The 144,179-nt window shown below is 42.7% G+C and overlaps 3 protein-coding genes and 1 long non-coding RNA gene across 11 annotated transcripts; 2 read left to right on the top strand and 2 right to left on the bottom strand.

The window, feature by feature from the left end:
* Window positions 1-28,363: 28,363 nt before the first annotated feature.
* LOC132592156 (uncharacterized) lies at window positions 28,364-30,233 on the bottom strand. Its single transcript, XR_015950011.1, has 2 exons — window positions 30,095-30,233; window positions 28,364-28,704 (listed from the first exon to the last, which is right to left on the bottom strand). It is a non-coding gene; the product is annotated as an uncharacterized LOC132592156 (long non-coding RNA).
* On the top strand, window positions 30,134-107,995 carry FBXW4 (F-box and WD repeat domain containing 4). Its single transcript, XM_035134119.3, has 9 exons — window positions 30,134-30,444; window positions 44,248-44,343; window positions 44,915-45,100; window positions 46,277-46,409; window positions 49,832-49,926; window positions 84,222-84,287; window positions 104,806-104,946; window positions 105,109-105,250; window positions 106,391-107,995. The coding sequence occupies exons 1-9, from the start codon at window positions 30,221-30,223 to the stop codon at window positions 106,505-106,507; spliced, it is 1,200 nt and encodes a 399-aa protein (XP_034990010.1). The 5' UTR covers window positions 30,134-30,220; the 3' UTR covers window positions 106,508-107,995.
* A 188-nt stretch (window positions 107,996-108,183) lies between these two features.
* On the bottom strand, window positions 108,184-119,591 carry DPCD (deleted in primary ciliary dyskinesia homolog (mouse)). Of its 5 annotated transcripts, none has more exons than XM_088669662.1 (6): window positions 119,317-119,591; window positions 117,550-117,630; window positions 115,308-115,432; window positions 114,139-114,272; window positions 109,660-109,762; window positions 108,184-109,064 (listed from the first exon to the last, which is right to left on the bottom strand). In XM_088669662.1, exons 1-6 carry the CDS (start codon window positions 119,447-119,449, stop codon window positions 108,960-108,962), a joined length of 681 nt encoding a protein of 226 aa, XP_088525788.1. In that variant the 5' UTR covers window positions 119,450-119,591; the 3' UTR covers window positions 108,184-108,959. The 5 variants fall into 5 exon arrangements, with proteins under 5 accessions (XP_088525788.1, XP_034990012.1, XP_034990013.1 ...); XM_035134121.3 differs by lacking the exon at window positions 119,317-119,591 and adding an exon at window positions 118,965-119,063; XM_035134122.3 differs by lacking the exon at window positions 119,317-119,591 and adding an exon at window positions 118,585-119,054.
* On the top strand, window positions 119,069-130,861 carry POLL (DNA polymerase lambda). Of its 4 annotated transcripts, none has more exons than XM_088669661.1 (10): window positions 119,070-119,177; window positions 121,182-121,336; window positions 121,644-121,938; window positions 122,133-122,304; window positions 123,638-123,946; window positions 124,557-124,730; window positions 124,909-125,037; window positions 127,209-127,377; window positions 128,761-128,886; window positions 129,811-130,861. In XM_088669661.1, exons 2-10 carry the CDS (start codon window positions 121,225-121,227, stop codon window positions 129,828-129,830), a joined length of 1,506 nt encoding a protein of 501 aa, XP_088525787.1. In that variant the 5' UTR covers window positions 119,070-119,177; window positions 121,182-121,224; the 3' UTR covers window positions 129,831-130,861. The 4 variants fall into 4 exon arrangements, with proteins under 4 accessions (XP_034990005.3, XP_088525787.1, XP_088525786.1 ...); XM_088669660.1 differs by having other exon boundaries at window positions 121,641-121,938; XM_035134114.3 differs by having other exon boundaries at window positions 119,069-119,177; window positions 121,641-121,938; window positions 128,761-130,861.
* Window positions 130,862-144,179: the final 13,318 nt, after the last annotated feature.

The raw sequence follows: 144,179 nt of genomic DNA, 5'->3' as shown, positions 1-144,179 counted from the left end.
CACTACACAGTGATAGAATATGCCTAGCCTTGTGAAGTGTGTGTGTGTGTGTGTGTGTGTGTGTGTGTGTGAGAGAGAGAGAGAGAGAGAGAGAGAGAGAGAGAGAGAAGAGAGAGAGAGAGATGCCACCACGGAAAGGCTAAGAGAGAGAGAACACACACAGCCGAATCACCAGAAATCCAAAATCAAGCCTTAGTTTCGAGAAATAGTCTTCCCTGAGTAATGCCTTTGTAGAAACACTTTGTAGAAGCACTCCATGAAAATGCAAGAGAGGAAAAAACCCAAACTGCTATGAGATCAATGACTTCAGTTAGGGGCAGGAGATGTTACAGCTCTGTGAACTGTTTTACATACAACATAGCTTCAAACCCAGGTTTGTGACCCAATGCGCTCTCAACAGGAGCTCACAACCAATCCCAGTTCCCTGACATGTCCTCTGCACAATAAACCTGTTGCAATTCATGCTATTCACACCATCATGTTTTATTTTTAAGTATATACATAAATCCCCTGAGCTATACACCTACAAATGTAACACCTGAAGTGGCCCTGACTTTTTGTATTTCTAGTGCAATGGGGCCAGTATTCTGGATATTAAAGGAAGTTCAGTCCACAGTGTTGATTGCAGTTCTACACATTGGATCATATTGAACTCCACCTTTAGATTTCAGAACTCAAAAAGGTGTGTCTTCTTGACTGTAATATTATTTTGGGAATGTGATGCTGGTTGTGGTTTTTTTTTACTGCTATACCAATCCCTTCATGGATGGGCAGCTGGAGATTTATCATGGCATAGATTTCTTTATGCATTCTGCATGAGAAGTGTTGCAATACTTATTTCCAGCAGGGTACTCACTGTGTGTCCTGTGCCTCCAGCTGTGATACATGCTTAATTTGTTGTTGTTGCTCAATTAATAGATTACCGGTATTTAATACCCCACCCTTCAAACCAATGATTCCCAGTGTGGCACACTATGGTCCATAAAATATGCTTATCAATATAGAAAAATAATAAAACCAATTATCTCTCTCCTCTCTAATCTCAAGAAGAAATTAAAATGACCAAAAAAAAAAAAAAAACAGAGATCCAAAGATGGACCAGTGGACTTGGTATAAGGCAGTTTCCTAGGTTCCTGAGTCAGATATAGGAGGAACTTCCAAATGAAAGTAGTGGGAGCAAACCCCTTTTAAATGAATGGACTTACTTCCATTCGTTTATATTTGAAACCAGGATGGATGTTTTCCATAATGCCTTTAAAAAACAACCCACATGTAACATTTGTACAGGGGCACATTCCAAAAGCAAGTCCCCGTGTGAAAAAGAAAAAACCTTCCAGGAGTCCTTTTTATTATACATTTCTGATCATTTGTGCTCATGGTGATATTGGGGTGTTTATACAAAATCCTGCTTTCAATACTGTTTGTGCCAGCAAAAGTTTGGGGTGGGTGTACTGCTTTGTTTCAGGTCCTGGAATTTCCACTGAAATCCTGTAAAGTTTTTATGCCACAAAGGCTCTGGTTGATTATTATTTTTGGTCCCTCTTTTCTTGCACATTGCCGCAATTACTTGCGGCATTGCACATTACCCTCCAGAAGGCAATAATGTGGTAACATTTGGGAAGTGTTGCAGAACAACTAATAATGTTGGATTATGTGGACTACAATTCCAATCATCCCTGACCACTGGTCTTGTTAGCTAGGGATGGTGGGAATTGTAGTCCCAAACATCTGGAGGGCCGGAGTTTGCCTATGCCTGGTCTAGTCTAAACCCACCACTAATGCACTGTTATTGCATCAGTGGCATGCTGTGGAATATACCCTTAGCAAAAAACAACAACCCCAAGCCCATCCATCTGGAGAGTCCCGTAATACAGTCACACAACAGTATTGGCAGTTACAAAAGGGGATGGAAAAAATAACCAGAAAATAGCATGAGAGGTTCATAGAGAGCTGACCCTCAGATTAATTTACTACATTCTTTCTCCTTGTCATTGTTATCAAGGAACTGGCTTTCTAGACAATGGAAATGTACCAGAATGGGACCATTTTGATTTTTAGTAAAATATCTGGTAACACAACAAAAATCATTACCCGAGAGATTAAAATAAAAGAAGTTTTGCTAACAGGCCAAATTTCTAGCAGAAGAGAAACAATCAGTCAAGCCTCTAAGGGATAGGTCTTTGAGTCTGTTATAGTCAGTACAGTAATAATATTCTGGGGGAGGAAAGTGGGTTGATGTAATCTGCAGATAACTAGGAGTCATTGTAACTGCAGTGAAGGATCAGGAAATCATGGTGTATGAATCAGATGATCTCATGAAACAGAAGAACAAAAAAATGAATGAAATGCAGTAGCAAAAAGTGTAAGGTCATGCATAATTTGTCATGTGCTGGGTCGGGGGATGTAACAGAGGAAAAAGGTATTGGAGTACTGGTTGTTCATGAGATTAACCTGAGCTTTCAGGTTTGGCTGCAGAGAGGACAACATTGGATTCCTGATTTCAGCTTTTCTAAGTCAGGACAGAGAACCCTTTATGTGCAAGGTATTGGTGTGGCTGCATTATTGTATACAGTTTTGGCAATGCTGCAGTTACTACTAATATTAATAATGGGATGGATTCAAGCTACAAAAAGTGCACAGAAGGGAAACGAAAATTATAGTAAGCATACAGATTGCTGCTGCTCTCCTTTGTACCTTTTCCAGCTTGAAATTACCCTTTCTGATCAAAATGGGAGCAGGAATCCAGATGTGGCATCACCAGTGCCTTGTACATATTGGAATTTTTATCCTTATAAATTCTTTACCTAATACAATCTCCTAGTTATCTGCAGAATGAATATATAATTCTCTTCTATGCAGATTGCCTTTTCAAATAAGCTCAACAGGTTGAGTTCCTTTAACCCATGATATTAAAAGATTTTGACTTTACCCGTTTGGGGCATATGTTTAGCTGCCTCTGAATACATCATCACCAAACTCAGCATGAGGGATCCTGAGATGATTTTGGCATGACTTTGGCATGACCAATTTTTGGTGTGATGGGTCCACACACCAACTACACTATCCATTAAAAACATTTATTTAACAACATTTTTGGGTTTCTAAAAAATCCCAGGCAGTGCCAACTTGTAAAAATATATAACTTAGATCACAAAATAAGGTTGCTATTATTTATGCATTCATACTTAGTTAATAAATTCATATACTGCCTGTTAACAATGAAATTCTTCCCAAGGCAGCTTATGGACTATGGTCTGGTTCACATATCACCTTAAGCCATAGTTAAAAAATAAACTATGGTTTAAGGTGAATGAGCAATGTGTTGGTGTACTCTGTTTAAAAGTAGCTGCTGCACTCCTCTTCTGCATCTTCCTGTGACATGCCTCAAAGGAAACAAGCCAGAGGTTGACTTCATATCACATGCAAACTGGCGCTATCTATACCATGAGCAGAATAAAAAGTTGTTTACAAAGAATACTGATAGATTATTGTACTGTTCCATCAGCAGGGGTCTGCAGTTATTTGAGCTTGGTGGCCAACTTGGATTTTATCAGTTTATATGAGAGCAGAATCCTCACTGCAGTGAAACAACAGCTTGCAGAGATCCACTGTAGAGCAATGAGCAGTGAAATAAAGCAGGGGACGCAAGTGCTTTGAAGAAGAGGAAGCCTCAGTAGAAGCCTACGCTCACCTCTGAAGAACGGACATCAATCTTCAACCCGCCTTCATGATTAACGGAGCTAATAAGAGATCAGGGTGCCATAGCTTCGGGATGGGAAGGTGAGCGTGCTCAGGCAGCAGTTGTTAAATAAATACAATACCACTGACACAGATTCCAGAGAATGTAAGATGATACAAACTCTGCAGGTAAGACTTTGCAAGTGTCTTAGTTTCAAAGAGCTCTGTGAACCAGCAAAGAACGCAAACTCTCGCCACAGAAGTCAGTCCAATAAAAAGTATCACTTTCCATGCTCTGTATCTTTACAGTTCCACTGACCAAGTGGAAGCAAATTCATATGAAGGGGACACAGAACTAGCAAATCTTACTGCAGCAGGCTGGGTTGCCTTTGGACCAGAAGCTACAGCAGCATTCCTAAGCACACAGCTGGGAAACCTTTTGCCTTCTCTGGGCACCGTAGGCTACAAGTTCCATCGGCACCTGCCAGCATGTCCAATGGTAAGGGATGATGGGAGTTTTAGGCTAACAACACTGGAAGGCCACAAATCCCTCAGCTCTACCTTAGCAGCTGGTGCTTTGACTTTGCAGTACAATAACATACCTGTAAGGAGAGCCCTGCTGGTTCAGGGCAAAGGATCATCTAGTTCAGCATCCTGTTCTCCTAGAGTCATAGTTGCCAAGCAGATACCTGTGGCAAACCCACAGGACCTGAGCACAACAGTGCTCTCCTCACCTGTGACTTCTAGCAACTTGTATTCAGAAGCATCCTGCCTCTGACTATGGAGGTAGAAAGTATCCACAAATTTGTCTAATCGTCTTTTAAAGCTATCTATGTTGGTAGCCGTCACTGTCACTTGTAGGAGCAAATTCTGTAGCTAGCTATGTTCTTTGTGAAGAACTATTTCATTCTAGTGTTATGAGGGAGAAATGTTTTTACCTGTCCACTTTCTCTACACTGTGCACAATTTTATACACCTCTCTTACTTGTCTATTCTCTAACTAAAAAGTTCCAAATGCTGTAACCCAGGGGTTCCCAAACTAAGGCCCGGGGGCCGGATGCGGCCCAACTGCCTTCTAAAGCCGGCCTGCAGACGGTACGGGAATCAGCATGTTTTTACATGAGTAGAATGTGTCCTTTTATTTAAAATGCATCTCTGGGTTATTTGTGGGGCCTGCCTGGTGTTTTTACATGAGTAGAATGTGTCCTTTTATTTGAAATGCATCTCTGGGTTATTTGTGGGGCATAGGAATTCATTCATATATATTTTTTCAAAATACAGTCCGGCCCCCCACAAGGTCTGAGGGACAGTGAACTGGCCCCCTGAAGAAAAAGTTTGCTGACCCCTGTTGTAACCTTTTCTCAGAGGGGAGTAGCTCCATCCACCTTGATCACTTGGGATAACATTTTCCGAACCTTTTCCAACTCTGAAGTATTCTTTTTGAGGCGAGCCAACCAGAACCGTACACAGTATTCCAAATGTGGCAGTATAGACTTGTATGATGCCATTATGAAAGTGGCAGTTTTATTTTCAGTTCTTTTGCAAATGATGCCTAAATGTGCTTTTTTCCACAGCTTCTGCACACACTGGGCCAAGTGGGCCATCATCTTCACTGAGCTGTCCACAATGACCCCAAGGGCTGTCTGGCTCAGGCGAGCAGATACAGATAGGAGGTGAGGACTGGGCTCCTGTGCATAGCTAACTTACTTGTGCAGAAAAGGAATTTTGGCATGGCATGTTGGGGTGAACATCTGCTCAAAGCTGCAACTTTCCTCTTCTACAAAAGACCTGTTAAAGTTGCAAGAGCCTTGGAACAGGAGAGGATGGCAAGTGTGGTGGGAAGAGTCAACGACAATCAAAGAAACATGTCAGTGTTTCAGTATATATGTATCAGTAGTAATTTCAGTATATATGTATCAGTAGTAATCACACACACTATATACACACACACACACTATACACACACACACACACACACACACAACCAGAATCAGTATCCACATCTCTCTTCTACATTTCTCCGTGACATATTGTTGTGAACAGGGATTTTCAAGTCTGACAAATATGAAAGATCAGAAAGGAGAAAGGTTTATTTGTGTTGATAAGATGAGAGTTTGTCTCAAATTAGATTTATTACAAATGAGATTACCTGGCAAAAACAAGCTCAAACATACTTCAGGTACATATGTAGGAGGCTTGTTTATAATCATATTTTGGGAATTATTCATGTTTTTATGTAGCTGCATTGTTTTGTATTTTCTGGATGCCCCACAATCATATTATAAAATAGTTGTGTTCTATGTTATAAATCAAGCACTGCAAGGAGTTGTTTCTCCCCTCCCAATGCATTTCTTTTCATGAAAAAATTGTGTGGCACAAGCAAATTTAATTCTGAAAGTATAGCCCTGAGAAAAAAGTTTGCAAACCAATGGCCTGTCCTGATCCTGACAAAGCACCCACGCAATGCACAAGGCAGCTTAAGGCTAGCCACAGCACCAAGGAGAGCTCCTAGGGAGCAACTTGCTCCAGCAATGCCTAGAACCTGACTGAAACTTTTTATGCTTTGATGTCTACATCTGTCTTCTCATCTACATCTACATCTACTGTACATTGATGTCTACATCTGTCTACCCTTTCTTCTGAAAAGAAAAGCCTTAACATGACAAATCTTTACTCTGAAGCCTAGCACTCCTCCTCTTCTGCCTCCTCTCTGAGGATACCCTCCAGAATCATTGCTGGTGTAAATGGGAAGATGGTGAGTGAGGGCCCCTGATATTGAGGGTGTCAGAGAGGGGTGAGGTTTTGAGGACACAGAGTCAATAAGTCCTCCTCCAAGGATTCCTGGATCAAGCCCCCCCAATCTGATTTGGGGTCACAAGGCTGGGCTCCAGGCTGGCTTCCTAATACCTCTGTTTCTGATGCCACTGGTCCAGCATGTCTTTCAGCCCCCTCCTCATCTAAGTCAAAAACCAAGACCAGACTGCTGTAGGTGCTGCTCCAGGTTGGGATTTTGACATCCCATTCGGTCACCTGTGCAGCTGATATTGAAGATGCAGCTCAGCAACTGATTCATATTGAAAGCAATATGATGGCACTTGGTTGTGACCATTCTAAGCCTCATTGATTTCACTCAGCGCAAAAACAAAACTATACCGTGATAAATCCCCGAAACGAGATATTGATAAAGTGAATAATAATAATATGAATAAGTTTGATTTCACTGGCTGTTAGAGTCACGCTCACAAATTTCTGGCTAGTGCTCTTTTAGATCCTTGAAAGGACAAAAAGCTTGCTATCTCTTCCTGATACATTCTTTGCCCACCTCTTTTGTCCCACACAGGGCTCTGGTGCCTCTATAGAAATGTATTTAAATTCTCACAAATGTACAGAACAGTGGCTAATTCTTTTCTCTGTGAGTTGGGTTGCAGTGATGTGGGGTTACCTCCACCAGTTGAATTCTTCCTTATTGCACATCTGTGAAAGAAATAGGAGCCCTGCCCCAGGTGGTGGATTTCTCTCAAAGAAAAATATCAACTACTTGTAAGATCAATGTGTTAGTTTGTTTAAATATATGCAAATGTTAAAAATCCCCATTGGTTTTACACACACACACACACACACACACACAAATTTCTTCTGAATGCAGAATGCTTATATATAATGCACATGCACATATATTTAACCAGATAAGATTCCTTCCTTTTGGTTGATGCTAAGAGGCAATGCAAGGGGATCTGGTGAGTGGCAGGGATTTTTGCTAGAGGCCATTCAACATCTACAGAGAAGGGGAGGGGCCACGGAGAACAAACCCAGCATGAAAAATGCACCTCAAAGATCAGAAAAGTGTGCTAAAATCTCCTGGCACTTTGAGAGTTCCTGCAAGTGATAAACTTGGAAGCAGAGCTATTCAAAACCAGATGCCTCCAGCAGGGCTCTTAAGGAGCAGACTGAGGATGGGAATAAACACCCTTGAAGCTCAAAGTCTTTGGGAGTTTATTTGCCACCTGGAGAAAGGAAGGGGCCGTGGAGTGGATGTGGACTCAACCAGTAACACTAAAGAATTAGAGCTAAATCAGGCCTGTCCGTTTCACTTGAACTTTGGCACCCAGGGGGCCTTTGTCCTCAGCTTTGTCAATCTGTAGAAATATGCATGATTATTTATTACATTTATATCCCAACTTTTATCCAAGGAGCTCAAGGGAGGGTGCATGGTCCTCTCTCAGTCTATCGTCACAATAGTCCTGCGAAGGTAGGTTAGGTTGAGTGTTAGTGACTGGTCAAAGGTCGTCCATAGCGCTTTATGGTTATGTGTGCATTTAAGCCCAGATCTCCCTAGTCTAATTACTGTACTACACCCCCCTGGTTATGTTTATACTTATTTTCCAGAAGCTAACACTGCTCCTTGCTTGCCCATCAGAAGTCGTTTTGCTGTTTGCTTGGAAGATACAAGCATCATAATATGAACTCTAACCCCTGTTCCCACCCTAGCCAGTACCGAGCTAGAATAACTTCCATAACATTGCTCCTTGCAGAGGTGAGACTTGTGCATTATGTACATTAAACAGCTTCACTTTCTGTCTTAGCGAGAAGAATGTTCCACCATCATAAATAATTCCTCCCTGGATGATGAGTTCTAGACTTGCCTTCTACACTAATATAATATAATATAATATAATATAATATAATATAATATAATATAAATGTTTGTGTGTGAATCTTTTTCTTCCTCCATTGGGAACATTCCATCAGATGCACTTCCCTCTCTTAGTCCGAAGTGGTACAGGTGAAACACCACCTTGGTGAGAACTAGGCACAAGCCCTTTAAGAATTATACTGTAACTACTTTCTTATTGTGTTATGCGACTGCAGAGATCCAGGGGTCTCCTTCACAAATGCCCCCCCCCCAAGTCTTAGGCATGCTATTTCAGTGCACTAGAGATCGACAAAGCACATGTTTCCTTGTGCCAAACCCATCCTGGGTTTTTCTGTTTGCTGCATGATAGATGTGGGGAATTGCTGGCCATGCCTGGGCTGCACAGTGTACATGGAAGAAGAGGGGATGCTGATTCAGAAAGTACCCATGCCATATTGCACCTCACTTCTGTGCACACATATCCACTGATACTGCTTTTTGTTCTTCTGCCTGTGTGTTAGAAGCAAGAATGGGAAAGCGTCTAATGGGGATTGTGAGAATCCCAGATGGCAAACAGTAGAGAGGTATCAGGTGGGTTTATCCTTACGAGTGATGGGGTTATAAACACAGCTGAGTGAGCAGTGGGAATGGAAGCCTAACCCAGTGGATAACCTGCGAGGAAAATGCAAGAAGACCAAGCACATATGTAGTTTGTGCTCCTTGCCAGCAGAGGGAGCACTGCATCATTGACAAACACTCATTACCAACACTGAAGCTGGTGACAAACTTGGGATGCAAAAGCTGACAATTCTAGAGATAGACCATCAGTAGAAGACACCTGTAAAACCCTTTAGTTCTGTGCTGGAGACTCTTCAGGTGGAGGCAGAAGGGGTGCAAGAGAGAAGAACCACGAAGAAGGAACACTGAGAGCATGGAACCACAATCAATAGGACAGAAAGCCAATCCATCAGCAGTTCACGCATATGTGGCTTAAAATAACCTAAAGTGCCCCAACTCTTCAGAGACCTCCAAGAAGCCATCAAGTTCAAAGATTAATGGGTCAAAAAGAAAGAAAAGAAAAAGGCACAAGCAAACATTGGGGGGATGGGAAAACATTACCTAAGTAATAATGGAACAAATTAATTATTGTTTTAGGATACTTTCTTCGAACAGTTTTTTTAAAAACAACAACAAAACAATATTATTTATTTGAGGCATTATATCTCACCTCTTAGCTAAAAAGGCTCTCAGAACTGCTTACAAAAGCCATTAAGTGCTACAAATGATTTGCAGTTCCCCCCATCCCATTTTTGAATCAGTTATAATAGTTTATTTCAGTGCCCAGAATGAGATAGAAGCCAGGGCTGTTAGAAACCAATCTTCCCTTCAACTCTGCCTCCCCCTCCTTTCCCAATATCTCCTCAATTTTACCTTTATCATATCCACCCCATAGTTCTGTAATCATTTTTTATTAGGGGTGGATGAAAAATTTTGGTTTTATAACAGGTCAATTCCTGGCCTATCTTGCTATGGGTTATTTCCAGACCAGGTGTGTGTGTGTGTGTGTGTGTGTGTGTGGAGGTGGTTTAATTTGCAAATGGGAGATATCACAACAGGTTGTTGGCAACATGTTTTTTTGTTTGCATGAGACACACGGACCTCATGATAAATACCCCAAGAGTGTTTCCTGACCTGATTATTGAGCATCCTGATTTGTCTGCCGGGAGTTTAGAAAACGTTGGCTATTTGCCAGTGATTGAATGGGCAATCATTCTGTTTTGTTTGTTTTTAATGATGTTGCATCCAAACAAGTTTCATCCCACTTCCAGTGCATTTCTCTGTCACTTTCCTTATTGCAAAAAGCATGATCTTTGGGGAAAATGGGTTTGTTGTGCAGGAGCTCACTTGCAAATGTGCAACCTGAATTTGCCAGGATGTGATTGAATCCCACTCAAAAATAGTTACAGCCTGGAAGCACTGAGTCAAACAAACTCAATTTTAAAATGATAAATGAAACAGACAGACAGACAGACAGACAGACAGACAGACAGACAGACAGACAAGTGCACATGTTGGCTGGCTGGATACTCAGGATTGCCTCCAGTGTCTTAAGCCAGGTGTTCACTTTGTCTCTTCAGCCACGGAGCTAGAAAATTTCTCTTCCCATTGCAAACTAATAGAGCACAGTTCTGGAGTGGCTTTATTTCAGGGATCATATTTCAATCTATTTTGCCTTTTCTCCCCCTCTCCCTCTCCATAAAACAAGCACAGGGGTTGATCAAATTTCAAATGAAGAATTTTTGTTGTAAAATGACACACCAAGTTTCGTTATGATATCCCAGTGCTTAAGGGAAATATTGCATTACTGTGTGTTTTACATATTTCCTGGCCTTCTTGAAAATGGACACAGAGCTTGCACTTGATCATGATATTAACATGCCCATCAAATTTCATTCCTGTGTCTCAATCTTTGAAGCAATATATTTTGCATTGCTCACTACACATTGATGTTTAAACTGGAAACATGTGTCTGAGTAACCAGATTATTGGGGATGTTATTGATGTGATATCTCCCCCACTCCATGTTGCTATTTTTGATATTTTACTTGGAAATTGTATGATGCGATATTTTGTTATGACTTGGCCTTCACTGACTTTAAAATTTAGGATAACAAGTTGTGCATACATGCATAGAGGGCAGTTCTGCCATTTGTCACACTGGTGGTATCTGTATGGGAACAAAGGAAGCTGTCTTATATTGCATCAGACCATTGGCCCACTAGCTCAGTCTCCAGTTACTGATGGTGACTATTCAGAGTTTCAGGCCAGAAATCTTTCCCAGCCCTACCTGGAGATGCTGGAGCTTGAACTTGGGACCTTTTGCAAGCAAAGTGGATGTTCTTCCCATGAGCTACAACTCTTCTTGTGTTCATTCACCCTCTGAATGAGTTTCAATGAAGAGATCCATTGTTTGGATGTTCATAATGTTTCTATTAATGTCTACCTGCCATGAGCAAGCTCTAGGCAGTAGTAGGCATGGATACAGAGGCAGTTTAAATGGAGAAGGACAGAGTTATTTCTACATCTCTTCGTCATCCTGACTATCTGATCCTGAAAGCTACAGCCAGATACCTTCTGCTTCTGAGAGGCTGCAGTGGAGGCTACATCAGCAGTGTTCCTGAGAAGAAGAGACATCTCCTTCTGACCAAGCTCAGCCTCTTTGAAATGGGCAGAGCATAGGATAGTCACTTACTGCTAGAGCAGGGCTTGGGAACTTGTGTGGTTGGCTACAACTCCCATCCCCCTTGATCACTGACTCTGCTGGCTAAGGCATCCAACATCTGGAGAATCACAGGTTCCCCATCCCTGTACTGGAGTCTAGGACCATGCAGGAATTTGGGGAGGACAAGACCAGTCTGTGTCTGAAACAAGCAAATGCTGACAGTCTTTGGGTAGCCTCAATATAAATGCTGGAAAAGTAGGGCTGTCACCCCATTTAGGTTTTCAAATTTTTATTTTTAAATCAAGTGCTTTCCTTTAATTAACAGTCAATTCAAGATCAGCACCCCCATGTCTAAATACAACTTACATTTTGGTAGTTTGTAGAGATAGCGTTTCCTTTTTGTATACATAGTACAAAGAAATCACTTGTTATCTGGAAGATAACTTAGCCAGTTTACTTTGATCCAGATATCTTTTGTGGGCCAAAATGTACAGAAGGAATTCATGTATTCACTAAGGGAAGCAAAGAATGCATGTAGGAAGCTGCACCTCCATAGAAGTGAATGGTGAAGCCTTTTGGGTGGAAAATATTGTGCCCACATCAAAGAGCTACGGTATTTGCAGTGGGCTGCTGGATCAAGATCACGACATTTTTATTTTTATTTAAAGCATAGTGTTTTCTACCAGACAATAATCACCAAACTTCCTTTACAGAATACAAACTTTAAAAAAAGTAGCCTGAAGTTAATGAATGAACAGAACCATTTGCTGATGAATTGTGTAATGCTTTCAGTCATTATTATGAGGGTGTGAAACTCAGCCAGGCAGTATGGAAAGCAGCAGACGGATGATTTCCCAACCTGACTTTTGAAAGGGAGGTTCAGTTTCTTCAAGATAAGATGAGCTGAAGTGAGCTGGGATGCCTTGCTAAACCCCTTGAGTCCATCACTGTGATAACAGCTGTTGTGCTGGAAATCCAATGCCAATGAAAGAGTTAAATGCTGGCCGATGGGCAATATCAGTGACATGCCTCTGAATTGAGCATGCTCCCGGAGTGAGACTGTGGACTGGTGTTCCTCAATGAATAGGGGCCACTCCAAGGGAGTTTTCTCTTGAATAGAATGGGGTCAGGGAGCCGCTTTGGGGAACAATGGTTACCACCGGCAAGCTGAATTTCTTACAATCACACACCATACCCCCTGATCAAATAGCTCCTTTGTCAGCCTGATATAAAAACATGTCATACAATGATGATCTGGAAGAATGACATGGGCTCGCCTTTCATGGAGATCAGAAGGGCTTGTTGTGCACAAAAGGGAGCCCCCGTCAGAGTCAAGAAAGGGGGAAAAGAAACGGAGAATAAAAGGGGAGCGAATGGAAACAAACAGTAACAGCAACTGCAACAACAACAGAAGAAGAAGAAGAAGAAGAAGAAGAAGAAGAAGAAGAAGAAGAAGAAGAAGAAGAAGAAGAAGAAGAAGAAGAGGGGAGTGAGCTGGGAAAGCCGGGCCTGGTTTTTGCTTGCAAGGTGCTCTGGAGGATTGGGGGGGGGCAGCAAAATCCCACCAAAACTGCTGTGATGTAAACAGGGGGTTCCAATTGCCCTGTCACTGGGATCCCATTGTCATTCTGCACTGGGACAGAAGGAATTGCTAGATGGGAAAAGGTCAGCAGCAGTCCCCCATCCAAAAAGCAACCCCACCCTGCTCACAACCTTATTTTTAAACTCTGGAAGTTTCCACCTCTAAGAACAATCAGCATTCAGAGAGCAATGATAAAGAAAATACAAGGAAGTGGAGATAGTCATATAAAGAAGACTGGGCGAAAATATTCCTATATTTCAAAGGCTGATATTCAATAGAAGTGGGAAAGGTTAAACATTAGGAAAAACTGCTGGATGGAAATGCTTAGATATATTTTGGGGATCTAGGGTACCTATTGTCAGGATGGGGTTTGGACTATATGAGCCTGCTGGCTGCAGGTATCCCTTTCTGCTCTCTCTACAGAATTGTGTGGAACTTTGTGTCTGTTTGTAACTCTGTTTGGTAGAGTCCCACTTCTTCCTGCACCCACACTTTTGTGCACACCATACACTGAAAGCAAATATCCTGCTCCCAAAGCTTCCTGGGAATTGTAGCATACCCCTCATAGAGATACAATCCCCAGCACCATCATCAAACTAGTTTCCAGGATTCTTTGGGGAGGCGTGCTGTGGATGTGCTTCAAATGGACGGCGCGTATGTTAGAGCGGGTTCATGTTTCCCCATAAGGCAGGTGGCTGCTCCTCTTTTGTGGAACAGCATCCCTGTTGATATAAGACAGCCACCCACTCTTTATAGTATAGATATCTTCACTAATCAGGTAAGACACAGACACACACAGACACACACACACACACACACACACACACACACACACACACGCCTTGAATGCTTATTTGTATTATTTAAAAATCTGCCTTTAGTTGTTTTCTGTATTAATACTTATTTTTAGTTGTTTTTATTGTAAATCCCATTGGAATTGCAATTCAATAACAATGGCAACAATAGTAATTCACATTTCTTACATGCTTTCCCTTCTCCATCCTAACTACAGAGACAACCTAATGTCTTCTGGCCCCTGAAAAAGATTACCCCAGTGGTTCCCTTCTGTTTCCCCATTCCACTCCAGCCTAGTGGTAAAATTTTTGATCATAAACCAATAATTGACCATTTGTTGCCTTTTAATAGTACAAAGAAGGATATTGGAAAATAGGATCTTGACAAGTTGGAACGTTTCCAAAGGAGGATGAACAAGATAATAAAAGGGTCTGGAAAACATCCTTATGAGAAACGGTTGAGTATGGGGTAGGTTTAACCTGGAAAAGAGGAGACCGAGAGCAGATATGTTAGCCACTTTCAAATATCTAAAGGGCTGTCACATGGAAGAAGGAGCAAGCTTGTTTTCTCCTGCTCTGGAGGTAGGACCTTAACGAATGGCTTCAAGTTACAAGAAAGAAGATTCTGAGTAAATATAAGGAACAATTTCCTGATAGTAAGAGCTGTTCAACGGTGGAATGGACTCCCTCAGGAGACAGTGGACACCCGGGAGCTGAGCTGGCAGTGGCAATGGCTGGATCTTTGCGTGCTCAGGGCTGTGGCAGCTGCGGAAGGAGAAGGCAGCAAAGTGCTGGCAGCTGGGATGGAGTCGGGACCAGTGGTTGGTGCTCCTGGCATGGAACTGAACTGGATTGATTTGTAAAACTGTTCTTCCTCAGGGGTTTTAAAGCGGAAGTTGGATTGCCACCTGTCATGGACGCTTTAGCTGAGATTCGTGCATTACAGGGGGTTGGACTAGATGACTCTCAGGGCACTTCCAACTTTACAGTTCTATGATTCAAAAATCTGCTGGCATAGATAATTTGTTTCACCCTGTGCAGTGGTAGTGGGGTCAGCCCTACTTAACCCCACCAATAAAAGGGCAGATCATTTGCATTTACTCAAAATCTTCTCTTTGCACAACATTGATTGTAGGTAATCATCTACAGTCTTAGCATGTGCAGTTGCCCTGAGGCTAGACTACTGGAATGTGCCGTTTGTGGGACTGCCCTTGATGGTTGTTCCGTAGTTAATGCAGCCATCTGTTATAAAATACGAGTACCTTGGAGCATCAACATCAAAAAAACATTTTAAAAACTCAACTTCAAAAAAACTCAACATCAAAAAAACTAAGATCATGGCCACTAGTCCCAATCACCTCCTGGCAAATAGAAGGGGAAGAAATGGAGGCAGTGAGAGATTTAACTTTCTTGGGTTCCATGATCACAGCAGATGGTGACAGCAGTCATGAAATTAAAAGACGCCTGCTTCTTGGGAGAAAAGCATCTTAAAAAGACAGCATCTTAAAAAGCAGAGACATCACCTTGCCGACAAAGGTTCGTATATGGTTTTCCCAGCAGTGATGTATGGAAGTGAGAGCTGGACCATAAAGAAGGCTGATTGCCGAAGAATTGATGCTTTTGAATTATGGTGTTGGAGGAGACTTTTGAGAGTCCCATGGACTGCAAGAAGATCAAACCTATCCATTCTGAAGAAAATCAGCCCTGAGTGCTCACTGGAAGGACAGATCCTGAAGCTGAGGCTCCAATACTTTGGCCACCTCATGAGAAGAGAAGACTCCCTGGAAAAGACCCTGATGTTGGGAAAGATGGGGAGCACGAGGAGAAGGGGACGGCAGAGGGCAAGATGGTTGGACAGTGTTCTCAAAGCTACGAACATGAGTCTGACCAAACTGCGGGAGGCAGTGGAAGACAGGAGTGCCTGGCGTGCTCTGGTACATGGGGTCATGAAGAGTCGGACACGACTAAACGACTAAACAACAACACCTTGGAACATATTAGGGGAGGGACTGTAGCTCAGTGACAGACCACATACTTTTCCTGCCAAAGGTCCCAGGTTCAATTCCCGGGATCTTCAGTTTAAGAGGATTATAGCAGATTATATGACATCTGCTTGAGAACTTGCAGAACTTGAGAAATGGGGCGAATAGTCTGCCGTAGCATAAGACAGGTTCCAATGTTGCTCCAGCATCAGGAGTGGTGTCCTATTGTCTTCAAAGCACAACTGAGTGCTTTTAAAAATCATCCCCAGCTTGGGCCCAACATAGCTATGGGTGCTGTTTCCTCCTTTACAAAATTTCTAATGTTGATCAAGGGAAGCAGAGACAACATGGCTTTTGCAAGGATAAGTCCTTTCCAGCTAGTCTTTTAGAATTCTTTGAGTGTCAAGCAGGCATATAGATAGGGGTGATACAGTCAACATTGTGTACATAGACTTTCAAAAAGCTTTCAATAAAGCTTCACCAAGACCCCTGAGTAAACCTAGCAGTCATGGGATAAGAGGATAGGTCCTCCTATGGATCAGTAATTGGTTAAAGAACAGGAAGCAGGGAACAGGAATAAATGGACAGTTCTCACAATGGAGGGATGTAAGAAGTGGAATTCCCTGAGGATTGGGACAGGGACCTGTACTTTTAATTTGTTCATAATGACTGGAGAGCTGGGGGGAGGGGTGAGCAGTGAGGTGGGCAAGTTTGCTGAGGACAGCCAATTGTCCAGCGTGGCAAAAACAAAAAGGGATTGTAAGGGCCTCAAAAAGGATTCATTTAGTTAAGAAAATTTATATACTGCTTGATTCCATTAAAACCTCTCCAATGGGCATTAAAATGGCAAATTGATTTAGTGCAAGCAAGTGTAGAGTGATGCACATTGTGGCAAAAGCCCCTAACATCACATATACATGAATAGAATAATAGAATTATAGAACAGCAGAGTTGGAAGGGACCGTGAGGGCCATCTAATGTAACCCCCTACAATGCAGGAATCTTTTTGCCCAGTGTGCCACGACTCTGAGATTAAGAGTCTCCTGCTCTACCAACTGAGCTGTAGGATCTAAACTGAAGGCAACTGACCATGAAAGAAATATTGGGGTCATTGTGGATGGCTTGATGATGATGTTGCCCCAGCAGTGAAAGAGTGAATTCCATCCCAGGGCTCATTTTGGGATGGTTTTTTTTTGGGGGGGGGGTCCTGCCAATATCATATTGCCACTACACAAATCTACACAAATCTATGGCATGACTGCATTTGGACTAGGTACAGTTCTGTTTTTTGTTCTACCAAAGGGATCTTGCAGAGCCGGAAAAGGTTTGAAAAAGGACAACCAAAATGATCGCAGAGATGGAGCAAAGGGCCCAGTGAGGAAAGCTTAATAGTGATTATTATAATTTCTGTAAAATTATACACCATGCAGAGAAATACTCATACTAACTCACTTTGGGTTGTCTTTGGCAAGACGAAGCAACTAACAAATTTAATAAATAAATAAATAAAATAATATTACAACCCCGGACCATTCAATAAAGCTGAATGTTGGGAGATTCAGGACAGACAGATGAAAGTCCTTCTCCACACAGCACTTAGTTAAACTACGGAATGTGTTACCGCAAGATAACACAACCCCCTTACTGCCTGATATGGGTGAGTTGAATTCCTCTGTGGTTATTAAACTTTTGGGAGGCTGGGGATATACCGCTTATTATATAACTGGATTGTAACTGGGTATATTATTTATTATAAGTAAAGCAACTGATAAATAATAAGTAGTAGTGTACTTTTAAAATTGCAGGCCTAAAACCTTTCTGACATACTAGAAATAGATAATAAGGCTGCACAAAAAATCAACAATATCTTTTTCCTGTGCCTGCACAAGTTATTTATCAGAAGGATAAAGTGATTCTGATGCACATTGTACCTGCCTAGTCTGACTTGTAACAACCCTTTTGCCTTGTATCCACCATGCTAAAGATAGAAGTCAGTATCACAGGTGTCAGGCTGCTAAGTTGTATGTGGCTGAAGGCACACATCAACATTTTCAGGTACTTCCACACTAGACATTAGTGATTGCTATGCTTTGTTCACTCAATTTTTCTGGGGAAATCTACACAACACTGTCATCATAGATTTTCCCTGTTGGTCTTCATCTTTTCTCAAACCACAGGAAGTCTGGCTTTTTTCAGCAGAGTCTAGGGCTTGCTGATCAGAAGGTCGGCGGTTCGTATCCCTGCAACGGGGTGAGCTCCCGTTGCTCGGTCCCAGCTCCTCCCAACCTAGCAGTTTGAAAGCACATCAAAGTGCAAGTAGATAAATAGGGACCGCTCCGGTGGGAAGGTAAACGGCGTTTCTGTGCACTGCTCTGGTTCGCCAGAAGCAGCTTTGTCATGCTGGCCACAAAACCCAGAAGCTGTCTGCACACAAACGCCAGCTCCCTCGACCTATAGAGCGAGATGAGTGCCGCAACCCCAGAGTCGGACATGACTGGACCTGATGGTCAGGGGCCCCTTTACCTTTACCATTTTAAAAAAATTGTATTCTAGTATTATAGCTCTATAATGTTGTTATTGTATAGCAATTATAGTGTTATAGCACTACACCTACAGTGTGTCTCAGTAAAATTTGAATTATAGCTACAAAGGCATTCTGGCACTAACCAAAAGACTGATAAAAATTAATGGGGTTATAAAAGGATACCTACTACAAGGGTTATAGTGAATGTATTCAAATATCCAAAGCACCCATTGCATATCCATTGGTTTGGACATTACAAAACAGGATGCACATAAAGAAAAAGCACAATATTCCTGATACGGTAGCATGGAAAGTAAATGGTAATTTTGCTTGTAGTTTGCAATTATTGGATAGCTCTACAAGTCAGTACCACCATTCTGGAAACAGATCATCTCCACAGGTGGGATGATAAGTTGAGAAGCACCTGCCCACCTCCTTTCCTCCTTTTTTTTCTTTTTTCTTTTTGGATTTGTGCAACTTCACCAAAAACATTTAGACAAAATGAGGTGCTGCACAACTGTGCAATTCTTGATGTAATTACTAAGTGCAAAATGTCTGTGCATGAAATTATAGCCAGGGATAGCTCTGTTGATCCAGTCATCCCAATGGTGTTTACATACAGGTGTTTACATACAAATTTGTTCCACTTTTGTTCTGACACCACACCAACAGGAGCAAGTTCACTTGCAATGCACAGCCTGCCATTTTCTTTCAAGGAACAGATTGCTCTGCAATGACCCAAATCTTCAAAATTTTCTGCCACATTCAAGATTCTGTACAACTCCTGACATAACAGCAAGAAACTTGTATCAGCATAAATAAAAGTGGTACAAAGCAGAAGCATTTTTTAAACATTAGCGCCTGGCACAAACTTATCCAGTTTATTTCAGATAATGGTGTTAACCATGGACGTAATATACGTGGGTTTAAATTTTTGCAGACTTAAGCTGCTAGTCAAATCCTAGTGTCATCCAATTCAACTGAGAATGTTTTATTGCCTCTAGTAAGGCCAAAATATTAGCTTGTACAATGGTATCCCCAGTGCTTTTTTCTCTTTAGGGGTATGAGAATCTTTGTACTTTTGTCCATTTACTGTATTTACTTTTCCCAATTTGAACTATAAAATGGTGATTTTCTTGAGTCAAAATGAGAGTTCCCCTAAACATTTTTTTTTTAGGAAAAAAGCACTGGGTATCCCAAACATCTTTACTCAGAAGTAAGTCTCATTGACTGCAGTGTTAGACATCAACTCTGATTAAAGATAAGTACATACATACATGTATACACACAAACACACACACACAGTTGCATGCTTATTTTTTAGTAACTCTGCATGTAATTTTCTAGTAACTCTGCTCTGTAGTTCTATACCACAATGGATGCCTGGTGTCATGTATTATATTGATACAAAAGCACTCAGATACCATGGTGATGAGTGTATTAGAAATCCTTAAAACAGATGCATTCTGATTCTGCAAGCTGCGCTCCCCCTTGCTCTCTGGGCATTTTGAACTGACGAGGCACTTGAGCCCCATGAAAAAGACCTGTGTTTTTACAAGAAACAGAAGCTGCTGGACACTTCATTGCTATGGGGATGTAACTAAACTGGGCTTGTTTAAGGCAGAGGGCACAAACTAAGAGGAACAAAAAAAAAAAGGAAAAAGAAAGGGGAAAAAGCACAAGGGAGGGGGGTAGATGGAGGGAGCTGCATTGATTTCAGTCTGTTCAGGTCTAGCTGGAAAACACAATGCAACGAAACGGTCCCTTGGTCGGCAAGTCTCTTTAGTGAGGTTTTTCCCAGGGTTTGAAGTGGAGTGGGGAGGGATGGTGCAAGGGAGTGGAGGCAGAGAGATGAGAGGCATACCTTGGAAGGGTGTAAAGCAGACTCTTTCTTCTGAAAGGGGAGGGCAAATGTTTATGTCAGTGCATCAAGCCTTAAAGGGGCAGCCTCAGGTTGTAAATCTGCAGAATCAGGTAGACCAAGGTTCAATCACCTAACAACAAATTTGTGTTGCACTATTAACAGTTGATTTGGAGCTCTTGTGCAACAAACCCATTCCCTCCCCCAAACCAGACATTTGGGTCACTTTCCAGATGGCCTACTTATTGAGCATTCATTCTGATTTTTCTTTGGAGATATTGAATGATGTTAGGTATTTACAGTATTTAACATTCACTCCGATTTGTTTGCAGGGAGGTTAGACACTGCATCAAGTAAATGTTACCCCACACATCCCAGTGCATTTCCCAGACACTTTCCTTATTGCAAACAATCTGAATTTGGAGAAAGCAAGTGATCTGGGAAAGAGATCCAAATCACCTCTAATTGCACAACCTGAATTTGCAGATATGCGAATGAATCTCACTCCAAAATAGCAACAATCTGAGAACACCTTTTGTGATTAGGAAAGTGCAGGAGAAATGCTTTGGAAAGTGCAGGATAGCATTTGTGGCCAGCATGACTAAACCACTTCTGGCACAACGGAACACCTTGATGGAAGCCAGAGCGCCCGGAAACGGAGGACTATAATAACTATGTTAGATTTGAATTTTGTAAAATGACTGTGGGCACAACACTGGATGGGGAAAAGAGACAGAGCATTTTGGGGGGTATTGTTTATTTGGGTTGCTGTATTTTGTTTGCATCTTTTTTTCCTTGAGGCTGTGCTTCTGCTTCCAGCAGGGAAACACACCTTTCCCTTGATTTTATTTATTTATTTTTATTTTTTACAACTGCCAACACTAGAGTTTTCGTCCCTGCAAGAATGTCACTTCACTTTCCTTCATATAGGATCTGGATACATGCTATTGGTGCTGGATTGGTGCTATCACAGAAAGTGCAGGGTTTCAGTCATCCAGAAAGGAGTCATGTTTAGCAAGGGTTTTAGAATAAGCAACTCAGCTTTTCGGGAGAAGCCAGTCTCAGTTTCAGGAAATTCTGCTCCATTCTGTACCTTTAGTGCTCCCCACTACCACAGATTCCTTTGGCAAGGTAGCCATTCTGTTTCCTCATTTTTCCTCTCCACTTGTCACTTTGATCCTATTCCTTCCTGGTTTCTGTTTCCTCTACCATTATCCCCATTTCTCATCCCATCAACATCACATCTTTCTCCTTTGACTCCTTCCTTAAAATACACATTGTCTCCCCCGTTCTCAAGAAAACATTATGTTGACCCACCTTCACCCTGTAACTACTGGACAATCTTGACTTCCGAATATCTAGAACATGTTGTTCACTTTTCTCTCTTCTAACTCTTGCCTCACCCCCTTGCCAGTGATCTGGCTTCCATCCCCTATATGCCACTGAAACTGTCATTGCTAAAATTTTAGATGACCTTGCTGTCAAATCCAAAGGTCTCTTCTCTGTCCTTGCCCTTCTTAACCACTTTGGTGGTGCTCCGATCAAGTTAACCATCTCATCTTTCTTTGTGTTCCTCCAAGCCTTAGGTTTTCACAACTGTCATTAATTGAGTCTCCTCCAGTCCATCAGAATGCTCATTCACTGTGTGCATTTCTGTTTCTTTAGGTTTTGTGTCTATCCCACATTGTTGTTGTTGTTGCTGCTCAAGGCCAGCCCAAAACATTTTGCTGCCTGAGGCAGAGAAGACCGTGTGCCCCAATTCCCTATACAAAAGCTGTTAAGACTGTAAGTTCAATCTTACCAAAAAACTGGCAATGTGAGTGCCCTCCACTGCACTTGAAGACAGCAGGCTAGCTTAGAGAGTGCAAGGTGGACTGGGTGACACACACAGTCCTGTCTTCCACTAGCTGGTAGCAGCTGGAGGTTCAGAAGGAACAGTAGAAGCCACACTACTTCCCTCTAGCATCTGCAGCTTGAGGCAGATGCCTCATTTTGTCTCATGGTCTAGAGGCAGCAGCTATTTGAAAAGGTAAGAATGTAACAGTGTTGTAGCTATTGTATTATATTTTTTTAATTTTGTCTCTTTTAGAAAGGCAGGTTAGAAATTTCAAATATAACTATATCTGTCTGTCTGTCCTGAATGGGAAGCTTTTTGGCAACATTGGCAAATGGAATTTACCGGTAATCAGATGCAACGAAGGCCACTGATTATTGACAGCACGCTCCACACACATTGGCGATAACTACCAAAGGCCACCTGATTGTGGAACAGGTGGTGCTCAGTTTCCATTCTGCCATAACCTTACTTAGATGGCGAACCATTCTCTGCCATCATGAACACCAGCAAGCATAGGCCTCAGGTCCAGCCAGTGGCAGATCTGGAATCTGACCCATGTTGGACTCAGTGTAAGAACTCAGCCATGTTGAAGAGTCTTAGGAAAGAGACAGGCTATGTTTCCTTGTGACATTAGAAAAAGAGAGCTGAATGGAGAAGTCAATGGAGAAGCCACCTTTTATGTTTCTCTTCCAGTACAGAGATTTAAGGTAGCCTGAGGCTGGGCAGGGCTCGGCAAGGGAGTTTAGTCAACCACTTCCAGAATTTATAATCTGACATGCTGCACACACGTGCGTGTTCAAAAATTGTGTGAACTGCCCACCCATACACTGGACAGCAGACGTTAAAGCCATCAGGAATGTTTACAGTACTCACAATGTTTACAGTACAGTTTTCCTTGGGAACATTCTTCATTTAGGGATGGGGGTTCTTTTCGGATCAAAACAAACAAACATAAAAAATAGAATCACCCATGGGAGATGTGGTGCATTATACAGCAAGGATGTACAAAAGCTGCATAAATTTATTGAGGATTGTAGCAATGTAGCATCAACTCTTTGTGCCTGCAAGCTGAAAAATCAGAGGCTGGCTTAAACAAATGTTAAAAATCAAGGCTACTTCAAAGTAGACTTCACAAGGGACCAAGAGGTATTCAGCAGCTCCTCAAGTAGAAATACTGACCCCACCCACTACCCAACAATATAATGTCCAGTAAGAGATTGTTTTTATTTTAATAAATGTTTTATGAAAGTACCCAGTATCATGGCTAAACCAGCCTCCCTTTATCACCACCTGGCATCCTTTCATAACTTGTTGAGATGTGTTGTTATGGCTTCAATAATGTATATCCCACTTTGTATTATCAAAAGTAGCCTCAAGTGTCTATGCTCAAGTATCATGCCACCCAACAAGTATAGATTTTTAAATTAAAAAATACTGTTTATGTGTATCCTAGTAGTATATTGCTTATAAAGCATAGATCCTATTTTTTCCAGATTTTCTTTCTTTATGATTTAAAGCACAAACGTATACATGTCTATCCAGAAGTTAAGTCTCACTGAGTTCAATGGAGCATACTCCCACCTTACTTCATACCCACCCTTTTACCATGAATGTGTATAGGATTGCAACCTTAGTTGTGCTGGTTCTAATGTTGTAAGCCACTCTTTAAAACTCAACTTTAAAAAGTAAATCTTTTGGAAAACATTATTCTTGGTGTGTGTGTGTGTGTGTGTGTGTGTAAAAGTTTACTCTTAAACTATTAAAGTAAAAAGGTACTATAAAAAGGATGTACATTCATATATATTTTAAAAGAACGAAACTACAATCCTATACACAGTGGTGTGTACTGGATTCCTTCTGAGATAACATGCAGAGAACTGCATTATTATAAACTCCTCTGACTCCCACCCTAACCTTCTAAATAAATTTAATGGAATGGAAAGGAAGAAGGCAGGCAGGTGACAAACACCTTGATCAGCAAAGGTGCTATCGGAGAATAGACAGTCACAGAGCCATTCTTTCCTGGGAAAGTACAGAAAATGCAAGCACTGAATCAATTCCTGTTTCTTAACATAGGCAGTTATAGATCAGTCCTGCAACGAACAAGACAGTTGCTTATAATTCTGTATCTGAAGGAGAAGCACCCAACAAAAGTAACCCACATGAGAAGCAGTGAAAGGGCTGTAGCTCTTGAAGGGGGGGGCACAGTCTATGGGCTGTTTCTTTGACTCTTGCCTTTGCAATAAATAAGAGGTAGGCTCAAGCACTCTTTCTGTGAAGCTCTAATTGTTCATGACAAAAGCTTTCAGCAACCCACTAAAAAAAACCAACCAACCCCCCCCCCCCCAAACCCTAAAGAATGTTTCACTGAAATGGGCCCCAATTCTGCTACCAAAGGAGAACATGGGAGTTTTGCTATTGATTTTTAAAAAAGCAAGGTCAGGCTTCAAGTGTGAAAGGGGGAAAAAACCCTCTCCTAAAATAAATATCTTTGTAAGAGCCCACTAAAAAGACCCAGGATTCAAACACATTCCTTCTGGAGATCAAGGATGTCCGGCCTTTGAAGCCTGAAGGGTTGGGGCGTTTCTCAATCTGTGTGGCAGTCACACTGTGGCATTAGAAATTGTGCATTTGGAATTGTAAAGCATTTTAAATGGAATCTTTCAGAATTCCACAGCTGGCTGGTGAGTGACAGCCTGATATAGCCTGGGGCAGGGAGAGAGAGATGACATCGTTTGTATTAAAGTTAAAATGATCTCTTTGTGAAGAGATACTTAAGAACATTTTAGTAAACAGAGGCAATAAAATAAAAATCGATTAAATGGGATGAATTAAGGTTTGTGTGGTAATTAAGAAACCTGATCTACAAACAGATTAAACTGGAGTACTTGAACTTAAACCAATTGAATAATGCCAGGCAGCTTAGATAACTTAAATTAGCCTGTTTAGTACTCTGCCTAAACTGATTTGTGGACGGACCCCAAAGTCACTCATGTGTTTTTGCTCATATGCTTATTTTGGGTGCTATTCAGAGTATATTGGGAGGCAAGACACATGAGGCCATTGTCCAATCAAGCCTACATCTTTAAGCATTATCATACACCTATTTCCCTGTCTTCTAAGAGGGGTGAACTGAATACCCCTTGCCCACTGCTACATGGACGTAGCTGAGGAAAGTATCTGAATAACTGGGAGATGTCAAATATCAGGATGAGTGGAGCGATATCATATTTTGGATGAACTGTTTGTGTAAGGGAAAGAGATAATGGCAGTATATTTTATTGTTCTAAATTCTGTTGTTAGAGAAATATTTTAGATTACAAATTTTGTTTTTCACTGAATGGTCACAGCTCTATAGTATTTCATTATTTCATTAATTACACACATCACAAGTTAGTAAGAGGCCTATTTCTGCTCTAATAAATAAATGGTTGGTGGACACCTCAGAGGAGAAGAACCAACAAACTTTTTTTAGTAGAAACAAATAATTCTTTCTAATAAATACATATATGCAGAAGACCTATTCGCTCTGATTTGTCATGGGCTACTTTTGTGAAGTAAAACCCATGAACCATGATTTGGAGAAGACTGCACCCCGAATTCAATGAAAACTTTTTTATCCCCCTTAATCCCTTGATAATTTTTTGTGCTTCTCTTGTAGAAAAGCAATTTTGCTAATCACCTTTGTGCCGATGCCTGCATTCCTGACAATAGCGTGAACAACTTCCATCAAAGTCTTTGATGTGGGAAAGAGAGAGACACACACACACATATAATCTGAAAACAATTCCATTCCTTGCCACTCAATGGAGAGCACTCTGCTTTAATAGAGAGCTGATTCTGTGGAAGTTTCTAATCCTTTCTGCCAAAGAAGAGAGAAAGAGACACAGCCAGGTAGCCCACCTTATTCAGGAGTTAAAATAACATGGTTTTGCTCTCAGAGAAAATCAAAACAACTCAAGATCAAAACCAGATTTCCCCAACCCTAACAGGACAGCCTCTCTACTCAGATAACTCTTGATCTAAGTGTGTAACAAGTAACTGGCTTTAATCCCTCAAAGTGATGGCGTTACAGATAAGTACCTTGCTAGTATCAGAGGTGTCTTGAATTTCAGAAATACACAAAAGTGTTGGCTAGAAAGAAAAACAAAACAGAAAAATCTCATCCGCATGACCTGTGTCTTTTGCTGAAAAGGTACAAAGCTCCAGTAGCATAAAGAGGAAGCCTTTGAAAAAAAGGAGTGCAAATAAAAACAGCAGTCAGGTAATGAACAGGTAGTTCTTACGCCTGTTGCCTTTTGGTTATGTTAGAAGCTTTGTGAACCACTTTGTGTACAGCACTACACACATGTACATTACATGTGATGCAAAACATAATAGAAAAATGCTGCTGTGTGAGCCTTTTTGCATACAGTGTGCTCATAAATGTGGAGAAACTTATTTATGGGAATCATAATCTACCGGTATGTATGCTCATATTAACACAGTACAGACATTATATTTTGCATGGGAGAGATGACAAAAATGAATTTCCCCCCACATCCAAGTATCAAAGGTTGAGGCTATCTACCTCACTGGAACACAAATGGAATCACACAAATGGAGACTTTGCTTCTTACCCTAATCTGAATTGAGAAAGACAACCCAGCTACACAATAAGAAAAAGTTGGTCTGCTGCAAATATTCTCACATTTGCTGTCAGTTTCCATGCTTTCCTTTAAGCATCAATCTTTGCAGTGTGAAATATATGAAAATGCATTACCCTTCCACAGTGGGGCTTGTTATAACCACAAATCTCTTTGCAATTTAATGAAAGCCATCAAACCAGGTAGATTATTATATTCAGAGAAGGACAGATGACTGTGGGTTGGTTTCAGGGGGAGGCAGTGAGAAGGGTTAGTGAGACAATGCATCAAGAGACACATTGCCACACCTCCAGAAACTCTCTTTAGGAAATGAGGAAGCAAAATTGCGGGGAAGAGGCAGAGAGACAGATTGCAAAAAGCATGTTTCCAGATTCCTTTGTTGTAGCTTGTGATATCAGCAACCATAATAGCGCATGGAAGGCAAGATATGTTAAAGCTTGAGTTACAATTTTGGCAGCGATTTTCCTTATGTTGATGAAACTGTTAAATCAATGTGTATGAACCAATTTGTTTCTGATAGGTATAGACTATCAAAATTAGTATGTTCAACAAATTATATAAAACAGCTTGACTATCTCCCTCCTCATGGCTACAAGATTTATATCAGCTGAACAGATTTACATTTCCTTGGACATGCCTAACATCCTTTCTGTAAAACTTTGTATTCCCCCCCGCCAACTGATGCACTATTATATGCTTAACTTTGTATACAAACCTTTCTCAGACAGGTGGCTGTTAATTTACTCCATGAGTATCATACAGATATTGTATTATTATTAATTTATATACTGCTTATATGCCAAATGGGTTTACTGTAGGTTGTGCAGGAGTTCACAAGAAGATAACAGCATTTCTCACCAACTGTCCTCTCAGTGATCTCAAGAAATTCTCTCTCACACTTTATGAATTTGTGGCTGCTACACAACAGGTTTGTTGATATTCTTACCTGTGAAGATCTTATAATAGCTGGAGTGGTAAATTACTTCTCATGCAAATGTATCTCCACCTGGTATTTGAATCTTTAATTACTCTGCTTCCATATACATATCCAAGTTAGCTGAGTGTTCATTAATGACCTAGGACCAAATTCAATGGATTCAAGTTACAAGAAAGGAGATTTTTTTTTAAAAAAAACCCAACAACCACCAGGAAGAACTTTTTGATAGTAAAAGCTCTTGGACAGTGGAACAGACTCCCATGAGTGGTGGAGGACTCTCCTTCCTTGGACGTTTTTAAGCAGAGGCTGGATGGCCATTTTTCATGTGTTGGAACTCCTGCATTGCAGGGGGCTGGACTACATGGCCCTTGGTATCCCTTCCAACTCTACAACTCTATGATTTTATGCTGATGGCATCCTCTAGTTTTCTTAGCTCAATTTGATGTAATCTTTAATAACTCTTATTCTTTCATATCACATATGAATATAATAAATATATAATAAACCAAACAATTTATTTCAAATTCAGAGGTGAAAGAAGAGGTTTAACTTGGTTCTTGGTCCTAGGATACTGTGCAACTATGGAAAGTGTTGAATCAACTGATATGTTACTTAACTAGTTGCTCTACTTGATGTGAAGACTGAAAACCACACTTGTCTGTCAAGTTTGTTTTCAACTCTGCTTTATTGAAAAAACATTGTCTGCAAGTTGTATTGCATTGAAGTCTACAATCATCATCAGATCCAAAAGGATATTTAATACAGACATTGCCATATACTACTGGAAACGTTGCAGCATGTGGTTTAGCATCAGCTATTTTATTCCATTCAAAAACTGTAACAAAGACTGTATCCCAACCTTTTCTTCTCACATTCCGAACATCTTGTGCATCTTTGATGATCATCTAACAGATGAAGAATGTTTTGCTTTTCAGCTAGAAATGGTGTAGCATGTAATAGATCCATTTCAAGGAAACAGTATGAAGAAAGTAGCTTTGCCACTGACTCTGAAATAAAAAGATGTCACTTGTATCAGGCATTTAGATTAATATTACAATACAGCAATAGAGCACTCCTGTGATCTTAATGCTTGTGGTTGCCAAGGACCAGAAAGAGACTTAACTTCCCTGACGGTAGTATTTTTGAATGTATCCTTTTTTCCCCTCCCACAAAAGGAAATGGTTGTACAGTACTTGGTAATAAGTTGCACAGAGAATAAAACTTGCCCTGAGAATGGCTTGGCCCATATTGACAGAGATAGTGCAGAGGGAACAATGTATGTTTATTCACAAGGAACTTTGCAACATGTCCAATTTGCTGGATATTAATTATTTGCATTAGTTATTCCCTGTATGTGAGTGCAATGGCCCAAGTGGAGTCTGCATGCTGGACAAGCAGGTGTCAATATATACATATTCTGAGATCTTACAGGAATGGCCAGAAAGGCTCTGAAGACACATTTTTATCAAAATCAATGTACATACTTTATTGTATCATTGCAGTACTGTAGTTAGCTTGTGTGTCTATATGCTATATTTCAACAGGAAGCCAGTTAACAAACTGTGTGTACAAATGACATCTTCAGTGAGTTGGAGTTTGGCTGGTAGAAGCTAAGCAGGTCATGGGCACTGGATGAAGATACAGTATTCCTGCCCTGCCCTTGGTCTGTACAGCAACATAAGAAGGCAACTTGAAACGCTGTGGGGGGATGGGGGAGACGACAACCTCCTGGCGTTTTAAGCAGTGAATGTGTACATAACAAGCACCTCCAACCATAAAATAGGTGTAAATTCTACCACAGGCTTTAATTTACTATGACACAAACCATGTCCTATTTCGGCATATACAGAATTTTCTTAATTCTGAAACAACAGCCCGGGCAATGCTCATCTTCTCTTTGGGGAACTGATCCTGTACGGAATTTATAAGACACAGGTTGCAGTCATGCTTCAACACTTACTTCAATGGGAAGTAAACAAGCACAGGATTGCACCACAGAGATAAGAAAAGCTATACAGTACAGTACTGTATAGAATTTCTGGCATGTTCAAAGCGCATACACCGCCTCAGTCTTAATCATTACAACCCTGTGAAATATGTCAGTATGTTATTATCCCCCTATTGCAAAACGTGTTTGTGTGTCTAAAAGAGACTTGCGTTACCCTAGCTCAGTCCTCTTTTATTGGCGTTTGGGCTGCAGACGTGGGTTGTTTTACCTGCAACTGTACTATTCCAGCACTGAGACGTTTGCTGATCGTAACATGACGATACGTTTCCTGAGAAGAGAAACGTGTCCCCGCCGTGCCAAAAAGGAGTCCCTTTGTTTCTTTTCCCCTTTCTCACCCTGAAACCAATGAACGCACTACCGAGGGCCGGTCTCCCGAGGGCGGGACGTACCCATGTGACTGACCGACCAGGCGGGGAGGAACCGCCGCCCCCGACTAGCGGCGGCCTACCCGGGCCCAGCGGCGGCGGCGGCGGCGGCTCTGTTTCCGAGTTGGTCGCTGCCGGGCCCGGGCCTCCATGGGGAGGCCGGGCAGCCCCCCGCAGGCGGAGAGCCGCTGCCCGCTGTGGGCGCTGCCGGAGGAGCTGCTGCTGCTCATCTGCTCGTACCTGGACGCGCGGGCCTTGGGCCGCCTGGGCCAGACCTGCCGCCGCCTTTGCCGCTTCACCTGCCGGGATGCGCTGTGGAGGCGACTCGCCCGTTCCTGTCTCAACGCAGGCTTCAGCGCGCACGGCGCCGACCTGTAAGCGCCTGGGCTGGGGAAAAGCCGGCTGGGAAAACACGGGGCTTCGCGGCCTAGCTGGTTGCTAAGGGGCGCCCTTGTAACCAAGGCCACGCCCTGTCAGGGGAGGTGGGGTGTTCCTGAAGCGCCATGGCCCGGCGAAGGAGGGAGGGAGGGAGATGACCCGCGCGGATTCCCGCAGAGGAGTCCGGATGGCCACGCGGAGGGGCGGAGATCTGGTTCGGGGCTCGTAATGGGCGCGAAGCGGCCTGGGATACACAGTCAGTTCAGGGGCCGAACTGTGCTTATCGTTTTGTTGTCCCGGGACGTACTGTCCTTAGGTACCTTATTAGACACGGTATGTTGTGTCCTGGATCCATTGATCTCTGCAATCCAATGTTAGATCCCACAATCTTGCAAGGGACCCAGGCTGTTAGGACATCTCTTACTGTGACAGTGGATGCCAAGTTTTGGATAGCAGACACGGCACCTGTTTTCACGACAATTTAACATTGGAGGCTTGCTTTAGCCCAGGCATCCTCAAACTGCGGCCCTCCAGATGTTTTGGCCTACAACTCCATGATCCCTAGCTAACAGGCCCAGTGGTCAGGGATGATGGGAATTGTAGTCCAAAACATCTGGAGGGCCGAAGTTTGGGGGTGCCTGACTTTAGGCAACACTCAAAAAGATGTAGATAGATGTGGGCTTGTCCCTTCCAACTCTACATTTGTATGGTTATATATGCTTCCAGAATAAGTTTTTTTTGGGGGGGGGCTTCCTTCTTGCAGCCCCAACCCTTACACACCTGATAGTAAGTCCCATTGGCTTCAGACTCTCTTTGAACTTGGTTGCATTGTCTGTTGGGTTGTACAGCCCTGGTTCTGAACAGAAGGCAACACTTTGAGACCCAGGAATGCCTAATAGCCCTTGGGTCTAGTTGCATTTCCATGTGACATGCCAAACTGCATTGAGTCTCAGATAGGGCATTTCTTAATTATTTATAATCTGATACAGAAAGAGGAAGAGAAGTGAGTTCATAGCATAGCTGCCAAGTTATCCCTTTTTTACAGGGATTTTCCCTTATGCTGAATAGGCTTCCTCGCGAGAAAAGGGAAAACTTGGCAGCTATGGTTTATAGTACTGTACTTCTTTATCAGCATGGACCTTTCAGTTTCAATATGCAGGAAATTGAAAGGTCGATTTTGGTGTTGTGTATTCCCGTTGCCATGGTAGTAGTTGTGGGCCTGCTGTGATTACTCGGGATACTCTGTACCCCTCAAGTGTAGCAAGGCTGGAATAACAGCTGAATTAGATTGGTTCTTTTCTGACCTATGCTTAATTACTGATTAGTATGATTAAGTTCTACTCAAACTCTACTTCAGGGATGGAGTTAATGCAAAATTACAATGTTAAAACTATCCAGTTAATGTACATCATCTTCCTTTACCCTGTTCTCCTGGTTTGCTTCTTAAGGACACAAACTGGGAAGTGTATATTGTTGCACTTTCATGCACATGGATCATTGCATTTGTAATTGTGTGGGAAACAAACTGTCAATATCATCAACATGTGGTGAGGAAAATTTCACTACTTCCCTGCCTCCTTTGTTTTCTGATGAAAAATGTGTGGCATAAATTGCCCCATGATGTAGCTGGATGCAACAGATGCAGTATAGCATCTAAATGGTTTACATTTCAGCTGGTAACTATCCAGCTGAAATGTTCATCATGTAGAAATTGTAGATGCTATGGTATATATTTAATAAAACCCAGTTTACTAGTAGTGACAATTGAATCAATGGTATTTTGTGAAGGAGTATGGGGAGGAGCTATAGCATCATAGATCTCTTATATGCAGACCCCAAGTTCAATCCCTGGCATCTCTAGGTACATCTGAAGTAGTAGGTTAGAGAGAGACTCCTTCCTGAGACATTGAAGAGCTGTTGACAGTCCATGTCGATCAGGCAACAAGTGGTCTATGTTCTGCTTTGAGGGTTGCATTCACCTTTGGCCAACTCTTTTGGGGGCTAATGCCAGTGGTGGATGTGACCTAAAGCGAGAGTGGTCATCACAGACTCTCACACATGCACACTCTCTCATGTGCGTGCACACACGGGACAAACACACAGCTTTGTATCCTGGTTAAAGGATTAGTGGTAACTAGTGAATGCTGGTGTTGTCATATCCCTTAATAGTAGTTAAGCGGAGAGAAAGTTGTCTTTCTTTGATTTCTTAACCATATTAAAACTAAGCTCTTTTGGTATTTAACAACTTATGTGGTATTTTATTTATTTATAATAAGTATTTCTGTACTGGCGTATCATAAAATATATCAAGGTGGTGTACACTATAAGACACAATTTAATATTCTCACTTAATAATAAAGATACAGATAATCATTCAGGTGGCTGAGTAAAAAAAAGAAATAAACAGCTGCAAGGCCTGTCAGTACTGTACAAGAGCCTTCAAGAGATGCCTGAAAGTGAGAATACCTGCCAAATCATTGCTGGAAGAATTTTCCACAGCACTGGACAGATGACACTACCGTGTTTCTCAAAAAATAAGACACCATCTTATATTTATTTTTCCTCAAAAAAAAAAAACACGGTGGGTTATTTTCAGGGGATGTCTTATTTTATTTTATTAAGTATGGTACAGTTTAACCTACAAGGTTAAACTGCCTATCACTATGGCTTATTTTCAGGGTATGGCTTATTTTCGGAGAAGCACAGTAAATGCCGAACTCTAGTTGAGACCAATTGGGCCTCAGCTAGGGGAATGAACACCATTCCTCCAGATGATCTCACTTTTTCACCAGATGAAGTCCTCTCTGGATGATTTTCATTAATTTGTTTTGGTGTTTTTCTTAAATAAATCTTGGATTTATTTTTAATAAATCCAATCTTTCATTTGAGCGTGTCTTATAAGATTCGCAAGGGGCAGAACCTGAAGTGTTTAAAAAAATCTGAAGCATTTGAATTAAAAACACCAAAATCTTCAGTTAATCATGAGCCAAGAGCCATGAAATAATTATTAAAGTTGAAACAGATTATACTGGGCCCGACTAACATTAGTTGGATGGCCCTAAACAGTTTAAAGATCATAGCTGCCAAGTTTTCGCTTTTCTCGCGAGGAAGCCTATTCAGCATAAGGGAAAATCCCTGTAAAATAGGGATAACTTGGCAGCTATGTTTAAAGATAGCTTTAGAACATAACGCTCTTTCCAAAAAAATCCCCTATTATGCCAATCTGTTTAAAAATGTTCCTGAATGGAAAACCAAGGAGACACATCAAGACCTGGGGTTGTGGGAGGTAGTAAAGGAAATTCCCTTTGCACTAGTGTCTTGGGCAATAGTTACATTGAAATCGGCAGGGGTGAGGGCTGTAGGATTGTTGTGTCTTTCAGCACCTGGGATCTGCTTGCTGTGCTATATTGTCCTTCCTTCTGAGGAAATGAATTTTTGTATTTTTTCATTAACTATAAGCTCTACATTGGATGCAGGAGGGGGTCAGGTATACAACGTAACAGGTGCAGTAGTTGGTAGGGCCTCTACTCTTGTTTCTAAAGTGAAAGGCTGAACAATAATCTAAAATTTCAGTCAACTGAGGAAAGTGTACAAATGAAAGCATATATAAACCTCTCGAGGTAACTTTAAATGTTCACTAGCTTTTCTTAAAAGCTTTTTTGATTGCATTTTCCTATTGTAGAGTTGACTCTTAAAATACCTCAATAGCATTATGAGTGTGACTGTGTGAAGAGTGGTGGGAAAATGTTTAGAATTGGCCTCTTCCTATATTTTGCTTCTTATCCCTGGCTTCCTAGATAAGGCTTCCTAGATTTGAGCACATTGTGTGATAGTAGTACTGGGTTTTGTTTTGTTTTTTGCCTGTGAACTGGTTATGTGCTTCTTAGCTTGCAGTAGAAGACATGTACAGTAATATACTGTATAGTATACGCTAGTCCTTGGACTTGGATTTGGTACTCCTGCCAGCGAACACCACCTATAACCACTTTCCTGCCACATACAGTAACAGATGCATATCATGGGACAGATGGAGCTATGGGTGGGATAAGGTGGGACCACAGTTACAGTGAAGCAGACAACAACTTTGAATTTCTCAGATCTTGTGTGCAGGTGCAAGATGGTGACTAGGGGTTGGCAGTTGTGTGTTGATTTTAGGTAAAATTATGAAGGTTTATATTTGTCTTGTTAAGGACAAGTTTTGAAAATAAGTTGTGGTAGTCAGAGTCACAGCTACAGGTTTCTATTGGCAAATTTCAGGGTTTGTTTGTTTGTGTTAATATTGCTTTCAACATTTTGGATGTCAAGTTTTGGACGTTTGAGCTAACACCTCCCCAAATCCAATCATGTGGGATTATTTCCAGCTAATCTCTAATATTCTATATTCTTGGATGAGGTTCTTGAGCAGGCATCCCCAAACTTCGGCCCTCCAGATGTTTTGGACTACAATTCCCATCATCCCTGACCACTGGTCCTGTTAGCTAGGGATCATGGGAGTTGTAGGCCAAAACATTGGGAGGGCCGCAGTTTGGGGATGCCTGTTCTTGAGTATGTGGTGGCACCTCAGCTCCAGGTGTTCTTGGATGAGGTGAATGATCTAGATCTGTTTCAAACCAGCTTTAGGCTATATTTGACAGGAAGCTGAGAGATGGCTGCTATTCTAGATGGCTGCTACTGGGCCAACTTATTTCCAGAAAAGATCCATGGTAACTGTGGTCCCACCTTATCCCATGAATTTCAGCTGGCATGTTCTGACATGTAGGCAATTACAGTGGTACCTTGGGTTAAGAACTTAATTCATTCCGGAGGTCCGTTCTTAACCTGAAACTGTTCTTAACCCGAAGCACCACTTTAGCTAATGGGGCCTCCTGCTGCTGCCACACCGACAGAGCATGATTTCTGTTCTCATCCTGAAGCAAAGTTCTTAACCTGAGGTACTATTTCTGGGTTAGCGGAGTCTGTAACCTGAAGTGTCTGTAAGCTGAGGTACCACTGTACATATTTATTCAGATATACCTTTGGCCTCTATTATTATTTACTGGATTTCTTACCTGTCCTTCACCATAAGGTCCCAGGGTGGGCAACAACAATATAAAAAGGCAATATTAAAATCAGTTGAAACAATTTTGATTCAGAAGCATAGGGTAGGTCCTAATATGTGTGTGTATATATATCATGTGTCAAAAGTAATGGTAAAGAGTTGTGTCTTCAGTTTATGGCAAAAACTATATAGTGAAGGTGTCAGGTGCACCTCTGTGCTTAGGAACTGCCACAGAGAATGCCTTCTCCCATTCTGTCCCCCCACCAATGTCTAAGTGTGGCAGAACTATGAAGAGGGTTCCTACACAACACCTGACGGAGTTCTGTAGGAAAGGAGATGGTCTTTTAGATGTTTGGGGCTCTAGTCATTTAGATCTTTAAAAGTAATGTAAGCACCTTCAATTGGGCCCAGAAATGAACTAGCATCTATAAGCTCACTAGTTTTGCCAGTGTAAATGTTGCAGTTTGCTCAACAGCCAGTTTTGTTTGTTGGTTTTACAGATGCTTTACCTATGTGTGCTTATGTTTTGTTATTTGATATTTTACTCGTATTTTACTGTTAGCTAGCCACCTTGAGCACCATTTGGTGGAATGACAGCATGCAAACAAACAAATAAGCAGTGTACTGGTCTTGGAGGTTATCGTCTCACTTAGCCAAGGGTTTGATGGTGTTCTGGTCAGGTTTCTCTACTTTGACATTTTTTTGGTCAGTTTTTTAAAATGGAAATTACAATTTGAGTATTACATTATAATTTTTATTTTGTTTCCAGAAGGCTAGGAGAGGGAGACATTGTCAGAGTATCCTTGCTCGCTATTCCTGCACAGGGATGAAAATAATCTCAGAACACTTTGGTACAGTCATCAAGAGTTGGATACCTCAGGTTTCCAGCCTTGTGCATGACTACTAATGCTTTCCTGTTGTACTGGAGGTGCCCCATCTAATAATTGTAGAATGCCATTTGCCCTTTATGTTAGCATACATTGTGGCTTCTGCTCTCTCTTTTTATCCTTTGAATTCCTAGGAGACCAGCATGGAATGAGCTTCTGTACTGTGCACAGCTGTGTATTGCAGGTGGGATAGATTGATTAAGGTATTAGTCTCTAACATGATCTATGGTGGATTGTGCAGTGTTCTAACAAACAGGGTAAAAAAAACATCTCTAAATGTTCGCATGAGTATTTGAACTTACTATTAAGTATGGAATTTTCAGTACTTGATTCAGAGCACATGGGAGCTAGGAAGCCAAGGTTCACAACTGTATTTATTGTCATCTTCAGAAGTTTGCAAAAGGTTTTGTTTAACGGTTTCTGTGTGATGATAAAAACTGAGTAACATTTCTTTAAAGGGGGTGGCAGGGAGAAAGAGATTGTGATCAATCACCTGAAGAAGCAGGAAAGGGCCATTTGATTTTAATATAGTTTGCCCAAATGTACATTGCAGCAGGAAGAGAGGTCTTGTATTACAGTATGTGCACGTGGTGACTGAGTGCATAATTTGAAAAAATTGTATGCTGCCCTTCAGTAACCAAATGTCTGTAAGAAAGTTCTCTTCAGATCTTGTAAAGCAACATCTCTAAAGTGTTTCCTGGTGTTGTCAGAAATGATGAGCCCCCTTCCCTGAACGCCAGAGCATTCTTTGCCGTGGCGGTTTTATGACCAGCAATGTGGTAGTTAACTTGGACTCTGTTTTATTCATCGTACACCTTCTTTTCATCTTACTCTTGGCCTTAGCTCTCCCTTTTAAACTTGCCTATTCAGAAATAAAAATATACCTGGGGTGAGCTGTAGCTGAGTGGTGGAACATAGTGTTTTGTTTTTTAAGCAAACATCCTGAACCTGAGCATCCTTGTTTGAAAATAAATTGTCTCATTTTGATAGGACTTGCTTCCAACTGAAAGAGCTATGACATATAGTTACCAAGCTACATATAGCTCAAATGCATTTTAGTGTCATTCATGGACGTTTACAAGAATTTTGATCATACCAAGGTTATATAACATTAATAAAATTAGATTTATTAAAGATTAAAGTAAATTAAAGATATGTTTCAAATGTGATGGTGTTATGAGACATTTGGCTTGGAAATAAGGAGATAAATAAAAATAATTTGACTCCCCACCATACTTTACAAACCTTTTTAGGCCTATGTCAGATTATCCAAGGGGCTAATAGATTATATACTATTGCATTATATCTATAACAGTGGAAAGCAAAATGCCAGTGGACAACAAAAGAGGTTTAAAGAAGCTCTCAAGGCAAATCTTTAAAAATGCAGTATAAACCCAGATAATTGGGAACACTGGCCTGCAAGCGCTCCAGTTGAAGAATAGCCTCTACGAAATACGTCATGGTCTTTGAAGAAGCATGAACTCAGGACGAAAATAAGAAACATGCTAAGAGGAAGGCACGTTTGGCCAATCCTCACCATGATCAACTCCCACCCGGAAAACTATGTCCCCACTTTTGAAGGACATGTGGATCCAGAATTGGCCTCTACAGTCGCTTATGGGTACACCGTTAAGACCATATTCATGGAAGACAATCTTACTTGGCTATGAGTGATCGCCAAAGAAAGGAGAAAGAAGATGTAGTTAAAATAGCATTTTGATGTGGTCTGTGTCTAAGGTGACTCTTGGTGCTGAATAAATTGACTATTGCTGTAAATGGGTGAATTAATTAAGAGATAAATATGTAGGGTCAATAAGGTGATAATATCTTCATTTCTTACACATTGCTTCAGATTCTAACACAAGAAATCTATAGCTTAAAAGGGGAACATTAACATTAAATCTCGTGTCTATGTACTATGTCCTTTGCATTGTTTTCCCCTCCTACATTTTTACCAGTTTAGGACATCTGATCTAGGCTGCTTAAACATGGATTCTAGGAAAAGAAAGGGAAAAAATTTCTGAGCTAGATTGATAGCTCTTCAGAGTGACAGAGTCGATAAATGGTAGATAAGAAAGCTCCTGTCTCTTCATAATGTGGACAGCCTGATGCCTGAGGGTATAGAGGTCCAGCACTCCTATTTGGTTCAAGTACAATCCTGTCTCTGTAAGCGTCCTAACATGGTGCTTTACTAGGTTTAGGCTTATTTGTTGTGTTAGCACCATAGGAGGAAGGAGGCAGGGTATGGTAATCACTTCCAAGTCAGCTTTTGCTGGTGGGAGTGTGCAGGCAATCCTTGAAATCTGAAAAGCTGGCGCATTCCCTAGTACTGTAGAAGTAGATCCAATAAAAGACTTGTAGAGCTGGCTTGGATGTCACAGTAAATCATGATTTGTCATGATAGGAACAAACTGCAGTGAGTTTAGAGCTCACACGCCATTCCCTTCTCTTATCCTTTGCAATGACTGTAAAAAAGAGGATTGGAAGCCTCAGTTTTTTTTCTAAACTGTGGTTGTTTCATCTGAAACCAAGAAACAGTAGTTAATCTAATTATGGCTTGTTTCAGCAAACTACACTTAAGATTACCCACAGTTTAGAGTTTGGATGTTACACTAAACTGTGGTTAATCAAAATAGAAGTGAAAGTTTCTTACCTCATTTTCGCAGCTGTGTTTGGGGAGGAACGTGAAAGGGTTTTCTGGCTGGTCTTAGCACGAGGTACTATGGTTTATTGCAGTGTCCACAAAATGGTCTCACACTGGTGCTTATACTGACTTTTGGCTCTGAAAAGAGCCAAAAATATTATTATTTGAAATAATCAAATCAGTGCAGTTAAAAAACTACAATAAAAGAGTTGAAGAAAATATGGCAGAGCAAAAATGTCTCAACTGCTTGTCTAAAGGACAGGAGAGAAGGAGCCTGTCTAATTTGCTTTGGGAGAGAATTCTACAATTGGGGAGCTGCCACTGTAAAGGTTCTAAGCACATTACACTAGTGCTTCACCAATTACAGTTGCTCCTGATCCATTTCCAGGCACAATTTGAAGGCTCAGGATCAGGCTACCTACAGGGTCACCTGTCTCCATATGTGCCTGCTTGGGACCTAAGATCTTCATTGGAGGCCCTCGATGAGCGTTGTTGCTGGGTAAGCTGTGGCAGGTTACAAGGGGAAAGGTCTTTTCTGTGTTGATACAGAATGCTTATGGGATGCTCTTCCCAGATGTTTACCTGGTGCCTACCACAGTCATTTTGGCACCAGCCAGGTAAAGACTTTTTTCATTTTCTCATGCCTTTTTATTTATTTTAACTTCAAATCTGATTTTTGTATTTATTTGTGGTTTTATGCTGTTTTTAAACCCCACACCCAGACTATTGCCCGATCTTCTGATTTTTCCTGACAATTTGCTGTGGGGTATATAAATATCCAAGCAAATAAATAAAACAATTAGAACTCAATCTGAATCCATGGGCATTTAGATTTCATACATGAACTGGAAGTTAATACCCAGTCCAAGACATTCTTGCAAAACATGAGCATTTAAAGTGGGAATTCTTCCTCATACTTTCAGTGGACATATTTTTTGCCATTTTGGACCAGAGTAGGAGGTAAAGCGCAGAGACTGCAAACTGACCCTCTAGTCTCTTTTCCTGATTGTAAAAAAAGAGATTCTTAGGTGATGGCAATCTCTGTGTGTTTTTGTTTAAAGTGGGTCACATGCCCAGGAATGCAGTCAAATTATAATGGTGACAAAGTGCCGGAAAAGGGAGGGAGATTGGGGAGGGGGGGAAAGAGAGAGCCCCAGGCGATGGAAAGAGAGCTGGGAATACTAGAGTCTGGCTAGGCCTCAGGGCCAGGTTAGAGATTCTCCCATGCATTAACAGCTATAAGAGATGTTTGTTTAAAGGGATATTTTTTTCTCCTTTGGGGTGCTTTGTCATTTTTTAAACAATACAGGTCATCAAGAATGGAGAGGGATGGTTAAGAAGAATAGTTGCACTCCTTGGTGCACTTGCTCTTGTTTCTTCTGCTATGTAACTTATCAAACTTCATGTTTAATAGTTTCAAACATTGCATTGATGGAGAAATTCTACATGTATTATTTTTTAAAGTAATTGTTAACTCACTTAACAAAGTATCAATAAGTATATAAATAAAGCCACAATCCTAAACATACATCCTTGGGAGCAGAAATGCCCAAACTGAATAAAATGTGTTATTTTTTTGGGGGGGGGGTAAACCCCACCCAACATAATCATATGACACAGCGCACGTGCGCGCGCGCGCACACACACACACACACACACCATTTGAATAGCAATGCCCATAAACTTTTTGGGAAGTTGCCCCCTTAAATATTTTACGGGGGGGGGGGGGCAAAGGAACCTCAACCCCTAGGAGTTGGCTCCTATGCTTGGGAGTAAACCCCATTGAACAAAGTGGGACTTACTACTTAGTAGACTTGTATAGGATTCCCCAGTGAAGCCTCTCTTTGTGATAAAAGAAATTCAAGTCAATGTGAAGGTGATAATTGCTTAAAATACATAGGAAAACGCGGCAGGTTTGAACTGATACAAGGTGATTTTCCCATGCTCCTAAAAATTGATGGAGAAACTTCATGCATAGCTGCCAAGTTATCCCTTTTTTACAGGGATTTTCCCTTATGCTGAATAGGCTTCCTCGCGAGAAAAGAGAAAACTTGGCAGCTATGACTTCATGGGCCAACAGGATCTAAACTTAATTGACTTTGTTAAAACAATATTGTTAAGTCAGTATTAAAAAGATTTTTTATTGCCGGGGCAACTATTCTGGTTTGAGTTGCAGGGAACTTCAAGTCCTTCAGTAGCCAGTGACTAATATCCCTCTAGTATCACTTGTTCTAGCACAGCTTATTAGGATAGGAAAAGAAACAGTTTAAAAGCAGCACCTTACTTTACCCATTGTTTTAAATCTCTTCTGTGCCTCATGTTTTTTTAGTTCTATCCACTGATGCATGAAAAGAGCTTTCTTCTTTGTTAGCCCCCACTGCTAATGGGGAACTAGACATCTTCTATTCAGTCTCATGTTTGATGGATGGAATTGCTAGCAAATCTCCAATTGCAGACTTCTTTTTTTGTTGTTTGGGGGCAGAACATGGTTCATGTTTCTACTGCTATCCTTAAGGGTTAGCTTACTGCTGTGATTTTCTTAGAGTTGCATTAGTCTTGCATTTCCAGTGTGAGAGGAAATGCCATGGGAAGGCAGTTGGTATCTATTTGTCCTTTTGGAGGTTACGTCCAGCACAGAGTTAGCTACAATTAGGTGTCACAGATTTGGTGGGACTTACAGTGCAATTATATGCATGTCTTCTCAGAAGGAAACCCCATTCAGTGGGTTTACTCTCAGGTAATTGAGCATAGGAATGCACCTTTATGTACCCAAAGCTGTGTGCTGGGTAGTGGTCCATGTAAGCAAGCAAGAGTGGTTTCCTGTTGAGAGCAGAAGAGTAGAGTGTTCTCAGCCATTGCTGTTTGCTACTGGGTCTGTCTATAAGTTAACCCACATCTATATCAGAATTGGCCTCAGTTAGTACCTAATTTTACTAGTCCAGAAGACCTAACTATGGAATTTAAGGTAACCTCTAGTATTGTGGTCTTTCTCCTTTAAACGTCAACTTCATGATGGTGAAACAGAAGGGGTTTGGCTGAGTTACATGGGATGGGGAAATTTACAGCAGTAATAAAGGGTGTTGTAATAAAGCCTTAAAGCTCCAGCTGCCTACATATGGACAGTGCTGCTGTAGGCAACAACGGAATTTTATACATATTTATACTGTACCTTCAAAATGTACATTAGTGCTTTTATGGTATAGCAGGAGCAGGGAAACCTCCAGTCCACAGGCCTTATTCAGCCTGCCAGTCCCTGGAGACTGACCCATCAGGACTTTTAGGGAAAATCATGCCCACCTTTCGTGCACCTGACATATGAAACTTAAAGCTGCAGCTAAAATGAAGAAAAACCAGAAGCCCGTTATAAACGTGCTCCTGATTCTTTCTTTGAATCAAAAGGAAGATTTAGTACTGGGTAAAGAGTAACATAAGGGAAGAAGAAGTATCTGCCACAGAGATCTTACAATACATATCTCAACACTGTGGTCGACAACGGAGGGAGGTAAGAAAGGGCAAGAAAAGGGTAATGGATGGAACGTGAACAAATGCCGTTACACCTGCTTAGGCTACCCCACTGAAGTGGTCACTAGCTAACTAGCCTGAACTCACCTTTCTAGTTCCATGAGAACAGAAATCCTTTCCAAGTTTGTGTTAATAATAAACAGCCACAATAACTCTTGTGCTGTTACCTGCCGTGCATTTGAACGGTTGGTGCCCATGAGCCTGGTGCTGGAATGCACAAAGCCAGGACAAAAGCATTCCTGCAGTTTTGTTCCTCCCACTGTCGCACATGCCTGCTTAAAGCAGCTTTCTTTCATGCAGAGCTCTTAGAGGATTCTCTTTATTTGCTTTATCAGTTCACCGGCTGCTAAATTTAGACTCTAGCTCTTGGTAGTGTTAAAATAAAACCTCCTTAGCCTCCCTGAGTGATCATGTTTGTGCCTAATTTCAGAGATGAAATGGGTTGGTAGTACTGTACTACCTTGCTGGCTTTGCACCTGGACTAGTTGGTAACTTCCACCTTGCACATTTCTTTGGGGCTCATGCCCTTGTGTGTAAAGATTCATTGCAAGTCACATACTTTGAAATGCAAAAAACAAAACAAAACACTATTTGCTATGGCTCCGGAATGTGGGCAGAAAAATTCTGGCTTGGTTTTCTTTTTGGAACGAGCTTTTCAAAATTTAGAAGCGTAGGGTATGTGCCAGCGCTGCAAGTGGAAGTGTAACTGAACTACTGGCACACTAAATATAGTGCTGTAATAAAGGATTTTTTTAAAGATGGGAATCAATATCTTATTTCAGCAGAGCGTTTGGTACATTACCTCATGTAAAATAATTAAAATGGAAAATACATTTTACATTGCAGTCCTGTGTAAGTTTCTGCCATAGCAAGTTCCATTTCATTAATGAAGTTTACTCTCAAGTAAAAGTGCATAGAGTTACAGCCTTAATTGCCAAAAGGAAGTTGACAATGACTTTATTTGAAAGGTACCATAAGTCTCTTGAGGAATTGGATATATGGATAATACCATTATATAGATTAGTAACTAGGTGGCACTGAACATGATTGTATATCAGTGATGTTCAGTGTTTCCTTTTGTTGTTCTGCTCTTGCTTAAGAGAGAAAATAAAGCTTTTGTCAACCTTCCTGAGTAGCATATCCTCTAAGCCTTCTCTGACAGAGCATAATTTTTTGGAAGGTTGATCCGGGTTCCTGTTTTGATTCATATGTCCATTTAGCAATTTTAGTAAAATTTTGTCCTTTAATTTCAAATTCGTAATTGTCTACATGAGGAAAGATGTATATTTTTTTCATTCCTGGATGTTTTTCTTTTGCTGGGACAATTATTATGCAGTTGTCTTCTTGAGATCTGTAGCAAAACTAGTCTGTGGCTGTATAGTTATGACTGGGATCTATCATGATCTGGTTTATAATTCCTAGCATACTCAAAATATAAACTAGCAGGTCATAATTTTAATGATTTAAGGAGGCACAAAAACATGATGGAAAAAAGAGTGTTGAGAACTGGAAATTGCGCAAGTTGATCTAGTTCTACTTCTGGTAGCTTTCAGCAATACTACAGTGGCATTGGTAGGCAAATATTATCTCCCTTCTTCCTTCAAGCACTGGGATAGTGATGGACTCATCTAGTTCCTTTCTGTTATGTCAGTAAGCTGATGGAGTCTTACCCAGCCCTGACTTTTCTCTAATTATTCTTCCTCTGCAGAGTGGCTGGTGTTCCAGTGAAGGAAAGGGTCAAGGTTTCTCAGAACTGGAGGCGTGGACGCTGCCGGAAAATCCCACTCCTCAGATGGAAGCGCAAGCAAGTGGTTCCTTCTCTTTCCTCCTGCCCCATGATTTTCAGCTAGAATCTTCTCTGTCTTTTGGAGTTCATCCCAACTTTAATATTAATGTTGTGAACCACCCTGTGATCTTTGGGCAAAGGGCGGTATAAAACACACACAAAAAAACAATATACTTCTTGTCCTGCTTTTAGGCAAAACCCCTTTCCAAATACAGTTAACAAATATAATCATAAAAAATAAAAGGTAAAACCAGAAATCACATAAAAGCAAACGCTTCACACCAGCAGTAAAATAGCACCATAAGTTTAAAATTGCAGCTTAAGATGGAAGGGTAGCACTTGGGGGGGGGTGCCACATTTTCTCCAGTATATTTTCTTATAGCTTTGCCAAACAGTAGCATAGATACCTCCCCACAGCAAGGCTATATATTCTATGGGCTTTGGTGGTTGGGTTAGAGTTAGTACAAATATAGCATGGGATTCTTTAAAAGCATTTGGAAAGGCCTGAAGTTCCATAATAATTAAGAGTTTAGGATGTTTGTCAACTGTCAGCATAGTTTCTAATATTTTAATATATTTCCCCCTCCAGTTTAATGCCCTGGATGCAGCTAGATGATGACTACCTCTACCTATCCCAGGCAGAAGACATTCAAGTTTATTGGCTCCATCCCAATGGTACCAGCTTGCAACACTGTTCCCAAGCAGTCTTCTCTGGCCACCAGGAGGACGTGTGCCGCTTTGTGCTTGCTAATGGCCATATTGTCAGTGGAGGAGGGTAAGCTCTTTGTTATAGGGAAATAAGGAAGAAGGTGATGGTAGTTGAGCGTCCAACATTGGTTTATAGGTGCACTTGAACAAGAGCTGGAAGAACTGACTTTCAGAGCTGCTGCATTGCGTGACTGACTTTTATTTAAAGGATCCCTGTTTGGGGATCCCTGGGCAAATCAGTCCCCATGGCCAGGGGGGTGTACATGCTGTGATTCTGCAGAAGTGTGAGGGCAACAAAATTCAGTTTCCTGAGAATTTAAGTTTTCTTTTATTTTACTTCTGGTCCTTACAACTGCAAGGATATGCTCAAAAACTGAAGATTGACTGAAACAGATTTCCAGTGGTTGCAGTTGGAGCTTTTGTGGCCTGCATAGCCTTGGCCATAAAAAAATGTGGAATAATTTATGCAAAATAAGAGATTATGCATTTTTGCTCAGTTTGCATAATTTATGCATGTGGCTAAATTCAGCTTCTCTTGGTACAGAGTATGAGTTGCTTGATCACAAATTGTATTTCTTTTTTAGTATGGCATATACAAACAGCCCTCCCCAGGCCTGTCCTATTGCAAGATTGTGACCAAGACTGTTAAACCATGTGTGTGCTTTGTTCATTTGCTGTGTGGGGATCATGGATTTGCCAAAAAAAACAACCCAACCCTTTTAGGACATGTGAGCAAGGCCTTTGTTGTCTGCGCAGCCTTCAGTAGCAAATTAAGTATAGAATGTATATGCTGTATTAATTAGATAAATACTTCCTGAATATCTCTGTATACTAGTTTTTTAAATAAATGAAAAGGGGCAACTTTGATGTTTGCATCAGTTTCTATCATTGTTGTAGTTAGGGGTTTTCAAGACTTATTGATCTCAGAGGTGAGATCTCTCCTGTCTGCATGTGCTGGGCTGAATGCATGTGTAGATAATGTGTTGTATTTAGGAAATGAAACTACTACTGTGCTGGTATATCTCCAGCATGAAGAGCACTTTTACATCATGCTCTCTCAAATCTGTCTTTTACATCTTCATTGGCAGGGATAATCTGAAGCGGAATTCATTAAATTGACCCTCAGTGAAGGAGAGTAGTTTTGGATATGAGAAGCTCTCATGCCATTTGCCAGAATTATCTGTGCCTTGTGGCATTTGTTCCAAGGCGATGCACCTTCTTCACTCTGGTTTTGTTTTTTCAGAGATGGCAATATTGTCCTTCATAAGCTGAATGGCTCCTTCAGCTTCAAGTTCTTGGGGCATGAACAGGAAGTGAACTGCGTGGATTGTCAAGGAGCTATCGTTGTGAGTGGTTCACGGGACAGAACAGCAAAGGTGAGCGCGTGTATGTCTTGCTTTATACTTATAGGAGTGTATGTATGAAAAGAAAATCGGAGATGGAATGGGGAAATACAGTTCTCATTCCTCTCTTTTGGATTAACAGTTAAACAAACTTTTCAGCTTCATTGCTGCCCATTTCCAGGATTTTCTTACATCTACTGTATACTAGTTTATCTCAAATGTTTCAGACATGTATCTCAGAGCCACCTGCCCAAAGTGGAGTAACTAACTACATTTCTCTTGTGACACAGACATTATATAGGCCTGCTGAGATTTATGACAGTCAAAAATCAGATTACAGAGTCCTGGTTCCATTGCCCTTTAAGGCTTCTGTCTATTAATTCTTTTGCTGAATAGAGTGGGGGTCAGGATCCCATGGAGGACAGACTATTTATACAGCCACTTCTTCCTTCCTTTATAAGATTCTAGGGCTGAAAGAGCATACATGCTTAGTTTAGAGCATGTGTTGGGAACCTGGGGCCCTCCAGATTATGAAAGACTACAATTCCATAGCTGCCAAGTTTTCCCTTTTCTCGCGAGGAAGCCTATTCAGCATAAGGGAAAATCCCTTAAAATAAGGGATAACTTGGCAGCTATGCAATTCCCATCATCCTTGAAGGTGGATTCCAACAACATTTAGAGGGTCATATGGTTTCTGGCCCTTGTTTTCACTGTTCTGAGTTGTATTTTTATTTTCCTAGACCTAGAGAGAAATGGGGAGATGCAAGGTTCTTTCTGTGTGTTTTAGCTAGAAAATTAATTGTGCTAACAGTGATGTGGAGCAACAGCTTATTTTTTCATGAGCTTTTATTTAGTGAGGTTTGGGATGGCAAGCTGTCAGAGAGAACACATGTAGAGGGATTTAGTGTTTTTCTTCCCCTGACATTACATTTACGATGGAAGAACATTCTTTGGGGTAGTGACCAGGATTAGTCCAGCTTCAGTGAACAGTCCTAGCTTTTCTGATTCTACGCTCCCTACTCTTAGTTTAAGATCTGGCTCTGGGCTATCTCTAGAGCTGCTTTCAATGAACAGAGCCTTTTGCATGCAACAATTCCCACCCAAACAGCCAGCAGACTGTGTCTTAACTGATAGTTTCCTTATGGGGCACTGACCAAATGGTTCTGGCACTGGCCAAATGGTTCTGACAATTTGGAGAGTCAGAAGAAATCCACCAGGAGGATAGGCTGAGCAGCAGCAGAAGAATGTGAAGTGTTTCAAAAGTGTCAACCAGTGGCAAAAATGCTCTATTTGCTGTTTACGTTGTTTGTATTATGACTCATTGTTTATTGCCAGCTGTTTGCTTCCTTGGAGGTTTTTAAGCAGAGGTTGAATGACCATCTGTGATAAATGCTTTAGTTGAGATTCCTGCATTGCAGGGGGTTGGATTAGATGACCCTTGGGATCCCTTCCAGCTCTACAGTTCTGTGATTCTATGAATCTATACTTCCTCTTTTTTTTTAAATTCATTTTTATTAAAATTTTCAAAATTTAAATACAGAAAAATACAAAAAAAGAAAAAATCACAACATCAAAAACGACACAGAAAGAAGAAAAGAAAAAACAAAAAAAGAAAGAAAAAACCACTAATCATATTTCAAATTTTCTATCTTATCTATAATGGACCTCCTCGAGGTCCCCCTCTATCGGTTCATTGTATATCAAACCTCACAGATTCTAATCCTATTTTCTTTCCCTGTATACATTTTTCAATTTCCTTTGTATTTTACTATTAAAGTCCGTTTATCACTCTAAATTTCCAAAGCAAAAATTTCTAAGTCATTAACCTGCAGCATCCATATTTGCTTAAATTACTCTTCAAATATCAATTTTACAATATTTTTCATAATAGATTCGAAATTTCTTCCACTCTTCCTCTTCCTTCCTCTTCCTATGAATCTATACTTCCTACCTATGAGAACAATAAAATGCTGGAACTTCTACAGCTGGTATCTTCAACCTTTTCAGACTCAGGACCTACTTTTAACCCAAACATGCATTTGGGAACAAATTTCTTAATATTTTACTACTGTATGTTCAACAGTGCTCCTTCTGTGGCCCATCAGGCTGAGATCTGAATGGAAAAGTTGCTCAGTTTCTGAATTTCAATCACAATGAATTAAACTATCCATTATGTGGGATTCTTTGATACCCTGCCACTGGAAACTTGGAAGGCATTTTGTGACCTTGAGGGCAAAATCCTCAAAGTCAAAGGGAATTCTGCTTTAATTGTGCTCATTGTCTTTTTTTAAAAAAAACCCAGAAATGGAATCTGGCTCACCTAACACTCTTCCAGCCTGATCCTTATGAGCAGGGAATTTGCTTTTATTTTTACCAAGTGACATTTTCCTTGTGTTGACTCCTAGCTAGAAGGGAATCCCTAGTAGGTCTCTAATGGGAACTGTAAGTGCATTGGGTGCTTTGGAGGGATAGTGAGTGTTGATTAGGGCTGAGCTTTGAGTAGCTGCTAATGCACATTCCTCATTGATAGGCACCAGATAGCATGCTCCCAGCAATATTTTTAACCTGTATGAGATAGGGGTGCATTAAAAGAGCTCAACTTTTCTGCTGCTTTTGCTGACACTAGGTGCCAAATTCCCCTCTGACACCGAATAGCCTTGCAATCCTGAGCATTATCAACAAACAAACAAATACAACACTCCCAGCTTTGAATTCCCTTAAGACATTGGGGGATTGTCGGAGAGGGAATCAGAAACCAAAATCTCAGGATCCAGAAAATGGGAGATGAATTTGTTGGCGGTAGAGGAAAGAAATGATGGTATTCAAAAGGATGTCAGGAACACAAGCTTTAGCTTTATTCATTATGTCAGTAACAGATTTCTGAAAGCTCATGAACAGGTCACTTTACCGTGGTTATAAACAACATGTATTGTGGGAGAACAAGTATTATCAAAGTGTGAATGTGCATTAAGGGATTGGAGCATGTTTTAACAATTAGTACAGAAGGGGGCACTGCACGGGAAATTAGACTGCCCCATTCTCCATGTGTTTCTATTGTTTTGCAACAAACTTGGAGAGAAGGCTTTAAGGATTTGCCCAGACAAGGAACCATAAGAATAAAGATGAGATAAAATCTAAATTTGTTCTGACATGCAGACCTTCAACATAATTTGAGCAGATGCATTTCAGATGATTGTTCTTTGCTTTTAGCACCGGAACTGGGACTGATTTGTACAGAAGCTGCTTCTAATCTCTTCTATCATTTCTTTCCTTAGAAAGCATGCAGTCAAAATATTGCGGGGGTAAAGAAGTTGATTTAAGTTTACTCTGCTAATTTCAAATTGTGCTCCCAAGATTTCTTTGGGAGAGATCGTTTCCAAACACAGCTGCTGTTAACACTTCTATCTTGCACTTTTTTGTTGTGTGGTGTTTATTTGTGCTTTCTCTCTCTCTAGGTTTGGTCCTTGTCACCAGGCAGAGCTGGGCAGTGTTTGCACACCATACAGACTGAAGACCGGGTCTGGTCCATTGCCATTAGTCCATTATCAAGGTAACAAGATATAAAAATTGCACATGAATGTATGCACACCTCATGTTAAATCTGGTTTTTCTTTAGGTGTATAGTTACCTATTATACCAAGTATTCAGGAGGTCTAGAACTCAGCATTTAAGTATCTTCAGTTCTGTGACTCAAAATCCTTTTTTGTGTAGAAACAGTAAATTAGGCAGAGAAGAATACTCTATATTTTTGTGGAATTCAGAGCATTTCCTTCTATTTCTCTTGCCCTTTGGGTTCTAGAAAAAAGAAGTTTGACTTGCAGAATACTCTGGTCTGTATGGGTGAAGTCAAGGGGTGCACTGACTTAGATATTGTACCAAATATCTTCTGCATAAGGATCTTTAGTTTTTCTCTTTTTTTCCTCTTCACCCAAAGCTTACGCTTGCACAATACCCTTCCTTGCAAGTGCCACTTTGGCAAGAGCAACATGCTATCCTATAAGTAAGCATAAAGTAAGCATAAAAAGTAAGTAAGTAAGTAAGCATAAAAAGTAAGTTGCACTCTTTTTGTGGGAGGGGATGAGGGTTAGCTTTTCGGCTGTTGGCTGATTTTTAATCTTTTCCTTGCCTTTCTGCATTATGCAGTGGGGATCTGTACACACTCAAAGCAACTTAATTGCAACTAATGGAATGTGATTGAGCATGGGAGTAGTTCTGTCACTCACGCTGTGTCACAAGCTGTATCCAATTGTTGCCACTTGTACAACCACATTCCATATTGCAATTACAATCTGCAAAGTACTGTACAGTATTGCTTTTTCTTAAGTACAAAATACAGTGTTTTGCTCAGAAGATTCAAGAGAGAGAAAGCTTAGAGTGGTTACAGGCTAGCTGTAGCAAATTGGTCATTATCTAGTAACATGGCCTTTGCCATGAAACATGCTACTGTATAGATATGATCATACTATCCTACCCCCCACCCCCTGTGTGATATGTTAATACATAGAATTGCTCATGGCGAATCACCAGTCCAAGGAACTGAAGAAACAGAAAACTGCAGCAAGTTCAAACAGTTCATTCTGCATACTAATCCCAAAACTAATTAATAGAAGATCCCTGTACAGTTGGAAGATAGGTGGGATTTACAATTAGCTACAACCAATCCACGGAAGGATTGGAATGAGAGAAATCTGCTCTTCCTTTAAGTGCAGCATACTCAAGTGCTGTTGGAAGATAGAGAACCATATTTTATATTGAGACTGTATTTATGGCACTTTACCTCAGAGTTCCTGAGAATAGTGCAAAAATAAGCAAATTTCATTTTGATACATTGTACATATGTATTTCCTATATGAAACTTATTCAGTGCTGGTCCCCTGGCAACGAAAAAAGCAAAAAGCAAAGCAGATTCTGTTGTGCATGCTCTATTGTCAAAGCCCATAGTTTGGTTCTATTTCAGACAGCCTCTTCTGTTGATGCTGCAAAATGAAAAAGGTACTGCGGAGTCCCTGAAGCTGCTCTGTACCACTGGGGCACCAGAGAACCACTCATTTTCTGTAGTAATGTTGATAAGAGTCATTAAAACACATGGGAGTATCTTCTGGCTACTGTTTTTGTCACAGCTGGGCATCTGTGAACAAAATCTGATGTGTTGGGGAAAGATACACAGAGGAAATTAAACTGTTCCGATGAGTTATTTTGTAATCATATTGCTACTCTGCTAATGTTAAGAACTGAATGTTGGCCATAAGTTACAATTGTATACAAAAGTCACAAAACTGAACTACACAAAGCTTGAGCAGTGCCTTGTATCTTGAAGATTTGGAAGCGCTTTGTACCCTGACTCAACTTTTATTTTGAGGTATTTAACCTCAAAAGCAGCTTGCAGCAAGGTAGTTATTCTTTGAGGAAGCTCGTTTTCTGTTCTGAATTACAATGAGCTTCAGATTGTTAAATTTTCTGTGGCAAACTTGTCTTACATTTGAAGCAGAGCCTAGTTTTTTCATAAGTTTTTGAAACCTTGCATTAGGCTGTTGAGAATCAAAGCATCCAATTATGCTAAGGTGAACATTGTCCTGTTGTGATGACTGGTTCTCCCTCTCTTGTATATATCATCGTCGCCAGCAGTATTCAGTTTCAGTTTATTACCTGCTTTCCATCAGCAGGTCCCAGGGTGGGTAAATATTTTTGTTTGTTAAAAAAATTCAATATTAAAAACAGTGAAATCAAATTACTGTACAGTCACAGGAATAGGATAGGTACTGAGAACTATGGATGAAGGGTGGCATAATAATAATAATAATAATAATAATAATAATAATAATAATATCATCATCATAATATCTGGTGTTAAAGGCTAGGGTAAAGAAAGGAATCCTTTATGGTGAAGGCCTTCTCCTGGGGCACCACCCCTCAAACCTCTGAGGGTGGTGGAATTACCAAGAGGGGCCCCTTTTGTTAACACCTGTGAGGGTTTGTGGGGAAAGAGGTGGTATTTAAGATATTTAGGGCTTTGAACACTAATGTGAGCACCTTGAATTAGGCCTCTTGTATGCATTCTAAGGGAACCTCAGATAGCAATCTGGCTGCTGCATTTTGAACCAGCTGAAGTTTCCAAGTCATCTTCAAAAGTAGCCCCACACAGAGCACATCACAATAATCCTATTTGGAAGTTACCAAGGCATGGAGTATCTTGACCTTGTTGTCTTTTACTGGTTCACATCAATTGCTTGAATTTAGTGTTCATTCTCTCAGTTCAGGAAGGCTGGAGCTGTTGCTTTACTGATGAAGCTGTTCAGATTAGAAGCTGGGTGCTCATCAGCCAGGCCCTGATTCAGGCAGGTTGTTGTTGTTGTTTAGTCGTTTAGTCGTGTCCGACTCTTCGTGACCCCATGGACCATAGCACGCCAGGCACTCCTGTCTTGCACTGCCTCCCGTAGTTTGGTCAAACTCATGTTCGTAGCTTCGAGAACACTGTCCAACCATCTTGTCCTCTGTCGTCCCCTTCTCCTAGTGCCCTCAATCTTTCCCAACATCAGGGTCTTTTCCAGGGAGTCTTCTCTTCTCATGAGGTGGCCAAAGTATTGGAGCCTCAGCTTCACGATCTGTCCTTCCAGGGAGCACTCAAGGCTGATTTCCTTAAGAATTGATAGGTTTGGCTATTCAGGCAGGTGCTTCCACCTTTTCTCTCTCTTCCTGAGTAACCTCACATGCAGCTATCTGGTACCGCTGGTGTGCTCCCAAATCTCTTGTGTTGCTCATCATCTCCTCTTCTCATGTGGCCCTGGGTGAAATGTGGGTGTTGCTTGACGGCTGGCTTGGAGCCAGATGTGTGGTGGCCTCCAGACTTGGAACAGGCATGTCTATATTCAACAGCTCTTCTGGATTACTGGGTTGCTGAGATCTGCTTAGGAGACACAGTCTCCCCCACCTCAATTTAATTTTCATTTTCATTTCACACTTTATTTTACACCATTTCAAATAAAGAAATACAAAATTTATAAACTCCCTTTCTCCTTTTCCACTACATATTCTAATTTCTCCCTCTATCTTATTTTCCTCGTCTTCATATCTCGATAATTTGTTTCACTGCTAAATTTATTCTGTTTCTGTTAACTTTTTAATATGTTTACAATATGTCTATAAATATGCCATACAACATTTCCAATCTTTCTCAAATAGTTTTTTTATTTTGATCTCTTATTCTGTTTGTCGGTCTTGCCATTTCTATATATTCTATTAACTTTGTCTGCCATTCTTCCTTCATTGATATTGTATCTTCCCTCCATCTCTGAGCATAAGAGGAGACTTCAGAGGGTCAAACCCTGGCAATTAGTGAGCACATGCTTGTCTTTTTAAGCACCAATCTGTTGAGTGGAGACCATTTGGAATGCCCTTTAAATTAGTGAACATAAGAACTATCATAGTGGTGCAGTGTTGCCAGCACAATCCAGTGGACATGTCTGTTGTTTTTTAAATGCATGTGCATCAGATAGACCAGCACCAAGAGCCTTCAGCCTGCCTGTTCAGAGCTCATCCCCTTAAGCTTTATGCAGTATGCACTGGATGTGCTCCTGTGACTGGGAGAGCCCTTGCAGAACACTGTTTTATCCTCCTAAGTGATGACCTGCAGGGCTGGCCTCTTGTCAGAACACTGACTTCTCTCCCTGGAGTGAACACACACTCTCTGTCACAATATTTACCTAGCTTCATTTCCCCCCCACTGAGTGATAAATGGAAGCTTGCAGAGTGGCTTCTCCATCAGCAATCAGGTTTGGATCACTCGGCTTGTTTTATGAGACTGCTGATCCCACTGCACCTCTCTTCCCTCCCCACCCCTCAAGTATTAGAACCGATTAGCCACGTCATTAATTCTTCAATTTGACGGCTGATATAGCAAGGCCTGAAACACGGGCTGACCCCATATAATAGAACCTCTGCTCCTTAACATATTAATGATGGGAGAAGTTAATTAAAATTCCACAGAGCGAAGGTGTCGGCTAACCTATAAACCTGTCGCTTCCAAGAAAATGTTGCCGCTATCCTAGAAGAAAGTGAGTTTGGGGGCAAGAGTGAGTACTCTTAGTGTAGTGTGAGAGTCCCCCGCAAGCTAAACTGAATGTTTCATCTCTTTGGGAAGAGCTAACCTTCGGGTGATTCAGTATCCTTGCCTGACTTTAGGATCCTTTTCTCCTTTGATCTACACACACACATATATTTAGGATGCTGAATCATTGCCTTTCTGATGGATCTGAACACTATTATTAATAATTGTTAGCAAAGAGAACATTTTTGCTTCTGTCCAAAATGCATTGTAGGTTTGATTCATTTGGATTTTATCTTACAATCAACAAAACTTATAGATCATATGATAATATTGAGATTCTATCTCTGCTCAGTTAGGATACTTAGTACTGATATGAATGCAGCCACTTCTGTATAGGGGTTGAAAGCAGAAACATATCCTTGGAGGTGCTTAGGGTCATCCTGGCTGCACTTGTCTCAGGGTTTCCTCCCCCACATTTGTGATGCAGATGACTAGGATACCACCATATGCTCAATATGTGTATGTCAAAGTTGAATGCACATTTGACTTTCCTCAAGTCCTGTGGACACACTTTCTTGTTTCCACCTGCTGCCTGCAGTCTGAACCAGTTGATGATAGGATGCATTCCTCAGTACTTTGAGCTAATCTGTTTGGTAGTTTTTCATTGCAACAGCGTTTGCTATATTCAATGAGTAGCATAGCTGCCAAGTTATCCCTTTTTTACAGGGATTTTCCCTTATGCTGAATAGGCTTCCTCGCGAGAAAAGCGAAAACTTGGCAGCTATGATGAGTAGTGCTGGATCTTCTCTTGTTATTCTAATCTCTTGTAGCACTATGATTCTAGGCTACTGCTAACTCTATAATGGAAATATGTTCATCTGCTTCCTCTGCTACTGCAGTGAGGAAACTGAAGTGATGTGTGTTATCTGAATGGAGGTTTAACTTGTCATTGGTGGTGGCAAATGCACTGTTAAGAGCCCTGCTAGATTTGCAAAGCTGTGGTTCAGTTTGCAGAACTGAGTGCTTCCCCAAATGGACCGTAATCTAAAGGTTACTATTAAGGTGGAACTGCAGGGCTGTTCCCTACAGATGATTGTTTAGCTATTCCCCCCTCCCCCTTAAATACAGCAGTAATTTTTCCAGCTAAACTTTATTCGTTTTTCCATGTGATGGGAGCAATATTGTTATATATTTCTGTTTTGATCCTGTTAACCTATTTGCTTAAAGCAACCGCTTTAGATTTGTTGAATGGTGGAATCTTGTAGAATATTAAAGATTGTGATAGTGATGCCACATTTTCTCATACCCTTCAGAAAATATACTCTTTCATCATAGCAAATGATGGTGCTCACAGGTTAGAGGGAAAATATTTGAATTGAATTTCTTCTCTGTGCTGAGCTTGTCAGAGCATTGTAACGAGGAGACAACTATTCTGAGAGACTTCATTCTATTAGGAAGTTGGCAGCTAATGTTAGGTTCTCCTTTAATGCAGTTCCATAGGTTTATGTGGTACAGCTGCTGCTGTGATTTTAATTTCCGATTTCCAGGTGCAGAGGGTTTTCCTGTGAGGCTAGGAGAGAAACCCAATTCTTCTACCATTTTGCACAGTGAAGGAGAAAATGCCCATGTTAGTTTCTCCTGTCACATTGATTACAGTTCAGGGGTCCCACATAAGACTGCAGGTTTCCATTTCCAGTCAGTGATCTTTCTCCTCCATTTTTCAAACTTCCAAGGGGAGGGATGGAGAAGGTAATTTTCCTGGGCCATGGCCACTGTTTACTTTTGCTTGGCTGTGCAGTGTGCCTTTGTTTTTGCACCTTTGATCAGTGTCCTGCCAGCAGATAATTTAGCAATTGCATCCCAGGGTGGAAGTGTGGAGTTAATGTTAAAATTAGTTTTTTTTTTAAACTTCACTGCCTGATGAAGCAGGGATAGCAAGAGGGGAGGCAACGGGGGCCATAAATTCTACTGGTGGTGTATCTGCTTCTTGCAAAAAAGAGAGGAAAAACCCCCTCAAAAACGTAACTCTCTGATGTCTCCACAGCACTTTCATTAACATTTAAATTAAGGGTTTGTTTTTCAGCAGCTAGGCCTTTCATGGCCTGACTCGTGCAAGGCTGCCTCACTAGTCAGCTACAATAGTAATCATTGCTTTATTTCCCCCCCATCTTTCTCTGGGGAGGGCAGCGACCTGCCAAATGTTCAAAGAGAATCCGCAACAGACCTGCACAGGTACCCAGGCAGCAGGATGCTAGCCTTTCTCCTTCAATTAGAGAGTTAGTTGTTGTCCATGTTTCTTGTCTTTTTTCCTCTTCTCTTCAAAGGCTTGTTTGGGGCCCATTTGGTATGTGATTGCCTCAGGTGTAACCAGCACTGGACACCCTTTAAACAAGAACTCATGGAGATGAAGGGTGTACCTGGAAAGTGGGAAAGAAGTTTTGAGTGTTCTTTCTCAGCACTGCTCGCAGCTTCCAAATATGTTAAAAGTGGTGTGGGTGAGCTCTTGAGAGGATACGTTTGTTGGGAGTGTATATCAGAGTGAGCTAAAGAAAACGGGGGCAGGAAATTGAGCTTTGATGTATATAAGTTGCACAGGCATTTTGGTGCTGCAATTTATTTCCAATACAGGACAGTAAATTAGGGCATGCTTAGCAAACTATGTGGAAAGTGTTTTAAAGGCTCAAGTATATACATCAGGATTGTTCTAGAAGGAAGCCCCCTTGCATGTTCCAGTAAATAGTGTCTGAAACATGCATTGCTAATCTCATATCATGTGTTGAATCATGTGTTGGCCTAGGGCAAATAACTATCTGGATTTTACACTTGTAGACTGAGAATTTATTCCTTATAGACTGACAGCCCAAAATATCTTACTACATTAGAGATATTACATAACTGTTTTTTCGTAAGGACTGATAACAGAGCACTCTTCTATCAAAATACCCTAATTTTATGTGTCCTTTGAGCCCCTAAGAACCACGTCATATTACGGTAGGAGCCACAACATGCCAGAAGATGATATTGGGGAGGCAGTTATTTATTTTGTTTGTTCTTCTGCTGCCTATTCAAGCAGAAATAATCTGGAAATATACAGGAAAGGGTGCATGCTAAACTTGAAGAGAACTGACATTAGTCAATGATATCAAGCACCTGCCATGCAGCCGTATTTCTCTTGGGCCTTTGTGGCCATGCAGTGCCAATTGCCTTCTAAAGTAGTGTCATTTAGTGAGCAGTGTCATTTGGCCAAACTGTTTTGGTAGCCCACATGTTGCATCAGTTCCATGAAACCTGATCAGAACTTCAGGCATTTACAGTAACAAGGAGGTGAAAGCTGCTAGCCAGTGTCTCTGCAGGTGCTAGCTGGATCGAGTTGCAGGGCTGCCATTAAAACTATCCTGTCTGGTGATTAATGTAGGACACAGGACATACACATTCTTATTCTGGCTCCGTGAAGACCTGTTCTGAAAGCTAAATTGGTCTCTGAATCTCAAGGTTTCCCTGCTCTTTTATATTGTCAACTGCTTGTCTGCCTTGAGTGAGTCTTGTTGAACAGCTTTATCTTCCGTGCCCTGTTGCAGTTGTATAATCTTTCTGTATCACCTTAAGCAATGGCAAACTGATGTTGGGCCGTGTAAACGGCTTGTTTATATGGCATGTATTTCATGTAGTAACTTAATCTTTGCTCTCCAGCTTTCAACAATTAGGAAGGAGCATGGTTACATAACACATTTTCATAAGCAAGAGCTGCTTGTGGGTATTGGGACAGAAAAACAGTTGTGTAGGTATTTGGAGACAAAGCTTTTAGATTGAGATTCTTTCTTTTAAGAGGCATGTAGGACCCGAGGTGTTGCTTTCTGAGATTGGGACCTGAGTGTCTTGTATGACCCTGGTGGTAAGGAAACATCTGGCTACTTTAAATGAATTCAGATCTCCAGGACCTGATGAGTTGCACCCAAGGATACTAAAGGATTTAATCTTAGAGCATATGTTTATCATTTTTGAGAATTCTTAGAGAACAGATGAGGTTCCTGCAGACTGGAGGTGGGCAAATGTTGTCCCCATCTTCAAAAAGGGAGAAAAAGAAGACCCAGGAAACTACAAGACAGTCTGCTTTGATGTTAATACCAGGCATCCAGATGAATCTCATTTCTTTTTTTGATAGAGTTACAAGCTTGGTGGATCAGGGGAATGCTGTGGACTTAGTGTATCTTGATTTCAGTAAGGCTTTTGACTAGTCCCTAAGATATTCTTGCAGATAAGCTGGTAAAATATGTGCTAGACCAGGTAACTGTTAGGTGGATTTGTAGCTGGTTGACTGACTGAACCCAAAGAGTGCTCACCCCATAATCCTGGGGAAAAAATGACAAGTAGGGTGCCACAGTTTTTTGTCCCGGGCCTGTTGCTGATTGACACCTTTATAAATGACTTGAAGGTTTTGGAGATTGGATGGCCATCTATCATGAATGCTTTAGTCGAGATTCCTGCATTGTAGAGGGTTGGAATAGATGACCCTCAGGGTCCCTTCTAACTGTAACAACCTATGATTCTATGATGTAAAGAAACACATTAGTCTCAATAACACAGATGAACTTGTACTTGAAGATAACAGAAATCTTTGGGCACCCTGCAAAGCACTGATGCCAATTTTGAGTTAGTAGGACCTTGAATCTGACTCAGTTTGGAGATTGTTAAACATTTTTTTCCTCCTGTCATAATTATAATCATGTATTTCACTATATGCTGTGTATATTAATGACTCACCTATAGTGTTGAGAGTACTTGATGACACATTCCTGGAAAATCTTCTTACTCGAACAGATCACCAGGACTGAGGATTGTTTCCTCTTCATGCTAAAGTGATTTATGCCTTGCTTGAAAGGGTAGATTGTCTGGTCCAAAAATATGTGAAGCAAATAGCATGTTCTTCATAGTTACTGTGGTGGTGATGTGCTGTATACTGTGAGGAGAGGCAAAGGGTAACTTTGGGAACTCTTTAGAAGTGTGGACCCCAAACTCTTGTTTGACTTACATATGTGCCCCTAGATCAGGCATAGGCAAACTCAGCCCTCCAGATGTTTTGAGACTACAATTCCCATCATCCCTGACCACTGGTCCTGTTAGCTAGGGATGATGGGAGTTGTAGTCCCAAAACATCTAGAGGGCTGAGTTTGCCTATGCCTGCCCTAGATGCTAGTTGGCTGTTGACCCGGGACTTCACTTGCTTCTGAACCAGTTTCTCAGATCTGAGGAAATACTCTCCCCCCCCACCTTAATTGAATGCTCTGTTCACTTGTTGCAACTAAGTGACTTCTGAGCAGGCCTAGCTTCAGCTTTTGGCACCCTTAGGCAGCTGCTGGGGTCCAGCATCCTGACAGAAGCCATTGGTGCCGATGCCTGGCTTGGGGCCCCCAGGCCAGGCAGCTGTCAACCACTATTTTGAATTCCCACAGTGTCCTGGAGCTCCCAAAACTGCAGTTTCCCAGGGTATTTAGAGAAATTTGGGGTGGTGACTTCCCAGCTGACTGCTGCTGCCACCAGGTAAACCTGCAGTCAGGTGTGACCCACCTACATAGGAAGGGGGCCACCAGGTGGCACCAGCTGGCCTTTCCCCTGGGAAAAACAATATCATGGTACAGTCTTTTCCCTCTGTATTTGTGGCATAGTTCCACCTTCCCCTGTGGCTTATAAAGGTCTAATGACTCTTTGATTAAATGTAGGTCAAAATTTTCTACATTGTGACCTTAATAAGTGGGGATGATTGGCAGACAGCCTTGACAGAAAGGGCGGCCAGTCCCTTTCATCTCCTCTAGTGTCGCTTGGAGACAATGGGCTCAGCATATTTTCCTTGTTGTTCCTCCTTTGAAAAGGGCCTGGTATCTCTACTAGGTACCTGTGTCATGGGGGTCTTGATTGGGGTCTCATAAAGGGTCTTGCCAGTGTGTCCAAAGGCCAAGAAGACAAAAGCGATCAGTGGGTGGGGGTCTCAGCTGACCGCCAAGAAGGGAGGGGAGGTTCTTGGAGGCAGTGAAGGGAGAAGCAGCCCCTGTTGGGAGCTCTTCTAGAGGGGAGGGGGAGAGGAGTGGCCCATTTTTGTCCCAAACTCATCAAGCACATCTGCAGAATTGTCCCAGCTGCTGCCTTCCAGTTTCAAAAGAAAATGATCGTTTGATAAACCGGCCTGATTTACCGCTTTCTCACAAGGGAGGGAGGCCCACCTTTGACCTCTATGATTTCACATCAGACCCGGCTTTTCTTTCCCCTTCCAGTTCTTGGAGAAACTTTGAAATGCATCCCTTGCTTTTTCTCTCTTTCTCTCCCTCTCCCCCTTTACTCTTCTCTGCCCTTCGCTTTGTTGGGGGGGGGCAGCGGCGGGAGGAGAACAGGCGTGCGGCTTTGGACTTTAGGAAAGTAATTAGTAAAATCTTCCTGCAGCACAATAAACCCTCAGCACCCATCCCGTATATTCCCACCATTTACATGCTTGTGGGCATCCGAGAGAACAGGTGGCATTCTTACTGCAGTGAATCTTGTGCCGGCACCCTCTGTGCCTCTGGGCCTGCTAACTATAGGAATGTGCATGAATATATTAAAATATTTTCACACAATGCATGTATTTTCCAGTGGGAAAAGACATCACTTAGATGAAAGGCAGTGGGCCCCACTGGAACGCTTGTTCCCATTCGGGTGCTTGTTCACATGGACTAGATAGAAAAGTGTGTTTGGGAGACAGGGGAATAGATTTCCTCTGGGAAGAGCAAAGCTTTGTGTTCCCTACCCATTCCTCATGTTTTTGGGGGAGTAGTAAATGGGATTTGAGCAACCGATCATTATTTTGACTAACTTCTTTTTTGAAGGGGCAGGCAGAAACAGCTGCAGTTCAAAATAGTCCTACAATTCGTGCTTTTTTGGGTACAACAGGCAAGTGCAGAGATAAATCAGGATATATTGGGGTTGAGCTCTTAATGCTTGTTTATACTCTTAGAGCAGCACATGTAATAGCAGAGGAAGTATTCTAAGAGCTTTCCAGTCTTTGTGTAACTGGTCACAGAGGAACTTGTGACTGTGCATGATATACAAGAAACATACAACTACATGCCCATTGCATGTAGTTGTATGTTTCTGGTATGTCGTGCAGTTACAAGTTCCATCATTTCAAATGTCCTGAAATCTTCTGCCAAGGATGCCCAATATAGTACCATGGTGGATTGTTTTAAATCAAGAAAAAGTGGGCAATATAAATAAAATTTATGGTTTTTTAATTTATATATTTCCTGAACATGCTCATCTACAATTAAGGCACATCTGTTTGCAACTAAGTAGAACTTCTAAGCTATGCAGAAGCGGAATCTAAAATCTATGCTCATCCACTGCAGAACTTGTATTTGCTTCAGAATGCAATTGTAAAAATAAGGATTCCCCCTTGAATCTCTCTGTGCACTTGTAAGGACACGAAACAAAATCATGTGTAATTGAAGACTTGTGCTGAGAACTTTCCAGAAGCAAGGGCTGAGTGTTGTTTGGAAGAACAGTATTCCCCATCACATAGAAACTAAATGTCTGTGCTGTTTGGTTCCCAACCTAAATTTTCATGATTTGCATAATAATAAATATATTATCTATTGTGATTTATTTATAGTGCTTGATCTCTGAAGTTACATTCCCTTCATGAGTTCCTTAAAACCTGTTTTTCTCTGTATCTCAATGGGTTAGCATTTACATGAATGATCCTTGGACTTATGAACCCCTATCTCCCCTTCTGAGGCAGCAGTGAGATCAGAAACATCTTCTTCTGTTTTTGAATTAACCATAGTTCCCCACGTTTAGACATAACAGGAATATGGGAACCTCATTCTGCATCAACTGCAGCTTTTGGACTGTCCTTGAGGGCTGCCCCACACAGACTGCATTGCAATAGTCTAAATGTGAGGTTATCAGAATGTAAACTGTTGTTAGACTATCCCAGTCCAGGAAAAGCTGTAGCTGGTCCAGCAGTTGGTGCAAAATTGTATTTGGCTCTCAACGTTATCATTTTACAGAGGAAATGCAGATGCCACACATCTTCGAACAATTCTAAAATCCTCTTGGAAGAGCACATGGTCTGGGAAAATATTTCTATCTGAATCCTTGGAGAGTTACTGTCGGTCAGTGTTGACACTGCTAAGCTAAATGAGCTAATGGTATAAGGCAGCTTCATATGTTCATAGAATCATAGAATTGTAGCGTTGGAAGGAACTTCAAGGGTCATCTAGTCCAACCCCCTGCAATGCAGGGATCTCAACTAAAGCATCCATGGCAGGTGGCCATCCAACTTCTCCTTTTAAACCTCCAAGCAAAGAGAGTCCACCACCTCTTGTCAGAATGTTTAGTTGGAATCTCCTCTCTTGCAACTTGAATCCATTGGTTTGGCTCCTAGCCTCCAAAGCAGGAGAAAACAACCTTACTGCATCCTTCCCATGACAATCCTTTAGATATTTGAAGATAGCTATCATATCTCATCTCAGTCTACTCTTTACCAGGCTAAACATGCCCAACTCCCTCAACCATTTCTCATAAGGCTTGGCTTCCAGACCCCTGATCATGTTGGTTGCTCTACTCAGCACACGTTCCAGCTTGTCAGTATTTTCTTAAACTGTGGTTCCCAGAACTGGACACAGTACTCCAGGTGTGATCTGACCAAGGCAGAATAGAGTGGGACTATTACTTCCCTTGATCAGGACACTATACTTCTGTTGATGCAGCCTAGAATAGCATTCACCTTTTTTTTGCTGTTGCATCACATGGTTGACTTATGTTAAGCTTGTGGTCTACGAAGACCCCTTTTCACATGTACTGCTGTCAAGCCAAGTGTCCCCCATCTTATATTTGTGCAGCCAGTTCTTCCTGCCTAAGTGCAGAACCTGACATTTGTCCCTAATTAAATTCATTTTGTTAGTTTGGGCCCAGTTCTCCAACCTGTTAAGGTCATCTGGAATCCTGATTCTATTTTTTGCGGCATTGGCTACCCCTCTCAGTTTTGTGTCATCTGCAAATTTGAAGAGCATCCCCTCAATACCTTCATCCAAGTTGTTTATAAAGATGTTGAACAGCAAAATCTGGAACAGAACCTCGTGACACCCGACTCGTCATTTCCCCTCAGGATGAGCACTCTGGGTTCGGTCAATCAGCTGGCTACAAATCCACTTAACAGTAACCTCATCCAGTCCTGTGTAAAGGAACCCCTTAGAGACTTTTGAAATGAGAAAATGTGACTTTTGCCTGAAAGTAAGCCCTATAAATATGGGGAAACATGCACTCTTTCACTAATAGGAATTGGTCCACTGAAAGGTGGTACCTTCTCTGCTTGATCTGTAGAGGGGTAATATCTTTACAAGGCCAACCAAAATGTCACAAAATAATGACAATTGTGAGCAAGCTTTCAAGTTCTCCAAAATACATTAGATATTATGCAATGGAGAGATGGGACAGAGAGAAAAAAATAGAAAACTGGCTTGGTGTTAAAGCCATAACTTCTGCATTTAGTCACAGGCTTAGAGTGTGAGAAGAAGCACCATATTTAATTTATTAAATACTGTATTTAATATATTAGACTCTCCTAGGTGCTCCACAGGTTTCAGATAATACTGAAACTTTCCCATTTCTAAATATCATAAATCTGCCTTGGATAATCCATGAGCTTCCAATATAGCAATGTTTATTTAGATAATAAAAATAAGGACTATTATTCAACAGATTACCCTGCCTCCTCTCTTCTCTGTCCCCTCCATCAGGCAGGAGAAAAATAGCTTTGGTTTTTGTTTAGGACAGAGGTTAGAAAGGTTGCAGGGGCCACGTAGCCCTCTCATAGGGGTGTCTTGTCAGGGCGCAGCATGAAGGGCACAAACAGATCATAACCTTTAAATGAAAATGCAATGGAGGGGAGAGATGAAAGCATTGAAACAAATTAGATACATCTATAGGGGGTGCTCAACTGGAGAAAATTAGCATTTCTTCCTAATTGGAGTGTAGGGCATTCCATTACAGGGATTCATTACCAGGGGGAGAGGGTGCTGGGCCTCTTCACAAAACGCCTTTAAACAGGAAAAGCCCTCTTCCTGGGATATATATTTACAAATATTTTTAAATGGGTAGAGAACTTGAAGAGGTAGTATTAGTCCTTCTGTGTTCATAGATGACAGGGCCTAGTGGTTTGAACCTTCTACAAGCATAGAATGAGGTTATTTGTGTATTTATTAATTTTACCGCCCCATCCTGTATGTGTGTGTTGGTGGTGGCGGCAGCAGCAGCAGCAGCAGTGGGGGGCATCCCACTAAAGACCATTTGTGTGATAGGTGATTAGAAAGTCAAAGGCATTTTAAACCTTTAGATTCAGGTTAGTTTTTTTCCTGTGCAGGTGCACTGTCTGATCAGGGAAATTCCTATGGGCTGTATGTGCTGGAAGCTAGACTGCATCAGCAATGCAAAAAGGGGAACATGAAAGCATCTAGCAAGTAAACATGCTGTCTTCTGTATCACATTAGTTTAACCAGAGTACTTGGTGCTGACTTAGTTGAGAGCTGGGGCAGCATAGTGGCTAAGTGCCTAAGTTCTAGACAGGAAGTCCTTGGTTCAAATCTTACCACAGTCATGAAGCTGCTAGGTAGCCTTAGCCAAGCCACGATTTTCACTGGTTGTATTGGGTTAATAATATTGCCCCACTATAGAGGACAGTTGTTTCAGCATAGCTGAAGGGATGCATGTGAAGTGCTCCAAATAATAATAATAATAATAATAATAATAATAATAATAAGAAGAAGAAGAAGAAGAAGAAGAAGAAGAAGAAGAAGAAGAAGAATACCCTATATAAATGTGCTGTCCATTTTTTTTTGGGGGGGGAGACAGCTTATGGATGGTGGGATTATAGTTCAATTCATAAAGTTCTTGTGCTGAAAAACCTTGGCAAAGACTAGAGAAATACAGCAAATTGAAAGAGCAGACCAGTGTTACAGAAAAGCTTTTAGATCATTGTAGGGTTCTTTCTAGTACAGGGTACACTTTGGATACAGGAAGCAGCTTCAAATGAGACATAGTGTTCATTGCCCTCTGTGCATTTTTAGGTGGTACCTTTACATTATTATTTTTTTAGGGATTGGGTCTTATGTAGAAATGCTGGTGGTTAGCTTGGTATTCATGCGAAATATGCTGTAGCTTTTTTTGGGGTGTGTGATTTGTAAACATTGCCCCCTTCCCCACCCCATAAGATGGCAGTTTCTGCATTTGTCTGATTTTCCACCTGTTGAGGGAAAGTTAAATGAGGACTGTTCCATGGTTGGTGGACACAGACCACTAATTGGAGGGAGAGAGCCCATTTCCTTTAAGGAGTGCCGGCTGCGCAGAGGTGACGGATAGGCTGGAGATTTATTAGCACATGGTTGGGAGCTTAAAAATCGGCACCAGCAGCTTGTTCCCTTCAGAAAAGAAGGTAGGAACGAGCACCCATTGCCCCTCCCCTACTCCAGAAAGAGAAGTGGAAAAAATAAAGGGGGATAATTGGAAGGAGCAGTTTGTTTGAACATAACCACAAGGCTGCCTTTAATTCTTGGTCTCTTGCATTTTGAGACTGATTCTGAAATTTCAAAGTGAAGGGCAGCTATTTGTTGTCACACCTGTTGCTTCCACTGCAGCTTCCCTAAATACAGTCAGTTAGTAGCAGAGGAAAAAGAAAGCATTTCCCTCCAGTCTTCTGCTGTCATTTGTTTGTGTTTTCTCTACATTGATGTACTAGATTGCCTAAATCAGGATTTTGCAGGAAGCATATATCAATACACAACATTCACAATTGCACATAACAGTAAATCAGGCTTTCTGTCTTACTTGTGTCACACAAGGAATAAGCAGCTTGCTGGTGACACTACTCACTTGCTCCCAGTCCACACTTTTCTTGGCGTGAATTGGGAAGTCCAGGTTTCCTGTTACACCCCAGTGAGGGACTGCAGTTTGTTTCACCCTAACAAGCCCACAATCACTAGTCAACCTTAAGCCATGGTCTGTTGTTAGCTTGCTGATCATGACTTGCTAAGGAGCAACAAAGAACGATCTATGGTTCAGACATAATGGGAAGCCAAGGCTTCCTGGCTTGTATATCCTGCTTGTACCAGGGCAAGTGTCACATAGGAACAGTTGGGCAGTGTGCACTAGCATGCTGCTCATTCACAGTAAATGACAATAACCCAGAAAATCTGGCTTATCATTGGATCAGATGCATACTTGGTCATTTCGTATCAGTCCATATGATAGAACCTGAATAGGGAAATGATCTAGGTAAAGATGCAAACAGAAAATAAGCTGGGAGGTCACATTGTGGGACCTATCTTGAAGCTTGAGTATTACTCTGGAAATTATCCAATTTTCTTTCTTTCATCTAAGCAAGTATCCAACATCAGTATTCATGGCCAAAAATTCTCCATTTGTGCAGTGGTGAGCCAGGGTGCTCTGACTAGAGGATTGCTTCACCTGTAATTTCATGGCTGACAAATGATGTTCCACTTCCATCTTCTGCATCTGTGTCTCTACATCTCATTGCCCATGTACCGTCTAGACTCTAGAATCTTCCCTTTGATACCGTGATACAATAGTAATTTATCACCTTAGGTAGTGTTATCAAGCTTCTTTTAGAAGAAAGCATCTTGCTCAACAACAAACTGGTTAATATGCTGAGAATTTTCGGCTTTTATTTCAATAAGCATTCCTATTGTGTGAGGTTTTTTACAGGGTAAAATGAAAAGAGAAAGAATCTTGGTTTAAACTTTAAAAATAAAAAGACTTTTTGCCTCTCTTTGTTGGCATTTCTAACAAAATGTTTGTATAGTTATAGCTAGTAGAGCTGCACTCCCCACAGCCTTTAATACCTTTGCTAATGGAGGCTGAAGTACATAATATTTATTATTTGTGGCTATTGGATACTTATTATTTTGAGAGTCGCATTAACTTTTTGGGTCTCTTTCTGATTTTATTCCTTCTCTGTGAAAATAGAGCTTTATAGTCACACTTTTCTAATTCTAGAGTACACTTACAACTCTGAGTTTATTTTGAGTGTAGGAAGGCTTTGTGCCTGATTCAAGACCACTTTATAAATTTAGGGGCTTTTTAAAATGCAGAGATAATGTGCTGAATAAATTTTTGTTTTAAATATTTATATTTTATTGAAAATGTGTAGAAGAAACTTGTTTATTATGAAGGGAATATTTTTCTTCATAACAGATTCATAATACACAGATTTGAAGCTGTGCATTGCCCAGCTTAGTGGTACTATTGATTGTGCTATGCTGTTTCCACACCACCAAGTGTTTACTTACATGAAAGTGTCCTTCAGTCAAAACCAAGAGTTTGCAAATGCTTGGTCAATTGGATGACAAATTATTATACATTGCCTTATTTTGCTTGTTTTTGTGCATTATTTGAGCATACATACATACATACATGCATGCATACGTATATACATAGAATCATATCCCATCCTTTTCTCTGACAGGGTATGAGGTGCACATCAACAAAATGCATATTCTAGAAACTGACAGACAACCAGATTAGATCGTGCTTTCCACTTCCAAAGCCAATTCATATGCTCAAACAAGTGCCTGGTCTGATCCTTTCACAACATAGTACAGGCAACCCCTGATTCGCAAGGGGGTTGCTTTGCAGATCATCACGCACGGTGGTAGAGCATGCATAAACCCACTATGCCCCAGTTCCACCCCCTTTTCCGGCCATTTCCAGGTTGCTGAGATGCTTGCATGTGTGGTTGCACATAAATCGGTCGTTGCCTGTATCAAAATGAACTTGAGAGTGGGGAGTTGGTTTGCTTTTTTTGAAAAGTGCCATCTGTGAAAGTATGTGGGCAACTTACACATCAAAGAAAGTGCTCTTAATTATTATTGCTCTTTTATCCATGTTGACTTGCAACTAGAAAGTGTTTTTCAAGCTTGGCTCCTTTGCTGCAGCCCTAGTAGTACTTCATCCTAAATGCAGCCTTGGATGGACCAGGTAATTAACACATCATAGGTGATCAGACATCCCAGCACAGGCCAACTTTCTTCCCTTTTAATCTTGTTTTGAGGGGAGGAGGGTCTGGAGCTTAGTATAAAAGCCAGAAGAAGATTGACTTTCTGTGCTGGTACCTGTGCTTTGGTCTTTGCAGAGAGACCTTTCTGGGTAGAGGTGCCGCTGCACTCCCCTCTCCTCCTCAACAGGTTGGACCCCCAAGAAGCTTTTGTCTGCATACTGCATGCATGTCTGGGCCTGCCATTCCCACATGGGCCACCCTCCCTTGGCAAAGTCCCTCCATTCAGTGATGGTGGCTAAAAGAACCTTGGCTAATTATGCTGGACTGAAAATTACCACTTTGCCCTGCGCTCCTGCTGCTGGGACTATTTGTTCAGGGGCTGTATTTAGTGGGAACAAAGCTCCCCTGCAGAGTGTGTCCAGCCCCAAGTATGAAGCTACAGGTAGAAGCTTTAAAATAAAGGGGGTAATTACCAATGTCTCCAGGTGAAAGCCCACTAAACTTCAATAGCCCGATATAGCCTTGGGGGAAGAGGGGAGAATCGCTCCTCCTCAAATAAACGATTCCTGCCAGGCAATTAAGGGAAAATAATGTCACCCAGTGAAGTGGGGGGGGGAGTGAACTGCTGCTTAGAAATTGTGGCTTTTTTCTTGCGCTTGTTTGTCATTGGGTGGGGAAATAAAATGCCTTCCTTGAGGAGGGAGGGAGGATTCCCACAAATATATCCCAACCTCCCTGCTTGTTAAGTGGTTTGAATGTACCTAGTGGGGAGCAAGAGAGGGAGGGAGAGCGAGAACAAATAAGTCACAAAAAGGAATCGCTGGAGCTTTACACCTGAGCAAGCTTTGAAAAATTCAACAATGCCATTCACTGCCTCTTGTAAGGTGCTTTAGGGGGCATGAGGACCCATCTGATCAGTTGAACAGAAATTGTGTTCTTTGTCCACAATACTGTGGAAGCCTTAGAAAACCCACATTTTCCTCTACTGTCCTGTCTCTGAGTAGCTGCTGGAACTGCTGTGCATATAGGTGGAAGGATTTTCTTTGGCAGACGCATTAAGCCCTACCTAAAGGCCAGAAGGTGACGTGTTGAGAACCAGGGGGTTCCTTAGCTATGCAGATGGTCATTGAGCAGAGAACATAGCAAGCCCTTCCTGTTTTGTCCAGGTAATCCTGTCCTGCAAATGTTCCATACAAATCTTGTATGGGAGTCGTTATTCTTCACAACCCATGTTCTAGGAAACTAATGACAGCACAACTTTATAATTAAGAGTACAACAAAAATTCCACTGTTAATGTAGATAGGAATGCTAGCAGACAGAGATGCAAGAACTGCACTTTGGAACATAATAAAAGAGCTTGAATTTCCCATGAAATCACAGAAGGTACTGACCTATCAATTTGTTTGTTTGCATTTATACCCTACATACTAACCAAAGTTTTTGAGGCAACTTACAGTAAGTTTAAAACACAATAAAATGGGCAGTGATGCCTTAACAGGGCAAAAGTATATATAAGTCCCCCCCATTTGTTTTCTGGTGTTCCAACAAATGCTGTTCTGCAGCTGAATCTCCTGGCAGTTGAAGCAGCTAGATATTAGTCCCACATAAACAAGGATGTCCTTACTGGGTGGCTACTGCTGGTGTCTGTCACAGCCTCAGCCCTGGCCACAGATATAGGATATGGTGGGTGGAGCAAAGATGTAACATACCTTCCTCCCAGTTCTCAGATATATAAAAACTTGGCCAGTCACTGAAGGAGAATTCTACCACTGATCTCCCTACCGAGACCAGTCTTTAACATACATACTTTCTGATTTGTTTTGAGTGATATGCAAACTCTTCTGGGTATATGCCAACAGCTATTTCTTCATATGAATATAACTTCGGTCGTAGCTCAGCAGCTTTATGATCTATAATGGCTGTCTTTGAATGTTAGGCTGAACCAGGACTGGGGAATCTGTGGCTCTTCGATGCTGTTGGCTGTATGACCATTGGCTAAGTTGGCTGGGGCTGATGGGAGTTAGTGTCCAACAAAATGTGAAGGGCCACAGGTCTCCCATCCCTGCCCTTAAACCATAGATTAGAGTTACATGGCTGAGCCTTAGGGTGATGCACCTCCTCTGCTGTAGTGTGGCCGCGAGGAGGTGATCAGAAGCATATACTTCTGTTTTATACTAATCACAGCTTGTCATCTAGTCCAGAACAAACTGATCAGTTTTCACCAAACAAACCAAGATCAAGCTGTCGTTTCTGATCCTGGTTTGTGTATAATAAGCATAGCTAGAATTAGCTGCAGCTCCCAGTTTGAACGAAATGGCAAGCAGTAGTTAGTTTAAAATGGAAATGGAGGCTTCTGATCTCCATTTAGTGGATTTAGTGTCTAACCCAAGTCAGATCTCAAAATATGTGACACACCAGGATGTAGATTACAGTTTCAAGCTGATTTGTAGAGCACTATTTGAGCCAACTATGGCTTGCTGTTGTCTATGAATTCACAGACCATTGGCAGACCACAGTTAGGGCCATTACTTTGCCTCAAGAGACTGTCACATCATAGAAATAGGAGTAAATTTATGAAGCAGAATGTTCAGCAGATGGGAAACAAAAAGGCTAATCAAAACCTCTGTTTGCCTCTTGTAAGTCTGGAAGCTTAAACTATGATGTAGGTTCTTAATTAAGGTTAGAACAAGCCTTGGTTTTGTAGTACTTCTGAATTTAGTCAATGTCTTCAGCATCAATACTTTAATCCTGGACCTAGAATCAAGTTGTGTGTTAAAAAAGAGGCCATGGCCTGTTCTTGTATTCTCAAGTTTAAATGTGAGAGTACTGTGTAGTTTACTGTTCTAGCAATTGAAATAAGGGTTCCCCGCCACAGCCTATAATTCCTTTATCTATTATTTTTTTGAAGTAATAAACTCAGCAGGCATTTTCTCAGTGAATGCCAAGGCAGTATTTAAGGGATGTCTATATGCAGCAGACTGTGTATGGCCAATTTGTCCTGGTTTTCTGCCCCATTTGTGTAATTTCACTACATAGCATTCATACTTGGTCTCAAAATTGAATCCTTGAATCATCTTCAATACACCGAGTAAAAGCTAAGTCTCATGATAGTTTCCTCACTACTCACTCACTTATTCATTCATTCATTCATTATAATTTTGGTTTAAATATTTTTCTTTAGCCAGCAGTAGGTCAAATTTATTTGCACAACAAACCACCTACAGTTTCTGAATAGCTTATGACTTAAGTAAAAGCTCTGTAACCGATATGACTCTGTGGTGACCTAAAATTACAGTATTTATATGAACTGCCTCAGCAGCCCAGCCCCTATCAGAATTTAAACCTAGTTGGACTGTGAACAGTAAAGCAACCATATGGAAATACACTGGCTTGGTTCAAATATAACACTAAACCATGGTTTGAGGTTATATGAATGAGCCTTATGCTATACCTTCCTCTTGTCTCTTTGTATTCTCTGCTTTCCTCCTGATTTAGCAGAAATTAGGCAAAACATTATTGTGAACCCAGTTCAAATCTTGCATGCAATCCCAGTGTGCAGACAAATTATAGTTTTCTCTGTTCAATAAACTATGGTTTATCAAGGTACGTGAGAATTGACCGGACACAGGAGTAAGGGAAGGAGGGAGCTTATGAACTGATGCTGCCTAGCCCTTGCAATCACCCCTCCCCCAGCTGACATAATATTGGTAGCAACTGGATACTTTGGGCTTTCCAAAGCTATCCTAAACTATCTGTTTTTGTGGTTGTGCTGAAGGTACTGATCTTAAAAGGACTGCTTCAGAACAATCAGTATTAATGACAGATTCAGTTGTAACAATGTCATATATCTAGTTACAGGTAAGTAGCCGTGTTGGTCTGAGTCGAAGCAAAATAAAAAATTCCTTCAGTAGCACCTTAAAGACCAACTAAGTTTTTATTTTGGTATGAGCTTTCGTGTGCATGCACTTCTGAAGAAGTGTGCATGCACACGAAAGCTCATACCAAAATAAAAACTTAGTTGGTCTTTAAGGTGCTACTGAAGGAATTTTTTTAATGTCATATATGTTCAAGATAATATGCATCCTGTTTCACTTTTCCACGTACCATAATGCCCAGATGCAGCAAGCATGCAAATGTTGGATGGAAATCATAACGGTACAACCTGGTGTCTGTTGGACCCACCAGCCACAGGCAAACAAGAAACAGTATAATAGCCAGAGAACTGCTGCATATGAATGAAATGTTTAAGTATTACCAATGTGCTCACCAATTTATTACCAATGTGCTGTACAAAACAGGGCACAGTCTCACTTCCTACATTTTGTATCAGACTAGTGGGTGGGGTAGGAAGAGATTCCCTCAATGCAGAGGACTGCTGCAGACATTTTAGTGACGTCAAATGACTGACTTTGTGCTGCAATTCACACCCAGCAAGCAGTTGTGGTATACAGGAAATCTATAACTTGCTGGATTTCTAAAACCTATATTTAAGTTTGGGATCTGGGACCTGCCTTTGTATTTTAAAGTCGATTGCCATCATTTCTATTCAATTATACTGCCTCTCAAAAATCAAACTGTGACATTTATAATTCTCACAAAATATAATGGCCTGTAAAAACAAAGCACTCTGCTTTGAAGGGTATCACAAATTGCCCACCATTGGACTTATATAAATAGTCAGATAATAGGCAGAAATGGAGAATTTGTGGTCCTTCAAATGTTGTTCCATCATCCCTGCTTGTTGACCATGCTGACTACTTGGGCTGATAGGAGTTGGAGTCAGACAACATCTGGATGGCCGCAGGTTGCCATTCCTGCTGTATGCTTAATACTTGATTTTCTTAACCTGGTGAAAATAGGTGGCTCTAATCCATTTAGTCTAGAGGCCTGGAATGGGTTGAAGAAATGTTTTGAATTCCTATAAACCAAGTTGAATTTTTAGGTCCTTGGGCAATTGGACTTCTGGGATTCATCCCCGAGCCCTGCTGTAAAAGATTTGGGTTGAGCAAATTTTCATACACAAAAGCAGTATGTTTGCCAGAGACTGAAGATGGTGCTTTTCATCAGTAAACCAGACTTGAAACAGTGACGCAACTGGCCCTAGCCTTCAACCCAGCCTTCAATGTGAGGCATCTCTGTTCAAATCCTGTGTCTAGAATTATGGTTTCCCCCCACAACTCACAATGCTCTCCTTGGTGTGAAATGCAAACACCCACTTCCCAGGGGCCAATTTTCCAACCAGGGTAGGAAATGGCGCACACATGAATTATTGGTATCTTTCTGTGCTTCTGTCGTTAGTGGTCCCTACCATTTCCTCCTTTGGTGCTGGTGGGGGAATACTGTAAATCTTGGAAATATACACATCTCCTTGCTCAAAATTTGTTCTCTATGCACATCAAATGTCTCCATTGCAGGACCTGAAGGGACTAGGCGAAGTTCTTCTGTAGCTCTTCTGTTTACAATTTATGATGCATACCCATAGAGCCATTCACTCTCAGGCTGGCGGAGATCTATGAAAATAGCATCATAGTGCATATATCTGTGTATGTAAAGGTTTTTTGAGCAGTGGCTAATAAGCTAATTGTCCATAACTCTGCTAATATGATGGACTTTTCCATTCACTTCTACTTTTTGGTAATAAATTAGCATTAAATACTTGGCAGGTATATTTTAAAGAGTTTGATTGGCCTCTCTACAAGTAGGAACGGTAGTTTGATATTTGGGGCCACCAGCAAAGCCAGGGAAGAGGCAGGGTTGCAGAGAAGGGAAAGGCAAAGGACAGTACTGTAGCTGTTGAGACTTAGCCAGGACAGCAAGGAGGAAAGACCATGTAGAGCTAGAGCAACATGGATACAGAGCTGGGGTAGTAATAAGATTAATGTATTTATTACATTTGTTTCTCGCCCTTTCTCTTCACCAGGACTGGGGAACTTGTGGGTCTCCAGATATTGCTGGGCTCCAGCTTCCTTCATCCCTAGCCAGCATGGCCAGTGTTTAGGAATAGGGGGATTTGGAGCCCAGCAATATCTGGAGACCCACAAGTTCCCCATCATGATTCTAAGGAATTCATAGTGATGTTTTAGACTCACAACAATGTTCATCCCTGTAATGGTTGCCTTTGCAAGCTACAGATTGGATCATTGTTAAAATGTGGAATTCTAGACTGTTATTACTGTGTTTCTCCGAAAATAAGACACCGTCTTATATTTATTTTTCCTAAAAAACAACAACCCAGTGGCTTATTTTCAGGGGATGTCTTATTTTTTATTACGCGTCCAGCCTTGCCTCTTCCTTGGGGCCCTCCAGAACTGCACCTATCACTATGTCGGGGTATGGCTTATATTGCGCAAATTCTTAGAAATCCTGCTATGGCTTATTTTATGGGTATGTCTTATTTTAGAAGAAACAGGGTAAAGACAACTCAAAAGATCCTGCTGGTTCAGAATGGAGCAGTGTGGCTATTAATGGTTGCTTGGGCATTTTATGTTGGTGTTAAGTGGTGCTTGCAGAGGCATTATCTTAAAAGATTCAGGGCACAAGCCCATGGTACAATTTTTGCATAAAATATGCACATGCACTTATATTTATATATGTAAATTTGGGAATTTGAGCAAATTACAATTGTGCGTCATTAGGGCCTCACCAGCATTATGCTTTGCAGCTTGTCTAGCAGTTCTGGAAGCAACGTAAAGTGAAAATCTTAAGGTTTTTATATTAAAAAACGATCCATTGCTCAGACCTCCTGGGCCACCCTCTAACAAAGCATCAGTGACATTGATATTTAAAACCCTAAGTGGTCTGGGTCCAGGCTAACTAAGAAGGTTATCTTCTCCTTTATGCACCTCCCTGCACATCAATATCTCCAGGTACTTTCCTTGCCAGAAACTAGGTTAGTGTTTAGTAGGAACAGTGTCTTCTCTGTGGTAGTACCTCTTTTTAAGAATGTTATTACTTCTCAAGCCCAAAGACCTAGCTCCTTACTGGCATCATAAAAGCAAGCCAATATTTTATTTTACCATGCTTTGGAGGGGATAGTGTCAGTTGCTTTCATCTGTGCCGTTTCTTTTGATACATTAATTTTATTTATTTGTTTTACATATTGTATTTTAAATGTACTATGCTTTTAGGCACTAAGCTGCACAGAAATGGATTGAATGTGCAGAACAATGTAATGAGACAGATTTGAGAGCTGGAAAAATAAGCCATGTGGTGAGTTCATCTACAGTCTGCTGATCAAGCAAATATAAAATGATGCGTCAAAGCTTTTGCAGGCAGAATGCAGTGGGCATCAAAGGACTCTGTATTCTGAAATAAAATAATGGATAAAGAATCAACACGTAGGGATTTAAAGTTGGATGAACTTGGATTCTAAAGGACTTTTTTTAGTGGGGGAAGGCAGTTTAGAGAGTTGGATTCTGTACACTTTCTGGTTTGCAAAATTTAAACCAAGCACTTTCCCATATGGGTTTAATTCAGGAGCTGAGAGTCTAATTTCAGCATTTCCAATAGCCCTAATCCAGTGTGTGTGGTGCTTCAGATAAAGCTGGTCACTACTATTTCCCATGGTTGGCAGGGACCAGTATGAAATGTATAATCATGGTGCACTCACCACAATGAGATGTCCTGGAGAAAAAAGTTGATCACTTCTGCCTCATCCTGCCAACTGTGTGCTACAGGAAGCTGCTGTTCCTATGAGTCTTGGTTCTTGATTTATAAGAAGCTGCCTTATACCAGGTGGAATTATTTGTTCAACTAGCCCAGTATTACTCCCAATGGCAGTGTTTCTTTGTGGTCTCAGGTAGAGGGCTTTCACATCACCTGCTTCCTGATCCTTATAAATGAAGACACCAAGGTTTGAGCCTGGGACCTTCTGTATGCAAAGTGTGTGCTCTCCATATGCACTGCAAGATAGAGGCTCGCTTTAAACCCACTCCTCCTGCTCAAAAAACACTCCCCCGTACAAATGCTCCATGGACACTTTTCACATTTCGAAGGTGATTGCTTTGTGAAATGGTTCAGATATGTACAGGTTTGGATGTCGCTACTGGATCTGTTGGGGAAGCTTGTCTGCAAGTGCCACATGCCTATGTACTCGGTATGGTGTGGCACATCAAGACCTGAGATTCAGCGTGTGGTGACATGACAGAGGGCATTTCCACTACAAGCGCTCTGCTTATGGAATTCCCTCCCATTCCAAATAAGGCTGGTACTTACTATTGTGAATTTTACAAGACCTACTTGTTTACCCGGACCTTTTGGTGCTTTGTTGTCTACTTAATCTGTTCCGATGAAATTTTACTGCTCTCACTGATGTTTATTTTTATTTGGTTTTCTTATTTGAGTGTTCTTTATGTTTTTATTTTGAAATGCCACTTAACGTAATTAAAATATTTAAGCAGCTTACATAAAACAATTAAAATACAACGTTCTATTAATGTACAAAATTCAGCAAAACATTCAATAAAAGCTAGATGAAAATGAGTTAAAACAAAACAAAACACAGCAGTATATCTCAAATAAAACTGAACAGTGTAAAGCAATAATAATAAAAAATAAGAATCAGTCTCCAGAAAAACTTGGCGGATGTTTAAGATTTTTTAAAAACATTTAAATATCATTATTGTCTCTATTATTGAAATTGCTCTGGAATACCTTTTTGGAAATAGAGTGGGCTATGAATAATTTTAAATAAATATTTCAGAAATAGCCTGTACCAAGAATATCAAATAAAAAAGTTAAGGCAAGGGGAATAGTGAGAATTAGATGCTAGGGGAGAATTATGTACACCTTTTTTTTTGCCTGCTGATTTTTCTCTGCAGGCACTCCCTTTGCATTATGGGAGAAACATGGGGTGGGGAATACAATGATTCCCACCTAACGTCTAGTTTCATTCCTAGTTTGAATCCCAATGAGGATTCTACACATATGGGAGAATGAGGTGGTAGAGTCTTTGAGACAGTAGAATGGATTGTACCACTTCAGGCTGGAGACTGTCTTAGAAACAGCCTTTGGATTACAGTTCTGTATTCTGCCTGTTAAAAACAAATGAATTCCTTGCAAGTAGTCCAGCAGGCTCCAGGCTCAGCTAGAACCTGTCTCCGCAGTGCTGAATTCTGTCAGACCCACTTGCTGACTTTTAATTGTTTGATTTCCACCCATGCTCCTGCGTGATATATAGAGACCGGGAACCGGTCAATTAAAACTAAACTGCTGATAGTTTAATTTGTTGTGTGATTTTTCCTGGGAGAGAAGAACATTCTCTCACCATCCAATCATCTCTGGATATGTGTGTACAGTTGGATATACTCCATGACGTTTTGTAGATTCAGTTTAGGACCAACCGCTGTGCAATGTCCACCTCCCTCCTGCCCTTTACAATGTTGCTACTGTTGGGGCCCCTCCTCCCATCACCCTCCAGCAGGGGGGACGCAGTAAGTTTGTGTGACCTTAGCACTAAATTCAGACTGCAGGAGTTACCTTCTATAATGATGTCAACTGATTAGGTTAGCGGGGCTGGTGGCAGCCACGATAAGACGTGACATGTTCTAATGATTTGCTTTAGCAGGAGCACAGGAGCAATGAGGAGGAAGAGGCAGGAAAGGCGGGGGGCCCACAGGTGCCGACAAAGACTTTGACCTTTGCTGCTATAATATCAGTTATTCACAGGCCAGGCGGTTCGGTAACCCACTTCCAGACCATCAAAAATTGATTTAATTGCAATTTCCCCCCCAATTCAGAGCACTGGAGCTTGACTAATTGGAGTAATAGAGAGTAATAAGGCTCTGATTAAAAAAAAGCTTTCCTCTGCCTCCTTTTGTATCCTGTGTCATTGCCTGTCAGAGGTCAGGGAGCCTGCATATTCTATTAGGCCGAGTTGCCTTCATTTGGACAAATTAGTTTACCCAACAGTAATTAAAATGCCAATGTGGGTCGGGAAGAGCTGAATGCAATTGATGGGCAAGTTGGTGAAGGATTTGACAGCTTTGGTGGCCGCCCTTGCCAGAGCGTGTCGGTGCGGACTCAAAGGCTGCACAAGTTTGGGTCTATGTGGCTAGCACAGCTCTGGGGTTGAAAGAGGCTCAGGCAAAGTGTCCTTCTCTTTGGTCTCCTCTTTCTGTGCACTCAGTTCCTCCCCTTGTTTCTTTATGACACTTGGGTTCATTCCTCCCTAACGCCCAGACTCTTTGTCCCAACGAGACCGCCCTCAGCCCCCTTTGCCGTACCCCCCATTTCCCAGCTGCTGGGCTCTTGCTAAGTAATAGGTTCTTTGTTTCTTGGTTCGATGATCCTTCATATAGAATAATTTCCAAAATGGGATGATAACATCCAGTTTAAAGGGTGTGGGGATAGGCGGGAGAGAAGAACAGAGATAGAAGCTTGTGCGATGCCGCCAGATTCTGGAGTCCCATATGTAAAGCGCAATGCAGGACTTGGTGGAAAGTGTTGGGTTAATAGAGTAGAATGGGTGGAATTATGGGATAAAATGGGAAAGAACTGAAACATGGTTAATTGGGATGCAGCTGCAAGAGACAGGGTAGCACATTAAGCCTTAGTTCTAAAACAACTGACAACCTGGAGGCGGTCTTGATACTTGGAAATAAAGTGTGATACCTGCAGTGCATATGCTATATTTAGGATGCTTTTGGTTGCCTGGGGTTCATCTACAATACATCAATGCTGAGAATATATTCAAGTGGCAACTTTAATCTTTATTTTCCTTTTATGGCAAACATTGAACAATTGGCCTACTTCTGCCAGCCTGGCTTCTCCTATAGTGCACTGTATGTCTAGGTTCTAGAGCTGTAATAGTTGTATTGGTTCATATGGGGAGAGGCGGCCCTTGAGGTATGGTAGTTTTGAATCGTTTAAGGCTTTATAGGTCAAAACCAGAACTTGAATTGGGCCCAGAAACTAATTGGCACCCAGTACAATCAGGCCAGGACGGGTGTAATATGCTCACGTTTACCACTGGCAAGCCAGGTGTTCCCCATCTTATGTTTGTGCAGCCTGCCTAAGTGTTAAACCTGTCATTTGTCTCTATTGAAATTCATTTTGTTAGTTTTGGTGTTATCTGCAGGTGCGATGAGCATTCACTCAATTCCTTTATCCAAGTCGTTTATAAAGACATTGGACAACGAGCCCAGGACAGAACCCTGTGTCACCCCACTTGCTACTTTTTTCCAGGATGCTGAGGAAATGTTAGTGAGCATTCTTTGGGTTTGGTAAGCCAGCGAGCTACAAATCCACCTAACAGTTACCTTGTCCAATCCATATTTTACCAACTTCTCCACAAAAATATATGGGGGACTTTTTCAAAAGCCTGACTGAAATTGAGATACACTGCATCCACAGCATTCCCCTGATCCACTAAGCTTGTAAATCTGTTTTAAAAAGAAAAGAAATAATATTCGTCTGCCGTGACTTGTTTTGGAAAAACCCATACTGAGTCTTAGTAATCACAGCATCTTTTCCCAAGTGCTTTTACACAAACTGTTTAATTGTCTGCTCTAGGACCTTCCCTGGTATTGATGTCAAGCTCACCAGTCAGTAGTTACCTGGGTCTCCCCTCCCCCCTTTTGAAGGTGGTGACAACATTTGAAGATTTGAATTAATTTAAAGTACAGTAGCTAGAAAGTTGAAAATGTGGATAGCCCCTTTATGCTCTCAAAAAATAACACCAGAGCCATAATATTAGAATTGAATGTGCAGGAAATGGCATCACTCTCTTTAACCTCAACAACAGAAACATTCCAATTATGAGATTTCCTACAGACCCTTTTCTGGACTAGGTTGGCAGGGTACATTGGTGGGTCAGGATCTGTGTAGCTAGAGTGGTACAAAGTAGTGGTACAAAGCTAAGGAGCAATGTGGAAGTCAACTGCCAAGAAATTTCTAATCCCTACCACAAACTGGCTTGGAGGCTGTACCAGCAGAGTGGCAGGGGTTAGTGCTGGTGATCTCCACCCACTTCTCATTTCTTATTGGCATACCTTGATGCTAATTTAGACCTGTGCAGTCTCTGGAGGGATGCTGCATACTTCTTCTGTATGCCTGTATAGCCAGAGCGAGGGGGAGAGGGAGCGAAAACCTTTAAAACCCAATTGCCCACGTCAGTGATTTCCGAGCTGCTATTATGTTTCTGACCACAGTAATTGGCGTTACTATTTACTAATGGCTTATGGTAAAGCGGGGAAAGAGACAAAACATCCAGCACCTCACTTTGTAGTTCTGGGCTGCTGAAAATTGTTTGCCGACTTCAAAATGTGTGTCAGTTGATATGATGCTCTATACTTAATTTTTTTATTTCAAAATATTTATATTTCACTTTTCCATATTAAGAGCTTGTCAGTGTTCTGACATAGCCTATGAGAAGTGGGGCAGATCCTTATCATGGGCATCAGGTCAGCAACTTGGACCTTCAGTTGGACCTCAAGGGAACCTGCTAGCTGGTTGATAGACAGAAATCAATCACTTTCTTCTGGCTTTTAACCCTGCATCAACAGTGGGCCAAGCGCATAACTTATTTTATTTTATTTGTATTCCACAACTCCTTATTCCTGGTGAGCAATTAATTGCCATGTGATATTTTAGGGTTCTCCTCAGTTTAGTTAAAAATCTATGGTTTTACTCTTATGGTTGGGTGTTACAAATTTATCTCTATTGGAATGTCAGAGAAAATGAAGACCTATGCTTGTAAGGCGATGGGGTGAAAGCAACCTTCTCAGATGCTCTTGATTTATTAGTTACTTGTCATGTCAACAGGTACTTACCTCAGAACCTATTCTGTCCATTTTGTGTGAGAAAAGTGCATATAGAGTGGGAAAAATTGAATGATTGTCATCAAATTTTACTCAGGGTAGATCTCTTGAAATCAATGGACATAACATAGACATGTTCATGAATTTCAATGAGTCTATTTTGAGTAAAATATAGTTGAATACCACCCATTATTTTGACTGTTTTCATAGTGGATGAATCATTCACTTTCCTTAACATTACCACAAATGACATTGGGGATCAATAGTGCCCCACCTGTTTACAAAAACCTTGTACAAACCTGATTTTTAAAAGCATTTTTCTGCAGCTGAAACATTCATTGTGATCCAGCAAAACAGTTTATTTTATTTTTTTATCAAACTATCATTTTGTACAAAGTTTACTGATTGCTTTTGGGGTCACCAAGCCCCCAGTTGGATCTGCATATGTTTGCAAGCACCTAGGACTCTTACTTTGACAGGTGTCAGACTTAATGACAGCTCTCAGTCAAGGACCTTGAGATGGCCACTTTCCTCTATTCACAAAAAGTTCTGTGCAAAATGTGCTGTTAAGGGTTGCCCTCAACACTTCCAGACCAATATGTCACTGGCCTTCTTAGTCAGTAAAGGCCTGGGATTTGATGATCAGCTTCAATGCTGAACAACCAGTGTGAGAGACAGGCTTCCCCCATGCAAAACCTGTGGGATGTTTACCAACACTGTCCCACAATGCTTTGTCCCATGTGAAAACATTAGAATTGACAAACAAGTGGTACCATTCCAAGGAGGACATCCAATGAGGCAAGTGAAGGATGATATCAAGCCCATAAACTTTATTATGTTTATGATATATATGTGCGGAAAGAAGGGTTTCTCAGCAGCATGAAACCTAGACCAAATAGTGTCAGAGAAACTAATATCACATTTATTGGGTTCTAGGCTGTGCCACAGTCCAGGGAATTAGCTAAGAAAAAACTAACTCTGGTTGGCACATTGAAGCAAGCAAGTAAACAAGCAAGCAAACAAACAAACAAACAAACAAACAAACCAGATATTCCTTGAATTCCTTGCCCACAAATCCTGAAGTATCAACAGCAACATTGTTGGTTTTCAAGAAGATCTAACACTTGCAATCTAACACTTGCAATCTCAGGGTGCTCTAGACTGGTGTTTCATTTTGTTTTTTTGCCAGGTGTATTCTGCAGTGTGTCATAGTGGTAGACCATACTCATTATTTATTCTGCGAGTTTCCTTGATGTTGCCACATTAATTGCCTTCTAAAGTGCACTCTTACACTATAGTGCAAAAGAAGAAAATCAGGGTGGGGTGGGAAGCAGAACAACAAAAGAACCAGGACATGTTCGGTCTGAAAAGTTGCACGATTTCAGCAAGAAGCTATGGGACTTGGGGTGAGACTGGGGAGTTGCTGCTTTTGTGTTTGTCTGTGTGTGATTACTGTGGATGTGTTTATGAAGCCACTCCAAGAGATAATCTTCTGATCCGGATGTCCAGCTGAAAAAGGCAGTTGGACACTTACACCACAAAAATGGGGGATGAAGCAGCCATTATGACTGCAGTTGCACTGATACCTTCAGCTTTGTACTTTGTTCAACCTGCCTAAGGAGTGCTAAGATCTTTTCATGTACTAATTCTGACTGTGATGATGATGATGATAATAATAATAATAATACATACATACATACATACATACATACATACATACATACATACATACATACATACCCTGCCCATGTTTCTCCAGCCACTCTGGGCAGCTTCCAACAAAATATTAACATACAATATTCCGTCAAACATTAAAAGCTCCCCTAAACAGGGCTACCTTCAGATGTCTTCTAAAAGTTTGGTAGGTGTTTTTCTCTTTGACATCTGGTGGGAGGGCATTCCACAGGGCGGGTGCCACTACTGAGAAGGCCCTCTGCCTGGTTCCCTGTAACTTGGCTTCTCGCAGTGAGGGAATTGCCAGAAGGCCCTCAGTGCTGGACCTCAGTGTCCGGGCAGAACAATGGGGGTGGAGATAATAATTGTGTGCTGCAATAATCTTCCTACATAGGCAATATGGATCAGCACTAACAGTGCTGCAAATTGGAGAAAGGCATTACATTGGTTCACATGATATGCTCAGTCAAGCATTGGCTTAGCAAGACCGTGCAGAGGTGTGGGCTTTTGAGAGGAGCTTGCAGCCCCTTTGCTCCTCCCTGGTCCTGATAGTTGCTGAGTTGCTCTGAGCAGGTATTCAAAGCTTTGGCTTAGCATGTTTCTGAACTGGAGCTTGTGGTTATGCTCTCTCTTCACTCAGTTGTAGCCAATGTTTGCTCTTGGTTTCAGCTTAGAGTTAGTGAGGACAGAATTGAACCACAAGTCCTTGTTTAGATGATATGCTAAGCCAAACTTTGGCTTAGCTTAATGCAAAAAGGACAGGAGGAACCAAGTGACTGAGAGCAACTCTCTGGGAGTCCACATGTTTGTGCAGTCTTGCAAAGCAAAGGTTTGGCTTAGCACGTCATGTGAGCCAGTTCATTATGTGTGTAGGTATAGGATGGCTAGTCTTGAAATAGATTTTGCAGAAAAATGCTCCCCCCTTCCTCCATTTAAAGTAAATAGATTAGGAAGCTGGGAATCATCTGTTTATGCTGGCATTGTCATGATGGTAGGCATTTAGTTTTTCTGGTTATATTACTATCTTGAGACTAGAAACCTGAATAATGTTTAGAGTTGCACTAGAGCTCGTGTTAAAAGAACACCTTTCCATATTTCCTAGTCCAATGCCTTGACTTGAACCGCAGCCCCATTGCAGACTCTATTCCAGCTTGTGCACTTTGCTTTTTACTGCTGTGGTTTCAGGGCATGGAAGTTCATGCATTACAACTCTCAAATGTTTCGGCGTCTGGCCTCTGTGTATTTCATCTGCTTGTGGTCACACAAATATTTAGTAATGGTACAAAGAGGATGGCTAATAATGTTTTGTTTTTTCTTCCTTGATTGACAGTTCATTTGTGACTGGAACTGCTTGCTGTGGACATACCTCACCTTTGAGAATCTGGGACTTGGGGAGGTAAGACTTTCTTACAGTTGTGGCAGTGAATAGGAAAATCTGCCTGTGGGATGAATACCTGTGGAAACTTTCTAAGACCTGACCGTAGTTGAAAATGAATGTGTACCAATAACACAGAAGTAGATGAGACTTGAAGTCATCTGGTTCAGCTTAGTCATTAATCTCTGGACCAAAATCCTACATTGGAGATGTTTGTATACTTTCTTCTTCTTCGCACACACACACCAATGAATATATTTCCATACTTTGTCTATGCAATTTTTTCTGTTGAACATGTGTGGGTTTTTAAAAAATATATATAATTTGGGCTTGTTTCCTAATTTTGATTCTCATCCATCTTCTAGCGACTTATGCCCATTTCTTTTTGTGTTTTATTGACAAGGTAGGACAATTGACTTTAGCCTTGCATTTTCCTTCTTGCTAGAGATTAGATTATGGTATCTATTCCTGGATTCATTTTTTAAATTGGTAATCATTTAGCATTTGAAACCAGTGAGAATTCCAGAACTCCACCACTCATTTACAGCAATGAAATTCAAACGTAATATAAGGCCAAGGCAAATAAAAAAGGATTTCACCTGGCACTTCAAACAAATATGGCACTGGAATAGATGAAAGCCACAAGTGAAAAGGCTCTTTTTCTGGTCAACAGCATCTTAACTTATTTCAGGTAAGAGAATGTGAAGCAGGACCTCAGACCGATGTTTATGTCCAGGCAGGTCCAGATAGATACTCTGGTCTCAAGCCAGTTAGGTTAAAACCAGCACTTCGAATTGTGTTTGGAAAAGGACTGGTAGACTATGCTTATGATAATAAACCCCCCCCCTGCTCATTATGCTCTTTGAAGCATGCATTTTATATCTGACTTCCTTTAGTAATAATTTCTTTTGAAATGTTTAAGATTTTGTTGTTGTTATCTTTGCTGCACTGAATGTGCATTCTGTAGTTCAACCCCCTTCGTCATGTTTTATTTTGAAATCTTTAAGATAATATTTTAGTTTCCTGTTAACTATGTTGCTTTGGACTTTCTTCCGTAATGTGGATTGTTTTATTTGATGTTTTAATGTAGGTTGTAAAATGCCTTGCTAGATTTAACCCCTTTTGCAATTCTTGCAGTCTGCCTGAGCAGTGCTCATAATAAGATTTGTTGTTAGGTTGTGCAGTAAAACGGCAATGTGGGTTTGCTGATTAACAGTCTCTGTGCTTGGTGAATTTCGTGTAATGTGAATTACGTGTAATGTGGTTCCTGTGCTTAGACTACAGGAAGAATGAGAGCTGCTTTGGCTTTTCCTGTCCCCACCCTCCTTGCCCATGAACTTCTCCTGGCTTACCTCAAATAGAAGCAGCACCGAGGAGCAAGTGAGGAGTGGTTGTGTCACCTTTTCTGCCTTTCCCAAGGAAGCCTCTAGAGATAATAAAGCTATGTAGAAAATAGGATTAAGGTAATGAACAGGCAGGATGGAGTTTGATCTTTCAATAAGGCAAAAGCCTGACTGACAGGCAGAGCTAAAGCCTGGAACCATCCAGCCAATGGGAAACTACCGACAGTGGCTGCTGAGTGTCACGGATTCCTCCCTTTTCACTTGTTTTTAGTGGAATGCACTGTGCCACTGGGCTGCCCATCTCAGGCCTCACATGGAGGGAGGAGCAAAAGTCTACACAATTTGGGTCTCTCACATATACAAGTTAATCGGACGTCTGTAGATGGTGGGGCAACTTCTCACAAGAAGTGGTAGTTGGTGAAATTTGGGCAACTATGGAGGAAAAGGACCAGCAGTGTTTCTCCCTACTGGTATTTTAATTTTTGTTCTGTTGCTGCATTGCTTTTTCCAGCCAAGGGTTATTTTTTGTGAGTTTGTGTTCTCTTCTGAACCCACCAATGTAGTTAGCCCTCACACTGTCCAAAGGAGTCAGAATACCTACAAGTCCATAAATACTTCTGCTACTTATTTCAGGGGTGTCCAGTTTTTTGAAAAATAGGGCCAGATTTGATGAAGTGAACATGTGGTAGACCAAAGTTGTTGAACTTTTTTAAGGATTTTACCCCAGGAAATAAACTGACTTTGGACATACCTGACTTACTTGCACTCTAGAATGCTTTATGTAGTAAGAGAACAATTGATAGATTCCCCCTCCCAACACATTTTGTATAGCTTAAGTGTTTGAATATTTTCTTCATTATTTATAGCCTTCCTGCTTCTGGCTCATTTGCCACCTCAATACTGGAGCTCCCTCCTTCCCTCCCTTCTTTCTTTCCTTCCTCTCCAAACAGCCTTGTGCTTCTTCACAATTTTAATCTTTCAAGTGTCACGTTTTCTCTTTCCTTCCTCTGCTGCTCCTCTCAATATTCTGTAACCTTCTTGCCCATTCAGCTGTACATCTCTTTGTCACATACCTCTCCCTATATCTTTTTCCCACTCTTGCTGACAAACCCCTTGTACCTCCTTTTTCTGCTTTGGCAGTTCTAGGTAGATAAACATTTGTCTGTGCAGTAGCAGATTGTGTGGCTTGCTCTATTTAGTATCCAAGTCTCCTTCCTTTGCCCTCACGGGGCCACAGGACACTGTTGGATTGCTGATCATTGTGATCCAGCTGCAGAGCTTTACTAAAGATCCCAGAACTGAGACCAAGGAAGCAGGCACATTCCAGGCTGACCCCTATCTTTTTTTTTCCTTTTGGTCTCGCCACCTTATTCTCTTTCCCCCCTCTCATCTAATGTTGGCTTGACTGTGGCCAAATGGATTATGCTACCTTAGTAGTTGTTTCTTTCCAAAGCCCTTTTGCTGCCCATCTTTTAGCTGAACTATGGTGGTCCATTTGGGTGTTGTTTTCCCAGAAAGATTTTTGGGTGCCTCTCTTTCTGATGCATTGGCTCAAGAAGTTGGAACATGCCACAGAATTACACCAAAGGTGTGGTTTCTGTTTGTGACTTTACTTGGTTGGTGATGGGATGACCTTTGCTTTTTTTCTGACCCTGTGTTTCTAACACTTTGGATGTGTGAAAAGCTATGCTATGCTGCTTGGACACCAAACATAGCACAGAATCTTAGTGGAGCTTGGAGGGCTCCCACCCTCAGGGGGATGGGAAACAGATGCTGCTTCTGAATGTTTCTCTTTACCCATGTAGCTCATCACTTTTGGGACAATGTTGCAGTGGTAGTATGCTAGACTATGTGTTCAGATCCATATTTCTGCTCCCACCTCTGCCACTGACATGTGTGTAAGATGTTTGCCATTGTCACTTGTTCTGGGTCCACTTTCTCTTATCTGCTCTATAGAAAACCAAAATAGGGATATTGCCCAGAAAAAATCTGGGTGATATGCTTAGATAGCTGTTTGTTTATTTACATAAGCACTGTCTTGGTAAAATTAGCAGCTTGCTATAAATATCCAATATTGCAACAGAACCGTTCTAAACTTTTGTATTGTGGCCTCAGTACTATAAAAGTCCTGGTTACTGTCTCCGAGGAAGGAAATATGTGTTAGGTACACAAAATGCATTCTGGAGTAAATAAAGAAGATTAATATTTTTCAAAAGATGTGGCCCAGGGAGAGGCCTGAATGATGATTGGTGGCCAGTAGGGAACTGGGGAACAAAGCTTGCATGTGCTTTAAAACTGTTGGACAAACTTCGGGTACTTTCTCCTTCTAGTATTATTTAAAACAGTAAATAACACTTTTGATGCTATTCACAGTTGGTTCCTGAATCCCACTGTCACTGGATATAATAATGCACACAAACAATAATCTGACAAAGTCATGAATGGCATTATTGATGACAATGCATCCTCTGCAAGATGTCTTTAAGCAGAAGGTGGAGGTGAAAAGAAGGGCATGGATAATGAGTGTGTGAACATGTGTGCATATGCCTGTGTATATACTTGCATACACCTAACTGGCTACTGTTGAGTCCTGGGCTGGATGGACCATTCACCTGATCCAATGAGACTTTTCTTGTGCTCTAACATGCACCTTGATCCCACAGCTCTGCAGAGACCCTGTGGACACTGGTCATAATTAGCTGTACTATTTCCAAACATTCTTCCCTCTTCTAAATAATCTTTTTCTTAAAAGTACTTGTGACAGCTTTTTTTTTAAAGGAACCCTCTAATTTTTCCTCTTCAGTTCTCGATCTTTTTAACTCTTTGAAATTGGCTTCATGCCATCTCTGACACCAAACCGACACCTTTGCCTTTCCCCACTTCTTATCCCTTTATAGCAACAGATGTTGAAATTTTGTATCCCTTTTATCTGCCCCTCTTTAACCTCTTCCTGTAATTAGGTTCCCCTTGTTAGCAGTACAAAGTGGGTTGGTCCGCTACCTAGCCTGCCTTTTGAGCTATTGTGTCTGAGCACATGTGGTTTTGGGTTATTTGGAAAAGTCCCTTCCCCCTTAGGTACCGGTAATAGCGGTGGGCGGGTGGACAAAGATTGTGGCTCTCTTCTTCTTCTTCTTCTTCTTCTTCTTCTTCTTCTTCTTCTTCTTCTTCTTCTTCTTCTTCTTCTTCTTCTTCTTCTTCTTCTTCTTCTTCTTCTTCTTCTTCTTCTTCTTCATTTATCTTTGCCAAGGAAGAAGAAGAAAGGGAGGAGGGGTAGGGAGCACATGTGAAGCAAAAGCCACAGACCTTCACTTCTCATCCAGTTGGGTTTTCTGTTCCTATACTCTCTGGTGCCTTTTTTTCTTACCCCTTCAAGTGCTTAGGTAGGGCCCTTTTGATGTCCTTTTGGGTACAGTTTAAAAGTGTGTGTGAGAGAAAGAGTAATCAGTATTTGTTGTTTCTTTCCCCACTTCTTCTTGTCAGTAAAATAATATACATAACATTTCATTAAATTCCTGAGATGCTTAACATAATGAATATACTTCACAACTCTGCTGTAAATTACATCGTTTCCACAATTCTCTCTTGTACTTCCAGTCTCCTTCATTCCAGATTAATTGGATTAATTTGATTAACATTCACAATAATACCTACTGCTTTATTCATAACAGGGATTTTAAAATAAGTGACTTGAGATCTGAAATGCTAGTTGAAAGAAGAGAGCCCTGTGTAAATGGATTGGTGCTGTTCTATTTATATTTCACCTAATACTGTATACAGATTAATTGCACATTACACTTATTCCAGTGAAAGATGAATAAACTCAGTTTCACAACAAAGTTATCCTGTTGCCTGCCTCTTCTGACCCCTGTTACATTTGTTTGTTTAATCATATAAGCTATGTCCCTCATTCTTGTTATCCAGGCTACTGTTGGAGGGAGTGTGTACCTGGCTTTTTCTTACATTTGTTCACCCATAACACTGACTTTTCAAACTTTGTGTAGTCTTTTAGGGATCCTTGTAGCACCAACAAATGTAGTATCTGCCTCACTTGAAGATTCTGGAGGAAATGTATGTGTGCTTGACCTATATCCTGTTTAATTTGATAGTATGATTTAATTATGCTTTCTTTCAATATTTTCTGAGCAAAATCACTCCAAACAGATCCTAAAGCTACATACGGTATTATACAAATATCTGTGTTTAAGAAACCTTCCAGTTGAGATTTAGAGTGGCTTTTCATATATGAATTCAAGCTTATTCAGCTTTTTATTTGCAACTACCATAGAAACATGGTCTATAATCAAAATGGAAAGCATAATTTGTATTGCTTTCCTTTCATTTAAATCTAATAAAGATATCTGCAAATAATGCATTCTGAGATGAATTTCTCTTTCAGGGCTTGGATAGAATCCTGCAAAAGTTTAAGGCCAGTTCTTAAACAACACATTGCATCCATAAAATGATGACCTTTTCCACAATTTTGTTGAGCAGGAATGGAAAACATAAGACCCTCCTGATATTGTTGGACTCCAAATGCCATCAGCATTGGTCAGCATGGTCGGTAGTTTAGGGATGATGAAAGCTGTAGTACAACAACATCTGGATAGTCCCATGTTCCCCATTCCTACTGTTAATTCAGAACATACAAAGTTACCTGTAGTTGTTCAGTGAGATCAATATATATTCACGCTGATATGGAATGGCAAGGATGTGGAGGAGATTAGCCTTCCTGTGATTCCCTAATTAAGATAAATCACAGAGACCTTTATTAAAGAATATTGGGAATACTCTTGGACCTACCACTGCTTCTTGAGAAACAGGTTGGAGGTGTTGCCAGCAGGGTCTCCTATGATATTCTGGTCATATGGAAGTTTTACCTCCTCCCTTCCTCCCTCCCTCTTGCTATGCTGATCCATGCCACTGTAGTTTCCAAGCTTGATAGCTGTAGTGCAGTCTACATGGAGCTTCCCTTGTAGATGACATAGATTCCCTGCCTAGTGACATCAGGCAGGCACCTTATCAGTGCCTGCGAAAAATATTTCTTTTCAGGCAAGTCTATCCAGACATGTGTTTATTCTGGCTTTGAGCTTATACTTGTTTTTTTTTAATGTTTCAAATAGCATCTTTTTACTGATAAATTTTTTTATTTTATTCTTCTTGTAAACTGCTTGAAGGTTTTCTTACAATCAAGTGGTATATAAAACTTGTGAAATATAACCAAATAAATAAGCTTCAACTATTTAGTGCAGGCCTTTTATAGTGACTGCTCCAAAACTATGGAACCTTCTCCCAGAAGATGTGAGGAAAGCTACCTTCTTGCTGTCTCTTCAAAAGGGGTGTAAGACATACATTTTTTTTCAAAGCTTTGGACTGACATATTTTCTGTTGCTTCCAATATTAACGTTCCTGGCCAAAGAATCTTTATCAGAATTTAGATGTTCACTTTTGAAAGCACAGTCTCTTTCAAAGATCACAATTTAAAAATAAGCCTTTTTGTCTCTGTGCTGACATGTAACCAGAATGCACTTTCACCCTCTGAGGCTTAATATATTTTACTGTTAAGAGGGGCAGCATATGGGTTTATCTGATTGATACCCAAGTCAAGAGGAGTTGAACAAGTAAGACTTTTCTCCAGGTATATCTTGAGGGGCTCGTCTGACCTCAGTGTTGGGTACACTTCGTAGAGCTTTAGTGTCTGTTTTGCATTTTGGGGGGGGGGTTATGTAAATACACCTTATGGATAGAGTCAAACTCTAATAATTTGAAATAAATAAAAAAAATTAAAAATTGTTCAGTAGCACCACACAAAAGCTTATACCCAGAACAAACTTAGTTGGTCTCTAAGGTGCTACTGGATAATTTTTTAATTTATTTCGACTGTGTCAGACCAACACGGCTGCCTACCTGAATCTAATAATTTCGCTACTGAAAGCCCTACTCAGAACCTCATTTGCTGGGACTTTACCAGAGGTTTAATCCATATAAATTGAAAATCTTGGTCAAAGTTTCTACCTTATAACTCCCACAGTGTTTTGCCTTTTAGTGCAAGTTATATCTCAGTCCCAACCACCTTTATTTAGAAGTAAGTTGGATGGCTTTTCTGTGAAGCTTATTTTTTTTTTTTAAAATATTTTTTATTAAATTTTCCGAATATAAACAACAAATAAAGACAATCATGACAATCTTATTTCCAAATCCGTATGTCCACATCCAAAATATAACAAAAAATGAAAACATACACAGTTAAGAAAAAAAAAACCAATAATAACAATAAATTTACCTAATTTTAAATTTCTTAATTCCTTATTGGACCCCCTCGGGCCCCCTTTTTAACGGTTCCAATATCGGCTCCACTTTACAGGTTTCATTTTTCCCCCAAAACCTCCTATTTCATCATCTGCAACCTATATAAATGCTTAAAATCCCCTTCAAATGTCTAGGTTACAATACTTCTTAACATATATTCTAAATTTCTTCCAATCTTCTTGCAGCTTCTCGTCTCCCCGGTCGCGTAGTTTCCCGGTCAGGTCAGCAAGTTCCATATAGTCCAACATTTTCATCTGCCATTCCTCCACTGTTGGTAGCTCAGATGTCTTCCAGTACTTTGCTAGTAATACCCTTGCCGCAGTCGTGGCATACAAAAACAAATTCCAATCTTTATTAGGTAATTCTCTTCCCATTATGCCCAAAAGAAAGGACTCTGGTTTCTTAATAAACGTAGTCTTAAAGACTCTTTTCAATTCATTATAAATCCTTTCCCAGAAGTCCTTTACTAATGGACACGTCCACCACATATGATAAAACGTTCCTATTGCCTCCTTACATTTCCAACATTTATTATCCTGGTTATGGTACATCTTTGCGAGTTTTGCTGGGGTCAAATACCATCTGTACATCATTTTCATCATATTTTCTCTCAAGACCGTGCATGCCGTAAATTTCATATTCTTTTTCCATAACCTTTCCCAATCCTCCATCATAATGTTATGTCCCACATCTTTTGCCCAATCTATCATTACCTTTTTTGTTTGTTCATCTTTCGTATGCCACTGCAGTAGCAGATTGTACATTCTGGAAAGATTCTTTGTCTTTGGATCTAGCAGTTCTGTTTCCAGCTTGGATTTTTCCTGTGAAAAACCATTTTTCTTATCTAGCTTATACATTTCATTTATCTGGTGGTATTGGAGCCAGTCTTCTACCTTACTTCTTAACTGCTCATACGTTTTTAACTTTAACTGGCCTCCTTCCTCCACCAAGATATCTCTATATTTAGGCCACCTGGCCTCCGTAGTCAATTTTTTATGAGCCTTAGCTTCCAAAGGTGAGATCCACAGGGGTGTTCTCCTCTCTAATAAATCTTTATATTTAATCCACACCTTCAACAATGATTTTCTAATTACATGATTTTTAAAACTTTTATGATTCTTGACTTTGTCATACCATAAATATGCATGCCATCCATAAGCATTATTAAATCCTTCCAAATCTAGAACATCTGTATTTCCTAATAAACACCAATCTTTCAACCAACAAAAAGCGGCAGCTTCATAATAAATCTCAAGATCTGGCAGGGAAAAACCTCCTCTCTCTTTACTATCTGTTAACAATTTATATTTAATTCTCGGTTTTTTCCCTTGCCATATAAACTTAGATAGCACCTTCTGCCACTCTTTAAAGCAATCCACCTTATCTATAATTGGCAACGTTTGAAACAAAAATAACATTCTTGGCAATACATTCATTTTCACAACTGATATTCTTCCTGACAAAGACAATTTTAAATCCGACCATCTTTCCACCTCCCTCTTGATCTCATTCCAAACTTTCACATAATTATTTTTATATAAATCCAAATTTTTCGCAGTTAAATTCACCCCTAGGTATTTCACCTTTTTCACAAATTGTAGGCCGGTGGCTTCCTCCAAAGTCTTTTTCTCTTCCGGTGTCAAGTTTTTATCTAACACTTTGGTTTTACTTTTATTCAATTTAAAACCAGCAACACTGCCAAACTCTTGGATTAAGTTCAGTGCGTTAATCGCACTGGTTTCTGGGTCTTGCAAAGTTAAAACAAGGTCATCAGCAAAGGCTTTTAACTTAAATTGTTTCCTCCCTACCCCCACTCCTTTAATCGATTCCTCTCTTCTAATCGTTGACAAGAGCACCTCCAGGACCGATATAAATAAGAGGGGTGATAGGGGGCACCCCTGTCTGGTTCCTTTTTCAATTCTAATTTCCTCTGATACCACACTATTTACAATGATTTTTGCTTTCTGCTCTGTATAAACTGCATTTATCGCATTCATAAAACCGCTTCCCGCCCCCATCCTTTCCAGGTTCTTCTTCATGAAGGCCCAAGAGATATTATCAAATGCCTTTTCCGCATCAATAAAAATCAACATCGCTTTTTTGTTAATTTTCTCCTGTAAATACTCCAAAATATCAATTACATTTCTAATATTATCCTTCATATGTCTGCCCGGCAAAAAGCCAGCCTGGTCCGAATGAATCAAATCCCCCAACACCATCTTCAATCTGGAAGCCAAAATATTTGCAAAAATTTTATAATCCACATTCAATAAGGATATGGGGCGGTAATTCTTGATTTGAGTTTTGTCCATTTCTGGTTTTGGTATCAGCGTGATGAAAGCTTCTTTCCAGGAGTCCGGTGCCCCCCCTCCCCTCAAAATCTCATTGCACAAGTCTGTCAGTGGTCTTATCAGCCATTCCTTTAAAGCTTTATAATATTTAGCTGTCAGTCCGTCCGGTCCCGGGGCTTTCCCGAATTGCATCTGATTTATTGCATTTTCCACTTCTTGTATCGTTATCTGGTGGTTAAGTAGGGTAGTCTTATCCTCTGGAATCTTTTGCAACCCATTTCTGTCCAAAAACTGCTCGATCTTGTCCAGATTCTCCTTTTCTTTTTTATATAGCTGTTTGTAATACTTCTGGAAGCATTTTCTGATCTCTGCAGGTTTCTCTATATTTCTCTCATCCTGAATTAAATTTGTTATTGTATTTTGCTTCTGTCTTTTTTTTAACTGCCAAGCAAGTAATTTACCGCATTTATTTGCAGATTCGAAAGTCCTCTGTTTCATCCATTTAATTTTCCATTCTATTTCCTGATTTATCAGAATTGCATACTGGGTCTGCAGTGTCTTGATTTCTTTCTGTAATTGCTCACTCTTAGGTTTGGCTCTCAGTTTCTTCTCTTTCTCTTTCAATTGATCCAGGATATTATTCTTTTTCTCATTTTGATCCTTCTTCCTCTTTGCATTCTGCTGAATCAAAAGTCCTCTCATAACTGCTTTACTTGCGTCCCATACTGTTTTTTTTTTCCAAAGGGGTATTCAAATTTATCTCAAAATAATCTCTCAACGACTTCTGAGCAATCTTTAAAACCTGTTCATTTCTCAACAACGAATCATTCATCCTCCATCTGAAAGAACCCTGCTCGATTAATTTTAAGTCCAGAAATACTGCATTATGATCAGAGCATGTCTTTGGGCAAATTTCCGCTTTATGTATTCTTGGCGCCAACTCTTTCGTAATCCAGATGTAGTCCAGCCTACTCCAGGAATTTTTTGATTGAGAGAAAAAAGTTTGTTCTTTTTCTAATGGGTTCTTGAGTCTCCACGTGGAGCTTATTTAAAAGTCAATGTGCATAGGACCATGGTTACAAGGAGTTCTAGGTAGACTTGAACTTTCTTAGTTCTTAGCCCTCTTTTGCCGCATTGGAAGTTCTAATACTGTTAAAGCAACAGCATCTACCCTCCAATCTACCTTGGACTCCTGACTTCTGCTCTGAGCCTTCATGTGCTCAAACAGCATCTTGCAATACCTGTAACAAAATCCTCCAGAAGATTTCCGTCTCTGATCAGTTTCATGCTCATGAGTCATAAGACAATCTTTATTTTCCTCTAGGTGGCAAGAGAATCAACAGAAGCTATAAAAAATAAGAGCACCTACATGTGGGATGGACACACACACAGAGCACTCCCCCCCCCCAACCCTTTGGGCTGGCTCATTTAAACAGATGGCTTTGTTTTGATTAGGAATCTCCATTTTTCTTTTTCTTTTTTTTTGTCTGACGGCCGAAGGAGACCTCCAAAGTGCTGTCTGTTCAAAAAGAAGCTATACAGTGGCTTATTCCCACACAACTCCCCGCAGGTTTTCCTTACTGCCCCCCCCAATTTGAGAGAATTCCCCCCATCTTTGAGACATTCTTCACATTCTTTGCAGAGAAAAGGGGTTAAACGTCTGAATTTGGGGGTCACCATGTTATACAAATTGCAATCTAATCGTTTTTACAAGAACACACGTGTGCTAAGAAAAAGAACCCTGAACAAGAAAGACAAGGAGACAGACAGCTTGCTTTGTCCTTTCCCCCCTGAATGTTTCTTGCCATTGTCATATTGCCGTGTCTCTCTCCCTTCTTTGCCTCTGGGAGGGAGAGAGTTGGTTTGATAGTTAAATTGGCCCGTAAAGCAGAAGGGCTTGGTGCCATTTCTGTTTGTTTTCCCAAATAAAAGCCCCAGAGGGGTCTCTTTTGCACCGTTGTGGCTTTATTTGAGAAAACTGGCTTTTTCCCATAGCTAGCATGTCAGTTTATCCTCTGAACTTAACCTTACGACAACCCGGACAACAAAAAACGTCCAGGGTCTCAGAGCCAGGAAAGGTAAAGAAATTGTATCTCTTTATTGGAACCTTTAAAGTGTGTGTGGGCTAATTCAGAGTCACCAGAAGAAAAGAGGGCAAAGTTTTTTTCCAGCCTCGCTACCACTGCTATCATTGCCACCCCTGCTGAAGCGAAAGGCATGCATGCCTCCAGCTGGCACAGGGAGCATTGTAAGCAATGTGCTGTCCAGCGTTAACTTTTTAAAAAGTAGCCTTGTCCCAAGAAGCCTGTTATGGCTACACCTCCAAGTTCTTTTCACTCTGCTCCATTTGTAAATGCCCAGGAACACTTGTTGATTCTTTATTAATAAACTTTTAGCTGTGAGTTCATAAAAGCAGTAGACTGCCTACTGATTCTTCTATGCTTCTCACCGTGTATGTTTTCCGTCCCTATATTATTAGTGAATCATAGGCATAAGCAACAGTGTGACTTTTAAAAAACAAATTGGAATGTATCAAAACGGAGAACTAAGGTTTTTTTGGGGGGGGGCGGCAGGAATAAGTGTTGGTGTAGTTTCCTCTGACTCACAGGTTTTTGTTAGTATTTTGAGAATCCTAGCTTCATTTTATTTAATAATTTTGGGAAACACCATATTAGAATTACCTTTGCAAATTCAATTCTGGTTAAAATTAAGCACCAAGTCTTTTCTTAGTGGTACCACAATTCTATATTGGCTCTGGAACAGTCCAGGTCCTGACTTTTGTTGGCAGACTGTTTGCAGTTGATTGAAACAAAGCATTTGGCTGTTGAGACCCAAACCCAAACATCTGCGAACAATGCCCAAATGAAACTGTGCATGAATTTTTTCATCAAATTTTGGCAACGTAGTTAAGCCTGCTTTGGGCATGTTTTTTCTACCAGTGTAGATGATCGCGCATGGATGATATACTGGGTTAAGATCATGCACATGTTTGCTTTAATAGGTGGGGAGCCCCCAGCTTGTAAGCCTTATTAGGTCTGCCAGGCCTCTGAATTTGGCCTGTGAAGGCCATTTTGGACAAATCATGCCCACCTGTTAGTCACCTGAAGTCATATGACATCAGGTGTGGAGATTTGTTGTCTAAATACTCAAAGGCTGCTTGCTCCTTGATGGTAAAAGCCAGCAGCAGAGGCTTTTCTCAGATCTTAGCACTGTGAGAACACAGGTGAGTGGCCCCACCCACCTGCCAGAAATGCAAAATGACCCATGGAAAGCATGTCAACTGTGGATCTGGGCCTTGGGCTGAAAAAGATTCCCCACTTTATTTTAATACATGTGCATGCAATGAAATAGAGGTCTGCTTGGTGATGCAGCTGTTAGACCTGAAAAGGTTAGCCACTTCTGTTTTGTCTAAACTTCTGGAAAAGAGAGAGATGAATTGAATGTGTTAACTTATTAGCATCAAAATTAGCTTCTGATACAACTAATTTGTAAATTTAAATTCATGTCAGTTCTAGTGCACTGCAGCTGTTAAAATCTCTTGCCTCTGAGAATTCATTCCTAAATTTGCTGGACCTGAAAGTGCTACAATACTTCTTATGGCCTCTGTTCTCAACCCAACTTGAATAACGGAAGACCGGGTTTGGGTAAAAAACAACAGCAACCCAGTGGAGAATTTCCAGGTCATCTGATTTTGTTCTGCCTTTTTAATCTTGGCTGTGCTGCTGATTTCCTAGTGCTAGTAGTGCGGTTAGAATACTATTTCAGGAAGGGTATTATGACAAAACAGGAGAGGTGCTGGCAAACTAAATTCTGTTCCCCCTTGCCAGATGACCTTGTGTATTCAGCATTCAAACTGTTGAGCAGGCAGCCTTCACCCTAGTAAGATGATGCTTGTGCCACTTGGAAGGGGCTTGGGTAGTAGCAAGAGATACAAGAGCCTCTTCCCAAGGGCATTGTTTAGAGTCGAAATGTCTCTTTGTATTGTTGCAAAAAGAAAAGCCTTTCCAGGATGAGGGTACAGTGAGTTGAACGTCAAGAGTCTTGGTTTCCATAAACCTAGCCAGAAGCCATTAAACCTTTCTATATGTGGAGTTGAAAGGTGATCTTTATGGAAAATGGGTGGCAGCAGAATGATTGAATTGCTCGAGCCAGGACAGACATTACTGCAGAAATAACCACTCACACAAATGGTCTCCTACTCGAACAAGTAGTGGTATGAGTAATCCGCCCACACATGTAGTTATTTCTGTGGGTAAACCCAGCGGCAGAGCTTCATGCTCTGCCACTGGGGGCGGAGAGCAGGCGCGCTGCCCCCAGTGACGTGGCATGAGTTTTGGGGGGGCGCCACGCCATGTGCAATGACGGGGCACACGTTTTGGGGGCGGGGCGCGCCGTGCGCAGTGACGTGGCATGCATTTGGGGGCGGGGGGCGCTGTGCGCAGTGACGTGCACGTTTTGGGGGCAGGCAGCCCCTGGGATTGCGTTGCTCAGGGGCGCACTGCTCCCCCTATCTTCCTACGCCCCTCGGTAAACCAGCTACAGTGGAACATATACCGTGTTTCCCCCTTTTTAAGACACCGTCTTATAACTTTTCCCCCTCAAAAAACCACATGGTGTCTTATTTTCAGGGGATGTCTTAGTTTTATTATGTTTTTATGGTACCTATGGTTCCGGGCAGTGGGGCGGCAGGCCTCCTCGGCATGGCCAGGAAGAGGCCAGGCCGCTGGCTCGGCGCTCCGCCCGCTGATGCCTTTGTCGTGGTTTTTTTAATCCCACCCCACCCCCTGCCAACCGCTCCGAGGTTCCTGCTGCTTTATTTGGGGGGGGCGTGTTTCGCGAAATAAACGCATGAGGATGAGGAGGGCTGAGGGATCCCGCCCGGCCTTAGGCAGGCCACCCGCGCGCCTTCCACCCACCGCATGAGGCCGGCCTCTGGGGAATGCGGGGCCCGGGCAAGGCAGCACCGAGAGCCCCCACGGCCGCTGGGAGACGTGACGCAGCCGCCGCCCGCACAGCCATCACCCTCGCCGCCGCGTCCCTTTCATGCCTCTTGCTCAAAGCGAGGCGCGGCGTTCACTGCGCTTGGAAGGAGCCGGGTGCCCATGGATCATGCAGCAAGGGCCCTCCCGACTCCTTCCCAGGCGCCCCTTTCTCCTCCTCCTTGCCGGTTCCGGGCGGTGGGGTGGCAGGCAGGAAGAGGCCAGGCTGCTGCGGCGCTCTGAGCGTTCAGCGCTCTGCAAGGCGCTGCCGGGCACTCCAAGCGCTCGGCGCGGCAGAGCGCTCCGCTCTGCAGCCGCCGGTACCGGGCGCTGGGGAGGCAGGCCTCCTCGCCGGGTGCTCCGGCGGCGCAGGAGGGGCCAGCAGTGCTCCCGCCGCCGCCTGTTGCCCTGGTGGCGCAACACCGCTCTGCCTTGGGCCATGCAGCCCACGACGCTCCGGCGGCGCGGAAGGGGCCAGCAGCGCTCCCGCCGCCGCCCATCACTCCAGCTGTGCAGAAGCGCCCGCGGGCCTCCCGCCGCCGCTCAGCCTTGGGCCATGCAGCCCCCAGGGGCGAGCAGCGGCCTCGCCTCCGCCTGGCCCAGCAGCAGCAGCAACAGCAACAGCAGCGGGAGGACAAAGACAGCGCTGCTGCTGGGTCCCGCTGCCTCAAGGCGAGCGGCGCTGCTGCGTGAAGGTATGGCTTATTTTCAGGGGGTGTTTAATATTGAACAAATGCTTTAAAAGCCTGCTATGGCTTACTTTCTGACTACGGATTAAAAAAGGGGAAACACGGTAGTTAGGGTTTGCTCTTGCCCCAGAATACCTTGACACTATGGAAGACAACATAGTAGCCTCCAAAAATAAGATTCCAAAGCTGTCTCGTCTTTTATCTGGAGGAAATGGCAAACTGCTTCTCTCTTTCATTTGCCTCCAGTCCCACAGTCTCTGATGCAAGAATGGTCTTGCCAATTCTTATACAAAACAAGTGAACAGAATTCAACAATTATTTTGATCACTGACTGCTTTTACAATTGTTGATTGCCCCTTTCCATTCAGATTTCATTTTGTGATGACACTGGCTGAAACTGAATTCTGAACTCCTTCTGCACTCTGGATAGAACACCTCTTGCATTTTCTCTGCCTTTGTGGCTACATTTTAATGCGTGTTTTGTTTGTTTGTTGATTGCTTTTATCTGAATCAGTTTGTGTATAGGCCTACTAAACTTTTCAGACTACTCCATGCATCTGATGAAGTCTATGAAAGGTGACGACACAATATAGTTCTTACTGGGGAGAGACTCTAGTGTTTGTCGCTACAGAGTGATACGGGCACCCCTTTGGAAATCATTTTGTTCATAAATGAGAGGGCTCAGGGTCAAGTCTAAGCAGAAGAGGTTGAACAGTCCCCATCTGCCAGCACATTTTGATGTTATCCTTCCCCAGCCTGGAAGGTAGGTGAGGTGCTGATGGAGAAGTCGTGTCTCAGACACAAAAGAGAATGAGTGGGTGAGTAAGTAAATGTAGCAGTTGTAAGTGCTACAGATCTCATGTCAGGATAAAGGGTGGAGAGCTCCTGTGGATGCATCTGCAGACATTTGCACTAACATATTCTCCATACAAATGGGAATGTAGTTTATACCACCTTTAGAAGTGCTTTCAGATTGAAATGCCTCCATATCCACACACCCCCAAAGTGCCTTGCAACATGTCCTTAGCTCCCTGGGTTACAGTTTCAGACAAAAAGAGCTACGTACACGGTATTGGAAGGCTCTGTTAGTATAGTACCACTTGGGGCAGCATTTTTCATACAAACTTTGGGTTCAGCCAGCATCCCCATGTGATTCCGCAAAATGTTACAGCCTCCCATCTTAGGCATTTTGCCCTCTCATGCTGGCCAGACACCTGCAGTCCAACAGTGGGACATACTGTATATTGCAAAATTCACCAAGCTCAAGTCTTGGCACTGAAAGCTTAATGAAGTCTTTGAAATATGTTTGTGAACATTCTAGTCCCATGATGTTGAATAATTCCAAGTAATGATTAGTTAGTGCAAACTTTTCCCTTTGAATTTTGTAATAGTTTAAAAATGTTTTTATTTCACTTTCCAGGAGGGGGAGCTTGTTACAGGGCTTGCTCAGCAAAAAGGGTTGAAAACCGCTGGCTTAGGATGTGTTATGACCAACACACTGCACAAGTCAGGATTGGGCTTCTTTTAAGTTATAGATTCTTTTTAGGGGAACTGCCTGTACTTCCATCCAGATGAGGTGCTACTCATGCTGTATCAAGGGAGAAAAACTGCAAGTGCTTTCATTAGAAAGGACAGAAGCTCTGTTAAATCTTCAGCATCCCATGAGAATTTCCAAAAGTTTGCTTTAAAAAAAATGTTTTTTTTTTTACTTTATAACCATGAATAGCTTAAGTGCCATGGTTTCGATTCCTGATAAATGTTCTCTGCCCAAATAATCTCTAGATTTTCTAATGTGCATAGAAGCATATCTATAGATGATGTGCTTCCAACTCTGTTCTGTATAGAGCAGATGGGCTACACTCCTTCCCTCCAAGGGTTAATGTTTTAAGAACTTGTCCAGCAATTCCCTGCCTTGAGAAACACAAAGTGCAATAACGCAGCACCCCTGGATTCAGGTTTTGTGGGTGGGTCGGGGGGGGGAGGGATGAGGATTAATTCCTGCACTTGATGTTAAAGCTTGCCCAAGAGGTTTGCCTTGGGGGGAGCATCGCTAGGGCCGACTGGTTGTGTTAAATGGTTGCTAAGGCCTTGGCATTACGGCCCGATGGAGTGTTCCACAGTCACGGTCACGGAGGGAATTACACAGCCACAAAGAAATTGTTATTCTCCGTAATCTGCTTTTTGGAGAATGACTGGGGGAGATGGGCCGGCCCCAGCAGGCCGCCGGTGCTGTGATCATGGAAGCGTGTTGGCTCTGGCGAGCAGGGCAGGGCTCACCTTCTGATCTGGGGGACACCAGTGCTGCTGGTGCTAATCTGCTTTCTCAGCAATTTTGCTCCTCTGACACAACGGTGTTTACTTGTTTGAACATCTCCCGGGACTCTATTTCGCCTATTGTGTGGTCTTTATCCCCCCCACCCCCGATGGGGCTTTAGCCCAGATTACAGATGGAATTAAGGCCTCTGGCTCGGGTGCCCCAGAAAGACTGATACGGGATCAAGGAGCAGAAAGTAACAAAATAACTGGGAGGAGGGGGAAGCGCTAGTTGCTTCAGGGAGTGAGGCTGCATTGTCCCACGGAGCGAGAGCCAGTGCGGCAGCCTGAAAAGCAGGCGCTCGGTGCTTTGTGACCAGTTCTGATTAGACCGTTAGGGAGGAGGAGAAGGGCTGGGAACATGTGGGTCTTTAGTGGCTGAATGGGCTTCATTGGACACTGTTGTCTGAGTGGTAGTGAGAACTGTGGCAGCCCGGCTTTCTCTTGCAAGGGAGGTGGATTAGGAGCATGTATTAATTAATCAGAGAGCCCTGTACTAGACAGACCTTGTAGCTGTAATGAAGGAAGGGAACTACTCAGCTGTCTTATTCAGCCTCTTATTCCTTGCAATCCTTTTGCCTTTCGTGCCAATTTGGTCCTTAACTGTCTCCTGTTAAAGTTGCATTCTCATTCCTTTATGAAAATGTCTCCTGAATAAGGTGGGGCATCGCAGAAGCAGCTCCTCTCCTTCCATTTTAGCCATGGGGAAGTGGCTGCAGAAAGTTCTGCAACCGGAGCCGTGTCTGTGAGACTGGGTTCCCGTGAAAGCAGCCTCAGATAGCTCTTCATTTAAAGTGAGCCTGATTCAGATGGTGGGAATGAACACAGCCTGCCTTTCAGTATTGGTTGTGTGATATGGGGACACTTAAAAACAACAACGATATGGTCCATCCCCAGTCCTCCCCAATTTTAGCCATATCATGCTTCCCCACCTCCCCCCCCCCCAAGGCTGCAATGAGAGATAAGCTGACATGAAAGATAGGGGACTGCTGTATCCTGTGTAATTTGAGCACTAGAAAAAGTCTAGATCAGGCATGTCAAACCTGCGGCCCTCCAGATGTTTTGGACTACAATTCCCATCTTCCCCAACCACTGGTCCTGCTAGCTAGGGATCATGGGAGTTGTAGGCCAAAACATCTGGAGGGCCGCAGGTTTGACATGCCTGGTCTAGATAGTTCCCTTGGGCATTGTTGTCTTGCAATGCTAAGAGTTCACGACAGAGCAGGTTGAAATGCTTTCATGATAATGATGGAAGTGCAATGAATGCTGTCATCTCTAACACTAACATTACATGCAAGAGGCTGGCTGAAAGAAGGGAACCAATCTAGGTGAACTGAAAGAAAGGATTTACTGAAAACATATAGCATATCTGGAGTACAGATGCAGTACAACCCATCTAGGTGTGAACAAAATAAAAAAGGAAATGAGTCTTGGAGAAATGGAGTTGCTTTTCAGTACTGCAGAGATTCTGCCAAAAAATGCAGGGAGCCAGAAAATGTTTCCCATGAGAAGAATCCTTCCTTCACTCAATCAGAGTTGGGCAAATCAGAATGGCAGCAAATATCATTTTTGCCATGTATATGCAAACATTGGACTTCATGCTTTACATTCTCAGGTATACAAGTAACCATTTTACATGAATGCTTTTTTTGTTGTGTGTGTGTGTGTGTGTGTGTGTGGGGAGTAACAGGCAAAAGCTTCCTAAACAATTGAGCTGTAGAATGCAGCTCACTGCTATGGTCCACAGTCTTCATGAAAACCTGCTTTCTGTTCTGAACTCTTGCGTTTACAATTGATCAGTGATCTTCCAACCATAATGTGGGATTGCACTGATTGAGTGTCTCCTTCCTTGCTGTGCTGGTATTTGTAGACAAGAGAGGATTGCTTAGGGCTATTAGCACAAAGACAAAATACATAGAACCCTTGGAGAAGCACAATTGTTTCCAGCGCATGCTGTTTTCCACTATATCAAGTAAGTGTTCCTTCAGTCTACCAGGGAGGTCTTTTGCATGAGTCTTTGTTTGTCAAGGATAGTAGTGCTCTCAACAAAGATTTATTTTCTGACACAGTTGTATGTCTTGCTGTTCACAAAGTGGTTGCCCTCTCTTGCCAAGGAAGCCCCAAATTGTTATGGCTAGATATAGAAGCAGAGTGCTAAGAAAATAATATAAGTATACCAGAGGGAGAATTATACTACAGCCAAGCACATATACCTCTTCATATTTACAGAGATCTTCTAATGACCACTAATGTGGTGTCTATGGATTCCACAACTAGTATATTATCTGAATTAATCTCCATCTTTGCCAATATAAGGGCTGCTTACCAATGCTCTTTGCTTTACAGAAAAACATATTAGTTCTGCTTAGTGTGAGAGGTAGATTTGAGTAACGGCTTTTATACTTTCAAAGGGAAAATGGCTATTATTTATTTGTCCTGGTATGCAACCTGTGATCTTTTTCTGTTTAAAAAACTGGAGACAAACTAACCTGCACTTGAATAATCTTTTCAAGTTTTCGTTTCATTAATCTGCCCTGAAAGAAGAACTGAATCAAAACAAAAGCCTAACATATGTAATATAAAAAGATGTTCAGTACCATAATCGGTTCTCTTTTCAGTGGACAACTAGTCACCTGCCTTGGGACAGACTTCCATCGAGGAGCTGGAGTCTTAGATGTTTTCTATGAAACACCTTCCACTTTGCTGTCTTGTGGGTATGATACCTATATCCGATACTGGGATTTACGGACGAGCACAAGGTCAGTCTTGCAGCCTATTTATCAAAGCTGGTTGGAAAAACTCTGGTTGCTAATTTCCTGGGTGTCTTGCTCTGACATACCAGGTTATCCATAAGGACTGGTGATCCAGTATGTGGAAAAGAATGCTCTAAAGGTCTTTTGTGACGTTTTTCTCCCCAAAAGGGAATGTGTCAAGCAATGGGAAGAGCCTCATGACAGTGCCCTGTACTGCATTAGGAGCAATGGGAATCACATGATTGCAAGTGGATCTTCTTATTATGGCGTGGTCCGTCTTTGGGATAAGCGACAAACCAGGTGCTTACAGGTAAGGCATCACCATTATGTTCCCAAAAGTTGATAAAAAGGGGAACTATATCAAGTTTCCTGCACAGGGACTAAGGGTGTGGAGATGTGTGTCACTTCTGCTCATTCCTGATTGCTTTATGTAAACACTAATAGATGGGAGCTCAAATACCTACTCAGCCATGAAACTTAGTAACTTGTTCAGTGCTGGTTGGTTGGAATCCGTCTGTCTCGAGACACAGTGGAGTGTGCCTTCGGGGGTGAAGTCAAACCACTGCAGTAGCAGCACCGAAGTAACCTCCCTGGGGCACAAGCCTGCTACACACTAATTTTTGGCTGGGGGGACGGGAATCATGTTTGTCACCTTGAGCTCCAGAAGGTGGAATACAAATGTTCTTACAGGACCAAAACAAGCCTCCCAGCTGCTCCATATTGTCGTGATACTAGGACAGGGAATTGGGTTTATGACTTCATGAGACCAGGTACAGGTTTTAAATGTTGACTTGCTGTTTTGCGCTGATTTTTAGGCAGGAAAATGAACTGATTCATTTTTAACGTTTTAATAATTTTAAAGTTTTCCTTGTTTGAACTCTGTGTGAGCTGCCCAGGGGACTTTGTTGATTGGGCAATCAAGAAGTGTTCTAAATAAATGAATGCAAATTAAATGGGAGAGCAAGGAATTGCCAATGGGGATCTGATACAACAGCTTTGGGTTCAGTTGAACTCCAAAGATGTCAGTAGGAATATATCTGTGTAATGGCGATTTCTCAAGCTATTGCTGCCACTTTGAGCTTGTCTTGTTCAGAAAGACGATTGGCAGTGCCCTCACTGTTGCCTCACCTCAGTTCTGTTATCTTCTTGCTATGATGCAGATTTACAGGGTGCAATGGAATTTTGTGGGTGCTGGATGATTGCCAGGGCAGTCTCGAGCAGGTCGGGCGCCCTGGCGCTGAGGGGCGGAGATCGCTCTGGCACCCCCGCCCTCGCAGGGCGCAACATGGCTTCCGTGCGGCTTCGTTGCGCAGCGCCCCGCCTACCGGCCCGGCGCCACCGGCACTCTACCTAGAGCCGGCCCTGATGATTGCCATTTTATCATTGGCTCTTATTCATGAATAACAAAAATCACCTATCTAGGAGGATCTTTTTTCTTTTTTCTTTACAGAGCTTCTCCTTGTCATCACCCATCAGCAGTCCTGTGTACTGCCTACGATTCAGCACCACTCATCTCTATGCCACCCTGGCATCTGCCCTGTATGCCCTTGATTTTACTACCTCCTGATGGAGATTGGCTTGGACTGCAGATATAATACCCAGCTCAGGGAGCACAAAAAGGAAATGATTACCTTGACAGAAGAAGCAGCCTGAAACTCACACTAAGTGCTATGGGGGAACCCAAGGAAGGAATGTTCACCTGCCTTCTGGTTCAATTAAAGGCTAATGTCTCCTTCCCTCATTTTATTTTGCACATTTTGGGGTTTTGTGTTGCATTTAATTTCTATGAAGGCATTATTCAGTTGTGCATTCTCTTTTGCTATCAGCATAGATTCTGTTTGGACCTCTGAATGCTGCAAGCCAACCATTCTTCATGTTTTAGATTTAGTTTAGGAGGATGGGGCTAGCTGCTTACTTCACTGACATTCATCACTGCCACATAAATGGACACTGGGCTATAAGACCAAAGCCTTGGATTACTCTGTGCAAATTGTACCAATTTTTAACTGTCTGCATACAAGGAGTGCTGCACTAGAAAGGTGTTGTCAGGTCAATGTGCTAAATAAATTTTATAATGGGAAGAAAGAATGTGAGTTCAAAACCAGTGACTAATAGCTGTATAATTTAAATAGATTCCTAGGATCAAATGCAATGATTTGCTTACCTAAAAATAAAATTATTTCTACAGCTGTAACTTTTGAAACAATGAACTACATCAGGCACATCCAACTCCCAAGAGACTGCAGTCTACTCCCAGTATAAAATAACTGGCAGTGATCTACCTATTGCCATTGGAGTTGTTAAGCTTTTTTTGGGGGGGGGGAGGATTGATCAGAGTTGTTAAACTTTTTTTGTGGGGAGGACAGAGTTGTTGAGCTTTGGGGGATGAAAAAAAACAAACATAAAAAGGTGCATATCACACAATGCGATACAGGTAACATTAATATCGCTTTCCCGCTTCCTGCAATGCTCACTGCTGCTGCGGTGCCAACAAAGGGACCTAGTGCTGGCAGTCTGATAAGGGGACATTACTTGCCCGTGATCGACCGCAATCTACCAGGATGTTTTTCTCCGAGAACTTTGTGCAACATCCATTCCTGGTTACTTCTAAGAGTAGGACACAACAGGGGGAAAGTAACCAAGTACCCTAGCCCTTGTCAGCCACTCCCAACAAACACCTGTGTTTGTGACACATTCCTTGATCATCCTATCTCCAACCTTCCATTAAGATATACAGTCCTAACAAATTCAGTGAGTGACACTGAGAAATCAGCATTCTTAAGGAGAGAACCCAAAGGTTAAAAGATCTTTAGGAATACAAAAATTTATGGGGCAGCCCCCAGCAGCAACTCATTAAGGACTGAGCATGCCTAGCCAAAGAATGCTGAATGTCCAATGAGTGGGAAATGGCTGAACAGCAGCTCCCCGGACTATAACATTTTGTTGCAAGTCCTTGTTGGTTCTATTTGCCATTAGTATAGAGTTCTATGGAAACTAGGAAATGCTGTGCTTTTAAGGTTTGTGAACTTGCAGCCTAAAGATAATATCTACCTTTTGCCTGTTGTGTGCCTGGCCTCTGTGTGTTGTTGTTTTTTAATTAAAAAAATTCTAGCCATTATTCACATATAAAATTGGGATCAGGCTGGGAGGGATATAGTTTTCATAGAAGAATGATAGAGTGGACAGATATTGTTACAAGATCAGGTTATTCTTCCACGCATACGGGATTGAGAAACCAGCATAGAAATTTGAACATTTGCTTTTATTAAAATGAAATCGATACCTTCAATAGTGGTAGAAACTGGCATAAATGATATACTGAGAGAGGTCAAAGTAATGAGAGCTCAGAATATACACATTTTAGGGCAAAGGCAGTGGGAAAAAATCCTTTATGCTTTGTTTGAAACAGGTTGGGTGTTCAGTTTGAGGGGCAACTGCGGGCAGCTGTAGAGGATGCATATACCATATTGGCCTGAATATAAGCCTCACTTTTCCCCCAAATTCTGACTGTGAAAAGGTATGCAGCCAGGAGTGCGGCAAAGCGGCACCCGCCCTGCATGTAGTGTAGTCCCCCAAGGCTGGGAAGGGAGAGAGAGAGGAAGGGAAAAGGCCACCGGCAATGCAGCATGGCTCCCCCCCCCCCAGGAGCAGCGGAGGAAGGGAGCCAGGAGCCAGGAGCAGCGAGGAAGGGAGCAGCTTATATTTGGATCTTCTTTTCTTTCCCCCCTCCAATTTTAAAGGTGTGGCTTATATTCGAGCCAATATGGGAGCTTTGGCTCCCCGAGAATTGTAATTAGCACACATACAAAGACATCAACTCCAAGGAGACTGGTGCTTCTCACCTGTGCTGCACACCAGAATGCTGATGGGGAGCTCTAAAACTCTAGCAAGAAAGCTCTTCCAGGATCTACAAACTCAGGTAATTTAAGTCCTTCCCCAAAACGTTTGTCTCCAATCATCTCCTTTATTTATTAAATTAAAGTAGTAAAATATACACAATGACATTCTGCAACTGCTGGCTACTGTGTCTTGCATTCCCCATCTCCATTATTAGCTGCCTTGATCTTCTTTAGCTCCTTTTGCAGCTCCTCCTCTGCAGCCAGGATCTCTGCTGGCTTCAGGTACTGTGAAAACGAAAAATAAGCCGCATATATCTCTAGCACAAACATGGTTGCAAGCCATTGGAAATTCTCACACTTGCAAAGTCTTTGCAGTCACCCCAAAATTCAAGAACACTGAGCATAATAATTTACAGAGGAAATATAGCATAAAACACTCTCTCAAATGCATCTGGTTCAATGCATGTTATCTCATATTGGAACTTGCCCTACTTTTAATCCTGGTTAGACTACTGGACTGTACAATCTCCCCTGGCAAACTATGCACTCAACTTTGCTGGCTATTACATTCTACTTCATATATCCAAGCAGTTTTGAATATCTACACTAAACATTACAGCCATAAGAAAAAGATGGTTACTCATGGGAGAGGAGGAAATGTGTATATCCTATGGCATTCTAAACTCTGAAGCAGAAACAGAATTTGGATTTTTCCTACTAATCCTCAAGAGACATTAGCTCCTAATTTTGTAATTTTCCATTGTACTTAAGGGCCTATTTTTCTATTTGTTTCCTCAGTTTTCACAAAGGCGGTGATGCCAAAAGGAAGGCCAGGAAAAGTTCTGAGTTACTTTGACAAATTAGTCTTGTAGGTACCTACCGTGATTATTAATGTGTTGTTGGCATGAGTAAAGCTCAGAGCAGTACTATCCAAGGGCAGTTGGAATCTGTCTAAGTCAGGAACGGAGAATTTCTTGTAATATCTGAAGATAAGCATGCGAGAGAATGTGAGGGTAAGACCAATTTTTGCTGATACTTTTGTCACCTGTGGAATGCTAGTTCATTAAGATGTGAGCAGGAAGGGGTACAGCTTGCAAGATTCCCATTGGCACTAACCCACAGAAAGCCCCCAGATGGAGTGTTCTGGGGCAGAAGAAGCTGGGTCAGCACCACTGGTGTTAGTTGATGGCACTGGTCCAGATATGGGTCCAACTCAACCCCAGACTACCGTGTTTCTCATATTATAAGACACGTCTTATAATTTTTTTTACTCAAGAAAATAAGCCTATGGCTTATTTTCGGGGGGTGTCTTATTTTTTTAAAAAAAATTACAGTATGGTACCTCCTCTTCCTGTCGCGGCTCGGCGCCCGGAACTGGCTGCTGCTGGGCGCGTTGTCGGCGCTTCAGCAGGGCACGCTGCTGGGTCCCGCCGGGTCGGGGCTTCACGCGGCGCGCGCTGCGGCTCTTGCCGGGTCGGGGCTTGGAGCAGCGCCAGCGCCAAGCGCCAACCCGGCGGCGGGACCAGCAAGACCTGCAGCGCGCGCTGCTCCAAGCCCTGATGCGGCGGCGGGACGCAGCAAGGGCCGCAGCGCGCTCAAGCTCGGGGCTTTTTTCACTCGTTCCTGCTTGGCACCGAGCTCCCAGCGAGACTCACCGCCGCTGCTGCCTCCGCGCGCAGCAGTTCAAAGCTCCGGTGGGGCAGCCTCTTCGCAAAGGAGCTCCGGGAGGGACCAGTGAGTGGTAGCCGCGGCGGCCAATGAAGGCTCGGCTGGGTGTTTTTTGTTGTTGTTGCTGCGTCCCGCTGCGTCCCTCCTCTTCCTGTCGCGGCTCGGCGCCCGGAACTGGCTGCTGCTGCGCTGCTGGGCGCGTTGTCGGCGCTTCAGCAGGGCACGCTGCTGGGTCCCGCCGGGTCGGGGCTCCACGCGGCGCGCGCTGCGGCTCTTGCCAGTCCTGCCGCTGGGTCAGTGCTTGGCGCGGTGCATGCTGCTGGGCATTTTGGAGGGGCAGCAGCAGCCGGTTCCGGGCGCTGACAGGCATCTTCCTCTTCCATGGCGCCATCCAGACCTGCTCCCACCACTACGGCTTATTTTTGGGGTATGTCTTATATTTCTTCAACTCAGGAAAATCCTGCCATGGCTTATTTTGTAGGGATGACTTAAAATATGAGAAACACGGTAGCATAGTGCAGTGTTTGCCACACAGGTTTCCCTATGTGCCCTGCTTTCCATTCCTGCCAGCGTGAGTGGGTGCAGTGGTGGCTACACCGTTCTGTCCCACACCCCAGCTAAAGTTAGACTAGCTCTATTAATGAGTTTTATTTTTATTAATAAGTCAGTATGAATACAGTGGTACCTCGGTTTTCAAACTTCCGAAAAGTTCGAAAACCGAGGTGCAAAGGGCTGCCTGCAAATTCAATAAAGAAAATTGGGGGGGGGGACTCAGCGGAAGCCGTTCAATTTCCAAGATGCGTTCGAAAATGGAAGCATTTACTTCCGGGTTTTCGGCATTGGAAAACCAAAATGTTCGACTTCCGAGACATTAAAAAACCGAGGTACCACTGTAACACCAACTGACTTAAGATTTCTTAATCACGTGAATGCTGTGTTTTCCAAATATGGCTGTAGAGTGCTGGGTAAAGTGGGAGGGAACCCTAACAGTTTGAAGGGCTGTTTATTTTCAATTACCTTGAATCTGCACTGCTTCATACACCTTTGTCCTGCCAAGTATCTGGTGGATCTAAACAGTGTCTTCTACCCAACTATCACTTAACAAAACTGAATGAACATTATTCTTATCTCCCCCCTACCCCACCCTCTGCACTACTACCATTTAGCCCCTTTGTTACTCTTCCCTTGTGAAATTCCCTCCATCGCATGGACATGTTTCTGGTGCCCCAAACTGAATGGGAGAATTTATTCCCTGGTGTCAGGACCATAAGCAATCCTTCTCCATTAAGCCCGTTCTGCTTAGAGGTTGACTGCTTGAACTACTGCTGCACAAAACATGAACCCTTTATTTTCCAAGCCTTAGCGAAAATGCATACAAAGGACAACCAGCCTTGGATGCTTTGCCTGCTAGCAAGGAATGTTACCGCAGGGCTCGGAGCCTTCTGCGTAAATTTGGGAAAGGTGGCAGACATGGATAATAATAGGGGTGTCAAAGGTTAAACTGCAAAGATTAGTTGAACACAAAGACATGTTAAGGAAGTGTTAACTTCTTACTGATTGAGACAATAAAAAAGCAGGTCCCAGAAAAAGCCCAGTGTTTCAAAGAGCCTAAGGAGCCCGCACTGGGAACACTAACTTTGCCCCCCAGCCTTCCCCAGGAGTGAAGTAGTGGGGAAAATAATACCTGGTATGGTCTCCAACAAAAATCTGTGAGAGATCAAAGGAAAACAGATCTGCTGCTTTGCCCCCTTCTAGTGTAATGTTAACTGCTACCTTGCCTTGCAATAATTGAATCTGCTGTGGCCAAAGAGGCTTTGCATGTTTGTTTGGAAAGTTTGCTTTAATGGATTTGTTTTACAGCAAGAGGGCTAGAGCAAATCCCACTTGAGCAGCCTTTTGCTGTGGCTAGAGGGGCCAACAATGAATGAGTTGGAGCGGGTGGCAATATTTTCTTTTTTAAGGTCCCTCGGGGCAGCTGTGTGTTCTGGCAGGGCTCCTGTGCTGTCAACAGCTGCATAGTCAATGTTCAATAGGTTTAGTTTTCTCCCTCGGTGCATCTCCCTGCATGGAGATTTCATCTGTTTAACTTCTGCCTGCCATGCAGCTGTTGGAGGCATAAATATATCCGTAACTGTAGTTTCTTTGGACTCCTAAGTGCAGGCAAGGACTTGTTTACCTAGCCACAAGAACTGACACGGTTTTTAGGAGTTTATATCTAGCCTAAACAAAAGCCTGATTTTAGTAAAAGCACTAAGAGTACAACAATTGTACAGAAGATCAAACACACAGAGCACCTCTGCTCCTCTCTAAATAATATACCACTAACAATAAGGGCAGCAAACCTAAATTCAGATTATTTTATCCTCACCACCACTATTCACCATATTAGAAGCCATCTATAGTCTCAGAAGCTTTTTGAAAAAGGACTTCACCTGCATTCTGAGTAGCAGGGGTGGAGACTGCAGCTGGGCAGGCCTTGCTGGAAAGGGTGTTCCATAAGGAAGGTGCTACAAAAGAGAGCAAGCCCTTTCCTGTAAATCTTAAATTACCTACCTACCTACCTGTAAATCTTAAATTACAGAGAGGCTTACAGGGCAGGAGACACTCCTCCTTATCTGTCACCTTTTAAGTTCAAGATGTGGATGCCAACCCAACTCTCTTGCCTTTCACAATACATGTCTTGTTTTTTGAAGAGGAGATCCTGTGGATTTGATCCTGCACACAGTTAAGAACAGTTCACTCCAGGTATATCTAATATAACTAGATGTACCTCATATTTCCCTTGGTAATCTCACAGTTGCAAAAACCAAAATAATCTCCCTTCTGCACAGGCCTGCTAACCAGTAGCCCACAAGTAAAGCATGAATGAAACAGCTCTCTCCTGTTGGTATTCAGAGATGCTATGCTTTTGGACATAGAGATACCATTTAACTATCATATCTTAGCCAATTTGTCATGTTTCCTTTAAAGCCATCAAAGTCAGTGATCACCAGCCCATTCTGTTTTATGAGTTATATGTGTGAATAAGTCCCCTCTTTTGTGTGGCTTCAATCTACTGGTAATCAACTTTCTTGGTTGACCCTGAATACCTGTGTTATGAGATGCACCATGCGTTTCTGCAAAAAGTTGAGGCTAGTCAAGGGCTGCTTAAATCAAGAAGTACTTAAGCATCTCCATACCTATCAAGAGGAGGCCATTGAGCCGCAAGAACTTGATCTTGCACCTTCCAATTGCAGTCAGATAGCAAAGATGCTAAGTGGAAGGGCCTACAGGGTCAATGTAGCTTGGCCTTCATTGTGAAGTGTTTGACAAGTCTCAACCATATCCATGGCCCTTTACTGTCACTGATTAATAGTATTCTTTGCCCTCAGAAGAACTTTAACTTAAAAACATAACTGGCCAAAGAAAGCAAAGCAGCTCTTTGCCAACAGCACCACCTCTAGGCAATTTTCAGGGATTGCACAAAAAATAGGTTAGGGATCGGAAGGGAAAATCAATGTATTTCTTCCGACTTCATTAAAAATTGGGAGTGAGATATGCATTTCATTCTGTTTGTAATGCTATTGTCAAGCAGGAAGAGGATAAGTGGTGAAACTTTGCAATAAGTTTCCTCCAGATCCTGGGCTTTATCAGAATCTGCAGCCCCTCACCCATCTTCACCCCACCTCAGGGGAACCTTGTGCTTACTGACTTCTTATTTGTTGTACGGACCACACAGCAGCGCTGATCCTTCTCCACAGAAACACGATAGACATCTTTAGGATAGGGCAAGTTCCGGATCCGCCACTGGAAGCTGTTCTTAGTGTCTTTGCGCATAAAGATAGGCTGGAGAAAAGGCATATTTCTGTTACCCTGGCGTCACTCAGATGGAATAGGTAGCAGTGGGGAGTTTTTGGCTTTGCACATTCAGGTGCTTGGTCTAGTTATGTGGACCCACATAGCAGTGCTGAGGATGTAGTCTCTTTGAGGTCACCCCCACTTATAGTTCTTCAAACGTATCAAGAATTCTATAAGTCTATAAGTCATTTATATAATTTCCATGCAGTCAGAGGCTTATGCAGGATACACAAATGAAGCTGATGTGGAGGAATGGGGAGGAAGAAAGCTGTATTAGAAGGAAAGAAAACAGGTTAAAGCAGGCATCCCCAAACTCAGTTAATGCCTGGGTTAATGCAACAAAGGTCTCATAGATGAGGAACAATGTGGTCTCTAGTTGTGGTATCATGGGCCTGTTCCACAAGGAATAGTAATCAAGATGCTGGTGGTTAATATTGAACAACATGCTGGAGCATTGGTTACCCCATGCCGGTGGTGCGGTCATGAATCTCCTTTGGTCATTCTATTGGCAGAGTTATTTATCTTAAGGAAGGGCCATAGCATAGTGGGACAGCACATTTGCATGCAGAAAGTTTTAGGATTTGGCACCTTTGGTTAAATTATTTTAAACAGTAGCACTTGGAAACATTCCAGATTCAGTAAGCAGCTGCTGCCAGTCAGGTAATATTGGGATAGATGGACCAATAGTCTGACTTGGTGTGAGACAGCTTTATAAGTTTATACCAGCACTAATGTCATAGGCACATGTTCTCCAGTGAGTCACAAAGTAAAGTCACCTAACAGAGTACTACGTAAGGTTTCTCAACCCAGATATATCCCCAAGGAAACAGAACCCATGCATTGCTCTTTCTCTGTTCCAAAGCTAAGATGAGCTACATTATGTTACTTTGCAATGGAAGCATTACTACTCATCTTAAGAAGCCAAACTGTAGTCTCAGAATTCAGAACAGGTAACTCAGGAAAATGAGACCCGTAGCAATTTCAGAGGTGACAGTGATGTAGAAAGGAACTCGTCTTACTTACATTAGTACTGCTCTCCTTAATGAGCTCACGATCCAGAGGTCCTGGTGCGAGCAAGTTTGGCTCTCCCACCTCAACCTGCCATGCGCCACAAGCACCCAAGGCATTCTTCTCTCTCCACTTCCTCACTGCAAAGAAACAGAAAGGAAGCACCTCTTTCAATTGCTTTTTCAGGTAAACATCTGCAGTAAATTTGTATTTGAGGATGGGATTCTCTTGACACTTCAGGGAGTAACCTCAGGTGTTGCATGAATGAGAATTTTGCTATAGGAGTAAGACATGATAAACAAGAAACTGCACTAGGCAGTGGTGTAGGTTTTCGGGGGGGGGGGGATGAAATAAGAAAATTTCCCAATGCTGAAAACCAACTGAAAGCTGATTTAACAATGGTGGGTTATTTATACTTTGAGTTTTAATTTATCCTCAGTTATGCCCCACATGCTGAAAGGGGCAGCACAGCCATGCACAGTTCTCCACCCATGAGATCCACATGGGTATGGAGAACCACATAACTTGATGGTGGGGCTATCATGCTCAGAGTTTCAGCTCCTATAGAAGTCTATATATGTGGCCTTGTTGTTGTCGTTTAGTCGTTTCCGACTCTTCGTGACCCCATGGACCATAGCACGCCAGGCACTCCTGTCTCCCACTGCCTCCCGCAGTTTGGTCAAACTCATGTTCGTAGCTTCGAGAACACTGTCCAACCATCTCGTCCTCTGTCGTCCCCTTCTCCTAGTGCCCTCAATCTTTCCCAACATCAGGGTCTTTTCCAAGGATTCTTCTCTTCTCATGAGGTGGCCAAAGTATTGGAGCCTCAGCTTCATGATCTGTCCTTCCAGTGAGCACTCAGGGCTGATTTCCTTAAGAATGGATAGATTTGATCTTCTTGCAGTCCATGGGACTCTCAAGAGTCTCCTCCAGCACCATAATTCAAAAGCACCAATTCTCCGGCGATCAGCCTTCTTTATGGTCCAGCTCTCACTTTCATGCATCACTACTGGGAAAACCATAGCTTTAACTATACGGACCTTTGTAGGCAAGGTGATGTCTCTGCTTTTTAAGATGCTGTCTATGTGGCCTTACCCAGCTCAGATGTTCACACTCAATATGCAGATGTTGGGAGATGTGTGATCATGAGGCCTCAGGGGCATGGTCTAAAGAGTCAGGCCTCCAGCTTTCATGGAAATATACTCAGAGTTTTCTGGCTCAGAAATACATGCTTAATGCATGGATTTCAAGGATGAGGCCAAAGCAACATGTAACTTCAGGGATAGGAGCAAAGGTGCAGCCCCACAGCCTTTTACTATGCATACCCCTTTCACTCAATCAACATGTGAGGAGATATCTACTGCTGTGAAATCAAATCTAACTCCTTGGAACAGTCCTTTAAAAGTTAATTATATCTATGAAACTATGCAGTCTGGCAGGTTTATCCACTCATGTTACTGCTGAATTTTATGGAATAATGCAGTTTTAGGTAAAGGTAAAGGGACCCCTGACCATTAAGTCCAGTCGTGACCGACTCTGGGGTTGCACGCTCATCTCGCATTATTGGCCGAGGGAGCCGGCGTACAGCTTCCTGGTCATGTGGCTAGCATGACAAAGCCGCTTCTGGCGAACCAGAGCAGCACACGGAAACGCCGTTTACCTTCCCGCTGTATTTATCTACTTGCTTATTTATCTACTTGCACTTTGACATGCTTTCGAACTGCTAGGTTGGCAGGAGCTGGGACCGAGCAACGGGAGCTCACCCCGTCGCAGGGATTCGAACTGCCGACCTTCTGATCAGCAAGCCCTAGGCTCTGCGGTTTAACCCACACAAACAAACAAATGTCCAAGGATAAATGTATTGGGGAAATTTACTACTTGCATCACTCCTAATGTGTAACATGCAAGCTCATTGTAGAAGAGTATTCTTTCCTGTGGTGCTGTCAAGTATGATTTTGCTTCCTAACTCAAAGTACGATTCTATTCTACTTCTCCTGTGTTGGAAATAATTACCACATTGAATGGGAGGATGAAATGAATGAGTCACAAGTGGCCTATTTCGAAGTTGCGCTATAACTAAAGGCATTTTTTAGTGGGAACTTCCCTTTGCTATGATCAACATGAAACCCGGACCTGTGCTATGTGCAGCAACTGTCAAATGCAAAGCTGCTACTTCTCATCAACCTGTACTATTAATAAGCCAAGCCCCTGTTATGACCAATTTTAAACTCCTCATAAAGAAAGGAAGCTTGCTTACAAAGCAGCTGGTTTGTCTTCAGGTCATATTCCTCCGCCATCTCCTTCCCATTGTCGAACAAGTAATGGATTTTTCGCATACCTAAGGAGAGCAGAGGTGAGTGAATCCACAGAAATGATGTAGAGAAAAGTCCCACCCACTGACATACTCCCTGACCCTGTTTTCAGCTACCTCAAGACTTAGCTGGAGAAGCCAAAAGTCTCTAAACCACAGCATCTGTGGCATTCTGGCATTCACAGGCTGCCACCCTAAATCATACAGCTTGATCTTGTGGGTGCCAGCAGACAGAGATTTCTTTTTTTTTTTTTTTATTAAAAAGTTTTTATTAATAATTTAAACAAATACAACAATAAGAAAACGAAACGAAACAAAAACAAAACAAAACAATTCAGCACATTATCAAATACAAAAAATCCCCCACCCCCACCCTGAGTCCTACCCCCACCCCTATCCCTAATCCTTCACAACCTAACTTAGACTTATCTATACTATACTTGTTTCCGGTCACACACGTTGATACACGGTAAGTACTTAATTTTTGTATCTACTAAATTCACAAAACAAAACAAAAAAGATTATGGTTATTACAATGTCAATAACATTCATATAACTAATTTGCTATCTTTTTGATTCTAGAGTCCTGTTACATCAGAGAGGAGAGACGATTTATCTATATAAGTGCTCAGATAAACGGTAAGTGACTCCCATTTCCCTACGTTGTCCTCCAGGTTTGTTTCTTTCAATATTTCGTGTTTTCTTGCCAAGTTATAATATAAAATTAATTTTTCTAACCATTCCTCCTTTCTTGGGATTTCTTTTGACTTCCATGCTCTTGCGACTAGTAGTCTTGCTGAAGCAGACAGAGATTTCAATGGGACCGACCCAAGCGTAAATGACTAAGGCCCAACCCTTCACTGGGGCTGCCTCCCAGGTAAGCGCAAGCAGAGGCTGCCGCCTCAGTCGAGCCCTGGGACTGTACGTACTAAAGCAAACAAGCAGCCTTAATGCGAAGGTGACAACCCAACTCACACTCACCTGGAAACAAGCCCAAACTGAACACAGTAGGATTCACTTCTGAGTAAATATGCATTGGATCGCTTCTAGAGCCCTTTACCTTGGAAGCAAGTCCCACTGGAACCAATGAGTCTTATTTCCGAGAAGACACGGGACAGTACAATGTTGTAACCAAATTTATTGTGGCATAGGCTTTCGTGGACCGCAGCCGGCAGTCCTAAGATCTGCATTGCATACAGCCCACCGGTCCCGGGGCTCCCGCTTCCCCGCACTCGCCCCGGTCCACCCCCGTCCCTCGCCGGCGATCGTCCTCAGCCCGCCAGGATCCCGGCCTCGCCGGTCCCCGCTCCCCCCGAGCTCCCCGGAGGAGGGCCTGCCGAGGACGCCCCGCTCCCATTTACCGTCCCCGAGCAGGGCGGTCTTCCGCGCCGCGCGCAGCTGCTCCAGCCAACTCGGCCCGGCCATGATGCCGCCGGACGCATTGCCAGGGCAACCGCCCTACACTTCCGGCCTCTGTTGACCGGACGCGGAAGAAAACGCCGCGCGCTCGGGGAAGCTTTGCTGTTTCTCTCCCCCCCCCACCCCAGTCCTCTTTCACGCCCGCGCCTCCCCGGGTAAGTGAATAAAACGCGAAATAGCTCCCCGCCCCCACTGCTCTCTCTCTCTCCTTCCTCCGCCCGAGGGGCGTTTCTAGGCCTCTCCGCGCGTCTCCTTAACCCCGCCTCCCTTCCTCCTTAGTGGGCCTCGTCCTACCCGAAGGGAGATCAGAAGAGAGCGAGCGCACAGGTGCAGGAGGAGTCGGCGCTCCTGCATGCCTGCCGCCGCGAAGCCTCGTTGCCACGTGGGGGGGGGGGGACCTGGGGCCTGGGGCTGTGCTGGACTCCATCTCCCATCAGCCCCATCTCCCAGCCTGCTTGGTTGGGGTGGTGGGATTCGTAGTCCAGCAGGCTCCGTTTACCTCTCCCTGAGGCGACGGCAATATTCACCTCTACGGTCTTGCATTGTCTCATCTTTGTCTCCTCACATCTGTCCGGCACGCCACTCTGGAAGTGAGACACCTCCTTCTGGCTTCCTGTCTCTTCTTGCATTCTGCACAAGCTCCACGTCCTTGCCTCCAAAGGTCTCTGTAGCCCTGTTACAACCAACACCCTGTTAGGTTTCTGCTTGTGACCTTGGCTCCTCCAGCTCTACCACCCTCGGCCGTCCTAAAGTCTCCTGCTCCCTCAAAATACTCTACCCTTTCTCCCCTTATGCTTGAAACTGTCTCTCAGAACACCTGTGTGGTGTTTCCTAATTTTTTAAATTCCTCCTCAAATCCTACTTTTTCAGTGAGGCCCTTGGCTCAGCTCCCTAGTTCCTATGCCTTGCTGCAACTAAGGCTGTAACTGAGCCTAAGCAATTGCAACTCAAACAATTGTGTGTTCTTTCCCTGTTTATCCTCGCCTCCACCTTTATTTCTCAGGGCCCACATAACCCAGCAGGGCTACCAGGATTGATGCTCTGTATCCACCACCATTTAGACTCCTTAGTGGCAGCACTGCTGTAGTCACCAGCATCCTGCTCCCTTCACAGGCTTGCCTGTGAGCTTGCCTGAGATCCCAGTAATGTAATGGATGAATTGCTGAGCAGTCACTCTACTCTACTCCCAGCCCATTGCAGCAACACCACAACAGCTGAGCCAGTAGGAGGCTGATAATTGCTCCACCACCTCCCTGTGTGCTGTCATGGACCTTTTCAGAGATGGTGACAGCTCTGTAATGGGCCAGGAACTGAGTGGTTGCTTGGGACCTTGCCTATTATAGTGCCACTGTGGATAAGTGTGAGGGGAGACTGGTGGCTGCAGGAACATCACCACTAGAGGGCCCAAGGGGCAGCAGATCCTGAAATGTATGTTTTGGTTTGTGCTGGGGGCTCCACTGAAGACAGCTGCCCTGTACCCCCTTTTTAAAAAAACTTGAGCCAAACTGTTCCCCCCTGAGTTGAAATTTAAATTAAAAGCTCCCCTGGGCAGGGGCCTGCCCTCATACTCTGTAAAGTACCATGCACAGTGAGGATGCTATATAAATAAAAAGTGACATCTGTGGAGCTGGTGGGTATTCAGGAATTCTTGAGGGAGGTGACCTTATGTTACTGCTATGAAGCACTAAGTCTATTGGTCTTTGGATGTACCACATTTTGCAAATTGAGGCAAATAAGACCCTATTAATGATTTGGTGCTCTGGTCCATGGGGTCACGAAGAGTCGGACACGACTAAACAACAACAACAACAAATGATTTGGTGGGATATCTAACAGGGCCTTTCACCTGTTGCAGAAAAAGAAATGGCCAGGTCGAAACACACAACTGAATTAACATAGGGAGTGCCTTTTGCTAGAGGATTCTCTGTCATTAAGGTAGATCACAAGCTAAGGCATGCCCCCTAGAAACTGAAGATAACCTATTGGCATGTCAGAGTCTTGCACCTCATTCATTTCCACCTCTAGCTAAAGTTGCTTATAAGGTTACGTTTCACCTGTTGGCATGGGACATATGATAGCTTGATTTTCATTTGAGGTTTAAAAATACCTTTGTGATGTTAGTCACTTCAAACTCTTGCAATCTTTACCATCTTCATCAGTAAGACTGCTTACTCCTGCCTGGGAAGGAGGCATCCATGTTCCATGGAGCCCCAAGGAATTGTCAAAGCTTTCCCCAAACGAAAGAAGATAAGAAATGATTCACAGAAGGCAGTGCCTTCAAAGGTACTGAAAGAAGAAACCAAGAATGAGCAAGGTGAGTTTTCTGTTTGCTTCCTCAGCCATGTGAAATTATGAGGCAGCCTGGCCTGCTCTGCTTGAGATTACTACGGCCTAGCATTTAGTGCAAATGGTTTACTTTGGGAGAAATCACTTAAAGCTGGAGGGTTCCAATCAAATGGAGGCATTGAGTTTTGAAATCTTACCTACCGGTATGTGCTACAAGATATCTAGTCTTCTCCATACTAGTTATGGCTTCAGGCTGTCAGCTCCCATCACTCAGATAAGACATGAAGCCCACCCTTGCTTTGCTGAGTCTATTTCTCTTTGGTTTTCATTAGCAGCATGGCTGGAGCCAATCACTGCCTATGTGCTGCAAGCAGGTATTGGCCAGGCTAGAGCTGAGATCTTCCGCAAGCAGATCGTCCAGAATGGGGGAAGTGTCTGCAGCCAGCTTTCCCCAGATGTGACACATGTTATAGTGGATGAAGGCATGGACTGTGACCGAGCTTTCCGGCTTCTCAAACTAGCCAAGTTACCCCAGGGATTGCAACTGGTGAAGGCATCCTGGCTGAGTTCCTGTATTGCAGCACAGCAGATCTTGAAGACTACTGGCTACAGCCTCTTCATCCCGGAGAAGTAGGTGCCTTTCTTCCTTCAGCATGTGGTGGCAAGTTTTATGTGGAAATCCATTTCTTATTTTGGGAATGGACACAGAGGAAAGAGAATTGAATTCCTCAGTTCTTCTCAATTTTCTCACACTCTTGTTATGGATAGAATGGCTGCCTTCAGAAGCAGTGATTGCACCTTGCTGTACGTTTGGTTCTTGGCAGGTATCTGGATGTGTCAGACACTTCAAAGCAGCAATCACAACTTCTGGATGAAGTGATGGTCCAGCCTCAAATGGAGAGTGCAGTCCTGGCACTGAAGGATGAATCTCAGGCAGAGGTTTCCAGCACTCCCTGTAGTGCAGCAAATTCCTCAGGACAGCAAGAAGTAAAAGGGGTGAGCCCACTTAGCGGATTCCCATTTTTGTGCTTTTGAGCATTTTTGTAGGTTATGCCAGGGTTTTTATTGGGGAAGAGCTGTAGCTCAGTGACAGAGCATTTGTCTTGCATGCAAAATGTCCCAGGTTCAATCCCCAGCATCTCTAGGTAAGGCAGGGGGAAAGCCCTGGCTGAAATCTTAGAGAACTGCTGTCAGTGTGGACATGATTGACACCCCTTTGTTTCAAAGATGAAAAAGTGCCACACTCCTCTTAGAGTTGGGGAACAATATTGTAATTGGAACGAGGCGTGTGTGTTGACAACAGATTCAGCAGGTGAAGTCTAGATGATACAGCCATTTTTTCTCTTCTGAAAGGAGTGAATTTGCCTCTTATTAAACAAATGCTGGGGTGTCATTGTAGAAGCTGGGCACCTAACATGTGCTTCCTTTGGTTACTCTGAGTATGTTTTTCTAGCAAGCTTCACTTCAGATCACCTAAAAGTAAAAAAAAAGAGGAAAATGTAGAAGGAGCTTTTGGCAGATTGTTTTTGCATTAGAATGTGTGTGTTATTCTGCTGCCGTCTTTGTTTAGCAATGCCTTTAGGTTCATTTATACAAAGTCTCCTCTTCATTTAGAGAATCTGGCAAAAATATACACTGGTCTAAAAACTCTATATGTCCAGTTGCCTTGAATTTTAATCTTTCTCAACTCTGAAGCAATAATATTAAAATCAGCTAGTAAAATACTAGTTACAAAGTGTTAACACCCTAAAGTCAGAACATAAAAATATCATATTGCCTATAATGTGTTCTTTATAGCATCTTGACCACAAGGTGTAATGAATGTAAGTCATTGTTCAGCTTCTTAAGTATTATATCCTTTGTTTTCTGCTAGTCAATGGAATACCTGGTATGTTTATAATGGGATGTTGCCCCCTAGTGCCTGAAGTAGAGAGCAAAAGGAAATTGTGCCACTAAAGTTGTTGTAACCTGGGACATCTTCTTCATGATCGGTCTTCACCACCACTCCAAAACAAAACCACCTTCATAAGTTATATGAATTCATAGCATTATGGTCACTGCAGGGACTCTGCCAGCTAGGCTTTCTTGTAGATGATCATCATACAGTAATTGAGAGGAGGAACATGTTATATGCAAATGTTAGTATAGCTTATGCTCTCTCTCTCTCTCTCAACCTATCTATTGTGGTGGGTCTCACAGGGACTACCAATCCCCTTTAAATATGTTTCAGAGTCTCCCTTCCTTTGGTGCATTATGAGCCAGTGCCTTGCAATTGCTTGCATAAGTAATGGCTACATTTCACAGCTGCTGCTTCTGCCTCTCTCTAAAGACAATCTTGGACAACGAGGGAACTGAAGGGGAAGAGCCTGTTGTCACTCTGGGAGAACTGGAAGCACTGAGGTCAGGCCAAGACCCAAACACTTTGCCAGGAGACTCTTCTGTGGCGCTTCCCACTAGCAAGTGGGTTTGTGCCCACTCCTCTGCAAGCAAGAAAATTAATCATAACCAGAGCATTACAGAGAAGCTGGAGCAGCTGGCAAAAGCCTACTCTGTCCAAGGCGACAAGTGGAGGGCTCTGGGTTACTCAAAAGCCATAAACGCCCTCAAAAGCTACCACAAGCCAATCGCCTCATATCAGGTAACTTGGATAGATGTCTTCTAAAGCAAATCCTTTCTTGTCTTCTCTGAAGCAACTGCAGCTTAATGTTATTGGGAGCAGCCATTAAGTCTATGGAGCAACTAGCCTCTCTTCTCCTACCTCACACTTGCAACTCCTGGGTGCACTGCATCATGTGTGAATAGCCAGCAGCTTGGTTGCACCCGACAGTTGTAAGGTCCAAATTGCTTGCGTTTTAACCTCCCTGAGCTAGGCAGCATCATTCCATTTCTATTTGGGCCACTGTATAGAGAGATTTCTTAAGTATGAAATTAGCAAAAGCCTACACTATGCTTTTGGTCATTTAAAAGGAATGCAGAAGAAGTCTCTGTCTGCACTGAGAGAAAGACAGAAAAATCTTGTAGTCAAAGAGTAACGATCAGATTTTATTTCCAAAAATTTCATAGGCTTCTAAATCCCAATTTAGGAAGGTGGGTTCTTGGAGAGGAGGGTCTGTGTTAGATACCCTCAGGAGTCAAGAACCAATTCCGCCCTGCCCAAGCTGAGCCTAGTCATCTCCAAGCTAGAAACAGATGATATTTCCAGATTAAATCAGCATTGTAGCCTTTTTCTGTCTGTGGCTGTTTTTCAGGAAGCCTGCAAAATCCCTGGAATTGGGAAGCAGATGGCAGAAAAGATTGTGGAGATCCTGGAGAGTGGGCACCTTCGAAAGCTGGACCACATCAGTGAGAGTGTGTCAGTGCTGGAAACATTTTCCAATATCTGGGGAGCAGGAGTCAAGACTGCTCAGATGTGGTACCAGCAGGTAATTTTCTCTCCTCTGCCGTCAACAAGTGCTGCAGTTTTGCTTGTATTATGGTATTGTCACAAGGACCCCATATGTGAGTTAATTCTTTAGTTTCATTGCTGAAACTGGTATGGAAAAATCTGCTAATGCACTAGAGGAGGGAACTTCATACATGTCCCGTGTGTCCTCTGGGCAGGGCTTCCGCACTCTGGATGACATTCGCACTCAGGCTTCCCTCACCAGCCAGCAGGCCATTGGCTTGAAGCACTATGAGGACTTCTTGGAGCGCATGCCACGTGAAGAAGCTGCCCAAATTGAGGAGACGGTGAGTACCCCTGTGAGGACTGTGGGCAGGGCAATGTTGAGGCTTAACAGGCCACATGGCACACCTCATCAAATCAGCTCCTGAGGCAGCCACGATTCTGGTAGGTCCCACATAGTTGGACTTCCTGGCAGTTCAAAGGGGAAGGATGTTGAGCAAAGCTGCTGCCTGTTTTGCCTTTCCTCCCTCCAGGTTGGTGATTTGGCACATACCAGATCCTGCAAATGTATAACTGGGATGGGAAGCTTTGGTCCTCCAAATGTGGTTGGACTCCGGCTCCCATCATCCCTGACCATTGGCTGATGGGATTTGGAGACCCAACAACATCTGGTGGACCCCAGGTTCCCCATCCCAGCTCTAAAGAGAGCCTAGAAATCTTACCTGTCCTTTTTTGCTACAAACCAACAATTTTCACCCCTTTGTTCGCAAGCTCCCAACCTGATAGGCCGGTCCTTCTCTAAAAGGACCCTCGGACTGCATCATGGCAGAGCAGTGGTGCAAAAACACCTTGAAAATCTTTGTGGTTCCCCCCATGGTGTGGGAAAGGGAGCTTTCTAACTTTCTGAACAGGCCTCCCTTCCTTTTGTGGGTTTGACCAGGATGCTGCTCATAGAAGCCAATAGGCAGTTCATAAAATTGTTTTTGGGTTGCAAGTTGTCGGCTTATAGGCTGAAGTTGCGTGATCCTTTATCACTGCTTCTCCTGTACATTGAAATCACCATGGCAGCACTGGGCAGCATGATACTGTCACTCAGTCACAGTGCCTGCCCCTGAAGAATGCATAGTTGCCAGGTAGGGCATCATTCCTCACACAGGATTAAAGCTCTTTTGGGAGCCCCTGCCCTTGGGAGTGGACCTATTGTGGGTTTGATGGAATTACCCATTTTTTGCCCACCTCAGGGAGTAGACAAGAGAATGAGGGGATTAGCTGCTGTCCATCTGAGACCCAAGGTGCTGTGTGGGGCTGGCTGCTTTCAAGAAAACTTAATTGAGGATGCAGAGGGACAGATCTGCATTCGAAAAGCCATGAAAGCTGCTCCCAAATGTTGCAGGGCAAAGGTTAATGAGCTTATCCCTCACTAATGAAGGATGATCCTGGAGACTGACAAGGGGCACTCAGACCCTCCCTCCCCCCCCCCCCCCGCCTCCGCCCAGCCCCACAACTGCTTCCTTCCCCTCTACCCATGCCACCCTCTATGTTCTGAACCAGCAGTCATCTCTTTGTTTAATAAGATGGATTATTGGCACCGTGGTACCCATAATCCTGAATTCTGAAATCACCTTCAAGCGATGCTTTTAAATGAAGCCATCAGAAGTATGCTGGTGCAGAGAAGCTCTTGGACGAGGGACTCTTCTTTGGGCACTCACCCACTGGGTTGTGATTTCCAGCAGTCTAGGGGTTGACTGTTGCTCTAGCAGGACATTTTGCCCTTCGCTGCCAAGAGTTTTCCTTCCATGAAATGGGACTTGTGAAAAGCCCAGCCCTGCAGGAGGAGAGTGCCAGGGTCAGCCAGCCTTATGCCTGTCCATAATACTGATCCCTTATGAATTTTGGATGTCCTGGTGACTTTAGGACTGGTTCTGCTGAGTCACATATTTTGCTACCACCCTTCACTTCTAAAAGGGCTAAAAGGTCCCAGGTCCCACTCTTTTCCATCCTGCTTCATTACAGCTTTGGACAGAATGCTTTGTTTATGCAGAAGAGTAACTTCCCATAGTTTGGAAGGGTTATTGTCACCTGTCACCCGAACTACAAATGGGTCCCAAGTTAGCTAACCTGCATACGTAACAACTCATGTAATTCAGCATCCTGAGAATTTTAGCGTTCATTATCACCACTGTGAGAGTTTGAAGTTAAATTTGCAAGCATATAGATAATTCACAGTAAACTCCCAAACCCCAGTCGGGCTCAGTACAATTTTCTGTGGCGAAGGGGCTGGACTCCTTTCCCTCCCTCATGCCCAGCAGAAGCAGAATAAATTTAATGATTCATACAAGCAAAAGAATTCAGCTTTCTTGACAAAAGAATTTGAATTATGGCATCACACTGTTTTTGTTTTGTTTTGCCCACACTGCTGGGGGTAATTGAATCACCACAGTGGGTGGGAATGGAAAGATACTTGAAATCAGCAACTACACCTCTGCCCGTTCCTCTACACTGTCTTTCACTGCAGGTCAGAGAAGCAGCCCTGTGGATCAATCCTGGGCTGCTGTGTGTCGCGTGTGGCTCGTTCCGGCGGGAAAGGTCCACCTGTGGGGATGTGGATGTGCTGGTGACTCACCCCGATGGGCACTCACACCAAGGAGTGTTCAGCAAGCTGCTCGATAGCCTCCGGAAAAGTGGTATGAGGGCACCTGTGGGGCTGGAATATGGCAGGGCAGGGAAAGGGGTCACACTGTTGAACCTTTTCACCACTCTGAAATTGGCAGAATGGGAATCCACAATGTGTATCTGGCACTGCCATGTTGAGCTCGTCTTGGCAGTTCACCTTGGCACTAAAAGTGCCTGTATCTGGGACTTCTTTAGAAGGAGCCATCTTCTTTCCCGCCCTGTAGATAGTTGGGTTCCCTGCATGAAGGACTTTATGAGGGATGGTTTATAGTGCCTGCCACAATATAACAACATGGGTGATTCTGTTTCTTGACATACTTCTCTGTACGAATGTCAGAGCCTCTTCTCACCTGTTCTTATACTGTAAATATGAGGCCCACAACCTAATGAATATAGTAGGTTTGATTAGCTTCTTGCTTGCATTTTGGACTCTTCGTGCCAACATACAAGGGCAGCAGAGCCTCTATCTCTAGCCAAAATGTTGGTGAAAGGCTTTACTCTTGCTGTTCTCCAAGATACTGGTTTAGCTATGTCTCTGATGTTCTTTTAGGAGAGAACATATATTTCAAGAGACCAGAATGCTGATCAGGTAGTATTGTACAGTAGAATTGTCCTGGTGATGCACAGTCTTGATAAGAGCATAAGAAGACTCCTGCAGAATCAGGCCAGTACTTAACAGTAGTCCGCCAGATTCCAGGAGCCAGGAGCCCAGTACTAGCAAGCAGGGAGCCTTTCAGCACAGGCTTACAATTGAGTGGTGACAGAAAACAATCCTTGTAGTAATCATAGAATTGGGACCCCTGGGGTCATCTAGTTCAACCCCTTGCAATGCAAGAATCTCAACTAAAGCATCCACGACAGATGGCCACCCAGCCTCTGCTTAAAAATCTCCAGGGAAGGAAAGTCCACAACTTCCTGAGGGAGTCCGTTCCACTGTTGAACAGCTCTTACCATCAGAAGGTTCTTCCTGATGTTTAGTCGAAAACTCATTTCTTGTAACTTGAATCCATTGGTTTAGGTCAGGCATCCCCAAACTTCGGCCCTCCAGATGTTTTGGACTACAATTCCCATCTTCCCCAACCACTGGTCCTGTTAGCTAGGGATCATGGGAGTTGTAGGCCAAAACATATGGAGGGCCGCAGTTTGGGGATGCCTGGTTTAGGTCCTACCCTGCAGAGCAGGGGAAAACAGGCTTGTTCCATGTGACAGCCTTTGAGATACTTGAAGATGGCTATCACATCTCCTCTCAGCCTCTGCTTTCCAGGTCAAACATACCCAGCTCCTTCAACCGTTCCTCATAAGGCTTGGTTTCCAGATCATCTTGATCGCCCTTCCCTGCACATGTTCCAGGCACTCTCCCAGCCAAACTCCCTGACTTGTGCCTTTCCCCACAGGCTTCCTGACAGACGATTTGGTGAGTCAAGAAGACAATGGAAGCCAGAAGAAATACCTCGGGGTCTGTCGTCTGCCAGGATCAGGCCGGCGCCACCGGCGCCTTGACATCATTGTGGTGCCCTACAGTGAGTTTGCTTGTGCCCTGCTCTACTTCACTGGCTCAGCCCACTTCAACCGCTCCATGCGAGCTCTGGCCAAGACCAAGGGCATGAGCCTGTCGGAGCATGCCCTCAGCAGTGGGGTGGTGCGTGGAGCCGGTGGCCTCAAAACAGTGCCTGGCATGGCCCTGTCTACTCCCACCGAGAGGGATATCTTCAGTCACCTGGGGCTGCCTTACCGGGAGCCCCCCGAGCGGGACTGGTGACAAAGGACAGGAAGAGAGCTATTTGAGGATGCCCTCATGGTGCTTGCATGTGACTCACTTGGGACCTTCCAGCCTCTGCAGGCTTGTCTGCTTTCCTTGGCAAATTCTTGCAGGTGCTAAAGACAGGAGGACTTGTGTGATTAAGGGGAGCTGGGCCTTCTCTGTGTACTGGGAGGAAAAGCCCAAGGCCCTGAATGGATTCAGTTTTTTAATGGATTGCCATTAGAGAGGCACTAAGGGCAAATTAACCTACCTCACTGGTCAGTTTTAATGAATGAATGAGAAAATTTGTAAAGTGATTTTGCACATTGAAACTCCCATGTGAAGGTGGAGGAAGAGTGGTGGGGGGAATGAATAGATTTTTAAGAGTGGGTTTTAAATACACCTTTGCAAAGGTACCATCCTTTTAAGGCTGCTAGCTTCTCTTATTTGAGGAGGCTGCTTTTCTGTTAAGGCAGTACATTTGAGAGAGGGGGTTCGTGGTTTGTTTGCCAAGAAATGAAGTGTCATGAATTTCCATCTTGGGATTAATCTCTTCTAGCTGACATTATATTCTCCCTCTCACCCCGCTGCTGGCCTTGGAAAATGTTTTAAAGGTTTTGGAATCCTATCCTTCCCCAAATGTTGGCACAGGATTGTTTATTTGCATAATTTATGCTAACTGTAGAGCTTGGTATGGTTTCAGGATTTGGAACTTCTTGTTAGTACTTTCCGGAGGTGAATAAAGGAGAGGGAGCTACTGAACGCAGCAAGCCAGTAGGGAAGGGACAGAGCACGACATGAAGTGAAGATGCGGCAGGAGGATAGCTTTGGATGGAATAACTTGGAGGTACTTTTCTAGCACTAAGAAAAATCAGGCAGTGAAACAACTTTGGGGTATATGCTTCTCTGACTACCAAGAGGAGGCTGAATCGGCATCTCTCAAGAATGTTTCAGATATACCGGTAGTTTGCAGTTAAATATCAAACTTCTGTGCCAAGGTAAACATAATTCCGTACTAATTTGTTATTTCTTTGTTAAATTGCTATATTGCCCTTCATCCAAGGATCACAGAGCATTTACAATATAAAAAATACAAAAATACACTCATTGACGTTCATCTACCCAGAAATGCTGCTGAAACACCCTTACACTACTGAGACTCCTTGAAGCACTACCTGCACACTTTCAAACATGTCTTCCCTGCCTTAAAGGCTTGAAACTTGTTTTTTTTCCCTTTAAAAAATGAAGCTGCAGTTCTCAGGGTGCTGAACTGTGACATAGTGCTTTACCACATTCTGCATCTGTATGGCTTGATTAGGATGCAAACAGCAGAATACACCTTGCCTTAGCTGATGAGTCAGAACTTATTGGAAGTTGCCTAATACCAGATTGGACTATTTTTCCATCTAGCCCAATAATGTCTACTCTGACTGACAGTGGCTCTCCAGGGTCTCAGGCAGGGATATTCCCAGTCTCTTGCTACATGATCCTTTTAAGTAGGAGATGCTAGAAAAGGTCTGGGACCATCTGTATGCAGGACAGGTGCTCTGCCACTGAGTCATGGGCCCTTCCCAGTTCTTGTGTTAGACTAGGTGACCCTTAGGGAAATACACCATAGTGAGCTGTAGTTATCAACCTCCATGTTGTACCTCTGCAGTGTATCACTTGGGGATCAGCGCAATAAGGTTCCCTTGTGCTCTGTTAAAGGATTGCTGTGATTGCTGAAAGACAATAAAACCTGTTAACATGTTTTATGTTCTGTTATGAATTAGATCCTTGGTTGGACTAATGATGCAACAGTACGTTTCCGAGCACAGTTCAAAGTGTTGGTGCTGACCTTTAAAGCCCTAAATGGCCTCGGTCCAGTATACCTGAAGGAGCGTCTCCACCCCCATCGTTCTGCCCGGACACTGAGGTCCAGTACCGAGGGCCTTCTGGCGGTTCCCTCGCTGCGAGAAGCCAAGTTGCAGGGAACCAGGCAGAGGGCCTTCTCGGTGGTGGCGCCCGCCCTGTGGAACGCCCTCCCAACAGATGTCAAAGAGAAAAACAGCTGCCAGATTTTTAGAAGACATCTGAAGGCAGCCCTGTTTAGGGAGGCTTTTAATGTTTAATAGATTATTTTATTTCATTTTTCTGTTGGAAGCCGCCCAGAGTGGGTGGGGAAACCCAGCCAGATGGGCGAGGTATAAATAATAAAATATTATTATTATATTATAACAGGGATGGCATTCTAAAGCTGCCTCCATGTTCGCTGTAAGTACCGCCTGGATGCTGTGTAATGCTCCCATCAAGGAATTTGAAATTGCTAATGCAGTGAAGAACTTGAGGGGGAAAGGAGAAGGAATACAACCTACTTAGCAACTAAATTGAAAAGTGGCTTAATCTGGTACGGTGGGGGGCACCTTTCCCCCAATATAATATTATTGAGGAGCCAATAGACTCTTTGATCTGTGATGGAGATGTAGAACAAGACCCTTTATACAGTAATTGGACTAATTCAGATCAGTGCTGGTCTGCAATAGGATTCTGTGGATTGGCCTGTTGGCGAGTGATGGAACTGTTAATGGGAAAGTAAAAGTGTTTGAAGTGCTCTCCATCTTGTTACTGTATTGTTGCTTTAGAAAACAAGCTCAGTAGGATACGTTGGTCACAGTGCGGCTTGGAGGGCAATTCCTGGCCTGCCTAAAGGTAAAGCTAGAGGAACTGCTGGACCACAATCCTGCTAGCTCTCTTCCCCCCTTTATCTGAGTTCAGAAGGCACAGCGCTTTCCCTGCCCTTTGTCAGTAGCTTTGTGCTGGTGGCAGGGAGCCACAATTCACACCCAGGCACTAACCACAGCTCCAAATCATCAAAGCCTCCTTCTCCTGCACGGAAGGCCCCCCCCCCATGTGTTGTTTCTTTTACAATGACTGGGGTGGGCACTTGGTGGTAAGAGTTTCAAGGCAGCAGCGTACTTGCAGCTTCCCTAAATGGAGCCTCTGCACTGTAGTTTATGAGGGGGGTCTCATTTCAACTCTGATGACTGTAATCTTCTTTTATAATGGATTTTTTTTCCTTCCCAGAGATTTGGCCTGTGGCGAGAGCAGAAGGGAGACTTGGCCCCTGTGAGAAAATTCACAGTGCTAGATCACATGTAGTTGTCAAAGTCATTAGCCACTAGTTGCATTTTCACTGTATCACAGGCCTCCCCTCTCCAGCTCTTCAAGGAGATACTCCTTATGCTTGCTAGGGTAATGAGACCTGGGGGTGTTTTACTGGCAGCGCAGGTTCACATGGTTGTTGCTGTAAGTCAGGACAACCCCACCACCTCCTGCAGGTGTGTGTCTAAAGACAGGTCCCACAGTTTCAAGTGGACCCTCCTTCCTGAATGCCTGCACTCTCAAAACACAGTGCTTAAGGTAAAAATGAGGAAGCTCTGAACTTCCAGGTGCTGTTGGACTCCCAACTCCCATCAGTCCCAGCTAGTATGACCAAGTGGTCAGGGTCGGTGGGAGTTGTGGTGCAATTACCGGTACACTAATAGAATTGTAAAGTTGGAAGGAACCACAAGGGTTATCTAGTTCAACCCCCTGCAATGCGGGAATCTTCTGTCCAATATGGGGCTTGAACTCATGATCCTGAGATCAATAATAATAATAATGGGCAGCTCCCAACAGAACATTAAAAACATGATAAAATATCAAACATTAAAAGCTTCCCCAAGATCAAGAGTCTCGTGGTCTACCAACTGACTTATCCCAGGTTGCCCATCCCTGCTTTGAGCCCTGCTGGTCGTATCCTCACTTCTGCAATGCAGACAGAAGCCATATGCCCTACACTGAATATTTCAGTCTGTGTTGCTAAAGGTCTGGACAGACACCTACAGAAATGCTGCCTACCTGTAGGGTGACAGGAGGCAAGGGAGGACTGAGCTCTTGTGCCATTAAATATTAGTGTTGAGTAAGTGTTGCTTTCTTTTGGTTCTGCATTACTAGAACCACCCGCCCCAAACCACTCTTCTCTTAAAGGTACAAGAGCCTTTCCTTCCTTTGCAGCTCATCACTCTGGAGCTCCTGCCTGAACTAGACCAACCGGTTTATGTCATGGTGAGCTATGGGGAAAAGGCCAGATTTGTAGTGCTTTCTACTTTGAGCAATCTGAAATGGCATTTAATGTAATTTCTTCATTGGAGAAACTATAAAAAGTGGTCCTCCATGATTTTTGGTCACAGTATCCAGTTGTGCTGAGATCCGTACTTGAGATTAGTAAACTGGTGGCATGATTTCTGAAGTACAGACAAATAACTTGGATCTTAAGATAAGGTAGTGGAAGGAAAGTTCCCCTCTTCTCCATGCAACCACCTGCCTCTCCAGGTGTTTGGGGGCCTCTCGGACAAAGGACAACTCTGGGTGATTCTACCCAGCAACTGCTCAGACCCATTCCACATTGTTCTGGAGTCCCCTCTCCAAGAGGTTTGGGGGGGGCAGGGGGGAGAAGCTTTCGCTCCATCAGCTTCCTTAATTACAGCTAATCCACACCTCTCGTCCATTTGACTTTACATCAGAACATGTATTCTCACAATCTTGAATGAGCACAAGTATATGAGACATTATTCATACAATATGACAACTGCATCTGTTTACATCAAGATTATACTGATGTTTACAATAACAATAATAATTTACAAAAGACATCATGCAGTTCTCAAAGCAGCAACCGCTCCTCTTCGCTCTTGCAATTCGAACAATCTTAAATTTGTCATCTCAGCAGTTGTCCCATGTTCATACGTTATAACTAGAACTCCCAATACGTTGGACTACAACTCCCATCATCCCCGACAATGGCCTTTGCTGGCTGGGACAGATGGGACTTGGAGTCCAACATCCTCTGGAAGAGGAAGTTTCCTGGGCTGGGTTTTACACTTTTTGCTTGGTCCTTGGTAAGCTCACCCTCTACCATCGAGAGCTACTAGTTTCCCTTTTTATCCTGGGTTGACATAAGCAATTTTCATGCATCTCCATTCAAGTTGCTTGGCTCCCCAATTCAGACCATGCACATTGTGTGTAATAAGGGGGTCCTCTTGTGGTCAAGACATGTAATGACATGTTCTGCTAACTCCCTTTTTATAGGCAGAATCCAGTGCATGTTTCTGTGATGATCTCAGAAGGTTCCACCCTTTTGTAGCCTGCAGACTATTTTGGTGGCCAGGAAAGTCCCTATGCATGAAATACTATGGGTCTTGGGAAGACACCTTAGGAGCTGTGGGACAAACCAGCTCTCCTCTCAATAAGGAGGCGGAGTTCTGATGTTAGAGAGGGTGATTCATGTTGGGGCAGTTTGGGGTGCATGCTGGAGAACTGCAAGCCATTCCGGTTCCTTTTCCCAGCCAGAGAAAAATTTAGATAATCTCTGAAGCTGCTTTAAATCCTGTGAATTTCCCATGGTTCCCAATGGGAGAGAAACCATATATTCACAATCATATAGGCTAGAAACTTCTTCTAACAAGGGGAAGAAAACTGAAGTTCTCAGATGGCCAGGGACCTATTCTGAATTTTCTGTTCTTCTATGGCGTTGCAGCATACACACCAACTTAGTCTGAGGGATCTCTAAAATGTTTGTCCAACTGCTCTAAAGCAGGGATTCCAAGACATTCCTGACTGCCACCTCTTATACTTCTTTTTTCTGATAAAACTTAGGGAAAATGTTTTGGAAAAGAAAAGGTTATCCCCTAACTTTTCTCAGTAACTTGTCCCATTGCTTGTTTCTGTTTTATTATTTGAGTTCCACTAAATACCTACCACTGCACCATAAAACTGTTGCTTTCACCCTTTCTTCTGTCACAGTGAAGCATAGCTGTCATTCCCGCTCCTTGAGAGCAGCTTATAAGTATTTAAAACCACGTTCCAACTTAATCTGCCTTTGTCTACAATAAATATGTTTTATTGTCTTCAACCTCTCTGCATGTCTTGCATCCCACTGCTTTTTTCCTCTGAATTTATTTCAGTGTGTTAATATCCATTCACAACATGACTATCAAAGCTGGGTGCTTTCCCCTTCCATTTGCAGGCACAAGCGCTGTAAAGCAGGCCTGTGCCTCCAGTACAGAGTTGCTTCTAATGCATCTTCCAAACAGCATTTGCCTTTCTGGGAGCAGCATCGCCTGTCTGACTCATGTTCAGCTTATGACTTCCTATAGCCCCTAGATTCCCTGCCTGTCATCGTAATTAATTGCGCAAAGACCTCTTCCACTGAGATAAAGTTAGATGAGCAAAATATCACTTCTGAGATGCAGCTGAACAGCCTGGAATGTTTGCCCAGGAATGGCGCACCGCCGTGCAGCTGAGCATGGAAGAAATCCACGCCTCCTGCAATTATATCATCTCACAATTATACATGGCATTTTGTGTAAATTCAAACAAATTACTGACACACACGGAGCATAATTGTCAACCTCCTTCAATGCATGGACTTCTGTAGGAGGAGACCCTTGGATAAAGCGGTTAAGGTTTCACAGGATGATAATGTGTGGGTTGTAAGTGGCTTCGTGAAACTTCTCTCCTGGAATAGGGTGTGGAAGAATTTCATGACACATTCTGGTACGTTTGTTCATTTAGTGGTTGGTAAATGCAGTTCGTTATAAATGAAATGAAAAGCCTAGGAAATAGGATGAGAAGGACGAACATTTATAGAGCAGGTGAATTCTACCTCGTAGGTTCAGTAACCATGAATTATGTTTTGGCCTGCGGTAGATGTTGAACAGGAAGGAGGTAGAGGACTCTTAACCGCTAGGGGTATTTATGAGGTTGCCCATGCAGGTAAACTCTTGGAGAGTGGCAGGGGCAGCTAGCCAGACCCGAAGGAGGACCAGTCTGAATGCCAGGCTCTCTCTGCTCTTTTTGGACTACTACTTTTCCCAAATGAAAAAATGTGAAATTAAGACATGTTGACTTTGCTCCACTGATTTTTGGCATTAGGAGCAGGTATGAGCCGCATGGTTTGTTCCTTTGCGAACACGTTCAGAAACTTAAGATGGGTATAAGGCTCTCACTAGGTGGCCTCTGATGCTGGGTTATTCTTTTTCTGGGAAGCTCCTACCCCTGCGCATAGACTGTGAGTCTGATGATCCTGAAAATTAAAATTCAGCTAAATGCTGCAGCAGATTAGTTGGAGAAGAAGCCCAAGGAAATGGGAATTGGGGCTTCCTGGGGTGGAGTAACAACCCTTACAACTCTAGTCCCAGAGAAAACTGCTGCATATTGCTTTCATCTTAAGTACCTTTGCATTAGCAATGCACTCCACTTTTAAAAATTACTGCAAGGTGACATTTCCTACCTTGCAATAAATGATGTTGTCATTGTGTTAGTCCAAAGGATGGGGGAGAAATTTGATTGTTTGCATTTAAAGGAGAACTTACCTAATTCACACTATTTTGAAACGTGCAGACTGAAACACAGCTATCCTCTGAAATCTGCCCATCTCTGAATTTTGCAGTTCAGTTCCCCAGCTGTGTAGTTTGTTCTGTAATGTATATACTAGGTGTGAATATAAATGCATATTTTAGTAAAAATAACACATTAAGGAAAAATGCTTTGCAAAAAGAAATGTACACTAGGAAACATCACATACCAAAAGTGTAAATTGAGAGAAAGTTGCACTACAATTCTGATGAATTTTCATGAAAACTTGTTTATTTTAAAAAAAACATGCTAACTTGTGTAAATGTGGAGAATCGAATTTAAGATTGCAAAAATGACAGAGAAACCAAAATCAATACCTTTGCCCATCCCCTGCTAGCCCTTTTCTTTAAAAAGGTCATAACACAGTGCAATACTATTGGCAAGTCTACATGATTAACCTGGTGTGCCACTATGGCTGGGGTTGTTGCAGTCCAAATACATCTGGAGGGCACCAGGTTGGGGAAGTGTTAAAGGCCTTGGGATTCTGGTGAACAGGGCATTGACCATTAATCTCCCACTGGGGCTGCCTAAGGCTGTGAAGCAGGGTCCTCTTTCTGCTGCTCTCCCTCATTCCTGATGCACAGCTGATCTGCTATCTTAGGCAAAGGCTATCCCCGGTGCAGCTCTGAGAAGCACCCCCTCCACCTCAATGAATAGAACAAGTCTCCAGAGTGAATGCAGGCTCTGTAAGGTAGGGCCCATCACCTGCTATCAGGGACGGGCAGAATGCTGAAGAGTGTGCACCAGGGAAAGTGGGACTGGAGTTTTGAAAGGGGATCAGTGATTTGTGGTGAACTGTTCTGGATAGGAGGCAAGAGCTGGAGAAAGGGGAAGCTTCAGAGCAGGAGCACAGGATGGGTCGGAAGAAGAGGAGGAAAAGGCAAGTGAAGGGCCAGCTGCTTTCCCACTTTCTCCTGCACCACTGTCTCCCAGAACCAGGAGGGGACTGAAAAGGGATGAGCAGAAGAAGTTGCAACACAGGCGCAGTCTCTGGCTGCGTATGCGCAGCTCGTCAGCGGAAGGTACATAAACTGGTGGAGGGGACTGGTTGCTGCTGCAACTGCTCCATAGAGCGCGGACCTGGGAATAGCTGCCTAGACACTAGACTGGTGTGCGTAGATATCCAGGACTGTAGAAGCGACTATAAGGACTCAGCTATACAGCTGCAAATAAAACGTTTTAAGTGCAATATACAATGTGACACTAGATGGCAATGGTGAGCCCTATGGAAAATTCAGTGTTTTTTTTATTTAAAAAACCATTTCCAGAACGTTTTAAACGTGTGTGTAGATTCCACCTAAGTGTTACTTACAACAAATACTTCACTATCCGCCGTGTGCATTTCTTTGGCTGGAAAACAACCTTGACACCTTAGCTTCAGTAAAGTATCTGCGTCATGTTCCACCCTCAAGTAGTGGAAGCCAAATGAGGCACTGCCCCACCAACCTCAGCTAGCCCTCACCTACCTTGCCTTTTTACCTGTAACCAGTCCAAGAGGCAGCAGCAACTGCCAGCTTCCTCCTCCCTAGTCTCAGTGTTGCACCTGGTAGAACTCAGCAAGGAGGAAGAGGGGGGCAAGCATTAGCCTGCACTGCCTGCCATTGGCTCTGGCGCCATATACTGTTGGGCTCCCTGCATTCTGCCCCACCAGACCCAATGGGCGCCAGCCACCACTGCCATCAGACCATTTCCTGGGTCATCTCTCCATTTTGAAGCAGCAGTTCATGGTTCCTGCAGCTCAGGGCGCTCTTCCTGGGCCACCCCACTGCCATGCAGCTTCCCAGTGGCAGCAGCACAAGCCAGGATCTTCCTGTTTCCAAATGGAGCCGTTCGCCACGAATCCTACGCCGGCATTTCCCTGCAGCTAAATCTCTCGCCGGAGCCGGACAGCCATCAATAGCACTCGGTTAATTAATTTGATGGGAACAGCAGGGAGCGCCGTTTGCACTTAGTGAAGTTCCCAGAAACTTCCAAGCTCATCTCTGTAATTGGCCTCATAAATTTGAGGAAAGAGAGAGCTCAGCAAAGCACACGGGAAGGAGAAGGAGGGGAGCAGCATGCCGTGGCGGCCTTAGTTAATTTTATTGGAGAAATTCATCTTCCCTTCCCCTGCCGCTCGCTCTCCCTCCTGATTTGCCTAATCATGATAAACTCCCATTCATATGTGCACCTACTGCACAGCCATTCGCCGCCCTAAAATATTGACTCATGAATATTAAGCACCCTCATTAACATGCAAAACCAGCGGGTGCCATCTCTTCTGCCTATCCGAGCACTTGTAATTAAAAACTGAGCCACGATGTGTGGGACTCTGTGATATAGCCAACCCAGGACAGCTGGGAACCACAAGGCTGGGGCTGCAATGTCCTGCGAGGAAAAGGCCCAGGAATGCTACACCCCACAATCTTTGGGGACATTCTCAAGGGCTCAGCATCCAGTGAGAAAGGTCTAAGTCAGAGGTTTTCAACCTTTTTGAGTTCATGGCTCCCTTAGCCAACTACATTCTTTCTGCGGCACCCCTGTGGGGCTCAGGAGCCCAGTTATGCAGGGCCAGCTCTACGTAGACCCCCAGTGGCACAGGGCACCATGACGCCGGCCCGCCAGGAGGGCGCCACGAGCTGCGCCAGCCCGCCGGTCCGCCGGTCCGCTGCGCGCGGCGCCCACCTGCCCACCGCGCTGGGAAACAGGGCGGGAGGGCGCCGGAGTGATCGCGCTGTGCCTGCCCGCCCGCCGCGCAGCATGGCGACAGGGGCGCTTAAGATGGCGCTGCAGTTATGCAGAGCTGGCAGCCTCTCACTCTTTTTCAAACACCCTCCATTGTGGAGTGTTAACCTCCTATCTCTTCTTGGGAGCCCTCTGGGCACCTGCAGCTGCCACCCTTGGTTTCTGAGCTGCCTCCCCCATGCCCCAAAGAGAGGTGCCTCATCACACTGCCCCACAGGGGCCTGGGAAGCACCCCCTGGCCAGCCCCAGAGGCACCATTTACCTGGGGAGCTTGCAGCCAGTGGGGCTCCTGCACAAACAGCTGTGCTAGCCTTTGGGAGGTAGAGATGCAAGAGGGCATCAGAGGAGGGAGGGAAAGAAAGAGGGACAGAAGCCAGTGTTGCCCATGGCACCCCTGACTATCATGCAAGGCACCCCAGGGTGCCACAGCACCATAGCTGCCAAGTCTCCCGCTTGCTGAAAAATGCGGGATCAGCAGCGGCACAGCACCGGAAGTCGCTTCTACGCATGCCTGGACATGCGTAGAAGCAACTTCCGGTGCCGGTGCTGCCTGATTTCCGGTGCCCAGACATGGGCAGAGTGGCACTGGAAGTCACTTCTACGCATGCCTGGATATGCGTAGAAGCGACTTCCAGTGCCGCTCTGCCTGATTTTCGGTGCCCAGACATCGGCAGAGCGGCACCCGAAATGGAGCCTCTGGCAGGTAGGAAATCCAGGGGATTTCCGGTAATTTTTTTCCATTCGGGAGAACAGCGGGAAACGGATTAAAATCCAGAGGTTTCCCACAGAAAACGGGAGACTTGGCAGCTATGCACAGCACACAGGTTGAAAACCACTGTCTGCTCCCAAGACTGGGAAGTTAAGGGTTGCTTCACCTATGGAATTTAAGGTGTACCTATGTACACTTAATGTACACACCTATGTGCACAAAACAACTTCCAAGCCACAAGCGAGTTGCCTTCTACCAGGCCAGATTTTTTGATGGGCAGCAGAGTAACTAAAGTCTCAGGCACAGGCCCTTCATATAATTTACTTTATTTACCTGAGGCCCTTGTAGCTGGAAATGTCAGGGACTCAACCTGCCTGGGACCTTTTGCATGTAAACAGTGCACTCTGCTATTGAGCTATGGAGAGCATCCAAAGTAGTGCTACGTGAACATCTCATCAGTGCAAGGATTTCTGCTGGAGGAAGGAAACATTCTTCCCCTTGCTACTCCATACATGCCCCCTAAATCTGTTCTAGGGGCTCCACCAACCCTCTGGAGCAGATTTTACGTGTAGGGTGAGGAGAATGCAGAAGCAGAAATCTTGGTACTGATGGGAGGCATGGCAGTTGAATACTGTACAAGCTCTCCGACTACCAACTGTTGCTAGTTATATGGCGCTGGCGGGGCTTCCATTACTGCTTACTCCACATCCAATGCACTTGCACTGCTCATTTTTTAAGCCGCATTCACACGATCCATATTGATCCTGTAGTTTCTTGGCAAATATTCCTGTGTGATGTGTTTTTCTTCTCAAACCACATTCAATCCAATTAGAAAACTGGATGTGGAGGTAAGTTGTAATTTGAACATACCCCGTAGCCATTGCACTGTGGCACAGGTGAGTGTACAAACACAGATGACAGCTTAGTGAACAGGAGTGCTGGGGGGGGGGCTGCATGGGTGGGGATGCCAAAAAGGTCTGTGCATCCGGTGAAGACCTCCCTGCCCCCTCTTTCATGTGCACAGTGCACAACTCTGTGCAAAAGTGGCTTGAAATGCAGTGGGGTAGGGGAATGACCTCACTGTGTTTCAAACCATTATTCAGGTTGCCAGACATATATGATGATTTATTTACTGGATTTATTATTTTCCTTTTTTTGCCATTGCAACTCACAGCGACTTACAAAAGAACTTATGAAAAGCAAAATGATGCATACAGACATTAAAACCAAATACTTAAAGGAATGGGTGGAGAAAATATTAGAGAAAGATTTAATCCAATCGAAAGAAAAACCTTTATCCAAGATGTATAAACTCCTCCTTGATTGGGAAGTCAAGGAGGAGGAGGTAAAATCAGTTATGGTTCGATGGGCCCAGGACTTCGGTTGTAATATCCAAATGGATGCGTGGGAAAGACTCTGGAAGGTAGACATAAAATTCACTGCATGTTATAATCTGAAAGAAAATCTGATGAAAATGTTTTACCATTGGTACCAAATTAGCCAAAATGTATTTTTAAAAAAGATCGAACGTTTGCTGGAGGTGTAAGAAGTCAGAAGGTACAATGATACACATGTGGTGGAACTGTGTGAAAGTTAGAGAATTCTGGGACATATATAATGAACTTTTAAAAAAATCTTTAAATGTTCATTCAAAAAACAACAAAAAACCCTGAAACCTTCCTATTGGGAATCATGTACAATGAAATCCCAAAAAAATTAGAATAATTTTCATGTATGCAACAACGGCGGCTAGAATTTTGATAGCAAAAAATTGGAAAGGAGAAGTGATACCCACCAAATTAGACTGGCAGGTGAAGATGATAGAATACAGTATATAGAACTAGCCAAAATGACTGGAAGTTTAAGAGATGATTCAAAACAGAGATTAAATAAAGAATGGAGTGTCTTTAAATAATAGTTACAGCTACATTGTAAAAAAAACCTTAAACGCTTTGACGAGTCTAGACTGAACCTTGCAGGACAACATGGAACATGAATAAATTAAGTGATTTTAAACATTAAGAAGTGATAATGCAAAGTGTGAAATCGAAAATGAAGTCTAGAAAACATAGTGGGATGAATGGAAGTCAAAGGAATATGTGATGCTTTTTCTTGTTTGTTTGTTCTTTGGTGTTACTGTATTGTATTGTGGTTTGTTTGTTTATTGTTTGTTTTTAAAGTATTGTTTCAATAAAGTATTTTAAAAAATGGAATGGGTGGAGAAAATGAGAAGCAAAGAACAAATAAGAGAAGCTCTAAGTGGAAGTAAAATAACTTGGTTTAACTGCATACAACTGGAGCAAAGGACAAAGAAGTGATTAAGGGAAAACAAATGCAAAGAATATACAAAATATGGGAAAAAAATTATAAAAATGGGAGATAAAAAAGAAAATATAGTTATAAAAGGGGAGACCAAGGGGCACAACCCAGGCACAGTAAAATACAGCTGCCATGCTAGGCCTACTTACTTGGATGTAAACCTCAATGAACACAGTAGGACTTACTTTCATGTAAATGTGCATGGGATTTCTACCTAAATCTATGTTTAATACTGTAATTCTGTGCCTAATTACTTGCAGAAAAACCCCATTGAAGAATTCGCTCCAGAATAAATGTGCATAGGATTGCACTGTAAACAGCTTAAGGTGGCAACCTTATATCCACTTACCTGGGAGTAAGCCCCACTGAATCCATCCGAATAGACATGTATAAGATTGCAGTGTCAAATGCTTGACTTTGGGTGGATTGTGTCCAGCACTGCTAAATAGTGAGTGGAGACTGGTCACTTATTGGGTGCACTGTCCCATCACAAGGAGTTTAAAAAGGGAAAGAAATTAATTTTCCTCCAAACTAACCCCCCCCCCAAAAAAACCCACACTATTTATTGCTCCCTACCCTCTCCCAAGCCTCCAGTTTGAACTGCTACAGTCATTTCTGTCAATTTCCTTTTCTCTGGCCAATCAGCTCTTTCCACTGCTTAGCCAGTCCCAAGCTAAAACTATTGCTATGGCCTGGCATCCAGGAAGGTATCAGGTTGTGGGAGGCTGCTGTAGGATATTCACTAGCTAGTTGCTTGTTTGATTTTTAGCCAGTTCTTTCAAGCTAGCACTAGGATGTGCTAGTTTTAAAGCCAGCTAAGATGGCTTCAAAAAAGGCTTGAATAAATTCATAAAAGAATGGACCTAATAAGTGGCCATTAGCTACTACGAGAGCTGAATTAAAGCTTCATCTTCAGAGACAAGAGCTTCTGATTTCCAGATGCTGAGTAATCAGAAAAAGGGCCATCAGCTTTTATGCTCTGCTTATGAGCTCCCTAGGACGGTCATTGCTACAGACAGAATACTGGAACAGCTGGACTTAGATCTCCCAAAACAATTCTTACATTCTTAAAGAAGAAAGTGGCAAAGGGCAGGATTCTCATGTAACTGTGTTGGCCTAGGCAACTTTGTGTGCTATCCAGTGTGTAAAAACATCATATGAGCATTTTGACATGTTCTCCACCAAGTCTCCTCCTCTTTGCCAATGTCTGCCCAGGGGCCATGGAGATGGAAAGGGGTACTGAGGAAGAAGAAGAAGGAGGAGGAGGAGGAGGAGGAGGAGGGGGGGAGGAGGAGGAGGAGGAGGTGTGCACAGTCTTGACTGGATGACGGTTGTAAACTTCCTGTTTCTCTTCCAATATTCACCAATACTAGCTCCCCATTCTGCAATGCTTGGTAAGAACACCATCACTTTCTTGGTATTGGAAAACAACAACAGAAGGAAATTTCTGGTCCTAAACCCCCACTGCTTTGTGGCTATACTCATTCATGAGAAAGGCTTCAGGAGTAAACCTTAAGTAAAAATCTTGTGGGACATCTTCTGGATAACGAAAGCTAAGGAGTAAACCCTACAATAATCCAGAGTGGAATCCCTAAAACAGTTGGATGGTGTCTTGTATGTCTCCTGTCAACTACTGCAGTCAAGCTGATGCCAAACATATTGCTCTGCTTTCCTTTGGACCACATCAGTGAGGCTGAGATTTGGAGGCCTTGTCATCTGGGCAGCCCAGGACTCCGTTCACACTGCCCAGGCTTGCGCCCCAAGGAGGTCACTTTGGTGTTGCTAACACAGCAAAAACAACACAACACTGGTGGCAACATTGCGAGTTATCAGTCTCCGCAGCTACAGCAGGTGCTGTGAATCGCCAGCAATTTGCCTTCACA

The sequence above is a fragment of the Zootoca vivipara genome, chromosome 5 (assembly GCF_965207765.1).
Source record: "Zootoca vivipara chromosome 5, rZooViv2.hap1.1, whole genome shotgun sequence".
In the NCBI taxonomy this organism is placed as follows: domain Eukaryota; kingdom Metazoa; phylum Chordata; class Lepidosauria; order Squamata; family Lacertidae; genus Zootoca; species Zootoca vivipara.
The sequence above is the reverse complement of the archived record's forward strand: the minus strand, read 5'-3'. Positions and strand labels throughout refer to the sequence as shown.

Bases quoted from the DNA above. Each gene is read 5' to 3' on its own strand.
- FBXW4 (XM_035134119.3), top strand. From the start codon at position 30,221: ATGGGGAGGCCGGGCAGCCCCCCGCAGGCGGAGAGCCGCTGCCCGCTG. The intron at 44,344-44,914 runs GCAAGTGGTTCC...TTCCCCCTCCAG, and splicing joins CTCCTCAGATGGAAGCGCAA to TTTAATGCCCTGGATGCAGC. The intron at 105,251-106,390 runs GTAAGGCATCAC...TTTTCTTTACAG, and splicing joins GACAAACCAGGTGCTTACAG to AGCTTCTCCTTGTCATCACC.
- POLL (XM_035134114.3), top strand. From the start codon at position 121,225: ATGGAGCCCCAAGGAATTGTCAAAGCTTTCCCCAAACGAAAGAAGATA. The intron at 121,337-121,640 runs GTGAGTTTTCTG...GGTTTTCATTAG, and splicing joins AGAAACCAAGAATGAGCAAG to CAGCATGGCTGGAGCCAATC. The intron at 123,947-124,556 runs GTAACTTGGATA...GCTGTTTTTCAG, and splicing joins AGCCAATCGCCTCATATCAG to GAAGCCTGCAAAATCCCTGG.
- DPCD (XM_088669662.1), bottom strand. From the start codon at position 119,449: ATGGAGTCCAGCACAGCCCCAGGCCCCAGGTCCCCCCCCCCCCACGTG. The intron at 117,631-119,316 runs GTAGGACGAGGC...TGCTCTCCTTAG, and splicing joins CTCTTCTGATCTCCCTTCGG to GTATGCGAAAAATCCATTAC. The intron at 109,763-114,138 runs GTCAGTAAGCAC...GCTTATCTTCAG, and splicing joins GTCCGTACAACAAATAAGAA to ATATTACAAGAAATTCTCCG.